The following is a 144179-nucleotide window of genomic DNA, read 5'->3' as shown; positions in this document are numbered from 1 at the left end:
TACAGTCAGGAAAGGTGCTGGATAGTCAACCCATACACTTTACTATTCCCACTCCACCAAGTATACAGTCAGGGAAGGTGCTTGACACAAAACCCATATAATTTACTATTCCCACTCCACCAAGTATAAACTCAGGGAAGGTGCTGGACAGTTAACCCTTATAATTTACTATTCCCACTCCACCAAGTATAAAGTCAGGGAAGGTGCTGGACACAAAACCCATATAATTACTATTCCCACTCCATCAAGTATAAAGTCAGGGAAGGTGCTGGACAGTCAAACCATATAATTTGCTATCCCCACTCCACCAATTATATATTCTAAAAAAGTAAATACAATAAACACATATAACAAACCTCCATAAACAATACATACCTCTCACATCAAAATTACTTTTAAGATATTAAGAATCATCCAAAATCTCAATTATAAATAAATATTAACAATATTTATAACATTTTCTATCATTATTAGTAGTTTTTTATATATTTTCTAAAATATTTTTAAAATTAAAATAAATATTTAAATTATTTTTCTCAAAACTTCCCCAAAAAATAAAAAAAATGATAACACAATTCTTACAAACATAAAACATTATTTACATTTAAATGATTTTGTATATTTTAAATTGTTTTAAATAAAAATATATTTAAAAAATGTTTTATTTTTATTTTTAATAATTAAATTTACATTTCTATTTAAAAAATAACACTATTCCACAAAAAAACACAAAACACCCAAAATAAATATCAAAATTAAATATTTTTAATTATTTTTAAAAAAGATTTACTAAAACATATTTCATTTATTAATAAAAATAACATTTTCAAAACTTTAATTTCTCAATTTTTTTTAATTAAAAATCCTATTTCAAATTTAAAAAAATACACACCCTAAACACCTACAAACATAAATAACGCACCAATAACCCAAAATTGTTTCACATTTTTTAAAACTAGACTAGACAGCTTGTAATCCAGGCTACTGTCATCTCTCGCTTGGATTACGCGAGTTCTCTTCTCGCCGGGGCCAATCAGGCCGAACTTACTCGATTACAACGAGTACAAAACGCCGCAGCCAGGGCAATCGTCGGCCTCCCTAAATTCTGTTCGGTCGCGAATGTTCTCCGTTCCCTACACTGGCTCCCAATACGGAAGCGGATTCTTTTTAAGATACTCTGCCTCGCCTTTAAGATCTTGAGAGGCATGGGTCCTGAAATCTTGTCTGGCTCTCTTCTCTTTTATGTTCCTACGCGCACTCTTCGCTCCCAGGGCCAGGCCCTGGCGGTAGTTCCCAGATATAGGCTCTGCCGTATGGGTGGCCGTTCCTTTGGAGTAAAGGCGGCATCAGCTTGGAACTCCCTCCCGGTGGAACTGCGCCTCTTAGAAGATCTTATGGCTTTTAGGAAAGCCTTGAAAACATTCCTGTTTTAGTCTTTTATTCTCAGTATGTGCTATGTATTTAAAGTGGTCCTTTGGCTCTTTTAGCTGTGTTATGTTTCTCATGCTATTCCTCGTCAATGCGCCAGGACGCTCCTTAGCTGGAGTAGCTGCGCGCATAATAAAAATCTATAACATAACATAACATAACTATAACATAAAAATTAACATTTTAATTTTAAATTAAAAAAATACATATTTTAACACACTAACCACCCATTTTCCTTTACAAAAATACATCCCACTCCTATAATTTATTATACATTTTATTTAAATATTTTAAAAAAAGAACATAAATTAAATAAAAAAATATACAGATTTAATTTTATTAACTAACAAACATTTTTTTTTTTTTACTAACACCTAACTTTTTCAACGTTATTAGCAATCTATATACCACTATTATACTATTACTGCCATCAAGGTCAAAGACTGCCTTTGACCTTGTACCTAGGGAGACCCTATGGAATGTATTGGCTGACATGGGGTTGCCCCATTACTTATTATCACTTCTTGTTAGGTTGCATGAGAACAGCTTTGCCCAGATTAGGTGGGGCCCAGGGGGGGAAAAAACAAGTAGTATTCCGGTCGAGAGAGGGGTCCGCCAGGGATGTGTTTTAGCTCCCACCCTTTTTTCTCTTTACATCAATGGAGTGGTTGAGCATCTACGGCAACATCCTTCAGATGAACCATCCCTGGCTGGCGAACGCATACCTACCCTCCTCTTCGCGGATGACACGCTCTTAATATCAAAAACCCCAAATGGCCTCCAGAGACTCCTAAATAACTTCCAATCCTTTCTGCTCTAAACGAGGCCTGGTAATCAACACAAGCAAGACAAAATACCTTGTGTTGAATCCCCCCAAAAAATCAGTCCGGCCACCTATCTTGAATGCTGAATCCTTGGAGAGGGTTGAAGTCTTTGATTATCTTGGTATTCGCTTATCTCACAAAATGGAATGGTCCCCACATTTGGACAAAATGCTTTTAACCCACAAGAGGATAACAGGAGCTCTTTTGAAAGAACAACGCTCCTGTGTAGCAAGACCAATAGATGTTGTCCTTGAAATCTATTCTGCTAAGGGGGTCAGCTCTGCCCTCTACGGGGCTGAACTCTGGGGTTCATCTGTTACAAATTTTGTAGATCGATTATATCACTATCCCAGGGCACTCCCACTGTTCCGCTAATGCTGGACCTAGGCTGCCGCCAAATTGATGATCTTGCAAGATTCCGTCCACTCTTGCTATGGGCTCGACTATGGCGAGTGGCTGAACTTGGTAAATATGCACAAGGTCTAGCAGAAATCATGTCATTACCAGGGTGGCATAACATCAAATGGTTGAGAGATATGAAAACATTACTAACAAATTTGGGCTTAAATGACTCCTGGGTAAATAGATCCTCACCTTCGAAGTCAACTCTCAAGAAACTTTATTGGGATTGGATTTTATTACAAAGAAACACTAGTACTACTTTAGGTAGACTCACGGAGGACTTCTTGAAGTCTAAGGATCAACTGAAACGGGAAGTGTATCTTGACACTATTGAAAAACCCTTTGATAGGGCTTTGTATTTTAAATTTAGAACAGGAACTCTTCCCCTGCACTCTTTTACCTTACGATGGAAATCCCTCGCACATACTCCAGAGCTTTGCCCAGTTTGTCGAGATAAACCAGAGACAGTAGCACATTTTATGTTTGAATGTGGAGAGTATGCCCTACCTAGGAGGGTTTGGCTTAAAAACTTATGTCGCCAGTTGGGCACTAGACGTCATATGGACGCAATTCGGATACTAATGTCTGATAGTCGTGCCACTTATGCTTGTGCCCTAGCTAAATTTTTATCATGGGCTTGGTCCATTAGAACCAAAAGGCTTAAATCAACTGTTTAATCCCTTCTTAAACTGACTGCTAAATGAACTCTTTTATAAAATCTGTAAGCTTTTTTATTAATTTCCATTACTGGATTTTTTATTGTAAATTCATGTTTGTTTATTTTGCACTTAATACTTGATGTATTTGTGATCTATGCGCAGCTTTTATGATAACTTTTTATCGAAATAAAGCCTTTTTGACTTGACTTGATTATAATTTTTTTTTAAATATTTTAAAAAAAGAACATAAATTAAATTTAAAAATATACAGATTTAATTTTATTAACTAACAAACCTTTTTTTTTTTTTACTAACACCTAACTTTTTCAACGTTATTAACAATCTATATACCAAACACCGATATTCCAACACTCTATATTTTAACTTTCGATATTTTTAACTAACAAAAAATAACGACATTTTAAACACTCGATATTAACTACTCGATATTTCTCACTTCGATATATATATATATTTTTTTAAATCGATAAAACATACCTCGATATTACTTACCTCGATATTACTGCCATCTCGATATTCCTCATTCGATATTCTGTCCAGTTGATAAAAAAAACTCGATATTTAGACTGCACACCCAAGGAAGCTACATCAGGGTTTATTGAAGCAAATACAGACTTCTGGCCAAAAAACACTAATGAGATTGTATAATTACATCTTATATGTCGAAGAAGTCCTGGACAAATAAAGGGGTTCCATCGTTCATCCGATCTGCCAGGGGGTGATACACCCAATCCTACCAATTATCACTTAATAGCCCTTTTAGACAATGTAGGACTGTAAGCCAGGACCTGAACAACTGGACCCTTGGGACTAGACAGCATTTTGTTAAGGAATGCAATCTATCTGAAATTGTATAGAGCTATCACTAATCCTATAAAACCTTCACTTCTTGTATATGTTTGTACACATGCTTTCTGGACTTCAAAGCCACATTTCATTGTGTACTAAGAAATAATCTATGGAAAAAATGGTCACTTGGTGAATACAGGCAAAGTCAGTGAATTTCAGGGTTTTTCTTTAACATGAAGTAATATTTTATTATCACACGTAAAACTAATACCACACCATGCATGGCTTCCCTGAGCCTCTACGCGCCCCTGAGACCTTATCCTCGGGCTGTGTTATTTTCTTTGAAGGGGGTGATATGCACCCCTCTAGAGACTCTACTGGCCTCGGGGATCCCATCCCCCAGTGTCTAATGTGGATAGCTTGGTGCTCACCCCTGGCACCCACAACAAACAACATGAGGGGCCCTGGGGGGAGCCTCAGTGCCCCGGCCACCTCGCTGGCACCCATACTTGCACCCATCTTCGGTGCAGTTCGAGCCAGCATTGTTCATACACAGTGGGAGCAGGTATTTTTCACGACTCCTACTGGGAGAAGCAATATGTGTTTCCCTGTTCTCCAGAGAGCAGGCAGGGAAACAAATGTTTGCTCTCACCTGGCAGGAGCAATTTTGCAGCTCCCACCGGGTAGGAACAGACAAGTTTCCTCTGCCGATGTTCTTGTGGTCAGGGAAAAGGGTTCCCAAAGGTGGGCCTCCCAGGACATCACAGTGAAGCCAGCCCTGATTGATGGGGTCCCCATGGGGTTAAGATGCTTCGGGTGGGGGAACCATGCCCCTTCCCTTTTAATATTTATGCTGGACCCTGGGGGCAGGTACCCAAGGGCTTTGATTGATTCAGGGAGGGGGATGCACCTCATCCTCCCCTTTCATAGAAATTTTGGGCACCTGAGATGGGGGCCCTGGGAGTGTAATCAGCTCATGGAGCCTCTGGGCCCCCTACAAGGACTGGGAGGGGCAAGGTATTAAAAAAAGGAGCATCATCCGGACAGAGAGCCATATTTATTATATTTTTTGTGTACTTTTAGCACCAACATTTTTTTAAAATAAAGGGTAACTGAGAATAAGATTAGATGCCACTATGTAACCACAATGAAGCAATGACGTACATTCACAAATGAAAGATTATGAAGCAATTTTGGTGTTTCCTTTTGCATGAGTTGGATTAAACTGTGTTGTATTGATATTTTGTGATCTCTATGATCATTTTATTCAATTTTCACAATTTCTTATTTTTTGTTAGACCAAAATGCAGTGTTGTTGAGAAATTGAAAATCTTTATTTTTTATCATCTGTCTGGTCCTGATGAAGCTGGAAGAACATTTCTGTGTGATCCACCAGAACATGTGTTGACGTTTTTAATTTGTCTGCTGTTGTTGACCACACAAAGAGGAAAGATTATACATTGTCTCTTTGATGGTTGGACTATGGATCTACAAAAGGGGCTTTGTTTTTAACTAAAGGACATTATTATTGGTTTGAGTAATTCTGTGTGGATGGGGGGGCTAGTTTGATTTTGCTTTTGCCCTCACTTTCTTACTTTTGAAATGATGCATATGTTTATACAATGTATGTTTAATGCCTGACAGATTTATTTCTGATCGTATCCAAGTAGTGAGGTATTAATCACTCAATTAAATCTGAATGGATAAGATTATGAATACATTAGAAGGGGCTTAGAAGAGGTGTGCTTTGGTTCTACATTTAAGTGGGTACTCCTGTCCCCCTACAATTTCCACACCCTGTTGTTGTTTTCTGAGCTAGATTGTATAGCTCTTTGCAACCAATGCTTGTTTTTTTGTATAGTGTGCCTCTTTTTGGGCATGGGGACATTGCAAATATATAGATTTACTGAAAAGGGCTGTAAGAAACTCATAAACTCATAAGTAGTCCAAATGGTTCTGATGGGATCACCACAACGTCCAATATTGATAAATTAAATAACCGGTTCTCAATGGATGGAGGAAAAAAATGGAAGAGATTAATGGTGAATTAAATACGATTGATTATTATTTACTTAGTTGGAAAACAGAGATATTAGGCACAGACATCAGGAGCTTTTCAAAAGAGAAGGCCTATCAGTAACCATTGCCAAACTTTTGGTCATCCAATTTTGGTGAAGTAGGGAGTGGACTAGATAGTAGTTCCAAACATAGAAAAGTAGTTATTTTCTCTGATGCCACCTCCTCTGATTAAGATACCGAAGGGTCTTATCGTGACTCATGACCTTTTCAAGATCAAGGAGGGTTCTGTGGAGATCAAAACCTTTTTTGCATTGGGTGTTGGTGGTCCTTTACCAGGACAAAACTCATACTCTTCTTATTTCTTAGTCTTTGGCTGCACAGGTCAGGGAGGGATTAGGAGGCAGAATTGGGGGGGGGGTTCACAGAACTTGAGCACTCTCAAGAGTACTTGCAGACAAGGGGACAAATGGATCAGTGAATTATGACACAATTCCAATATTTAATCTTTCTCTAATCTTTGAGAGGCTAAACAATCTGTTTTGGGGACAAGATTATCCCTTGATCCTTCCTGTCCAGCTCATAAATTTGAGGTGTAAAGAGATATTTTCCGCGAAATTAGATAACAAAATTATTTCACCACAATACTCTTAACCTGTGTGCTGAAGAAAATAGGTCAGGAGTTAAACCCTAGTCTCAAACCACCCCTATTCTGGAAATGGTGGGCTTGAAAGTTGAGATATTTGGGAAAATTGTTATAAAGTGTCAAATCAAAATCTTGAAATTTTTACTTAAAACAAAATTTAATTTGTCTTATGAAGAACATCGAGTGATGGATAATGAGGAAAATGATTATTAATCGTACAGTTATGTCCCATCATACACCCTCTTCCGTCATGTCCCCGAGCCCATCACGCCAAAACACGAGCACACGAGAACACGAGCACGAACTGACCACACGCTGATCATGCGCCTCATGTAGTCACACACGCGCTCTCCTTCCCCAAAAAGTCAAACGCTTATCCTTATGGTCAAAGCGATTCCGAGAACCAACTGCCTCACTCAAACCGTACATTACTGTGGTTAAGCCGATGCCGAGAACAAGACCCCCCCCCCCCCCATCTGTAACCATTTCCCTATAATCGGGCCAATTCTGAGAAATGGGCCCCACTCTGTTAAACCACGATAACCAATTCCAAGAAGAAGAGCCCCCGAATGCTGAAACACGACAAACAGACATCCTGTCGCGACCATCTCTCCCCTATCTAAGGAACCAGCCTAGTGTTATTTCTCCACACCTTCGCCTCTCTTGTGCGTCCTCATTCTAAATCATGACGCAGCCTTATCTCCTCTACCATGTCTTCACTCTTTCATGACACTGCCTCCTTTTATGGTCATGACTTCTGTTTTATTGCAACATATGATCCGGGCCTACATGACTTCTGTCTTATGTTAACGTATGATCCGGGCATTCATTGAAGGGAAGCTCCTTCCTCTTTTCCTGCTATAAATACTGTGTGTTCAGATAATAAAGTTAGAGATTCTTCCGATCCTCCTCAGGTGACGGAGCTCTCCCTTAACTCGAGTTACTGAATAAAGACCCTGAATTCGAACCACCACGGACTCTGCTCTTCATACTTTGAACTTTATGATATTGCCTAGAAATTCTGATCAAGGTAAATTACTAAAATATTTACCACAGCAAATTGGCGCCCGAATAGGGACTTCCCTTTCTCCCCACATGCCGGTGATGCGGACCTAGACCGGTCTCTTAAAGACATCGACGGACTTCTACGTGCACACTGCAGGGTGTTCCTGCATGAACTCCTTCGTGTCGAAGAGGGGCCGAGCCACGGCCTAGCCATCCATACGAGGCGGTGAGGACGACAGCGGAAGTTCCGACCCAGAGCCCGAAACCTGTGAAGATTGCCGAGTCCGAGGTCGTCTGAAACCCGACCAGTCCCTGTCCACGAGCGCTGCGTAATCAAGTGTCCAGATCTTCAAGGTCTTCAAGTTCTCTGCACCTCGGGAGTACTGCTGGGGGTGTATAAAGACGGGTTCTGAATTTTCAGAGCACGGTAAAGACGGGTTCCGAATTATTCGGAGCACGGTAAAGACGGGTTCTGAGTTATTCAGAGCACGGTAAAGACGGGTTCTAGGTTTCTAGAAAACGGTATGTTTGTATTCTGATACTCAGAATATATCGAGTTTTTTCAAGTGTAAAGTTTTATCTGTATCTGATACAATGCCTTTGTTCTCTAAGCTGTGTAAACTGGGTACCCGGAAGGGGTTACTGGAACAGTCTGTACCAGTCCCCCCGAAGGATACTCCTGGTTATTTTATGTACACAAAGTATGGGATTGGTGCCATCTTGTATTTGGATCTTTGGGAAGGTTATACTAAAGATTTAGACATCTCGATCAGATGGCCAAAGAGTGGTACATGGGATTTGAATTGTATCATGGCGGTTGAGAAAAGATGTTGGGAAAAGAAAGCGAGACCCTCGATGTTAGAGAGTGTTGATATATGGTGAAAAGAAGCACATCGAAGGGAACAGAAAGAGCAAGGGAAAGTTGAGAAAGCAAAAAGAATGTCGGAAGAAAGTAAGATGACAAAGTTACAGGATCAGGATGATGATATTTGTTCTGAACAAAAGAAAAGGGAGGTCTCAGCCTCAGTAACGGGTATATATCCTGTCCTCTCACCAAAAACAGGGTCCGAGATTAACTCAGATTCTAGTACCCCTTTGGCACCTCCACGCCCTAAGGTTCCTTCTGTACCCGACGATTTTATTACTACTTACTTGATGGAGCCTCCTCCTGCTTATACGAATCAGGTAACAGCCAGACGAGTAGTTACTCAGATGGAACCCATCCCTGACACTTCGGGTGGTGTTCTACCTCTGTTAGAATGTGATTATGATCCAACCCCAGGGGAAGGTTCACAAGCAGATATTTCCCTTCGCTTACGAGAAGCTCTAGAAGGTATACGAGAGGTACCGAATATCACAAATTGCCTAAACAAAATTTATGAAGCGCTTCGAACAGGAGAAAATTTAGAAACACTACAGGAGGCTATAAAAAATAGACCCACAGCACATAGAAAATGCCTCTCACGATTCATGATCACTTGTTTTATTAGAATGATAGCTAGTGCAGGAAAAAGAGTTCCTGATGATTTACTACAACTAGACCAAGCAGTAGTCGCAGGAAATTACAATAGAATAAAAGAAATAGATCTTTTTATTCCACTCTTCATAAGCAAGGTTTCCGATTCCCATCGAAAAGATGCCCCTACCCAGGGAACTGTGAATGAGAGTACGAGCGAGGATAGAGACGAAGGAACTGCTTTTCAGGGTGCAGTACGTTCCTGTATCCCTCGTTCTCAGAATAACGGACAATTCAAACTTAGAACTAAGAAATTGTCAGCCCCCACAGATAGGTTGTTCCAACGAACGCAAGAAGCTCTAGATGATTGGATGGACGACGAGCCTCCACTCACCACACAAGAAAAAGAACTCGCGAGATCAAGCACCCATTGGGTATCTCAATACTCCATATATGGCTCTGATATAGTTGCTCAAATGTTTTTATCGATCCCTCTAGCCTCTCAAAGGCTAGCTAGCATCTATATGGTTCAACACCTCATTACAATGTACGAAGATACTGGTTGCCCACCAAAAAAAGATTACATCCTCTCTTACGAGACTGTTTAGAAGGGAGGTGGGTGGCTAGGGGACAAAAATTCCTTAATATCTTCCTTGAACTACGACAGCGATATATCCAATGTTTTACAGACAGTTATGATACAAATCCCCATCCCTATGACCAAGGACAGTTCCCCCTCCGAGAAGTACACCCCGTTGCAGATTCCCATGGAAAGTTGCAACAAACATTTGTGTACACTCCTTTGACAAAACTAGAAATACTCGAGATGAAGAAAATGGTCCCTTCCCACGAAAAAGACCCTTCGGGTTTCCATAGGGAACTCAAGGACATTCTTCAAATGGGTTCCTTTACTTATAAAGACCTCAATATTCTCCTTAAAATCCTGTTACCTCAAGGAACGTACGACAAGCTAAAAGGAAAAGATTGGGAGATTGAAGGGAAAAAGGTAACATGGGCAGACTTAGAAAAAGAAGATGCCACTCGTAATCCCGGACAAGGTTTGGGACCTCTAGTTCAGGAACTCCCTCGCTGTCTCCCTAAAATACTGTCCCAGTTGCTGACCACTAAGAAAGAAGATTGGGATGCTATCTCTGCATGTAAACAGAAACCAGATGAGGATATAGGGGACTATTATTCCAGGTTAGAGAAATGCTTCCTCATCAACAGCGGCCTCTCCTCCGGTGGAGATGCCTATAGTCGATTATTTGTTTCCAAACTCGTAGAAAATGCCTTGCCCACGATCAAAAATAGAGTACTGAAGGTAGAAAGTACTTGGCAAGCAAGCTCCCCCTCACAAGCACTTCAGATGCTCCAATATCACCAAAATAGAATTAGGGACGAACAAGAACAAGAAAAGAAGAGAACAAAAGATACTAAAATGAAGGTATTAGTAGAACAAACTAATACGATCCAACAGACCCCTAAACAACCCCAAGTATCACAAGAAAAAGTTACTTGTAATTACTGTAAAAAGCCAGGACATTTCGTGCGTGACTGTCCAGTATTACAACATAATATTGCCACTGGGAAGACACAACCTCGTAATTATCCCCCTCGTCCTTCTGCTCCTCCAAGTGATGCTAAACTTACCACCCAACTCTATCAGTACCCAGTGTCATCCTATCCTGAATTCCCCACGATCTCATGAAACAGCTGGGAGGAACACGATAATCGTCCACTAATACCGGTCCCGGTTGACCAAGAGGGTCCCTATGTACATGCTAAACTCCTAGGTAAGGAAGCAAAATTTCTGATCGACACCGGGGCTAGTAGGACGACAGTGCAGCACAACGAAGTTCCCAAGGTACCCCTCTCTAGCTCAAATAGTATTTCCTTGGGTTTTTCTGGTACACCTGTCATCAACAAAGTTTCTGAACCAATTTCTCTTAAAGTTGGTCCTCTTACAACTTCCACCGATTTAGTACTTACAAAGTCCTGTCCCGAAAATCTCCTTGGCATCCAGACACTAAAAGAACTAGGTGCTATAATATGTTGTTCCCCAGAAGGAGTTCGACTATTCCTCCGAGATTTTAAAGGTCATTTCACCACACGAGAACTAGATGTCAGACTAAGAGACATTCCTGTTACACTATGGGCTACTGATCCAACAGATGTAGGATTCATGGATATTACACCACACTTAGTGACACTGAAAGAAGGCGTTGTCCTACCTCGTATCCGTCAATACAAATTACCTCCAGATGCAGAACAAGCCCTTATTCATATTATCGATGATTTGATAACAAAAGGAGTAGTCAGAGAAGTACCTTCCAACACATGTAACTCGCCAGTCCTGCCAGTCAGAAAGAAAACTGATGCTGGTGTGCCACCAGTCTACAGACTTGTGGTTGACTTACGTGAACTCAATAAATGCGTAGTACCACAATACCCTGTGGTCTCGGATATCAGTACTCTGTTAACAGCCATAGATCCTGAGGCTACACATTTCACTGTAATAGACCTGAAGAATGCTTTCTTCAGTGTACCCATCCACCAAGACAGTCAGTACCTATTCGGATTCTCCCTACGAGGTCGTAGCTTCTGTTTCACAAGAGCTCCCCAAGGATATACAGAAAGTCCCAGTATCTACAGTCAGGCACTTAAAAGACAGCTAGATGACATTGTTCTGCCCGCCAACACGACATTGTTACAATATGTCGATGACTTGCTGGTCACCGCACGCTCCGAACCAGAATGTGAACAAGCTTCACGAATTGTCCTAATGTTCCTTGCACAACATGGCCTCAAGGTGTCACCCTCGAAATTACAATTGTGTTTACAGCAGGTGGCCTACCTAGGACACCTGCTGTCAAAGGAGGGTAGGGCACTCACACCTGAAAGAATTCAACTTATTTTTAACATTCCTGTCCCCAAGACACAGAAAGAAGTCTGTGCCTTTATTGGCCTCACGTCTTACTGTAGACAATGGATTCCCCAGTTTGCATACTTGGCCAAACCCCTGATACAGCTAACAAGCACAACCTCTTCCCCATTGCCATGGACACCTGAGCACACTTTTGCTTTTCACACCCTCAAACAGGCATTATGCTCTGCACCTGTCCTAGCTACACCTGATTATGCCAAACCTTTTGTCCTCTTTGTCACAGAACGGGAAGGTACAGCCTTGTCAGTACTCACACAAACACAAGCTAACAAACACCGTCCCTGTGCTTATTTTTCTAGCACTCTTGACCCTGTTGCACAAGGTTTACCGGCCTGCCTAAAATCTGTTGCAGCTACAGCTCTAGCAATACGACAAAGTGATTCCATACTACTAGGACACTCCCTTGAAGTACAAGTTCCACATGCAGTAGAATTGCTTTTGAATAGGACACAGACACAACACCTAACCATAGCTCGCCTCACAGGTTACGAAGTCACTCTGTTCCAACCCCATATTATCATCAAAAGATGCAATATCCTCAACCCAGCTACGCTACTGCCTACTGTTCCAGTTGACAACCAGGTTCATGACTGCTTAGAGGTGGTCGAACTAGTCACAAAACCCCGGTCTGATCTTACAGATGTCCCTCTAAGTACACCAGAACACACACTGTTTGTAGACGGTTCCTGTATGCGTCTCCAATCAGGCGAACTCTCAGCAGCCTATGCTGTCACTACAGAGAACACCGTCCTTCTAGCAGCCAGAATACCCGTACATTCTGCACAAGCAGCAGAACTAATAGCTCTCACCCAAGCATGTGGATGGTCCAAAGGAAAGCGAGTCAACATCTACACCGACTCACAATATGCATTCGGGGTAGTTCATAATTTCGGCATCCTTTGGAAAGAGAGAGGTTTCCTGACCTCTCATGGAACCAAGATCCAACATGGAGACCTTGTCCTCCAGCTACTAGAGTCAATACACAAACCCACAGAAATAGCCATACTAAAATGTAAAGCACACACCAAAGTTGTAGACTCTATCACCAGAGGTAATGCTCTGGCTGACGCCACAGCTAAACATACTGCTCAGACAGAAACACTAAACACCGAAACCACCATTAGTACTATCTGTCCAGTTATCGATCCGACCAAGGATGTAGTAGACATCCAAAATCAAGCCACTGAAACCGAAAAGAGAAAATGGGAAGAGGAGGGAGGTTCACACACAGATCAAGGTTGGGTAACACAGAACAAATCCAAATGGTTTCTCCCTGACCTAATGGTTCCCATAATGATAGAAACTGCTCATGGTCCTGCACATCTAGGAGAGAAAGGAATGTTAGACAGTCTGAATCTGATATGGCACAACAAGCATCTGCGTGCAGCAGCCAAACAAAAAGTACGAACCTGTATGATTTGCTGTCAGTTCAATCCAGGGAAAAGTGTATCCGTTGAACAAGGAGGGTTCCATCCTCCAGATCACTCCTTCGAAGTCCTACAAATGGACTATATACAGATGGAGAGATGTCGGGGATATAAGTATGTCCTCGTAGTAGTCTGTACCTTAACTCGATGGACTGAAGCATACCCCGTCCCAGACTATGGTGCCCAGGTGACTGCCAAGCAATTGGTGAGGGAATTCTTCCCTCGCTACGGGTTGCCAAGAGTCATTTACTCTGACAACGGACAACCATTCTCCTCTAAATTGATGGAAGCTGTCTCCTTACTGCTAGGATACACCTGGAAGTTTCACTGTGTTAGGCATCCCCAAGCAGCAGGCCTAGTCGAACGACATAACCAGACATTAAAAACAAAATTAGCAAAAATATGCGCTGACAAACAAATAGATTGGGTTACAGCTCTTCCGGTTGCCCTCTTCTATATGAGAATGGTGGCACATTATCAGACGGGTCTGTCCCCCTATGAAATTACATTTGGGAGGCCTCCGAATATCTGGGGTGTCCCATCTCCTAAAAAGCTAATTGACATTGATGCAAATGTACTGACAGATTACTTGGCTTCTTTGATGTCTGCACTACGTTCTTGCCGTTCACAGGTGGCTGCAGCTTTTCCAGACAAGTCCACGCCCGACGAGCACTCCCTTCGGCCTGGTCAATGGGTGCTCGTCAGAAATTTTGATCGAACCAGCCCTCTGGAGAAAAGGTGGACGTCCCCCAAGCTGGTGCTGCTGACGACGAGGACCGCTATCAAAGTCGAGGGACGGAAAGGCTGGCTAAACGTCTCTCATTGCAAACCCTTCTACGGACCAACTCCGGACACTGTTGCTGATCCTGAGACCAGAGACACTGAAAAAACAGACTTTAAAGACACTGAAACGACAGACTTTATTTCACCCCTCCCAGAACTTTTACCCCAAGAAGAGTACAAATCGCGGCTGCGATCCTACCCCAAACAGACTTGAGACATTTGCATCTGAATCCGGCCTGCCAGTGGCTATTTAAGCCCAAGACGGACGCTTGGTGAAGCGGTTGCTGGGAAGAGTCCGGTTACTGGTGCATTTTTTTTTCCTCTCGAAGATTAAGCAGCCGAAATTATGTAGATAAATACTCATTGTGCGAAACTGTTACATGACAAAGTTCCCCTTTTCCTTTCTATCATGATTCTTATTTTCTGCATCATGGCTTGTCTAGGTTGGTTCCTTCATCTAGCTTTCCCACCGTCTTCCCCCGCGCCCTTGAACAATACTGCTATGCATTCACACGAAGATCTTCCTCCACATCTCATGAACAGAAGAAAAGAGTTCTTCAATAACACATTCATCTCCACACTCCGTCAACATCAATTGGTGATTAACAAAACAAATTGTTGGGTCTGTGGTTTAATGCCACATTCTGTGCACGGAGGAATGCCTTTTATTCCTCTCCCTTTTGGCTATGCTGGATCTACCTATGCACTCTCTATGATATTTTCCGCCTCTGTTAGGAACATTCCTGAGACCCCGATCAAAAACGCTAGTACCTGGAATGAGATAAAAACAAAAACAGTAAGAGCCGTCGCAAGGATGGTAACCTTCACAGCAGCATGGGGACGAGCAGACATTAGTGAAAACACCAGTTACTCCCTCTTTAATGACACCACCTCCTTTAGGGAGACATTTTCAGTACAGAAAAGACAGACAGACCAGGGAGGATGGGCCGTGCCCCACCAGGGCCTATTCTGCGTAAGAGGAAAGGGCAAGGGTCAGAAAATGGGAGATAGTGAATGTAACAAGACCTACACCCTACCTGATCCAAATTTCCCAACAATGGCCACTGCCCCCCAACACCTACTTTATCTGTGGATCTCACGCGCGCACTTGGTTACCTCAAGGCTGGTCTGGAAAATGCTACATTGCATTTATCCTTCCCCCTACCTACACCGCCCCAGCAGATTATCATCTCAGTGACCCCCCGACCGTAATTAATAGACGGCGAAGGGGGGCCATAGACGCTGAAGATACAGCGGGCCAAGAGGCTGGCGATTTCTTTAAAGGAGTCATCCCATTCTGGGGGCCTATGATCAACAGCCGCCACATAAGACAACTGACTCATGTAGTCCAGGGAGCCATAAACGAAACAGCCGGTGCATTAAGTAACATCACCGCTGAGATGGCTGCCGACAGACTCATGACGTTACAAAACCGTATGGTCCTAGACATCATATTGGCTGACCGTGGTGGTGTATGTGAACTGATCGGGTCTAGCTGCTGTATATTTATCCCAGATAATGCACCCTCGGTGTATGCCGCTATTTCCCGCCTTCATATACTTTCCAGAAAACTAGATGCAGACACTGGTGCCTGGTCCCTGACGGGTTGGCTCTGGAGCCTCCTGTCCTCATGGGGATGGAAGGTGCTTACAGTCCTAGGTCTTGCTCTAGCTATTCTCTTCACCTGCTGCCTCTGTATTCAGTGCGGTCCAGCACTCTGTAGTTTCTGTATCACTACCTGCATTCCCAAAACCCAGACCAGAAAGAAAGAAAGAGAAAGAATCATGTTACAGGAACAAGTAGACGACCTAATGAGTATAGAGGTGGACTAGAAAAAGCAAAGAATTTTAGAAGGGTATATTATGGGACAAGGAGGGAATGAGGAAAATGATTATTTATCGTACAGTTATGTCCCATCATACACCCTCTTCCGTCATGTCCCCGAGCCCATCACGCCAAAACACGAGCACACGAGAACACGAGCACTAACCGACCACGCGCTGATCATGCGCCTCATGTAGTCACACACGCGCTCTCCTTCCCCAAAAAGTCAAACGCTTATCCTTATGGTCAAAGCGATTCCGAGAACCAACTGCCTCACTCAAACCGTACATTACTGTGGTTAAGCCGATGCCGAGAACAAGACCCCACCCCATCTGTAACCATTTCCCTATAATCGGGCCAATTCCGAGAAATGGGCCCCACTCTGTTAAACCACGATAACCAATTCCAAGAAGAAGAGCCCCCGAATGCTGAAACACGAAAAACAGACATCCTGTCACGACCACCTCTCCCCTATCTAAGGAACCAGCCTAGTGGTATTTCTCCACACCTTCGCCTCTCTTGTGCTTCCTCATTCTAAATCATGACGCAGCCTTATCTCCTCTACCATGTCTTCACTCTTTCATGACGCTGCCTCCTTTTATGGTCATGACTTCTGTTTTATTGCAACATATGATCCGGGCCTACATGACTTCTGTCTTATTTTAACGTATGATCCGGGCATTCATTGAAGGGAAGCTCCTTCCTCTTTTCCTGCTATAAATACTGTGTGTTCAGATAATAAAGTTAGAGATTCTTCCGATCCTCCTCAGGTGACGGAGCTCTCCCTTAACTCGAGTTACTGAATAAAGACCCTGAATTTGAACCACCACGGACTCTGCTCTTCATACTTTGAACTTATTGATATTGCCTAGAAATTCTGATCAAGGTAAATTACTAAAATATTTACCACAATTCACTGGCTAAGGAAGAGAGAATAGCTATCAAGCCAAACAATAAATAATGTGATATTGTCATCCAGGGCACTGCCTATTATACGAAGAAGATGGACGACATGCCTAAAGCGAATGAGTATTACAGCAAGCTACCTTCAAATAATCAGAAAGGTTAAGAATTAAAGCAAAGTAGAGGAGGGCCATCTGTTAGCAAGAGCATAATCTTCTTTTAAAGCCTGAACCAAGAATGGCAGTGCCCTATGGTCCCCCTAAGATTCATAAGAACACAGTAGATCGCCCCTTTAGACCCATTGTTTCAATTGTTGATTAAATTATTGAAACACTTACGCAGTATGCAGATGCTTTCCTGAAGCCTGATGTCTTTTCTTTAAAGTCCTGCATATGTGATATGGCTGACATGATCAACAAAGTAGATAACCTCACGTTTGATCCTAATTGTGACATTTAGGGGTCGATTCCGATTCGGGAGAAAAAAACGTCCTACGATTCATATTCGTAGCCGTCTCCGTACGAATGAAAAAAGACCGTCCGAACTGCGTCGTACGATCCGTATCCCTAAAATACGTCTGAATATCAGCGAACCGTACGAACCATAATCGAAGACCCATACGAAATGGCGTCTGAACTCAAACCGTACGTTTTGTAAACATGCCGTACGACCAAACAAGTACGATCCAGACCGGGGACCGAGTACGCGATTTGTACGGGCATACGTAGTCGCGCTTGAAGCATGATTCGTACGGCAAACATCACGTATGAGCGAGCCGCACCACCAAATACGACCCGCACACCCCTCAATAAAGCGTACGCGAACCCCCACCCCAAAAACAGCCCGTATCAGTCAGCCGCACCACCAAATACGACCCGCACACCCCTCAATAAAGCGTACGCGAACCCTCACCCCGAAAACGGTACGCGAACCCCGAAACGAGCACAAGGAGGGTGCAAACGAGTCGCACAACCCCACAAAACATGTCTCCTGTATACACACCATTGGAAAACAATGTCCTGGCCACATCCAAACAGGCAAACAGAGGGCCCAAGTCACACCCACCTCTTATAACACACCCGGATGTATGTTGTTACAACGCATGCTTTTACCATGCATGCCTTTACCACGCAGGTTTTATAACGCAAGTCGTTACAACGACTTGCGTTGGGGGGTGCTGGATAGTGGAATAGTTTAATTTACTATTCCAACTCTAGTCCCCGTGGATAGTAGGGAAGGTTTTGGATAGTAAATTAAACTATTCCCTATCCTACAGCGCCCCCCAGCGCAAGTCGTTGTAACGACTTGCGTTGTAATACCTGCGTGGTAAAGGTACTGCGTTGTAAAAGTTGAGTGGTAAAGGATGTTCCCCACACACCCACCAAAAATTCAAAATAAGCCACACCTACAAATGGACCAATAAAAGGGCCCACACATACAACCCATCATCCTTTGCAACATACCTATTTGCGCAAAGACACTGACAGCACACCAACAACTGCACCCATACACCTTCACACACACACCCTATCTCATTCACACCCACACCACCCACTTCACAATCAGACCCACACACCCTCATCCATGCATACCATCACCCCCCCATTCACATACACCCCACACCATGACCACACCAAAGAATCCAAAGTTCACTAACACGGAGATGGAGATCATTACAGATGAAGTCATCAGAGTTGAGCCACAGCTGTTTGGTGCATTGGTCAGACAGACCAGCATAGCTCAAAAAACATGCCTGTAGGAGAGGATCGTTGATAAGGTAAATGCTGTTGCACCCATCAGGCGCACCAAGAGGGATTGCCAGGCCAGGTGGTATGATCTGCGGAGGATGGTCAAGAGGAAGATGGACGAAGACTATGCCAATGCACACCACACTGGAGGTGGTGGTCCCCGCAGATCTGCACAATACCATCACTGGGAGGAGAAAGTCATGGCCCTGCTACCACCGATGGGAGTTCGTGGAATCGAAGGAGCCATGGAGCCTGGTGAGTACACAAACAACTCATGTAACAAGGGGGGACTCCCAGCAGTGCCTAACAGTGTGGGGTCGGGTGGCTATGACTCCCATTAGTGTCTAACAGTATGGGGGTGGTATGTGGGTGGGTGGCCATGACTCCCAGCAGTGCCTAACAGTATGTGGGTGGGTGGCTATGACTCCCAGCAGTGCCTAACAGTATGGGGGTGGTATGTGGGTGGGTGGCCATGACTCCCAGCAGTGCCTAACTGTATGGGGGTGATATGTGGGTGGGTGGGTGGCCATGACTCCCAGCAGTGCCTAACAGTATGTGGGTGGGTGGCTATGACTCCAAACAGTGCCTAACAGTATGTGGGTGGGTGTCTATGACTCCCAACAGTGCCTAACAGTATGTGGGTGGGTGGCTATGACTCCCAACAGTGTCTAACAGTATTCGGGTCGGTGGCTATGACTCCCACAGTGCCTAACAGTATGTGGGTGGGTTGCTATGACTCCCAACAGTGCCTAACAATATGTGGGTGGGTGGCTATTACTCCCAGCTGTGGCTAACAGTATGGGGGTGGGTGCAAGGGGAGTGCCAGAAGGCTGCAAGGGGGAGGGTGAGAGACTGCAAGGTGTAGGGTAGGAGGCTGCACTCATCCCATATGGCCCAGGTACACACCCATGCACCATGCTCAATGCACAGGGAGTGTGAAGTACTGACAAGATAGCTGACACTGGGCCCTGGTGTAGGCAGCACAAGGCCCTCCTGTGACCAGTGCAAACACTAACACCAGGACAAGGTCAGATATCCTGAACAGGAACTCACATCCACTATCATGGCAGCATGCTACATGGGGGACAGACACACCACGAGGGATGCCCACTTGCAAATCACACTCAAACTACTAGCATGGCCTGTCACACACACCCCTTACAGAAACAGAGCCTCTGGGGACAGGCAATGGAGTGCACCACTGTCACAACTGTCATGTAACACAACCAAACAAATACTGATCTGATGACGCATCCAAGCAAAAAATGCACAGTGCTGAATCACAAGTACATTGAGCCTCTCACACAATGCTGCCTTTGTCGATCTGAGGTCAGTGTTCGATCTTGTTCCTCGAAATAAGATGTGGCAATCCTTCTTGGAATTAGGCATGCCTCTGGACATTTTGGTCATGCTGGTACGGCTTCACACTGCAAGCTATGCGCAGGTGTGATGGGGTGCTGATGGGAGCCTTACAGATAAATTTCCAATCAAAAAAGGCGTAAGGCAAGGGTGCGTCTTAGCCCCAACTTTGTTTTCATTATACATAAACAGGGTGGTGAGCTATTTTGAGGATTTCCCCACAGACGCTCCGTCCCTAGCAGGCATAGGGATCCTCCTCCTTATGTTTGCCAACGACACCCTCATCCTCTCCAAGACTCCGATGGGTCTACAAAGAGCCCTTACAAGATTTGAGTTGTTCTGTAGGGATCATGAACTAATAATGAATGTGGATAAAACTAAGTGCATGATCCTGCATAAGCAGAAGTGGATTGTTGGTAGTGTCGGTATGACAGATGGGCAATTGGAACAGGCAGATACATTCTCATATCTGGGAGTACATATTGACCGTAAACTGACCTGGAAACCGCAAGTAGATCTACTGACAGCCAAGCACGCCCAATTGTCAGTTGCCTTGATTAAAGAGCATAAAGCATCCTACACCATTTTCCATTCCATTTCAATTTTATTTCATTTGTATAGCGCATAAATCACCCGAAGGTCTCAGAGCGCTGGCAACTGACAAGAATCCTCAACTCGAAACAGATTCAGGGGATCGGGGCTCGGTGCGCTAAAGATTAGAAGAGCCAGGTTTTTAGTTGTTTTCGAAATTTGGAATGAACTGGCTCTGCTCTCAGTGAGATGGGGAGGGAGTTCCATGCTTCTGGAGCGGTTTTGCTGAAAGCTCTGTCTCCGTTTCTCACTTTACGGACTTTAGGAACGGAGAGAAAGGCTTTACTGGAGGAGCGTAGCGTCCTGCCTGGGGCATAAGTTTTGAGTTTCTGTTCAAGGTAAGCAGGACCAAGTCCATTTACTGCCTTATGGACTAGGCAGCAGAGCTTAAACTTTATGCGTTTTTGCACAGGAAGCCAATGGAGTGATCTAAGGCAGTCTGCTGAGGGGGTGCGAGGGGGTAAGCCTAATACCATCCTAGCCGCTGTGTTTTGGAGAACCTGTAGTTGGTTCAGTAGTGTTCGGTTAATGGCCAAGAATAGGGCATTCCCATAGTCCATCCTGTTAACAATGAGTGCTTGGACTAGGGGCATGCGTGCTGAGAGTGGGATCCATTTAAAGATCTTCCTCAGGATTCGCATCTGGCCGTAACTGCTTCCCACTGTTTTTTTTATATGTTCGGACATGGTAAGCTTGTTGTCCAGGATTACTCCCAAGTTCCTGACGTATGGCTTGGGGACGGGGCAGGGACCAAGAGAGTCTGGCCACCAATCTGATGACCAGATACGATCAGCTTTGCCAAAAAGCATGATTTCGGTCTTCCCGGCGTTCATCATGAGGTAGTTTCTAGTCATCCACTCTTGTATATCAATCAGACAGTTTTTTAACCTAATTTTTACGTCGTCAGAGTTATGGTTAATAGTGACGAGAATTTGAGTGTCGTCAGCGTACGATATGGTCCCAAAGCCATTTTCTCGGATGATCTTTGCCAAGGGGGACACATAAACGTTAAAAAGGGTTGGGCTCAAAATAGATCCCTGCGGGACGCCTTTATCATTGTTGTAGAAGATAGAGGTGTGGGGGCCTAGTTGAACCCTTGATCGCCTATTTCCAAGCTAGCTCGATATCCATTGGAGGGCGTTGCCCTCGACACCAATCTCAGCAAGACGCCCTAACAGGACGCGATGTGAGATGGTGTCGAAGGCCGCAGATAGGTCCAATAGAACCAGGATGGCTGATTCTTTTGCATCCAAGGACAGTCTTATGTTGTCCACGATCTCCAGCAAAGCCGTTTCAGTGCTATGGAATGCCCTGAAACCGGATTGGGATGGATCAAGGAGTTTATTGGACTCCAGATGGGCTATAAGCTGTTTGTTGATTAGGGTCTCCATGACTTTCCCAAAGAGTGGTAAAAGGGAGATGGGCCTATAATTTACAAGTTGGTCCGGGTCAGCCGTGGTTTTTTTTTAAAATGGGCCTAATTATTGCTTCCTTCCAGTGGTTGGGGACAACACAGTGCTGAATTGATTGATTGAAAATATTGGTCAAGGTGGGGATCAGAGCTGGGGAGATTTTGGATATAACTTGCGGCGAGGCGGGGTCTCCAGGTGCTCCAGATTTCATTTTCAGTAAAGTTTGGTTCACGTCTCTTTCGGTCAAGGGTAAGAACTGTTTTAGCGTGGTGCAGTCGGTGTCGGAGGGGTTTTGCCTTATCATGTGAGGGACGGTACTCTCTTCCTCAGTTGTATGTTGAGGGAACTGTTTGTGGATTTCATTTATTTTCTCATGGAAATAGGTGGCTACGGATTCCACCCAGCTCTTGGAATCAGGGGACGCCTGTTGTGTACCTGGGGGTGTTGTGAACTCCTTAACAATATTAAACAGTTCACGTTGTGAGTTTGCTGCTAGAGTGATCCTATTGCCTAAATAGACTTTTTTTGCCTCAGCAATATCTTTCATGTACTGTCTATGAGCATCTTTATATAGTTCCCTGTCTAGGGCGCTCTTTGTGTGTCGCCATTTTCGCTCTGCTATCCTAGTAGTAAGTTTTATTTGTTTAAGCTCTGATGTAAACCAGGGAGAATTATTTTTCGGAGGCTTAGAAGTGTGCATGGGTGCTATATCGTCTAGCGCAGTGGTGATGGCCGACTCAAGTTCCATGGCAGCTGAACTAGGATTAGTGCATTGAGAAATTAAGGGAGGAGAAAAAGATTTAACGAAGGCTGGCATGGTGATTTTATTCCACGGTCTGCTTTTTTTCATCTTGTCTGGGCGGGTCGTCTGGATCATAGATCCTTTGATAGTGAATTCTATAATAGAATGGTCCGTCCAGAAGACCAAGTCAGTCTGCGTGACCGCGATTTTTTGGGAGTTAGTGCATATTAGGTCCAGAGTGTGTCCAGCCACATGAGTTGGGCCTGTAGGGAGTAGACACAACTGCAGGGCTTCCAGGCTGGCAATTAGGTCTATGGTGCCAGGGTCGGTGGTGAGTTCAAGATGGTAATTTACATCTCCCAAAAGGAGAAAGTTCTCCGTGGTAAGAGCAGAGGGCGCTATTGCTTCTACTAACTTCTCAGAAAAATTTGTCTTTGATCCAGGGGGTCTGTACCTAATAGCCCCGGTACTCCAAATATATAACACCAAAATTGGTGCTTCCATTCTTTACGGGGCTGAATTGTGGGGCTTTGCTAATTTGGACAACTTGGTACTAGGTCAAAATAAGTTCTTGCGGTCTTTAATTGGGCTCCCTCAATCGACTCCCCTGTTACCCCTGTCCTTGGATTTGGGTTGCCACTCCATTAAGGATGTGGCAAAGTTTACGCCAATAGCATACTGGAGGAGGATATGGGTGACCCCCGAGTTACAACACTATGCGTTGGCTCTAAACGACGTCAAGAATCTGGACGTGTCCAATAAAATTCCATGGTTAACGTGTCTGAGGGACTTACTCATTGGGATGGGCATGAGTAGCTTATGGACAGATCCAGGAGGTACAGTATTTCCATCTAAGATAGAGCTAAGGGCAGCCTATTGGAAGATGGTCACAGCAAAGCATTATGCGTCTTCAATTGGGCCGTCATTGTCTTTATCATTTCTTGGACAAAAACATGAAGCTAAATTCGAGGACTATTGGGACATAATTACTGTTCCAAATGAAAGAAAACTATACCATCAATTCAGGGTGGGCTCCCTACCTATTAAAGCTTTCACTAAGAAATGGAAAGGCTTGAATGATGATACCTGTCCCTACTGTTTAGATCAGGTGGAGACGGTGGTTCACATTTTAATTGCCTGCCCAGCCTATTATAGACCAAGGCTAAGATAGTTGAAACCAGTCTGCCAGAATATGGGAACTAGGATGTGCAATGAGGCAGTGCAGATTCTGACTACTTCACTGGAAGAACCGATAGTAATTGCTGTCGCAAAAATTTTGGGACGGATGTGGGTTATTAGTTCGAAAGCACATTTAAGTATCTAACGCTGGGCAAGAATAATAAACACTTCATATAGGTTACCCTGTGAAACGATTAGTTAAATAATGTCTCCCGCACAATTCACTTTATAATTTGGCGTCCAATGCACATTTTGCACATAGCCCATTGGTAATTCCGTTTTGCTGCGCAGGTGAATGAAATGTTATAAACGCTTCATGTATTAGGAGTTCTAACTGTATTATCAAGATTTTTAAAGTACTTAATGTATATCCTTGTTAATGGAATACAAGTGAATTCATGCTAATATAATTGTTTTAAAGATTTTTATACTGTGTTTAATTCACCACTATTGTGTCATGTAACGACTTTTGTGATAATTTTATCGAAATAAAGTCTATGAACTGAACTGAACTGACAAGGTGATGCATATGCATCTTGGAGAAGTGCCAAGTTCTAAAGCCCTGTGCCAGAAGTAGGTGTACTGGTCCAGGGGGGTTGGCAGTGGGTGGCCGTCACGGCACAGCAACACCTCTCAAAAGTTGCTGACTGAAATCCGAAAAATTCCACTCAGTCTCTCTCATAAACATGCTGCATTTAAACCCTGTGCATGCTTGAACCAGGCATAAGGATTGGCGCTGCATTGTGCAGATTGGGCCACACAGAGCACAGCTGGATCTGTGTCGTGCTGGCGACACAAGCCACAGAAATGGCTGTGCCAGTCATCGTAAACAGTACTGAACATGTCAATGACCCCAGAGCACATGTCAATCTGATCCCACAACATACCCATACACAAGTGGACAATGACAACAATCCAAAGCAGGTGGAACAGTGATAACGACAATGGATATCAAAATTGGATGTTGCATGATAGTGCATTAACAGTGTCTGTCTCTCACACCCACAGGGCAACGTGTGGAAACTACCACCAACCAGGGGGGAGATGGGTCCCAGGCTCAGCAGGACCCTGACCCCACCGACAGCGACCCCTCTCAACACACCGTGGATGACCCCAACCATCCTGGCCCCTCTGGATCCCAAACCCGTGAAGCAGCTGGATCAGATACATCTGTGCCAACCACCACACCCATTCTCGACACATCCCAGCAGACAGCTCGGAGCCCTGCCCATAATCCACAACAGAGGCAGTCTGACAATGAGGGACAAAGTTCGCAAGGCACCCAGGAGGTGGCAGACGACACCACCACTGCCATCACTCATGGGTCCCGTGATCCGATGTGCCCACAAGCGCAGGCCAGGCTCGTGTGGGCAGGGGTGATGGGAGTGGCGCAAGGCGGAGGCGAGAACCTGACCAGCAAGTTGCAGGGCCCGGTATGTCTGAACTCAGAAACATCATGGAGGCATACCGGCGGGACACCAGGGAGTTCAGCCAGGTAGTGGAGGCCCTCAACAAAATGAATAATCATCAGGCCGAGCAGCATGCCAGTCAATGATGACACCAGGGACGGATGGAGGCAAGACTGGATGAGCTCTTGATGGTGCATAGGGAAATAAGCCAATCACTCCATCAGATTGCTGTCAACATGCAGCACCCTTCCTGTGTCACCAGGCCAGAAACATCAAGGCAAAGACCAACAACAGCCACAGGGAGGGAGGAGGAGAAGGAATTGTCTGACAGAGCGTCTTAGGCATCATCAAGGCCTGCACATGAGGGTCCCACACGGAAGGTGGGTCGTCCACGCAAAAGACAGTGAGAGGCAGTGGGCCATGCACAACTCCCAGGTCACCTGGTCTGCCATCTTGCCTTTGTGTGCAACAACATAACCTTATTGACTGTCTGACTCTCCCACATGTACTTGCTGGTTGCAGTGTGCCCAATGAAGCCAGCACTGTGGGCTGGACTCTGTTGACTCAAACCAGCTGTGAACTTTGGATTCCCCCTTTTTTAAATTCACCTACTCACGTTTCCCACACAACATCAGAAAATAAATCAAAATAACACAATACGCATTGCTGTAGAAGTTTTGTACCCAGAGTCAAAAACGTATGTGTGGGGATAAGTATAAAATGCCAGAGTGTTGAACAAACTGCAGCCATCCACACACTGGGATCTGAGTCCGGTTGAGGACACACATAGGTCACAATATTCCAACAACTACATACATGGATGGCAATACACACTTGTGATGGTTATACGTGGCAATTACAGACAGGTACAGAAGAGTCACTTGGAGGTGTACAGATGATGGGTAATATGTAGGTGTCCACGGAGGGAGTACCAGGATCTGTTTTCTGAGGTATGAGAACTATCACCCGCATGCAGTTGTACTGTTGATGTGATGAATGGTGCTCAGGCCAAGGGTGGCAGGACAGACTGAGGGCAACGGGGTGTTGGATGGTAGACGTACATATTAGTTTATTGGCCTGGGCCTGTGGAGTGCCTACTGAGTGTGGCTGACGAGTATGAAGGTGAACCTGCAGTTGACTGTAGGACAATTGTAGGTATATCAGGTTGATAGTCATGTGGCAGTAGCAGGGGATGTTGAGGATGAGTTGTGTGCATGCACCCAGGATTTGCACAAGTACTCCTGGAGTCTGGTTCTTGTACCTGTGTAGAGGTTGTTGTTGTAGTTGGGCTGGCTGGTGTTGTTGACAGCGACCAGGCTGAACACCACCTCATCAACAGACATCGCCATAGCCATCCCTGAAGGCTATAAGATCTCCGCAGACACCGGATCAACAGAGTGGGAGCAGGAATCGCCATCATCCACATGAACACTCCCAGAGTCACTACCAACACCAACGACACTCTCCCCACTGCCTAGCACATGCACTTACAGATCCACACTGACACCAACAACACCCTCAGTGGAACACTCATTGACAGACCACCTGGACCCCGACCACAATTCATCAACTCCATCGCTGACCTCATCGCCACGCACGCCCTCGGCTACACGAATTACATCCTCCTTGGGGACATTAACTTCCATTTTGAGAACAACAACGACACAAACTCCACTATCCTGATCGTCAACCTCGGATTTAAACTACTCGTGATGACACCCACCCACACCACTGGACACACACAGGACCCCATCTTCTCTGCAACTGCACACGTCTCCTTCAACCACACCACCGAACACCACTGGACAGACCACAGATCCCTCCACTTCTTCTTCAGTAAACCCAGCCCACACCCCCACACACAGCACATGCCACGCCGCTGCTGGTGCAAGGCCACCGTGGACTAACTGACCCCCACCCTCGCCCTGGCACCACCCCCGACCACAGCTACCCCGACACCGCTGCCATCAACCGCAAACAGTGGATCAACGACTGGGCCGACACCCTCGCCACACTCAAGACCTCCGCCATCTATCACAACACCAAGATAGCCGCATGGTTCACCGAAGAGCTCAGGACCTCCCAGTGCACCTGTCGGAAGCTGTGGAGGACCTGGCTCTGCAACCAAACACCAGACACCTACACCACACACAAGAGCGCCACCCGCAGACACCACCAACTCATCAGGACCGCCAACAGGACAGCCTAGACAGCAATGCACGCAACAGCAAACAGCACATCAACATTGTGATTGAACTCTCAGCTCCCACCTACAACACCAACGACATACCACCATCACAAGACCTGTGTGACTCACTGGCCACCTCTTACACCGTAAGATCATCGACATCCACAACAGCTTCCACTCTGCTACCCCCACACCCACAAACAAGTCCACCCCCCCTTAGACCAACACCCACACAAATAACCTGACCGGCTGGTACAACGCCAGCAACGAAGACCCCATCAGGACCATGGACTCCATCCACTCCGGATCCCCATTTGACACATGGCTTCTCCACATTTTCTACAAATCCAGCTAAGCCAGTGCACCCTTCTCCAAAAAACAATCAACATCTCATTCGAGACAGCTACCTTCCCTGGGAGCTGGGAGAATGCTGAGGTCAACGCCTTAGTGATTAGCGGACCCCAAATACCTCAAGAACGTCAGGGTCATCTCCCTGCTCCCCTTCCCAGAAAAATTAACGTAGAAGATCGTCAACAGACTGCTGACCCGCTACCTCGAACACAACAACATCATGGGACCATCCCAGTCTGGATTCCGCAGCAACCACAGCACGGAGACCGCCCTCATCACCGCCAACGACAACATCATCATCCTCATGGACAAAGGAGAAACAGCCGCCCCAGCCTTCTGGACCTATCACAAGCCTTCCACACGATCTGCCAAGACACCCTAATAGCACTGTTGGACCCGGCCTCATGGCGTGGTCCTACCCCTCCCGCATGGCGGGCCCAGGACGATATCCGCCCTCCACCAGACCTCGGGCGGCCCCTTCGGCCCGATCCTGCACGCCCCAACCCCACAGGGCCGGCTACCATCCCGGTCCACCAGCGCAGGCCTGACCCCAGCGTAGGCCCATCACGACCTCCGCACGAGGCCGTGCCCGACTCCATCTTGGACCCGCCACGTCACAACCACGTGGCCTCGGCCCCAGCCCAGGCCCCAGCGCAGCCCAGACATCGAGGCACCAAGATCCACCCAGGTGGTCGAGTAGCCACTCGACAGATCCCGGAGGAAGGGGAGTTTCGATGGGCCTCCAGCCGTCCCCGGACGCCTGGTATCGATCGCCCTCCGGCCTCCCTGAGCGCTGGCTCCACCCCCCTGCTGGGTGTCTGGACACCATCATCCCGGCCCCTCTGACCCCCAGGCGCGAGGGTCCGGACTTCAAAGACCTCCAGACCTATATCTGGGGCAGCCCTGGATTAAGACTTCAGTTGTATCCTGGACTGGAAGCCCTGCTGACGCTGTCACGGCCGACACCAGACGAACTCATCCGTAACCCGACGACCTTCTGAGAGCCTGCTGGCGCTGCCGCGGCCCACCTTGCTGAACTCTCCGAGAGCCTGCTGGCGCTGCCGCGGCCTATCTTGCTGAACCATCTGAGGGCCTGCTGGCGCTGCCGCGGCCTACCTTGCTGAAACTTCCGAGAGCGTGCTGGCGCTGCCGCGGCCTACCTTGCTGAACCTTTCGAGAGCCTGCTGGCGCTGCCGCGGCCTATCCTGTCGAACCATCTGAGAGCCTGCTGGCGCTGCCGCGGCCTACTTGGCTGAACCACCTTGCAAGCCTGCTGGCGCTGCCGCGGCCTACTTCGCTGAACCACCTTGCAAGCCTGCTGGCGCTGCCGCGGCTCAAACATCTCAGAACCCCCCAGCTCGAGGATTGAGAGCTGTGCGTAGGGTATCCCTTCCTCCGCCCAGAGTAAGACTGTCCCGCTACCTTACCCCCCTTTAAGAGACTTTCCAGATCCCTCGATCTGCTTGTACATACTGCCAAGAACCAGCAACCGTTTATTCCCTATAAAAGCTTGAGAACTTAACTTCTTGTGTGGTGTCCATCTGTAGTGTTGTGATTACTCTGCTGTACAATCCTAGGAGAGGACCCTCATTCAGGAGGCCTCTCAGCAACCGCTCGGCTACTCCTCGACGGAGAGGTGGACCTAGGGGTGGTCAGTCAGACATCTTCTGCCTCCCCCGGGGACGCCTTTCTAACATTGGTGGCAAGCGCTGGGATCCGAGCCCACGCAGATCGTACAGAGAGTAATTCGCTCACTACCAAGAAAAAACCACTGCAACCATGAGCAAAGAATTCCAGAAAGAGAAAATGGAAGACTACAGTGACAAGGAGCTAAAGCAATTCTGCAAGGACTTAGGCATCGCTACCACTGGCTTAAGTACTAAAGAAGACTTTAAATCGGCCCTGCAGGCCTGGGTTGACGCCGGCGAGGCGCCACCCCCGAGGGAAGATAACACCGGCCCGAACGGAGGCACGGAGGCTGCGACGAACCCAGCGGGAGGGAGACCCGCGAACCCAGACACAGGCCTCTCCCACGAAGATGCCAGAGAACGAGAGAAGAACCGGCTCCACGAATTGGAGCTCGTTCGACTCAGGCAAGAAGGAGAGATCCAACTGGCAGAAAGGAAGTTAGCCCTCGAGCAGCTACGGCTAGAAGGAGACCTAGAAGAAAGGCGAAGACAAGGAGACCTCGAGGAGAAGAAACTCCTGCTCGAGCACGAGCGCGTCCTCAAAGAAATGGAATTTAAAGCCAAGGCAAACGAGACTGATCGCTCCGGGGGGAAGACCTCACCTCCCCCGGGGGACACAAAGGTGCACATACCTAAGGATGTCGTCAAAGAGTACTATAAGAACGATGACATCCAACAGTGGTTCAAAGCCTACGAGGTCGCCATGACCGCCCATCGAGTACCCCTCAAGGACTGGGGCGCCGGCCTGTGGGGGAAGTTTATCAACGAAGGGAGAGACGCCCTGCTAGAGCTCCCCGACGCCGAGATGACCTCGTACGAGCACATGAAGACCGCCCTCCTCACTCGCTACGGACTCACCCCCGAGATGTACCGGCAGCGATTCCGAGACTGCAAAAAAATCCCCGGTACCACGTGGGTGGAGTACGTGAACTATTACAGCAGAGCCTTCGAGGGGTGGACTCGGGGCTGTCAGGTCACCACCTACCAGCAGTTGGTCGACCTCATTCTGTGGGAACATCTATCCAATAACTGCTTCATCGAACTCCGGCAACACCTCCTCGACAGCAAACTGACTGAGCCACGAAAACTCGCTGTCGAGGCGGATAGATGGGCGAGCACCCGAGTCGGCCGGGGTCCGACGGAAGACTCCGGCCGGGGATCTCCGGGAAACCACCGACCCCGAGGCGGCAGAGTAGGCCAGAGCCGGGGACGAGACGCCCCCCAGGGGTCATCCCCTGCCTCCACGTCGCCACCCTGGGGCCAGAGAGGGGGCCCCCCAGCCAGACCAGGGCCCCGCCCGAATGTTACGTGCCACAGATGCCAGCGACAGGGTCATTACGCGAATGACCCCCTCTGCCCGATGAATCAGCGACCCGGCACCACCGGGCCCCCAGCCCGCCAGATAATGGCCGCGGCCCTGGGTGAAGAAGGTAGTGAGGAAGAGGACAACGGCCCGAGCAGGCCGAGTGGGAGCCCGCCGCCATGACCTTAGCCTGCCTGGGGACTCACGACCTAATCCCCCGAGGCCCGATCCCCGGCAACACCCAGAAGTACCGCCAGTGGGTCACCATCAATGGTCGCCGAACCGAAGCCCTCCGTGACACTGGAGCCAGCGTAACAGCAGTCCGCTGCCATTTGGTGACCTCCGAACAGATCCTTCCTAACGTCCTGTGCCCAGTCCGGTCCGCAGATAACTCAGAGACTTTGTGCCAGATGGCCCGCATCCCCTTCGAGTGGGGGGGAGTGTCGGGCATGCTAAAAGTGACTGTCCGCGACGACGCCCCCGTGGACTGCCTCCTTGGGAGCGACCTGGAAAGTTCCCCCTGGGCAGGCGTCGAAAGAAGAGAGCACCTAGGGATGCTAGGCCTTCCCGAGTGGGTCTGCGCAACCACCCGTTCCATGTCCGCCCGAGCCTCCACCCCAGCGGGGGAAGCTTCGACTGAAGAGCCGGAGTGGCCCGCACCGCCGCCACCCGTCATCCCCGAGGACCCTGGCCTGGAACACGACTCCCAAGAGCCCGACCAAGAAAATCTCCCCGAACTCCAACACCTCCCCGAACTCGCGCAATGGCGCCAAGAAGGGGGTCCCACTCGCGAACAGTTCCGGCAGGAGCAGAAAACCTGCCCCTCCCTTGAGGGGGTCCGACAGCAAGCCGCTACTCAAGCCGCGGGAGACCCCGCGGGGTCCCACTGGGTCTATTGGGACAACGACCTTCTCTACAGTGAACAGAAGATTGCCGAACTAGGGGCCAGCCGGGTGCTGATCGTGCCCCTCCGATTCAGAGACTTCCTCCTAAACTTAGCACATGATGTGCCCCTCGCCGGGCACCTGGGGCAGGACAAAACTTACAGCCGCCTGGTGACCCATTTCTACTGGCCGAAAATGCGGAACGATGTGCATAACCACTGCAGGACCTGCCCGACCTGTCAAGCCAGCGGAAAGAGCGGGGGGAAGGTGAAGGCCCCGCTCCAACCTTTTCCCGTGGTCACCACCCCCTTCGAGCGAGTGGGGATCGACATCGTAGGGCCCCTGGATCCTCGCACCTCGCAGGGGCACCGCTTCATCCTCGTCCTGGTGGATCATGCTACCCGCTATCCCGAGGCCATCCCCCTCCGAACCATCACGGCCCCTGTGGTGGGCCTAGCCCTCATGAGCATCTTCTCCCGAGTCGGCTTCCCTCGGGAAGTCGTGAGTGATCGGGGCTCCAACTTTATCTCGAAGCATATGAGGTCCCTCTGGCAGCAGTGCGGGGTCGCCTATAAGTTCACCACTCCGTATCATCCCCAAGGAAATGGGCTAGTCGAACGATTCAACAGGACACTGAAGGGATGATCAAGGGCCTAGAGGAGCCCCTCCGGCGCAAATGGGATGTCCTACTGCCTTGCCTCCTGTTCGCCTACCGAGAGGTACCCCAGAAGTCCCTGGGGTTCAGCCCTTTCGAACTCTTGTACGGGCACCCGGTCCGAGGCCCTCTCAGCCTGGTCAAGGAAGGCTGGGAGACGGCAGTCCGAGATGCCCCACCTGATGTCTACCGGTACCTCCTGACCCTACGCAATCAGACTTGGAAGTTTCGGGAACTTGCCGAGGCCAACCTGGAGGCTAGTCAGGAGGAGATGAAACGCTGGTATGACCAGAACGCCTCGTCCATCGAATTCGAGCCGGGCCAGTAGGTCTGGGTCATGTCCCCGGTCGAACCTTGTGCCCTCCAGGACAAGTGAACGGGGCCCTTCAAGGTGGTGGAGCGCAAGAGCCCCGTCACCTACGTAGTGGACATGGAATCCCCCAGGAACCCCCTCCGGGTTCTCCACGCTAACCGACTCAAGCCGCACTTTGCACGCACTGAACTAAGTCTGCTGCTGGTGACCGAGGACGGAGCGGAAGTCGACTCCGACCCACTACCAGACCTCCTCAGCACCTCCGAGAAAGATGGCTCCTTCGAAGGGGTCCGGCTCTCCTCTACCCTGACCCCAGAGCAGCAACAAGACTGCCGGAAGCTGCTGGGGCAGTTTGCGGATCTGTTTTCCCTCACTCCGGGGGTCACCCGGTGGTGTGTCCACGATGTGGACACCGGAGACAGCCCGCCTGTGAAACACCGAGCTTTTCGAGTACCCGACCGGGTTCGGGCCTGCATCCAAACAGAAGTGGCCAAGATGTTAGCTCTGGGGGTAGTCGAACCCTCCAACAATCCCTGGGCCAGTCCCGTTGTCCTGGTCCCTAAAGCCGCCGCCCCCGGGACAGCTCCGGAGCTCCGGTTTTGTGTTGATTACCGGGGACTGAATGCAGTCACCAGAACCGACGCCCATCCTATCCCCAGGGCAGATGAACTAATCGTTTGCTTAGGAGCTGCCAAATTCCTCAGCACCTTCGATCTCACGACGGGGTATTGGCAGATCGGCCTCACCCCGGGTGCACAAGAATGATCAGCCTTCTCGACCCCCGATGGCCACTATCACTTCAAGGTGATGCCCTTCGGCATGAAGAACGCACCAGCAACCTTCCAGAGACTCGTGAACCAGGTGCTGGCCGGACTAGAGGAGTACAGCGCTGCCTATCTCGATGACATTGCTGTGTACAGCCTTCACTGGGGTGAGCACCTGACCCACCTCTGGACGGTCCTGACGGCCCTTAGGCGGGCCGGACTCACCATCAAAGCCAGTAAGTGCCAGATAGGCCAAGGGACTGTGACCTATCTGGGACACCAAGTGGGGAGCGGGCACGTGGCTCCCCTCCAACCAAAGATCGACGCCATCCGGGACTGGGAGCCCCCAGTCACCCAGACCGCCGTCCGCGCCTTCCTGGGGCTCACTGGATATTATCGGCGGTTTATAAAAGACTACGGGAGCATTGTGGTGCCCCTGACCGAACTGACCTCCAAGAAGCTACCAAAGAGGGTGCACTGGACCCCTGCGTGCCAAACGGCCTTTGAGACTCTAAAGACTGCCATGTGCACCGCCCCTGTGCTCCAGGCCCCCGACTACAGCAGAGAGTTTGTAGTCCAGACCGACGCCTCGGAGCACGGCATCGGGGCGGTCCTGTCCCAAGTCAACCCCGAAGGAATCGACCAACCTGTGGCCTTCATCAGCCGACGCCTGCTGGCGAGAGAGCAACGCTGGAGCACCATCGAGAGGGAAGCCTTCGCCGTGGTGTGGGCCCTCAAGAAGCTCCGGCCCTACCTCTTCGGCACCCACTTCCGGGTCCAGACCGACCACCAGCCCCTGCGTTGGTTGATGCAGATGCGGGGAGAAAACCCGAAGCTGCTGCGCTGGTCCATCTCGCTGCAGGGAATGGATTTCACCGTGGAGCATCGCCCCGGCAACGACCACGCCAATGCTGACGGCCTGTCCAGATTCTTCCGCCTTGGCGAGGAGAATCCCCAAGAAGATGGGTGACTCTCCCCTGCCTTCAGCTGGGGGGGACGCGTGTTGGACCCGGCCTCATGGCTTGGTCCTACCCCTCCCGCATGGCGGGCCCAGGACGATATCCGCCCTCCACCAGACCTCGGGCGGCCCCTTCGGCCCGATCCTGCATGCCCCAACCCCACAGGGCCGGCTACCATCCCGGTCCACCAGCGCAGGCCTGACCCCAGCGTAGGCCCATCACGACCTCAGCACGAGGCCGTGCCCGACTCCATCTTGGACCCGCCACGTCACAACCACGTGGCCTCGGCCCCAGCCCAGGCCCCAGCGCAGCCCAGACATCGAGGCACCAAGATCCACCCAGGTGGTCGAGTAGCCACTCGACAGATCCCGGAGGAAGGGGAGTTTCGATGGGCCTTCAGCCGTCCCCGGACGCCTGGTATCGATCGCCCTCCGGCCTCCCTGGGCGCTGGCTCCACCCCCCTGCTGGGTGTCTGGACACCATCATCCCGACCCCTCTGACCCCCAGGCGCGAGGGTCCGGACTTCAAAGACCTCCAGACCAATATCTGGGGCAGCCCTGAATTAAAACTTCAGTTGTATCCTGGACTGGAAGCCCTGCTGACGCTGTCACGGCCGACACCAGACGAACTCATCCGTAACCCGACGACCTTCTGAGAGCCTGCTGGCGCTGCCGCGGCCCACCTTGCTGAACCCTCCGAGAGCCTGCTGGCGCTGCCGCGGCGTATCTTGCTGAACCATCTGAGGGCCTGCTGGAGCTGCCGCGGCCTACCTTGCTGAAACTTCCGAGAGCCTGCTGGCGCTGCCGCGGCCTGCCTTGCTGAACCTTCCGAGAGCCTGCTGGCGCTGCCGCGGCCAATCCTGTCGAACCATCTGAGAGCCTGCTGGCGCTGCCGCGGCCTACTTCGCTGAACCACCTTGCAAGCCTGCTGGCGCTGCCGCGGCCTACTTCGCTGAACCACCTTGCAAGCCTGCTGGCGCTGCCGCGGCTCGAACATCTCGGAACCCCCCAGCTCGAGGATTGAGAGCTGTGCGTAGGGTATCCCTTCCTCCGCCCAGAGTAAGACTGTCCCGCTACCTTACCCCCCTTTAAGAGACTTTCCAGATCCCTCGATCTGCTTGTACATACTGCCAAGAACCAGCAACCGTTTATTCCCTATAAAAGCTTGAGAACTTAACTTCTTGTGTGGTGTCCATCTGTAGTGTTGTGATTACTCTGCTGTACGATCCTAGGAGAGGACCCTCATTCAGGAGGCCTCTCAGCAACCGCTCGGCTACTCCTCGACGGAGAGGTGGACCTAGGGGTGGTCAGTCAGACATCTTCTGCCTCCCCCGGGGACGCCTTTCTAACAAGCACGCATTCATTACGCCAGAATCCAAGAGATTGCCCTGGCCTGGGCCACTTCCTCCTTCTCCGGCATAGCCCAGAGCGTCTGCCTCCCACACTTTCGTTCCAAGACCACTGAGACCATCCGCAGCGTCCCACAGGGATCATTCCTCAGCCCGATGTTGATCAATATCCACATGGCACCACTCACCCATGTTGCACAACAACATACCCTCAACATCATCTCCTATGCAAGTTACACCCAGCTGATCATATCCCTCACCGAAGAACCACACACTGCCAAAGGCAACCTCCACGGAGGAATGAAGGCCGTAGCCAAGTGGATGAAGGACAGCAGGCTGAAGCACAATTCTGGCTAAACGGAGGTCCTCATCCCCGGACCCACCACCTCAGCCTGTGACGACTCCTGGTGGCCAACATCGCTAGGAACAGCCCCAGAACCCACCAACCACGCACGCAACCTGGGGGTCATCCTCAAATCCTCCCTCTCCATGACCAAGCAGGACAACGCCATCGCAGCTTCTTGCTTCAACACCCTCTGAATGCCCCGCAGGATCTTCAAATGGATCACCTCCAACACGTCATCTGTGCCCTCTCCACGAGCTCACTGGACTACGGGAACGCCCCCTATGCATCTACAACAACCAAAATCCTAAGACGGCTGCAACGCATCCAGAACGCCTCGCCACGTCTGATCGTCAATGTCCCCAACACGGCCACATCACACCACACCTGAGAGGCCTGCACTGGCTCCCTGTCAACAACAGGATCACCTTCAAACTCCTCATCCACGCACACAAAGCTCCTAACCACGCCGGACCAGCATACCACAATGACCGACTCAGCTTCTACACACCCACCCGCAGACTCCGCTCTACAAACCTTGCACTTGCCACAGTCCCTCACATCTGGAAAACCACCAGCAGTGACAGATCCTTCTTCTACCTCACCTCAAACACCTGGAACACCCTGCCTTCAAGGCTACGACAGACCCAGGACCTGCTGGCCTTCGGGAGACTTCTCAAGACCTGGATTTTCAGTCTGTAGCAGCCCCCCCCAGCGCATTGAGACCCTCATGGGTAGGTAGGGCGTTCAACAAATTAACTGATTAATTGATTGATAGATGGCTTAGCCAAATTTTGTGTGTAGGATTGGAGAGCTGTAGACTATAGTTACAATGAGGGTGGTCAGTCTGTTGGTGTGATACCGGATGTACAGATGTTTAACAATGCGGAGTGTGTCCTTGCTGTTGTATGTGACTCTGAGGGTGTACCTCGTTAAGTTAGACCAATCATAATCCTGGTTTTGGTGTGTGGTCCCTGTGGGTTTTGGACTATCCGTCTGTGATTGCTATGTAGAAGTGGTGTGCTGAGGTAGCATACTACCATGTTACAGTAATTAAGGCGATGTGTAGTGCTGTTGTGTTGATGAGGTAACACAGTACAATGTGGTGCTGATGGAAGTTGTGTGTGTGCTGTACGAGGCACATGACCTGGTTGTACGTAGACGCACTGTTATGTGGGGCTGCATCGTGTTGGCAGTATGAGTTGTACACACATGCTGAGAAGCTGTCATGGGTGTGTTTGTGGTAGCGTGATACAGGTGGATGATTGTCTGGTGTTCACTGTGTGGAGGGTGGCTGGAGCATGAGTCTGTTGTGTCACATGAGTCATGAAATGAGCTGAGTGTCTTGCAGTGTGCACGTTGCAGGTGCTGACGGACCTGCCTTTGTCATGGAGGTTGTGCAACAGTGGCACAGACAAGCTGTGGCATGTTTCAAGAATTGATGGATGGAGGAGTATCTTGTAGGCGTGTGTGGTGCAGGATCTGGCCACTCGGTGCTGTGTTGTGGCTGGGGATGCAGCAGCAGGAATGAGTGAACACATGACGGCAGAAGGGGTGAGACAACACCCTAAACAAGCACACAAAACCAAGGATTCTTGCAAGGCACAAAGTGACATGTGTATGCGAAGGCAGGAGTGTCTGGTTACCCATGGGTCACTGCGAGCAAAATGGGTGAACAATCACCGAAAGATCATAGGCACAGGATTATGCACCCTAAGGCAAGCGGGGCACAGGACACTCAGCGTCAGCAGGTGTAGCCTGCACGGTGTGGGTAGCAAGCTAAACAACACATACACAACCATGTACGTCAAGCACTATATGGTACATTTGCCATTACCAACAGCATGCATGTTGACACTGTACACTTAACCACATATGAACAATCATCGTAAACAATGCCATATTGAACGCATGCAGACTGCCAAGAGATCTGCGGTGACAGCAATGAGGCACAATGTACTGTGTGAAACACACTTCCTACACAATAGGATAAAGTTGGTTGTGAGGCCATGCTGCATTAGCCAATGTACATGGCCAGTGGCATTGCTCTGAAGACAATAACAGTCATGCAATGAGGTTACCTGTAATGCTGGTGAAAGAATGTCCACACGACTGCCAGGGACTGTCCGTACCTTTGATCATCAGAGTGGTGCGGTGCTGAAAGGGTTCCATCTCCAAATAGCCCCTTGGTCTGAGTACAAATGACAGACACAAAAGGGAGATCAGGCGAGGGAAGGAGAGGATGGGAACTGCAGGGAGGGAGATCTGAAACAAAGGGAAAAAAGCATAAGGATTCCATACTTTTGTCACAGATTCACAGAATAGCTCCGGACCTACACTGTACCAGTCACGCCTGCAAAGTGTAACCACTGCCACTGTACCCTATGTGTGATCAAAGATTTTGCAATGAGACAAGATCAGATGCTTGAACACGGACACATAAAAGGTAGCACAGTTTGTCACCTAAATGAAGCATGTGTAATGCTCACAAGGCTGCTACTATGCAATTAGATCCATGCGGCCATCAACTAAGTCACAGTGTATGATTGAGGGTCCTGATCTCAGAAAATGTCATGTATAGCAGTGCAACTGACACAAAGCCAACAATCCGTATTTAGCCCTGTAAATCCGTAAGGGCCATGAAGGGAAAGTAGACATCACCCGCAAGAGTCGTAAGCAGCTCCTCCAATGAGGAAGGGAATGACCTAAACACAAGAAAGCCCCGCAGGAGCCAGTCATTGGCTCTTGCAACTGTGCCTCACTATGCTAAACATGACAAGCAGGTGGAACCAAACTCAACAGCGAGTAATGAGGAACAAAGCCACAAAAAAAACCCTACGTGACCATGAGATGCTGCACGGCACAAGATAATCCTGTGAATAACCTCACTCGACTGGTGCCACGGAGATTTAACATTTGCTACAGCCCAACGTTGTGATGTCATCAACGCAACATACCTGGCATCATGGGAATGGAAAGTTAACATCAACTCACAGAGAAGGCTAGCGAACCAGTGTTCTCCACCGGCACTGAGGTAACGACATGACAGTGACATGACATACTGGCACATGGGGCAATGCATTCATGCAAACAGACTCACAGGACAGTTGACTGAACATGTGGGACATACACTGGCCCACACCTACACAACATGGTTTTTGGTAAATTAAACTGTACTGGCCAACAAGGTTGAGGGGATGATCCAGACACATCCTGCTGCACACAGTGAGGCTGCAATTCCCCACAGAGGCCATGGATGTGATGTCCCACACAATGTCAAACCATGGTATCTGCAATGTGTCAGGGTCAAGGTTTACACACATTGATGCATTCACCTAATTCAAAACTCAACTACAGAGGACTGTCAAGAAGGGTGACAGTCCTGTCATGGGAGTGGGGCAACATGAAATTTGATACATGGTAATGTGAAATGTATGTATGGTCCTACAACATGCGCATGAACATTTACCACACAAGTGAAACCATACCAACACAAAACAGCCTGTTTGGAATCCTTACCCAAATTGACATTTCAACATGTCCGTGCATGTACCGCTGATTCGTCTGACGTTGCTGTCATCATGAGGAATAGCAGGAGGACTAAGATGACACAAACGGACAACAGGACGGGCGACCTGGGAATGACAGGCACACAAGGGGTCACGTTCAGTATAATTTCATTCAGACATGGTCATGTATAATACACTAAGAATGTAGTACACTTGTACATTCGAAGTTCACACATTGCACGTATGTGTGTGGCATTATATCAGCACTTGTGTGACACTGCACAACAAACATCAAAGTGACATTGCATACAGTCAGCTGGACAGACAGTATGCTACACATGCCACTCTAAGGTTCAAGCTTGCACAATATTTTCCTAGGACTCACCATTATGAGAAGAAGTTGAGTATGAGCTGACTCCGGATATCATCCTTCTCCTCCTCATTGCTTGCATACTGGCAAAGGCCTTCATCCTCAATGGGTGGTTGTTCCAGCTCATCAGGATCCAGGATGAATGGGACTGCCTCCTCAACTGCCATGTTGTGCAGCATGCAGCACAGGGTGAAGATGTTACACACCTTGAGCGGGGCATATGGGAGGGATCCGCCAGTCTTGTCGAGGCACCTGAACCGGCTCTTCAGGAGTCCAAAAGTTCGCTCGATCACTCGCCTGGTCTGCCCGTGTGCATTATTGTACCGCTGGTCTGCAGCTGTTCTGGGGTTGCGGAGCGGAGTCTTGAGCCACGGCGTGTTGGGATATCCTGCGTCTCCTACAAATTTACATCATGGCAATGAGTGTGTAATGTGATGCCTTCAGAGAAATAAATGAAATTGAGACATACATGAGAAACAGAGTTTACCCACCAACAAGACATGCCCGATGGTTGGGCAGCTGCAGCATCATCTGTGGTACCCTGCTACGCCTCATGATGAATGCATCGTGGCACGATCTTGGAAAACGTGCAAAAAAATGGGAAATCAGCATGTTAACAAGACACACCACCAAGGCATTTATAGAGTGGTAATGTTTCCTGTTGCGGTAGGCCTGCTCCTGAGCTTGTGGTGGCACCAAAGAAACATGTGTTCCATCAATGGACCCAATTACATGTGGCATGTGTCCCAGGGCATAGAAATCACCCTTGACACCTGTCAACTCGGCTGGAGTAGGGAATTTGATGAATTCATCAATGTGCCTCAACATAGCAGCTAAGACATCACGTAGTACGTGGCTGAACATGGTCTGTGACACCCCCCCCCACATCAGCTATGGTAAATTGGAATGTACCTGTGGCAAAGAAATGTAGGGCTGCCATTACCTTTATCTTGGGTGTCAGCGCAGTTGGATACCTGTGTCATGGTCGGAGATGTGGTTCCAGCCTGTCCGTCAAGTCCTGAATCAACTGTTGAGTTAATCGGTAACGGCGGATGCAGTCCCGTTCCCTCATGGCATCCAAGTCTGGCAATGGCCTTGGCAAAGATATAAGGGCAATGGCCCTGCACAACATATTTTGGCAAAAAGGTGTGCAACTGTCAGCCAACGACAATTACAATGTACATAGCACAAGCAACACTGCTTCAACACATCAAATCACTATTGAGTCTGGCGTGGGCTATACGTCAAGGACAAATATGTCAGCTAGCTGGCACTCCTCCATAAGAACTGATACACCTGTTGTCTGTGAAATGGACATGACATGCACACAAATGTTCTTCTGGGCTGGTCTGAGTGAGAAGAACAATGCATCACGTCAGTGACACACGTCACGGGACCTGCATGAGAAGGTTGTCAACACATCCAGACAGCTGATTGCAAGACACACACCCGCGTCACATGTGCTATCTATTGCACATATCTGTAATATAGTGAATGAGGTGTGAATTTGACAAAAATACACCACAGCCATTCTCAGAATGCAGACCTGTATGTTTGGGGACAAATGATCTCTATGATGCCATCACACACATGAGTAGTTGAAATGCCCCTGTGGCATGGTGTGCGTACATGTGAAACCCTTGCAATCACGGTACAGACCCATCATAGATGCATCTACAGCAGATTAAGTTAACGGGATACAAACAGCATGCCTAATCTTGCACATAGCACACACATGACATTGTCACAGAGGGCCATACTGGGCGTCGATTTGACAAGTGAGACAGTGCTCCTGTCCCTGGCATCATGTGACAGATGCCGTACTGAATCGTGTGCCATCCCAGTGTTGATGTGCCTCACAACATGTTTTTGATGTTACTTATGTGACAAGTGTAAAGGTTATGTGAACCACATAGTGCCCCATCAAAAATGACATGTCTCAACAGCTCATCACACATCAACTGTGACACATGATCACATGCCCTGTGCTATATCACTGTCTGCCACACCTAGGGCATGCTGATGTAAGGATGCCATGGCAATATATACATCAACATCCTCATTATGACCTTACACCTGCATCCATGTTCCTGGTATCACTATTGTAATGGTGACATGCGTGAACTTGTAAAACGCACCGTACACATGTATTCACTAGAGCTTGTCAAACGCCTAATACCCCAATAGTATGTGAGTGTGTACGGGCCATTGCAACATTGTATTCGAGCCATACGCGATTGAATCGTACCCCAATAGTACGTGCCTGTATACGGGTTGTTTCAACATTGAATTCAAGACATACGCGAATGGATCGTACCCCAATAGTATGTGCCTGTGTACGGGTCATTTCAACATTGCATTCGAGCCATACGCGATTGAACCGGACCCCAATAGTACGTGCCTGTGTACAGGTCATTACAACATTGCATTCGAGCCATACGCGATTGGACTGGACCCCAATAGTATGTGCCTGTGTACGGGTCGTTTCAACATTGCATTCGAGACATACGCGATTGGATCATACCCCAATTGTACGTGCCTGTGTATGGGTTGTTTCAACATTGCATTCGAGACATACGCGATTGGATCGTACCCCAATAGTACGTGCCTGTGTACGGGTCATTTCAACATTGCATTCGAGACATACACGATTGGACCGTACCCCGCCATTGCGTGTGTGTGTGCGGGACGTTTCACTATTGAAAAAGTTGCATTCACGAAGAAAAACGCACTGTACTTGTGTGAGGATCCCAGAAAATACATAGGGAACATCTAGGGAACGATTAGAATGCCCAGAATGCAGTCTAGTTGTCAAGGAAACAGAGATTGGAGTGTGTTCTACAGGTGTTCTGAAAAATTCAGTTGGCCAAAACTATACAGTGTTGCAAAATTTGTTGTGGTGTTCAAGCTAAATTTTTAAACCATGCAAATGTGTGTCATGGCCTTATGTGTAATGGGATTGGATGAAACATAGGATGCAAAGTAATCTGGCCTATCAGACTGTACTCCTGGGACTGACAGCCCCTCAGCAGCACTGATTTAAGGCTGCATGTGGCTGTGAGAGGGCACTTGCCTGCACAACATTGGAGTGGACTACACTGCTGCTGTCTCTGCATTCTCTGGACCCTGATTTTGCTGACCATAGAGAGGGCACCTGCATTCAGTGAGGAGGAGAATCAGGCCCTGCTGGATGCCCTCCTACCAAACTTCAGCAAGCTGTATGGGAAACCAGAGGATCGGGTGAGTGATGAATGTGTGAGTGTCACTACAGCCATTGTGTATTTATGAAACAGAGATGCAATGTTGTTTGGAGTGAGTGCCAGGTGTGTACATTGTGGTATCTCCCATGCAGTGAATGATGTAGTTAAATAGTGTTTACTGCTTACCTGCATTGTGCTAACTCTGACATTCAATGCAATGTGAATCACACTTTCTGTGGTGCAACACCTTTCATGTTTCTCAGCCATGATTTACAGAGGTGTAACAGTGTTCCCCCCAGAGTGACAGATGAATGTACTCACTGTTGTTATTTGTTTTTCGTGACCTGTGTGGATGTTGGACAAATGCATGCTTTGAAGTCATGGACATTGAAGAGTGTGAATGTTCTTTGTCACCTGGCTTTTTGTGTATGTGATGTTTTGCAACACTGATGCATGGCGCATGCCACAGCTGTACCCATCAGATGTGCCAAGTATGCAGTGCCGTGTGCATGACTTGGACAGTTAGCATGACGCCTGTGTCACATCTTTGTCAAGTGTGACATGTGCAAAGTGAGGTTGTATACACTGTTGACAATGAGAAGCAAATGATCTGTGCCAGGGTGTGCATGTGTGGTCTGCTGAGAGTTCTTAGGTGTAGTGTGATATGTGACAGCATGCCACGTGCTGTCCACCACCATGAAGTTGCATATCTTGTTCAGTGTGTGCCATGATCAGTGTGGTTTGCACCCCTTATGGCATCTGTTGCCTTTCTAAGGCATGTAGTCCATTGGTGTTTGCTTACAGGCCACATTCACATGGACAATGAAGCAAGTCCTTAATTGCAAAGTCAAGCGCACACAACCTGCACCAGTGTTTAACCAGGCTGGTTTTTCCTGTGAAATCAATACTATCATTGAATGAATAAACACTTAACAAGTTAAAGATTTTGGAGTTGGATCTTATCCTTTTCATCATACGACTACAAAACTGAATTGTTAAACACTGATGCAGGTTGTGTGCGCTTGACTTTGCATTTATGTACACAGAAGGTTGAGGCCCTCTCCCCTTCTTTTTTCTGAGACAAGGTTTATCTCAGATCAAGCAGCACCTACCACCGAACTTCTTAAATTACCCATGGACCACTACATGTAGAGCGCCTAGATATTTCTGAACATTTTCATAACCCCTCGCCGAACTTTATATTCAATGAAGCAAGTCCTGTCAGCATCCTATGCCCTGTTGTCATCGTCAATGTGGTGCAAGTGTGTGTCTTTGGGACATGGAGCAGGTGTACTGATGTTGTTTCACTTTGTCTTCCTCACAGGTAACTGTCTATGAGAAGGGGGAGATCTGGCTGGACATAGCCAGGGCTGTCAGGTCTGTGGGGGGCCCTCACCAAAAGAGGTGGCAGGCCATCCGGTGCTGGACCTGCCATATCGCCCGGGTCCAGCTGAAGCTTGAAGCTCCATGCCGGCATGGCGGCACCCGTCACCTCACCCACCACATGCTCCGGGTCCTGAAAGTGTTTTTTCCTGACCTCTATAGGCAGTTGCAGGAGGGACAGCAGCAAGGAGGGGGTAGGTACATGTCTGTTTGTTGTCATGTGTGTCACATGCTACCTGCAGTGCTCAGAGGCCTGCTAACACTCCCACAGTTGGGGTGGTCTGGTCAGACAGGCAATTTATGCATTGTCATTTCAATGCCCCATATTCAGCTGATGCTCTTTTACATCCCTTCCCCTCCTCCACATGTTTTCCCCTGCTTTGGGTATTTCATTTTTGCGCATGTACTCCTAGGGTGCAATGTATTAGTATGCATATTGCTTAGCACATCATCATGTTGGAGGGAGGTCTGTGACACGTGTTGGTACCTTACCTGCTCCACCACCTTTCACTGTGTTTGCCCTTCATGATTTTTTGGCACTGATCATGAGTTTCAACATGGAGTTCAGCACGGGTCTGCCTCAGTGGGTTTTGACCCTGGTATACTTTGTATTTCTCATATGTTAGCTACATGTGCATACTGCCCATGTATACAATGTTTGGCTTGTGCATACTCACACTGGGCAGTGCGTGTGTGCATATTCACAACAATATGTTGCTGGTTGTTTGTGCCTAATATGGATGGGCAGCCACACAAGGTGACCTTGTGTTAATTTAATTCGCTGCACAGTTATTGATACCCTGAAACAGAGTTTTCACTACTTCAACTGTATCACTCACATTGACGGAGTGATGGGGGTGTTGTGCAGGGGAGGTGTGATGGGCCTGCCTGTTTAGCCTTGTCAGTGGTGAGCTGTGTATGTAATTTCTGATGTGAACTCATCACTATGCACTTACCCTGTGATGCAGGACAATGCTGTCATTGTTGGATTTAGAGGCTATGTTGTTGGCTCACAGAGATGATTATTAGACATAGATTTGTGCAACATGTATGTATTGGTGGTGACACGCAGTTTTGTCTTGGTGTGCACACTACTGTATTCACATTTCCCATGTGGTTGAGGGTGTGTCAACAATGCAGCGATGTTTGTAATATTCACAATTGCAGGCACATTAGCTTAGGCATTTTCAGGATTTTGGACATGTGGGCCACTTCACTTGACAGCCAGTGTGTGTTATGTGCTAGTAACTGTATGATCTGGTGATAGATGCCCCTGTGAGGAGTGTCACAATAGTGTGTGGTGATGGAGGGAGGCTCTCTACCAATCATATACTCACACCCAGTCAACAGGTCAGGGTTTTATCCATCACATTTCTGTTGCACACTCTGCCCCCCAAGTTCAAACATGGTCATGTGCAAATCTGTGTGTGCATGTGCCTCATGGGAACAGTCCAGCCAAAAATGTCAAGCCATGCCTTCCCTGGACTGGAAACAAAGTTCCTGGGACCAATTTCTGGCATTAAAGCCGCCTTCAGCCATGCTTGTTTGTATACACATCTGTGTTTCACGCAAGCCTGGCTGTAGACGGCTGTGATGCCAGTGAGAGGTGATAGAAAGCTTGTTTCAGGTCCCGGGATGGCATTACATGGCAGTTCGGGCAGGACTGTTCACATGTGGCATAGGGTCAGTGGCAGACTGCGGTGGCAGAGTGGGCAACAGAACGATGATGGATCAACACCTGACCTGTTGACATACAGTGGCTCATCATTGTGACTCTCATTCAAGTTGTGGCCTGGTCTGTTACTTGTATCTTTGTATACAAGGAGCATTGTGTCTCTTACAATTGCGCAGTACTAGACTTAAATATGTGCTGAGTTATGTGGCATGTGACTCATGATGCATGCCAAGATTAGGAATGTCCCCAAATGATTTGTTGCTCATATGTCTGATGTGTGCAGGTGACTGATATATATTTTTACTTTCACCTTGCCAACAGCATCATCACCCGAAAGTGGAGGAGACACAAGCACGGACCAGGCAGAAGGACCCAGCCACAGTGCCACCAGCTTTGAGGTGTCGAAGGGAGGCAGTGGCACAGGGGGTGAGGGGAGTCAGGCAGCCGGACCTCATGAGCAAGACACATCATATCATGTGGACGGCTTGGCTTCGGACTCCCAGGAGGAGGGGAAACATGCAGCAACAGCGTCTGCACCCACTATGTCTGTCCCCTCCTCCTCCAGACCCATCATCACCTTCCCAGTTGCTAGGGTCCCTTCGGTCCGTGCTGCCCCCGTGTCTCCTTTGTCTCCGGCACCGCAGCCCCTGCCCCTGTCTCCCCTGCTGCCCTCAGTGCTGAGTCTGTGGACCTTCTCCGGCAGAATCTAGTTGGTCAGACGTCAATGCTGACTGTCCTACATGGCCAAACACAAATCATGACACAGTTGTCATTCATGGAGGGCATGTCAGCTGACATGTCTGATCAACGTCGGAGTTTGTTGTCCATGGACTCTACACTGACGGCAGCACTTGCCATCCTGCAGCGTCAACCCCCCAACTCCTTCGGACCTATCCACATCCCCCTCTCCCATACCTGTCCACCATACACGCAGACGCACCAGATCACACACCCCAACAGAGACACTCAGCACACCCGCACATAAGTCTAAGCGCAGACCTCCATTCACCCAATCTCAGGGGGATGTACGCACACTCACAGGGACAGGGGACAGACATCACACACCCACCCACAGACACACTACACCCTACTCACAGCCCTCTACTTCCACTCCTATTGTGTCCCTGGGTTCAGGTGATAGCCTGTCAAAACTGGCAGCAGTGTGCAGCGCTGAATATGTTTCAACCTTTTGCGCTGCACCTGCCCCTGTGGAGGAATCCTCCCCACCTGCACCCGCTACACCTACCCTTCCCTCTCCTGTCCCTTCGGTGCCGGACACTGACTCCAATGATGCCCCCCATGGGTCCACCGACCTCTAACTCCACCATGTGCAGGCAAGTTTGGGGGTGACAGCCTCCACAAACTCACCACTGTTATGGACAGTATTTTGGACTGGCCATTGGCCTTCTATGAACCTGGACTCCTTTATTTATTCATTTACATTATGACGCCGAATAAAGCATTTTATTTTTCATTCTGAACTATTGCATTTCATGGAATTGCTTTAGGTGCTGTGTGCCTGCGAGTTGGTGTAATGTTAATGTTTTGGTATTGTGAAAGATGTCTATTTTTCAGATGGGAATGAGGTGGACCATGGTATCTCTGTGCTATCCCAATGTTGCAGCAATTTATCTAGATTGGTGTGTGTGCAGTTTGCATACAGACATTATCCAAAAGATTTTCCCTTCCTCAGTGACACATGAGATCTTCCCTACAGATAGTTGCACAATAGTTGTGGTGACTTTTGTATGGATTTACCATAGATTTGTACATTCCCTTCGGCAATGGCCATGCCTGCTCACAAATGAAATCAGATGATTAATCAGTGCCATCCATGCTACTCACTGTGCTTGGGTTTGTAGTGTGTAGTAATGCCTTCAGGGAGTCCAGCATAATTGTTCACACTATGCATGACAATGTTATCGACCTTGACCTCATGATTCAGATTGTAACATTTGACATTTGTGCACACAAAACACATTTGGGTGCTTTGTATCTATGGGTTTTCAACCCTGTTCCTTCCATGAGGGAGTACATGTTTCACCACCTGGACATTCACATCATGCCCGGGATGTACATGACACTATATTAGTCCATTTGTGCTTCATTTGTTTGGTGGTCTGTTACATGACTACACACTATTGAGTCATGATGGAGGGGGGTGTGTGTGCCAGCAAACTACATGGGTGGATATGCATGTTGGATCTGACAAAACAACCACATGTGGTGTGTCACCCAATGTGTGACAGGATACCGTTCTCCATGGAGTAGGTCACTGCTGTGAGTGATGTGTTGATATGCAACTATCATGAGTGTTACAGGTTAGGGATGTACACATACAGGCATGTAGTTGTTGTATGATGTTGGAAATGCACACCCCTATGACTGAGCAGTGCTGGGTGTCCTGTGAACCCACCCTCCTATGTCTGGGCACTGCTGGGATTCCTATGTACCCACCCCTCCTATGTCTGGGCACTGCTGGGAGTCATGTGCACCCACCCCTCCTATGTTTGGGCACTGCTGGGTGTCCTTTGCACCCACCCGCTTTACTGTTGGGCACTGCTGGGCACTGCTGAGAGTCCTGTGCACCCACCCCTCCTATGTCTGGGCACTGCTGGGAGTCATGTGCACCCACCCCTCCTATGTATGGGCACTGCTGGGTGTCCTGCGCACCCACCCCCTATACTGTTGGGCACTGCTGGGCACTGCTGGGTGTCCTGTGCACCCACCCCCTATACTGTTAGGCACTGCTGGGCACTGCTGGGAGTCCTGTGCACCAACCCCCTATACTGTTGGGCACTGCTGGGCACTGCTGGGAGTCCTGTGCACCCACCCCTCCTATGTCTGGGCACTGATGGAGTTTTGTGCACCCACCCCTCCTATGTCTGGGCACTGCTGGTAGTCCTGTGCACCCACCCTCATATGCCTGGGCACTGCTGGGTGTCCTCTGCACCCACCCCCAATACTGTTAGGCACTGCTGGGCACTGCTGGGAGTCCTATGCACCCACCCCTCCTATGTCTGGGCACTGCTGCGAGTCCTGTGCACCCACCCCTTCTATGTCTGGGCACTGCTGGGTGTCCTCTGCACCCACCCCTATACTGTTGGGCACTGCTGGGAGTCCTGTGCACCCACTCCTCCTATGTCTGGGCACTGCTGGGAGTCCTGAGCAACCACACCTCCTATGTCTGGGCACTGCTGGGAGTCCTGTGCAGCCACCCCCTATACTGTTGGGCACTGCTGGGCACTGCTGGGAGTCCTGTGCACTCACCCCCAATACTGTTAGGCACTGCTGGGCACTGCTGGGAGTCCTGTGCACCAACCCCTATACTGTTGGGCACTGCTGGCCACTGCTGGGTGTCCTGTGCACCCACCCCCTATACTGTTGGGCACTGCTGGGCACTGCTGGGTGTCCTCTGCACCCACCCCCTATATTATTGGGCACTGCTGGGCACTGCTGGGAGTCCTGTGCACCCACCCCCTATACTGTTGGGCACTGCTGGGCACTGTTGGGTTTCCTGTGCACCCACCCCCTATACTGTTGGGCACTGCTGGGCACTGCTGGGAGTCCTCTGCTCCCACCCCTCCTACGTCTGGGCACTGCTGGGAGTCCTGTGCACCCACCCCCTATACTGTTGGGCACTGCTGGGCACTGCTGGGAGTCCTTTGCACCCACCCCCAATACTGTTAGGCACTGCTGGGCACTGCTGGGAGTCCTGTGCACCCACCCCTATACTGTTGGGCACTGCTGGGTGTCCTCTGCACCCACCCCCTATACTGTTGGGCACTGCTGGGCACTGCTGGGAGTCCTGTGCACCCACCCCTCCTACGTCTGGGCACTGCTGGTAGTCCTGTGCACCCACACCTCCTATGCCTGGGCACTGCTGGGTGTCCTCTGCACCCACCCCCAATACTGTTAGGCACTGCTGGGCACTGCTGGGAGTCCTGTGCACCCACCCCTCCTATGTCTGGGCACTGCTGCGAGTCCTGTGCACCCACCCCTTCTATGTCTGGGCACTGCTGGGTGTCCTCTGCACCCACCCCTATACTGTTGGGCACTGCTGGGAGTCCTGTGCACCCACTCCTCCTATGTCTGGGCACTGCTGGGAGTCCTGTGCAACCACACCTCCTATGTCTGGGCACTGCTGGGAGTCCTGTGCAGCCACTCCCTATACTGTTGGGCACTGCTGGGCACTGCTGGGAGTCCTGTGCACTCACCCCCAATACTGTTAGGCACTGCTTGGCACTGCTGGGAGTCCTGTGCACCCACCCCTATACTGTTGGGCACTGCTGGCCACTGCTGGGTGTCCTGTGCACCCACCCCCTTTACTGTTGGGCACTGCTGGGTGTCCTCTGCACCCACCCCCTATATTGTTGGGCACTGCTGGGCACTGCTGGGAGTCCTGTGCACCCACCCCCTATACTGTTGGGCACTGCTGGGCACTGTTGGGTGTCCTGTGCACCCACCCCCTATACTGTTGGGCACTGCTGGGCGCTGCTGGGAGTCCTCTGCTCCCACCCCTCCTACGTCTGGGCACTGCTGGGAGTCCTGTGCACCCACCCCCTATACTGTTGGGCACTGCTGGGCACTGCTGGGAGTCCTTTTCACCCACCCCCAATACTGTTAGGCACTGCTGAGCACTGCTGGGAGTCCTGTGCACCCACCCCTATACTGTTGGGCACTGCTGGGTGTCCTCTGCACCCACCCCCTATACTGTTGGGCACTGCTGGGCACTGCTGGGTGTCCTGTGCACCCACCCCATCTATGTCTGGGCACTGCTGGGAGTCCTGTGCACCCACCCTCCTATGTCTGGGCACTGCTGTGAGTCCTATGCACCCACCCCTCCTATGTCTGGACACTGCTGGGAGTCCTGTGCACCCACCCCTCCTATGTCTGGGCACTGCTGGGAGTCATGTGCACCCACCCCTCCTATGTCTGGGCACTGCTGGGAGTCCTGGGCACCCACCCCCTATACTGTTGGGCACTGCTGGGCAATGCTGGGAGTCCTCTGCACCCACCCCCAATACTGTTAGGCACTGCTGGGCACTGCTGGGAGTCCTGTTCACCCACCCACTATACGGTTGGGCACTGCTAGGCACTGCTGAATGTCCTCTGCACCCACCCCCTATACTGTAAGGCACTGCTGGGAGTCCTCTGCACCCACCCCTGCTATGTCTGGGCACTGCTGGGAGTCCTTTGCACCCACCCCTCCTATGTCTGGGCACTGCTGGGAGTCCTGTGCAACCACCCCTCCTATTTATGGGCACTGCTGGGAGTCCTGTGCACCCACCCCTCCTATGTCTGGGCACTGCTGGGAGTCATGTTCACCCACCCCTCCTATGTCTGGGCACTGCTGGGAGTCCTGTGCACCCACCCCCCATACTGTTGGGCACAGCTGGGCACCGCTGGGAGTCCTCTGCACCCACCCCAATACTGTTAGGCACTGCTGGGCACTGCTGGGAGTCCTGTGCACCCACCCCCTATACTGTTGGGCACTGCTGGGCACTGCTGGTTGTCCTCTGCACCCACCCCCTATACTGTTGGGCACTGCTGGGCACTGCTGGGCACTGCTGGGAGTCCTCTGCACCCACCCCTCCTATGTATGGGCACTGCTGGGAGTCTTGTGCACCCACCCCCTATACTGTTGGGCACTGCTGGGCACTGCTGGGAGTCCTCAGCACCCACCCCATATACTGTTGGGCACTGCTGGGAGTCTTTTCCACCCACCACTCAGATCTGATGCACCGTACACATACATTACTGACGTTTGTGCGGCACGTATCACTATTGCAATGGTGATATGCGATAGCGTGTGGCGCACCTTACCCAGACATTACAGACGTGTGTGCGGCACGTATCACTATTGCAATGGTGATATGCGCCTGCATGTGGCGCACTTGACCCCGACATTAATGGCGTATATGCTGCACATATCACTATTGCAATGGTGATATGTGATAACGTGTGGCGCACCGTACCCCGACATTAATGGCGTATGTGCGTCACGTTTCACTGTTGCAATGGTGATGTGCGCGTGTGGCGCACCGTACAGGTACTTAAACACAACAATAAATATCAGAGGGTCTAAGAAAAAATTGTACACCGTGTAAATTGTCAAGAACAACTGGATGTTCCTGCCATGTATCTAACTATCCGCGGTCATACCTTGTGCAGACCCATCTAGTGGTCAAGTAAGGATGCCCATCAGTCACCACACGGAACCGCCCTTCATCATTTAGTATTCCTCCAAGACCAACAGTAGGAATGCCATTAGGCTTTCACGGAAAAGGGTCCAGATGGTTAAGGGGACCTAATCCGATCAGCCAGGTCTTTCTATGGTCTTGCTACTCGATTGTGAAGATATTAACACAAGAGAAAGGGGGACTGATGTTGCAGTGCAGAAAAACTAGTGCAAAAAAGTAATATACACATGTGTAGTAAAATTGGATCAGGGGGTACTAAAATGAATTTATTCTGGTGCTACCCACTTAACCAACATTAAAAAGTAGTCAGTAACAGTCAAATCGATGGGACTGCCTGGATGTACTAAGTGGTCAACATGTTTCAGCAATTATTGACATTTTCTGTCATTGCTTTCTTCAGGACCAAATAAGAATAATGGCTACTGCAACAAAGTGATAATGAAACAATAAAGGTGCTTCAAAACAACAATCAAATTGATACAGAGATCACCTGAGTCCACTAGGTGTCAGTATCGTTCCTCTCCTCTTCTGAATCGTGTAAGTATTCAGAATCGTAAGAGATACAGACCTCACCCCACCTGGCCATGGCTCAGGAAAATAGGGGAAGCACCGTTCTGTCCGTCGGTACCTCGAGGAACGGCGTCTGAGCCGTTTGGGGAGGACGCCGTTCCTAGAGGTACCGACGGACAGAGCGGTGCTTCCCCTTTTTTCCTGAGCCGTGGCCAGGTGGGGTGAGGTCTGTACCTCTTACGATTCTGAATACTTACACGATTCAGAAGAGGAGAGGAAAGATACTGACACCTAGTGGACTCAGGTGATCTCTGTATCAATTTGATTGTTGTTTTGAAGCACCTTTATTGTTTCATTATCACTTTGTTGCAGTAGCCATTATTCTTATTTGGTCCTGAAGAAAGCAATGACAGAAAATGTCAATAATTGCTGAAACATGTTGACCACTTAGTACATCCAGGCAGTCCCATCGATTTGACTGTTACTGTCTACTTTTTAATATTGGTTAAGTGGGTAGCACCAGAATAAATTCATTTTAGTACCCCCTGATCCAATTTTACTACACACGTTTATATTACTTTTTTGCACTAGTTTTTCTGCACTGCAACATCAGTCCCCCTTTCTCTTGTGTTAATATCTTCACAATCGAGTAGCAAGACCATAGAAAGACCTGGCTGACTGTATTAGGTCCCCTTAACCATCTGAACCCTTTTCCGTGAAAGCCTAATGGCATTCCTACTGTTGGTCTTGGAGGAATCCTAAATGATGAAGGGCGGTTCCGTGTGGTGACTGATGGGCATCCTTACTTGACCACTAGATGGGTCTGCACAAGGTATGACCGCGGATAGTTAGATACATGGCAGGAACATCCAGTTGTTCTTGACAGTTTACACTATGTACACTTTTTTCTTAGACCCTCTGATATTTATTGTTGTGTTTAAGTATATGTAGGGAACATATCATAGCCCGGTCTTAAAAATTCCCTTTGGTCCCACTCAATAGTTGTTATTTGCACCGTACAGGTATGCTTCCGTTGTTGCGGTAGGTTGTACTCACCGTCTGCGCCGTCGTTGGTTTTTATGTACAAGGTCGTAGGCGTACAGGACTGGGATGAAACGGACGATGGGATTCATATCGTGTATGTCGCGTACCGGGGTGGGGTTCGGGCCGGACTCTAGTTTTTCGGCTGTTTTCAGCTCCCATAGCAAAAGGGCCCTACGGAGTGTCGTCAACACGGATCGTATTTCCTGGTCCTGAAAGAGCGGCCTATTTACGTTCGGACGTAGCGTACCGCGTCATCCGGATACAATCCGTATGTACTTTCTAGTTGTAAGGTATTTGGTACGAGTCGTACGGAGTGGCACTTTGGGTTAGGATCGTACTTGCTAGTTAGTACGGGAACGTTGTAGGTGTGCGATTCGTAAGGGAAAAATGCTCCGTACAGTTAATCGGAGTGCTTTTTCCCGAATCGGAATCAACCCCTTAGTGCAGAGTCACTGAATATGAATATCGCACAGAAAGAACCTATGAAGAAAGACTCTGAAGAAGTTCTGACCGAGCATAACATTTCATTATCTATTGAATGAATGAATGATATCTTTATTGTTCATTAATGAAAACCTTTACAATTATGTATAAAAAATCATGTGCATGATAACGACATTTCAAAATACGTTACAGGAGGAGGGTCAGCACACAAGTAAAAAAAATATTGGAAAATAGATAGTAAACAACAGAATGTGGGCAGTAGTATTGAGATTGAACTCCTGACTAGGTGATGGAGTCTCATAACAAAAAGGAGAAAAAGAATGTCCATAACAGTGACTAAAGGGGAAGAGTATCATAATGGGGGAGACTCCGTTGACAATACAGATGTTTTAGAGTCAACTAAAGGCTGGTCTACCTACGTCACCATCAAGGTCCCTGGGCAAGAACAGTTATTATCACAATGCACTTTGCTGTGTACAAAACATGCTGCCTGGATCCTCGTTAAAGGATGGGATGTCTCAATTACCAACAAAATGCTTGTGCATAACCGTATGGTAAAACAGACAATTCATTGAGCATAAAAATGTTGTCAATATTTGCTTAACACCTTGGGCGCGGCCGCGATTCTGTGCCTGTGCGGCACTTTTAAACAGTGGGCGGGTTCATGACAGCCCCCAGCCATCATCAGCACACGCCCACCGTGATGCATGATGGCGGGGGCCGTCATCAGCATGGAAGGGGTTAATAAACATGAACCCCTGTTGAAGGGCACACAAAGCACTCTGGGAGACAACCATTCATAAAATGTGCGAAGTTGTCTCGTAGAATAAAAAACAAAAATCCACATACTGTGGGATCGCTTAGTGGCTCGCCTTGCAGGGGTGCCCTCGCTGTTGAGCCAGACTTCATCTGGATGATTCCCTAAGACTAGGAAAGGCTCTCCTGCAACTCTGCACTGAAAATGGCATAAAATCGGTATATACAATGTGTACTTTAAATATACGCAATGGTTCAGTTATAAAACAATAAAAAACTCCCAATTGTTACTTAAGTACAGTGCTATTGTTGCCTGGCTGAAAGACTGTGTGACGGTAACTTAAGATTTCTTTCCATGTGCCAAGTTACCTTGCTCAGTCCCCGCACTCTCCCCCCGCTTTGTTTGTAGCTGTTTATTGATTTGTTGAAAGAACTTTGTCGCCCCACAGGAGAGTTGAAGTGACTGATTGTTCAAAGGTGTCACCACTGTGGGTCTGCAAGATCTTATCTGGAGAGACTGGAGGGCTGGTAGTAATAGTTTCCATCTCAGTGGGCTGACAGCAGAGCAGATGGACAGAAAATGTCATACAGTCTCTTTGGAGCTACTGCATGACCGACAGTTGGGATTCTACGAGATTTGTTTCCAAAGTAGAACCTGGTCTTTTGATTTAAAAGCTCCCAACGGATAAGGAGGAGAGAATACTGTATTGATAGAGATATATGGCTTTTGAGATAGGGATACGGACTCTAGTATGTGTAGGATTGCAAAACCACCCATCCATGTATTTTTCGTGCGTTCTCGGCTTCATTGAGTGACCAGCCTTGTAGTTTGACTGCTTTATTGGCGATTTATAGGAATGCAGAAAAGCTGGTGTTTAGGACCCAGGCTTCATCAGGTTGAGGGAGGTTAGCACATGCTGGAGCACTGTTGGTCAGGCATTCTTTGTTGTGGGATGGTTCTTTATATCTGTTCAGCATAGTGCTGTCAGTGAGTCTGGTTGTCCCGCTCTCAATCTCCAGCACAGTTTAATGAGGGCAGCCATCCTAAAGGGTATTGGTGGAATAAAAAATCAAAACTAATAACAAGATATACGTATATAAAATGAATTCATACAATTTATTGCAAATACAAGCATTAAAAACATAAAACGAGTGGACCCGTGTGAGGCCACTTAACACAGTTGAGAATGTAAAGAAAAAGAATTTTTAAGCATTCAATATTGACCAGCAAAATTGAAATACAGGGACAGAAAGGCTGTAAGACTTAGAAATAGTACAATACTGGTTGTATATTGAGACACTATTTCTGACACCTGGGTTCTGTACACCAAAATACAGTATATCAACAAAGGTATCTGGGTCGTGAATTATACTAGGAGATGCGTCGACGCGTTTCGGTGGTTTTTCTCAATTTTGTCCACCTTTGTCAAGACTACGTTTGATATCTGTCGTGGTGCAGGGGTCAGTTATAATCACCCTAGAGAAATGGACATACAATAAGTTGTGGTGAGTAACTATTCATTTATGATTAACATAAACAACTTTTTTGTTTTAGTACTCTGTAATGCATTGCATGGTGATATCACTTGGAAATACATATCTGGAAAATTGCTCTGAGGTACAGCAGTTATTTGATTACATCTGATGGTGAAGGTGCTGGATAAGAAAAATCTTACCCATGCCGCATTTTCTAATCTAACAGAAAATTCATCTCAAATACATGAATATCTATAACTCACTATTTTCACTTAGTGTATCATCATTGCATATCCCTGTTCAAAAAACGAATCAAAGTAGTTATGTATTCCATTAATTTGGTGGAGGAGCTGTTATCTTAAAGTAACCAAATTTCATGTAAAGGAAACACATATAGATTGGACAGGTGATATGTGCCAGCTGTGCTGGGTTGATAAACGTATACCAGATTAAGAAGCTCTTACAATTTTTTGGCTTGATAATTTTTTTAGTTAACTGAAGAGAATTTGCTAGTTAATCATTTTTAGAATTTTTTTTATTATATATTATTATGTTATTTTCAACAAGTTACTTGTCCTAATGATTTTATTATTAGGCGAAGGAATTTTTACCTTAAAGGATATTTTCCAAATGGACCTTTTTTCTTTTTTCTGTTATTTTAAAAGCCAGAGGTGTCTAAGTTGCGTCCTTGCACTGTGAACTCTTGTTACACTTTCTTATCCAGCACCTTCACCATCAGATGTAATCAAATAACTGCTGTACCTCAGAGCAATTTTCCAGATATGTATTTCCAAGTGATATCACCATGCAATGCATTACAGAGTACTAAAACAAAAAAGTTGTTTATGTTAATCATAAATGAATAGTTACTCACCACAACTTATTGTATGTCCATTTCTCTAGGGTGATTATAACTGACCCCTGCACCACGACAGATATCAAACGTAGTCTTGACAAAGGTGGACAAAATTGAGAAAAACCACCGAAACGCGTCGACGCATCTCCTAGTATAATTCACGACCCAGATACCTTTGTTGATATACTGTATTTTGGTGTACATAACCCAGGTGTCAGAAATAGTGTCTGAATATACAACCAGTATTGTACTATTTCTAAGTCTTACAGCCTTTCTGTCCCTGTATTTCAATTTTGCTGGTCAATATTGAATGCTTAAAAATTCTTACATTCTCAACTGTGTTAAGTGGACTCACACGGGTCCACTCGTTTTATGTTTTTAATGCTTGTATTTGCAATAAATTGTATGAATTCATTTTATATACGTATATCTTGTTATTAGTTTTGATTTTTTATTGTATTTTATTGAGTTTTTCACAAGGGAATTTCCTCGTTTCATTGGTTGACTAACCCTAATTCCCTTGATTGCTGTTAAGGGGTACCTCTCATACTTACTCCTATTGGTGGAATAACCCAAATTCCAATTGGATCGCGGGAGGCAAAAAATGCATTTAAACAGGGTGGAGTGATAGCTTCCTTTATCTTTAAGAGTTCTGAACCATAGTTGAGTGTGGGAAGAAACTTGGCTGTGATTACTTCAAATAGATGGGAGTGGGATGGAAAGCCTAGCTTTGTTCGTAGTGTGTTGAGTGCAAAGTGCTATTTATTTGCCTGAGACTGTCTTTGAACTAGGTGGTTCTTAAATTTTAGTTTGGAGTACAGAACCACCCCTAGATATTTGTAAGATCCAGCCAGCTCTAGTTCGTTCCGTCCTGCCATCCCCTTGAATGTTGTATTATAGAGGTGCGCATTTGGAAAAAACAAATTGTTTGGTTTGTTTAATAGTTTTATAAAGTGCGAACAAGACCCATACGGGTATCAGAGCGCTGTACAGAATTGGCGAATGCAAGGGTACAAACACAATGGGACAGTAGATGTAGTTACTACAAAGGGAGAGATGGATCAGGTTAAGAGTGTGGGTATCAGTGTTGCCCTGGAGCACGAAGAGCATAACAGCGCGCAATAAAACTCACTAGTGAAGTGCAACAAGAACCAGAGTATTAACAAAACAAGAGCAAGATCACAAGTTGATGCTGTTAAAGTGCCCTAGAGCACTAGAGCAAAAATAACATAAACGCATACAATAAAACGCATCAGCGTAGGACAACAAGAATCAGAGTATTAACAAAATCAAGAGCATGATCACATGTTGATGCTGTTAAAGTTCGTTCAAGAGTAGCCTTTTGACAAGTTTCTTAAAGAATGCAGTAGAAGGATTGGATCTAATCTCGGATGGCAGGGAGTTCCAGATTCTCGGAGCAAGACCAGTGAAAGCATAATTGTAAGATCTTAACTTTTGGAATCTTGGAGGTTTCAAGAGTAGGGTGGACATACTTCTAAGGTTACAGCTAGAGCCCGAAAGTTGAAGCTTATTTTCCAGGTAGATCAGGGTGTTGTAGTGTATGGCTTTATGAGTCAGGCAAGCTATCTTGAGTCAGATTCTGGCTTTGATAGATAGCCAATTTAGTTTCAAAAGGTCAGGGGAGATGTGGTCATACTTTCTAGAGCCAGTGATGAGTCTAGCTGATGCGTTCAGGGTAGCTCTGAGAGGGGCCAAGCTAGCTTTGGGAAGTCCAGCAAGGGTCACCAGACCATATTCCAATCTAGAGATAACCATGGATTGAACCGCTGGCCTGAAGTCTTCGGTGGGGGCGAAGGAAAGGTTTGATTTTCCTAAGGGTGATAAGTTGGAAGTTGGCTCCCCTAATAGTAGGACTAATGTGCGCTTGCATGCTTAAGTATTTATCCAAGGTTATACCTAAAGATTGGGCCGAGTTTACAACACGAGGGGTGCAGTTCAGAGCAGTGAGTTGTTTAAGCCAGTCAAGGATAGGAGCCGAGTGATTGGGTGGGGAGATCAAAAGAAAATCTGTTTTGAGAGTATTTAACAGCAGATGGTTCTGAGCTAACCATTTTTTGGTTTGTGCAAGTGCAGCATTTAATGTTTTTATGTCCTCTTGAGAGATCTTCAGGTACAGCAGCACGTCATCTGCATACATGTGGTACTGAATGTTCGCAAGGTTTAGAATGACAGAAAGTGGTTCCATAAAAAGGTTGAAGAGAGTGGGTGAGAGCGCGGATCCTTGGGACATTCCTTTCTTGACAGGGGTACTGGATGCAAGGAATGTTTACCCTCTTTGATCCTTTGCGTGCGGTTATGCTGGAATTAAGCAAACCAATTTCGGCCAGAGAGACCCATCCTGTGTTGAAGAAGATCAATCAGGTTTTCAGTATTGATGGTATCAAAGGCTGAGGATAGCTCCAGAAGGATCAGGAGACAAGGGACATTTTGGTCAAGGGCTCTCAAGGCGTCATCAGCAATGAGCGTCAGTGCTGTTTCAGTACTGAGCCCTGATCTGAAACCTGACTGATAGGGGTCAAGGAGTTGATATTTCTCAATGTGGTTGCAGATCTGCGAGTCGATGCATTTTTAAGCAATTTAGCTAATGTCATAATGCTGGTTATTGGTCAGTAGTTGTTCGGATCTTGTAAGTCCGCATTGGGACTCTTAGGAATGGGAGTAACTTTCCCAACCTTTAGGCAGTTTGGAATCTTTCCCTGTAAGAGGGAATCTTGAATGGTCCTGGACCAGAGAGGGAGAATGGCTGAACTGAGTACTTTAAAAAGCTTAGTGGGTAAAGAATCACAGAAATGGTTGGAGGGTTTAAGGGACAGCATGTTATGTAGGAGCTCTTTGACATCTGGGAGGTGAAAAGAAATCCAAGAAACATTGTTTTTGAGAGATCAGCCCAAGGGCTAGGATATTGGCAAGGATTCTGTCTGCTCAGCTTATCCTGCGGAAAGTTTCTTATGCCTCAAAGTTGGGGTGACAGGTAAAAGCTCCAGCTCAATTTTCCTTGTTTTGTCTGAGAAGTGAGCTGTGAAATCATCACCACTAGGGAGCAGGGATACCAGAGTAGATGTCGGGTTGGAAGACTGGTTAGTTTTTTCCTTGATGATTTCAAAGAGGTTATTGGGTCTATTTTTGGCTCCAATGCAGCTAAGTTCTGAAATGGTCTATTTTAGCCAGGTGACGTGTTTGTTGTAGGTACTTCTCGTTTTTCTAAGTTGAGTGAGATTTGTGGTGGAAGGCTTGTTTCTCCAGAGTCTCTCAGAGAGTCTAAGATTGCGCCGTTCATCATTTAGGGAACCATTAAACCAAGGTTTGGATTGTGTGATGGGAATCCCTTTTGAGTTGCTTCAGTGCAATAGAATAAAGAATGTTAGACACCGTGTTAATGTAGTGATCAGAGCGATCATCAAGGTTGGTCTTGTTAGGGGGGCTGTAGTCTATTTTTGGTGATTGAAGTTAGCATATTGATGTTGAGGTCTCTCCTATTGCACCTCAGTTGTTTTGCTTTAAGGGGTGGTCCCTGTCTACCCAAGCCCTCATCCAAGATGAGGAAGGGAATTTGATAATGATCAGACCAGTCACAGGGTAAGATGAAGCCTATTTGTATGCTGTTGTCTTTGGCAATGATAAGGTGGAGAGTGGTGCCCTCATTGTGTATATAACCTTTACAGAGCTGTGAGAGATTAAGGTCAGAAAAAAATGTCTTAAAGGAACAGACAATAGGATCATTAGCGTAATTCCAATTAACACCTTCAATGCTATGGAGATTTTTCTCCTACGCTGAAGATCCTTATTTCCCATTATTCATGACAAGGCCAGCTCGTCATAAACACACATTCAGTGTACTGCATGACAAGCTGACCTTGTCATTAGCATCCAAGAGGTTAAGGTTAAAGTCTCTGAGGAAGATGTGGCAGAGTTGATCCGAGCTAATGACCTCCATGATTTGCTCTATGAAGACCGGATTATCACCCACAGGATGATAGATTGAGTGCAACACACAGACCTTCTTGCCTTTATTCCAGATTTCAGTGACCAGCTGTTCACAGGAGGATAACACAGCACATAGAGATTGTTTTACTGTGAGGTTGGAGCGATGAATGCAAGCAATGCCCCTCTCCCGGTTTTAACAAGTTGCTTGCTTCTGAGAACGGCGTAGTCAGGGGGGATTAAGATGCCAAGAACTGGGGAGGAGGTATCATTGAGCCAGATTTCAGTCATAATCAGTAGGTGCAGGTTTTGCTCAATGATGAGTTCTGAAATATCAGCTGCATGTTTCACAGCTGATCTACAGTTGAGTAGCATCAATTTGACGTGCAGATTAGAAGGGACACTTCTTGATGAGTGGTGGTTATGTGAAGAAGGTTTTCTTTGTTCACCGATCTGTGCTTAAGACTCGGTTCCCTGTCAGGGTCTGCGGTGATGCAGGGGATGTTGAGAGTAGGGTAGGAGGAGGAGACAGTACTTGAGTTAGTGGAAGAGAAAATTAGGGCGAGAATGTCCTCTTCAGATAGCTGAGGTAGGGGTCTGTGGGGCCTAGAGTGATGATTAGGTAAAGGCATAGTGCTCCAGTTGAAACTAAGAGGGGAGTGGAAAAAGGGGTGGTCGTTAGCTGAGTAAATCATATTCTGTGTGTTGTATTTCTCGTTCCTCTGAGCAGCGGGTGTAATCCAAAGCTACTCAGTCTTCAAGGAGAACTGTAGTATGCTTTTCACCATCTCTTTGACAACAGAGATATTATGCTTGAGGTCAGCAATCTTCTCCTCGAGACAGGGACTGTTGATGCCCTTATTAGCAGAACCAGAAAGGGATGCTAGGACTGATTCAGCAGTGAGAGGGGTAAAAGAGGGTTGAGAGGGACTATTAGTACAGTTATAGGGGGAGATAAAGTCATGTTCGAGACAGGAATCAGAGACCGGAGTCGGAATAGGGGTAGACAGAATGAAATTAGGAGAGGTAGAGGGTGAAGTATGTAAGGTGTGTGATGATGTGTGCAGGTTATTGGTCAACGGACCGGAGACAGCAACTAGGTTCCAGGCCTGGAATTGAAAGATCCAGAGCCTAAGGGAAGAATACCAGTGCAAACTTGACTGTTAGAGTTGGTGTGGTGCCCAGTACCCCTGTTGTTGGAGCGAGCAGTGGGTGATTCAGGGGACAGAGGATAAGACGGAGGGTGTGGTAAAGGAGAAGCAGTGCTGGGGTCAGCCACTAGGTGGGTTGTACTTAGGTCAGATAAACCATCGCCCACGAGAGGCAGAATGGGGTTTCCAGGTTGAGGGTGTGAGGAGTGAAGATATCCTCCGTGAAGTTGGATCGATCTGTGGGGTGCATGGTTACAGCTTGGAATTAAGGATATAAGGAGGAATGGATGTCTGTCACCTCGGGAGCAGAAATTATGGATAGATAGGTCTGATGGCAGGTGGAAGGGTTGGAGTTAATTATTGTATTCTTAATCCTCAAGAAGGCATAGTCAAATTGCTTGAGGTTCAGGTCCAAGGATTAAATAAGGACGTTTCCGGTATTATGAAGGGATACAGTCACCTCAGCCCTAAGGGCCATGGATGGTAGCATGGTTAAACGGAAGCTGTGTGGTGTTTTGGTCAGCTGATTGGAGTGAAGCATAGAAGTGAGGGACTTTCTCCACTGTGCTCTTTTGTTAGTGTAGACGATGAGGTCTGTCTCTATACTGCCCTTACTGGAGATATATGTGTCCAATATAAGTGTTTCAGGCCAACGTTTGAGGAGATTGTGTTTGAAGGTCTTCTTCGCATTTATAGACAAGTTGGGTGGTAGATAATCTTAAAAGAGTTCAAACCTGTTTTAGCTAATGGGTTAGAGGCATGATATGTATTTTGTGCTATGATGAGTAAAGCGTGCAGAAGGAAGAGTTTAAGGAGAACTACATGTTCAGTGTAGAAATATAAGACAGTGAGGGAGGAAAGGTAGACTAAGTATGGGCGAAATTTGCGAATTCGCGTTCCGCGAATTTACGCAAAATCGAATTCGCAATCTGCAAAATCCGCGAATTCATGCGAATTTGCGAATTTTTGTTTTTTTGCCTGTTCGCTGGGTTTTTTGCGTGTTCGCGGGCCGCTTGCATGGCGAAGTTACCCATGCGGTTGTGTATGGACACATCACCCTCTGGTTCACCACTGCCACCCTCTGGTTCATCACTGCCACCCTCTGGTTCACCACTGCTACCCTCTGGTTCAACCCTGCCACCCTCTGGTTCACCACTGCCACCCTCTGGTTCAGCACTGCCACTCTCTGGTTCACCCCTGCCACCCTCTGGTTCAGCACTGTCACCCTCTGGTTCACCACTGCCACCCTCTGGTTCACGACTGCCACCCTCTGGTTCATCACAGCATCTCTGGTTCACCACTGCCACCCTCTGGTTAACCACTGTCACCCTCTGGTTCACCACTGCCACCCTCTGGTTCACCACTGCCACCCTCTGGTTCATCACAGCACCCTCTGGTTCACCCCTGCCACCCTCTGGTACAGCACTGTCACCCTCTGGTTCAGGACTGCCACCCTCTGGTTCATGACTGCCACTCTCTGGTTCATCACAGCAACTCTGGTTCACCCCTGCCACCCTCTAGTACAGCACTGTCACCCTCTGGTTCGCCACTGCCATCCTCTGGTTCACGACTGCCACCCTCTGGTTCATCACAGCACCTCTGGTTCACCACTGCCACCCTCTGGTTAACCACTGTCACCCTCTGGTTCAGCACTGCCACCCTCCGGTTCACCACTGCCACCCTCTGGTTCACCCCTGCCACCCTCTGGTTCATCACTGTCACCCTCTGGTTCATCACTGCCACCCTCTGGTTCACCACTGCCACCCTCTACCGAGACCTTTTGTGACCTAGCGGCAGCACAAAAGATGCGCCATGGTGCTGGGTATTAACAACGTGACGCATCTGAGAGATGCGTCACGTTGTAAAGCCCTGCGCCATCAGGAGGCGTTCCGGCACAGGGGAGGGCATTCCTGCGCAGGAACGCCTCCTAAAAGTGGCTGAGTGAAATCTACAAGATTTCACTCAGTCACTTTTAGGCCAATGCTGCGTCAAAACCCTTGATGCAGCATTGGGGAGATAGGGCCCCCCAGAGCATTGCTGGAGCTGCGTCGCAAGCGCGACGCAGCTCCAGCAATGCGCTGCTTTTACGGCACAGATGCGTGACGCATCTGTGCCGTTTTTGCCACATGGTGCGTCGCATTGTAAATGCGGCGCACCATGGTTGGCGGAGCTGTGGTGCACAATAACTGGCGCATCCCTGGGGATGTGCCAGTTATTGTACATCTGCCCCAATACATTTAGCCAACAAGGGAGCACTTACTGATTAGACAGTAGAAAGTACTCCAGTTGAGTAGAGGTATTGCACAAAAAGGTGGCATCTTCGTGGACGGGCAGGATTCATTCTGCCCCCTGTTAGACTCGTTTTTTGTGCCCTTCTACCCTCTGTTAGACTCATTTGTCCATTGTTTTTCTGCCCTTCTGCCCTTTGTTAGACTTGTTTTTCCCTTGTTTTTCTGCCCTTTGTTAGACTGCTTTTTGTTCCTTTCTGCCCTCTGCATCACCACATCATCACTCAGCGCAACCCCAGCATCACTCAGCACCACCACATTATCACTCAGCACCAGCACATTATCACTCAGCACCACCACAGCACCACTCAGCGCCACCACAGCATCACTCAGCGCCACCACAGCATCACTCAGCGCCACCACATCATCACTCAGCACCACCACAGCACCACTCAGCACCACCACAGCATCACTCAGCACCACCACAGCACCAATCAGCACCACCAAAGCACCACTCAGCGCCACCACAGCATCACTCAGCACCACCACATTATCACTCAACACCACCACAGCACCAATCAGAACCACCACAGCACCACTCAGCACCACCACAGCATCACTCAGCACCACCACAGCATCACTCAGCACCATCACAGAACCCACCCCAGCATCACTCAGCACCATCCCAGTATCACTCAGCATCACCACAGCACCACTCAGCATCACCACAGCACCACTCAGCACCACCACAGCACCACTCAGCACCTCCCCAGCATCAATCTGCGCAACCATTCAACAACTGGTTCAAATATGTTCTCTCAATGTTTCAAACTTTATTACAAATGTCACAAAAAGATGTTAATATTTCACTTCTGTTCTTGGATTTTCGTCACAATAAAATACACTGAACATAATCTTCACAAACGTTATTTACAAAAGTTTAAGCTATTGCCATTATAAATTAAAATTACTTTTATTTAAGTATTAATTATTTAAAAAAATTAAAAGCCATTGTAATGTGTAATATCAATACAGCTAAGTCACGTAAATACAAAACATGTTGCAATACAAATGCTATATGTGTCACATTTGCGAAAGTTATAACTATTGGCATTGTAAATGACAAAGCTATTAATTTAGCTATTTTCAAAACCAACACATAAATAAAAAAAATTGTCATTTACAAGACCAACAGCTCAAACTTTCCTAATGCGAGACCTATTGCATTGCAAATGCTTGTTTTTATATCTGTCAGTGCTTCCTGTTGAGGTTTAATTTTCGTGACAGGCGCCTCATTGCCTACTTGTAACTTTTCTCTGACCCTGCTTCAAGGGTCAGAGAAGGGTCAGAGAATAGTTGCAAGTAGGCAAGGAGGCGCCAGGAAGCACTTACAGGCTTACAGCAGCAGGTGCCAAAAATTAGCTTCAACTTTTGCACCTGCTGCTGTAACCCTGTAAGTGCTTGACTGAAAATTCGTCCCTGCTGATTCGCGGATTTTACCGCGATTTCGCGAGATTCGCGGATCGCGAAATTGCGGAAAATCCGCGAAATGGCGCAAAATTCGCAAAATCCGCGAGCGGAACGGATTTTCAGCCCATGCTTAAGGTAGACCCCTTAGGAGCGGGCCCTAGGAAGAAGAAGGGGAGAGACAGTCAGCTCACAGGTACACATTTAAAAAGCTACAGCGGGGTGAAACAGTAAGGGGAGGAGAGGTAGACTTGGTAAGGGGAGCACATTAAGCGATCAGGGAAGTAAGACTAAGGAAGGTAGTCCCCAAAAGGGGCGTAGGGAGTATCGGAGGAAGACTAGTTATGTACCTAGTGTTTCAGTGAGGCATCCAAAGAGTACCCTAACAACCTAGGCAATAGTCTAGCAGAAATAAGGAGGAACTGGGCACAAAAACAAGAGGACCTCAGAGCTGACAGAGGGCTTCATGGTAATTATACGGTAATCGAAAAGGTGAGTATTGGGGCCTTGACAATACAGGAGCGGCGAGCCAAGAAACAGAACAAAAACTAAAACAACCTTGGTTTTGTTGTAGTTCAGTTTCAATCCAAGTACCTCTGTATATTCAAGTAATTTAGTGGCTGGGGGCAGCACATTCAAGTGAAATACAGAGTGGCTTTGAAGCACTGCTCTGTGTTTCACTGTCAGAAGGCAACACACCTCTACTTTTAAGAGGGGTGAGAAACCACCTTGCAGGTAGGTGCAGTGTGTGAGTGAACCAGCCTGCAAGGGGATGTCTAGGGGGTCCATACAATCCCCTTCAATCCCTCTGGAGGGCTGACATCAGGGGGCGCGCTGACACGGCACAATCTTTTAGGTGGTGCACTGTCAACAAGCTTCCTGACAGCTTCTTTGCCTCTGTACTCGCATCTATGATAAAGATCAGGCAAAGAGATTCCCTCATTTGCATGGGGCCATGTCCCCATGCAAATGAAGGAACACCCTCTGATGATAGCGCTGGTGCTATATGTGAGCCAGCGTTATCGGTAGTACACAAGGGGCTGCACAAGCATCTGCGGTCCCTTCTGAAATACAAAAGTGCCCGAGGGGCACTCAAAGCGGGTGCAAACACTCCGTGCTCCCCATGTGCACTTTATACGATATTGCTCCTGATCGCATTATTGTATAATACACAAAAAAATGTCACTTGTTAATGGTTGTAATGCAAAAAAACAAGAAAGGTAGGCAGGGTAGAAAGACCCTGACCCCCTAGGCCTGCTCGGGGTCCAAAAAAGAATAATAAAAAAAAAAAATCGGCCGATTTGCGCTGGGTGCATGAATCCGGGCGAGATTTTTTTTTTAAATGAAGCGCGGGCTCCCGTGCTTCATTGGATTGAAGCCCCCGGTTGGGTCAGGTCCCGGGGCAGTGAAAGGAATGTGTGGGTCCCCCCCACACTGCCCCAGGGACCGCCACCTCCCCAGGCTTGTTTAAAGAGTTGCGGGGGGCATACAGTCCCCCCGCAGCCCCGGGGACCGCCACCCCCAGGGCTTTATTTTTAATGGGTGGGGGGCCTCCAAAGCCCCCCCAGCCCTGGGGATCGCCACTCCCGGGGTTTTTATTAATTATTTTGTGGGGGCAAACGGCTCCCCCGCAGCCCCAGGGAACGTCACCCCGGGGCACTAAGTATTTAAATGCAGGTGTCCATAACGGACCCCGAGGCCCAGGGACCATCACTTCTCCAGGGCTGTGCAAATGTTGGGAGGGGGGCCACGTGCCACCCTCCTGGAGCCCTTGATCTTGATTGCCCTGGGGACCACTACCCTTCAGGGCCGGCTCCTGCAGTGTCCTGGGGTGACCACCCCCGGGACACTGCTGTTTGCAATGACAGGGCGGGAGCCGTGCGGCTCCCTCCCCGTCATTGCAAACTGTGGTTTGGGTTTCGAAAGCGAGAGCAGGGAAACCTGCTCTCGCCTTCAAAAATCAAACCACATTGCTTTTCCACAGTGGGAGCTGCATGTCAGCAGCTCCCCATGTGGAAAAGCAATGCCGGCACCCGCAGGATGCGGTGAGCCGGCAGGGACCGTGAGGGCATTGGGCATCCCCCCCACGGTCCCCAACGAAGAGGCCAGGCCCTGGGGGATGGGACCCCAGGGCCAGAAGAGGCCTAGGAGGGGGGCCACGAGGCCCCCCTCCTTAATTGTTTTTTACAAATAATAGAGGTACAGCCCCGGGGGATGGGATCCCCGGGGCTAATAATAGAGGCCTCAGGAGGGGGGCCACGCAGCCACCCTCCTAGATTTGAAAATATTAAAACAATTATGGCCATGCCCAGGGGGATGGGGACCCTGTGGCCATAATTGACCTCAGGAGGGGGGGCCACGTGGCCTACAGCCCCGGGGGATGGGATCCCCGGGGCTAATAATAGAGGCCTCAGGAGGGGGGCCACGCAGCCACCCTCCTAGATTTGAAAATATTAAAACAATTATGGCCATGCCCAGGGGGATGGGGACCCTGTGGCCGTAATTGACCTCAGGAGGGGGGGCCACGTGGCCCCCTTCTAGTTTACATTTTTTTAAATAAAAAGGTGCAAGGCCCTGGGGGATCGGGTCCCCAGGGCCCCAAAACGGAAAGAGGAGTAGGGCCGCAGAGTCCCCCTTCTTAAAAAAAAATATAAAAAATAGCCACATCTCGGCTAGGCCATGGCCCCTCACTGCAGCACTCAGAAAACGCATCCCCTAGTGCATTGTAAATTGGGGAATTAATTCCCCTCTAATACTGATGGTTGCTGGGGGCTAACTAGCCCACCAGGTACCGCCAGAATGCGCCTGGGAGCTTCGCTGCAGGGAGTTTTTCAGAGGCCTGCCCCTTTTTACACCTCTCTGCAATGCAGCTCTGTGGCGCTTACTGGAGGTACTTGGTGGACTAGTTGGACCCCAGGGACCCTCAGGATATGAGGAGACTTCATCCCCCAACTTAAAACGCGCCACTGGGTGCGTTTGCACAGTGGTGAAGGGAGGGGGCAGGGCCAGAGGTGACATGTGTGCAAACACGCCCTGTGGCATGTTTTAAGTTGGGGAATTAATTCCCCTTCAATCCTGAGGGCCCCTGGGGGCCAACTAGCCCACCAGGTACCTCCAGTAAGCGCCACAGGTCTGCGTTGCAGAGAGGTGGTCCAGGTTACACCCTTTTTACACCTCTCTGCAAATCAGCGGCGCTTACTGGAGGTACCTGGTGGGCTAGTTGGACCCCAGGGACCGTCAGGATTCAAGGGGACTTAATCCCCAACTTACAAAGCACCAGGATGCACATGTGCAGAGTGGTGGAGAAAGGGGCCATGGCCTTTGTCTACCTCTCACCAATTCCACTGCCTGGGGCTTACTGGGGGTAAAAGGTAGGCTAGTTGGCCCCTAAAGTACCCCCAGCAGTGAAGGGGACTTCATTCTCCATCCAAGAGTGTGCCAGGGAGCGCATTTGTACAGTGGTGGGCAAAGTGGGCATGGCCTGGTACGAGCAAATACCAATGCTGCTGTGAGGGACTGACTGGAGGTAATGGTTTGGGAAATTGGCCCCACGGATGTCCTTGGGGGTCAGCTACCCTTCTTGTTAACTTCAGTAAGTCCCACATAGTGGAATTGCTAAGACGTCTTCAAAGTCCATGGCCTCCTTTCTCTACCACTTCAGCAGCGGAATTCCTGAGGGTTGGTTGGATGCCCAGTACCCTTTCTCCACTACTCTGCAAACGCGACTACTAGTTAAAGTAGCATATTTCTGTACCTCTGACTTAGAGGTAATTTTAATTCCCCTGCCCTATTATGTATTAGTGCCTTACAGAGAAGGTCATGCTAATCACAGGGGTACCCCAACGCATAGTGTTTCCTAATGCATGTAGGTGTTTTTACTGTATTCTAAGTATCTTTTAGTATAGCACTGGCTCTAGGCTTGGTGAGTCAGAGTCAGCTACCACCAGTAGCTGTCTGAAAAAGTTGTGGACACAGAATGATTTTGCAACAAGGCCTCTTCTCCTCCTCTGTTAATTCTTTCTGCACATGTTTTACTTCTTCCTTCATCTTTCTACATCTTTGTGGACTTCTGTTGCTTCTTTCTGCATTTCTTTTGCTTCTTTCCGTGCGTTTTTTCTTCTTTCTTCACATGTTCTACTTCTGTAGGCATAGTTAGAAACTAGCATTTAAAAAAACAAACCTTAGAAATTCACTTACAAACCATAGGTTTCAGGCATGTTATAGTTAGAAATTAGCATTTAAAAAACCTTTGAAATTCAATTAAAAAACGTAGGTTTCAGGCAAGTTATAGTTAGAAATTAGCATTTAAAAAACCCTAGAAATTAACTGAAAAAACCATAGGTTTCAGGGGCATTATAGTTAGCGGGACATTTTATACATACAAAACCACAGAAATTCCCTTGTTGTAGTTAGTTCAGCTAACTATAACTCACGCCCACGCAATGCACTGCTGATGACTTCACATATTACATCACTCATGACATGGTCAGTGACATCACTGATGACATCACTGATGACTTCTCAAATGACATCACTGAGGACATCACTGATGACATCATCCATGTGATAATGTCATGCATCTTCTCACACCCTAATATAACTTTTGATACACCCTCTCTAAATTACAGACTGCCATTCTAAAAACCATAGACACTCCAACACCAATAGCTACATACCCACTCACTGATTCTTAGGTCTACAGTTACACGCACATCCACTCACTCACTCATACTTACGGTCACTCAGTACAGGACTATCATATACACTCATACACTTATATAGACACTAACAAACCGCCACCCATCCATAGAGGTACTCACACACCTAGTCAGTCACCTAGTCAGTCATGCAAATAATTAACCACACTCCCATTTACTCCCCTATACAGTTATACACACACCAGCTCACTTACTCATACAAATACTAGCACATTCTTAGGCTCTTATAGAATCACTGATACAAGCACACACTCATCCATACAACCACACTCATAAGCACACACTCTCACTTATAGCCATTTATATACTCTAATACTCATAGATACTGCCTTTCACATATGTAGTTACTCACACATGTGTGACTGAGATATATATTCACTCACTAACACACTCATATACACTCACCCACCCATACAGTCCATCACAGATGCACTCTTGCAACCATGCACTCAGTGAATCACCCACTCACACATCTATGCACAGAGTCACACACACCCCACCCACACAACCACTCAGGCACCCATACAGATACTCAGACAACCAATCAATAACTCATATAGACACTGAAATAGCTATTCACAAACCCATACATCCGCTTACACACCAACAGACAGTCAGATACAGACATTCACACAGTTTAGTAAAAACACAAGGAATCCTCCTTGAAATGACAGGGAAGTGTTCACCACAGTGGTATGGGAGCACTTAGTGTTTCTTAAAATACCCCTCACACACCAAAAGGCCCTTTGGTGTCATGCTTCATCATAGGGGTCTTCGCACCCCTCTAGCGGGATGCGACATGCTGCGACCTACGACTACGCGGGAGCACTATTAGTTTTTGACTATATGTGGTGCATGTGAGTGAGTATGTTTTTTATGTGAGTGGTGGGATTTTAGTGAAGTGATTAAAAAGTACCTGGCTATTGGGTGTAGTAGAAAAAACCTTTATTTATGGCCCGGGCTGGCACTATTAAAAAAAGTGAAGTGCAAGGTGTGTATTGTCGTGATTATGGACAACACCCTATGTGTGCGTCGACATGTTTCGGAGGCAAACCTCCTTCTTCAGGACAGGGGCACAACTTCCCCACCTTACTCACATTTCACTAATGGGTACTGATTTATTAATGTTATTAACAAAAGTGAAGAGAAAACTATAAATATGTGTAGGTAAAATACAGGCTAATATGTGCCTACAGCAGTTCGGCTCAAGTAAATGCAACTTGCATGACGGAAAATTATGGTCTCCCTTATCCAGGGTAGCTCAGACAGGTGCAGTCACCTGGAACAAACCATCCAGCTTATTCAGCCCTGTGGAAAAAAGACACTTACAAGACATACACCATAGATAATATAAAACACACTCTTAAAAAAATGCAAAGGTTTGAATCATACTTAAGTAATAGTGCTTGCTTGCTTCATGAGCATTCAGAACGTCTGGGGGTAATTGCTATTGTGCAATCTAGATGGAAAACATATAGGTTTCAGGGTGGTGCATTACTTACTTGGGCTGTCTCAGTGATCATGCTGTAACACACCATACTCACAAACACTGGAAAATTTCTCCTCGGTCTTGCCCCACACGCTGCTCCACTGGACTGAGGCTTGAGCCCAGGGCGTGTGGTATTTATACCACGAGTGAATTGGTAATTGCTCGTTAAGAAATGCGTCCGAGCGGATGTCAAGTTCTGCCCATGATTGGGTAATCCGGTGTTCATTAAGCGCCCCTGAGCTAATTGAATGATTACCGAGCCTGCTAAGGTCTATCCGGTCGGGGAAACGTGTCTGTCTGCCAGCGTTACAGTTTCGCGAATGCGCGGTTGTTGCTAACCGCACTGCGCGTGCGCGGAAAGGAGACTGGATTTTTCGCGCATGTGAGGGGAGAACAGTCAGTGTTGTGGACTCTGTGGGCTCCGTAATGCAAGCCTGTTAGCGCTGTTAAAGTGAAAAAATGAAAAAGTGGAGGGGTCGAAGACCGAGGGGCAAACGGAAAGGGTCCAATCAGGTTCATTGGGAGTCAAACGAATCAGTTGGCGACAACACCAGGAGCAAGACTGCCGAGCAGAGGGCGGGCCCGAGCAACCAGAGAGTCTGATTACTAACCTCTCTAAGGTTATCCTTACGGTTGATGAAACCAGGGTCTTAGAAAAGGGCCTTGGGTTTGTTCCTACCCCCACTCTTGATAAATTCAGACTACGGTGTGAATTGACTGAATTTTTTCGGAAGCTAAGATTAAAAAGTTTCTTCGAAAAACAAGTGACAGAAACCACACAGAGACCACAGGGTGACGCTAGTTTTAGACTGAAGTCTACCTTTTCCCCGCCTCCGCACTGTACTCCTCCTGAAATCCTAGCTTTTGAGAAGGCTGTTGTTAAGGATATTGAGTCCTTCGAGACTCGCACTCCTTTTAAAAATCTTACAGCAGGCGAATTTAGAGTGATCCAGACCTTGCAAAACAACTCGGAGATCGTTATAAAAAGCGTGGATAAAGGGGGTGGCATAGTCATCCAAGACAAGGGTGCCTATGAATGCTCAGGGAAGATCCTTCTCAAAGTCTAAAATCTGAAATTATTGATCTTGTTATGACAGCTGAACACGAAGGGAATATCACTAAACAAGAAGCAGATTACATGACAGTTTCAGAGGGCAAAATTCCTTATTTTTACACCCTCCCCAAAACGCATAAGGGAATTGTACCACCGCCAGGGAGACCCATTGTTTCGGGACTAGGTTCATTACTTGAACCCCTGTCAAAGTACTGTGACTTCTTTTTAAGGCCCCTAATAGAGGCGACAAGCACCTATATAAAAGACACCAAGAGCTTGCTTGCTATGTTGCAAACTATTGAGGTACCGGAGGAACCATGTCTACTGGCAACGTTGGACATTGAGAGTCTCTATACTTGCATACCGCAAGATGCAACAATTGATGTGATCTCTCAAACTTTGGAGGCTAATCCTTGGGTTTACAATACATCTAAATCCTTTGTTGTGGATTGTGCCACCTTAGCGTTGAAACTGAACTTTTTTCAGTACAAGAACCAACTTTTTCTGCAGGCAACTGGCACCTCTATGGGCAGCACCTTTGCCCCCAGTGTGGCAGGGTTATATGTGTTTAATTTGGATTCTACTCACATTTTACCATCTACTAACCCGTACTTTGCCAACATCATCTTGTGGCAAAGATACATAGATGACGTGCTACTCATTTGGAAAGGAGATGAGGAGTCACTATGTTCCTTCTTCGTTTGGTTGAACGAACGGGATCTACATCTCAATTTTACCTCTACATTCAACCGTTTGGAAGTAGTGTTTCTGGACGTGACTATTACACGTGTAGGCAACCAGTTGAAAACTAAGACCTACTCAAAACCGACTACGAAAAACAACCTTTTACACTACACAAGTTTTCACCCCCAACCACTTAGGGAAAACTTGCCGTTTGCGCAGTACCTCCGTATCAGGAGGAACTGCAGTGATGTCAAAGATTACAAGGAACAATCTAGTAACCTGACAAACTGCATAACAGGGGCTATCCCGGACACCTTTTGACTAAAAGTTATAAAAGGGCTCGCAACCAAAATCGCGACTCTCTTTTAGAAGAGCTTCCTGAGAGCAATACAGACGAGGTACCATTGACTTGCGTCACTACTTTTAACTCAGCATCCAACTTAGTGAGCCGGAGTATTAAGAAACATTGGAGGATTTTGATATCAAATAATTGCAATTGGGAGAAACCAATGTTCTCTTATAAAAGAGCTCGGAGTCTTAAAGACTCGTTGGTCCACACACGCCCACAGAAAGCACAAGAAACCCCCAGAAGTGTCCTGAATGCCTGGGGTTTACCACCTGTGGTGGGCCATTATCCGTGTGGTAATTGTAGTGTATGTCCATACACCTCAAGCTCGAAAACATTGGATTTGGAACCCGGGGAAGTCTGGGAACAAAGAAACCACACAAATTGCAATAGAAACAACGTGGTGTATTTGATAACCTGCCCTTGCGGGTTAAGATATGTGGGGATGACCAAGAGGATGGTCAAACTCCGTATTGGCGAGCATAGGAGCAGTATAAGATGTGGCAAGAATAACACGAAAATGACCACACACTTTCTGGAACATAGACATTCCCCAGATCAGATTCACTGGACAGTGATCGAGCACTTACAGCAGGGCACTGACAATAGACTCTTTGAAAAAGAGCAGAGGTGGGTGCACCGTTTAACGACCCATCTTTTGGGTCTCAACGATGACATTCCGTGGGGGAGTGTCCTACGATAGTGGTATTCCTTTGACAGTGACGATCTTTAATTCGGTATCTTTTTGTCCCATAGTACCAACCTAGAATAAGGTCTTAAAAATACCACACCGTACCTTTTTGATGTTGTTAGAATGCAACGAGTGCAAACCTCTATGCACTTGGTGTGGATTATTCCACGCCGTACCCAATCGTGGGATTTGGCCTCTCTCTACCAGGTTCTTTTCTTTTTTACAGCAGTTACATTCGAATAGCTGTTTACGCCTGGACTAATCGGGGTCAAGTTGTGACAATTTACGAATTACCACTATGAACATCACTAACTTTGATAACTGTCCCCAAAGTTTGGCGTTTATTCCTTGCGAGTTATTGGACTGCTAAGTAAGAAATGTGGTTGCCATTCTCCTATTACAAGAGTTTGTTAGCTGAGTGTGTCCTCTGTGAATTTCGATTAATAAAGTTTTGTGCTCCGAGTTCTAGCAAGGTTAGCGGTCTAGTTTTGCCCTTCCATTAACCGGAAGTGTGTATGTTTACCTAGACATCGGCGCATAACCGAGGGTTTGTTTCTAGCGGGGTACTATGTATTTTCATGATATACATAACTGACTTATTCGATAATTTATTAACAAAGTGAGCGATAAATGTTGGTTTTCCACACGAACTCCTGGCGGCCTGTGGAGTCCTTAACCACGTGATACCCGGCTGGGACACGTGATTTGGATTACGCCGATAAGATGCAATGGCGTTTCCTTACGGGCAAGATCCGGACTGCAGGAGCCTAATGTCTAGGTTGTCGGCGGCGAGCCGTTGCGCTTGTAGTAAGTGCTTTTTTTCCCAATGACATGGCAAGATATTTTGATAGAGCGTGTGGGAACAGGTATACCGAAATCAGCCTCTATCTTTGCTCTTTTCTTTAGACGGAGCACAACGTGAAGATACTGCCGCTCCGTAAGTCCATGTGGCTTGCTCAAACCACGAGCAATGTAAGTGTATGTTGATCTTAAGCCTTTGATTTTTCTATGACTCCGGATCTTTAGGCTCTTTGATTAGGGCTCTGGTTCCGTTTTTAACGGGGTTTTACATTAATTTTAATTTACTAACATGACTCCTTGTGAGTTATAGGAGTGATTTACTACCATTATTCAGGAGTTATGTTGTTAATTTACAAGACCTTTAATTTTAAACGCGAGCTAGAGAAACCGACAACAATATAGTCTGTTTCATTGAGCATCTGGGAATAACGGGAAACCGTACTGATGGTTACTCCCCTAAATTGAGAAGGTTCTAACCCTTTGGGTCAATAAGATTGTTTGTTAAACAAATAATGTTGATTTGTGTTTTTGTGTTAATTTACAGATAGTCTCCAGGCAAATTCCAGGAGTACATGTTGCGGGTAAAACCGTGAGTCACATAGGGAAAGAAACAATTATTTTTTCCTTGTTTTTTTTACATTTGTCCTCACGGAGGGGTAGCGTGCGTGGACCCCCGGGGGCCTTTATAATTTTTTTCACTGGTCCTGAAGAAAGCTGAGCTTAATAAGCATCGAACAGCAGAAACATTTTGACCACCCACATTAGGACTCTATGGTTCTAATCGTAAACCATTATGTGTCCTCACTGTTTTTAATGTGAGCAATTGGTCCACTAATAAAGTTGGTCTGGGTCCAGTTGTGATCTTTTAATATTCACTCACATCACTATTCACATTCCATTGAGACACTTCTTTCAAAACATCCCGCTCCGCTGCAATTGCAGGCGTCGCAGCACACAGGGGGGGGCATCCGGTCCCTCCTGTGGGAACCCCATGATGAAGCATGTCACCACTAGGGTGAGTGAGGGTTCTTTTCTTTATTTCATTTTCAGTCTGTTGACCTCATTTCTTAGCACATTATTTTCCATAGTTTGGTTTCTAGTAAGTAGGGACACTGTCACTTGTACATTTATAGCCTTTAATAGTAGGTACTCTTTTGTTGTTGTATCATAAATACCACACGCCCTGGGCTCAAGCCTCAGTCCAGCGGAGCAGCGTGTGGGGCAAGACCGAGGAGAACTTTTCCCGTGTTTGTGAGTATGGTGTGTTACGCACACATAGGGTGTTGTCCATTATCACGACAATACACACCTTGCACTTCACCTTTTTTAATAGTGCCAGCCCGGGGCCATGAATAAAAGTTTTTTCTACTACACCCATGAGCCAGGTACTTTTTAATCACTTCACTAAAATCCCACCACTCACATAAAAAACATACTCACTCACATGCACCACATATAGTCAAAAACTAATAGTGCTCCCGCGTAGTCGTAGGTCGCAGCACGCCGCATCCCGCTAGAAGGGTGCGAAGACCCCTATGATGAAGCATGACACCAAGGGGCCTTTTGGTGTGTGAGGGGTATTTAAGAAACACTAAGTGCTCCCATACCACTGTGGTGAACACTTCCCTGTCATTTCAAGGAGGATTCCTTGTGTTTATACATATCAGTTTGTGGAGTACGAATCCTTCTGAACTACTCTACCTCCCCTCTCCTGTTTGTTTGTATATTTACACAGTTTAGTCACTAACCCATGCATTCAGTAAGATACGTTTAATCACTGACTTGTAGAGCCAGTCACGCACCTACTAAATCATTAATTCAGACACGTATACACTCACTCATTCTTCAATATGCCTTTTATATATATTAAACATATTTAAACTTTACAGAAACACACAGTCACTGGATGATGTCATCATTGATGTAATCAGTGATGTCATTTGAGATGTCATGAGTGATGTCATGAATGATGTCACTGACCATGTCATGAGTGATGTAATATGTGACTTCATCAGCAGTGCATTGCGGGTACGCGAGTTATAGTTAGCTAATCTAACTATAATGGGCGAATTTCTATGGTTTCGAACGTGTGAAATGTCCAGCTAACTATAACGCCCCTGAAACCCATGGTTTTTTCAGTGAATATATATATATATATATATATATATATATATATATATATATATATATATATATATATATATACATATTTATTACCTACTGGCGGTCGCCAGTAGGTATATATAGTTAGGATTTTTTCCCTATGGGATTTTTGAAAATTCTATGTCTAATAACTTTGGCGTTTGTGGACGGAATTGGCTGAAATTTTCAGGAAAATGGAACATTTTGTTTCTGAGCAGCCCCTGAAAATTTGGGGGGGGTTCATCAAGGGGGGGCTGAGAAAAAAGGGGGGTCCCAAAACATGTTTTTCCAATGTTAATTTCCATAGGGCGGTTGGCCTCACTTTTAGCCCGAATGGCTGAATGGATTTGCACGAAACTTGGCAAAATTGTAGGGACTGTTAGCCCGATGTGCCTTTGCTAGGTCTCAATATATGTGCTCCAGTGGATTTTGAGAAATTAATGTTTAAAAAAAGATATATATCTGTAAGCGCGCTCTGGGCAGCGCTCCGGTTCGCGTACTTTACGCGTAACGGAACTTCGCGACGCGAAGCTGATTGGCTCTCCGGTGTCTGTCAACATTCTAAACAGTCCGGAGCGGCCGCCATCTTGTCTCTCGGTAGGATCGAGAGACAAGAGGAGGCCAAAAGAAAGGGGGAAATGACCATAAGGGGGCATAGTAGATGCTCCCTGACCCCCTAGGTTTGATGTGGAGGCTTTAAAAGGGCCCCGCAGGGCAAAAAAAAAAAACATTTTTTTTTTTTTTTTGCGTGGGGAGCGCCCGGTTCGCGAACCGGGAGGCGTACTGGGGAGCGTACTATAAGGAAAAAAGAATGATAGACTTTTCGAATACTGTATGTTAATTGATTGTTGGTTTTGTTGATTATTTTTTAATTTCTTTATTTTTTAAGCAATTATTTATTATTGTGATTGTGTTTCAAAATTTAATAACATTTCTAACATTTCACTGTCTGAAATGTCGTCATTTTCCATGAACATAGTTTGTAATCTCTGAGGGTGTAAAATGTCCTCATTTTGAAGGAGGTCATCTACTGCTTGCACACATTGCAGTAGTTCTTGGTCCCAAGTTTCATCCATAAATTCTATATCATTTGGATCAATTAATTCTTGGCTGCTCTCTTGCAGGAGAATTTGAAATGAAACTTTCTGTTCGCCTTCCATGTTGCCTGAAATTTGGAAAAAAAAAATATATAGTAGTAGAGATAGGGCACTGTTGGGATTAATTTTAGATAGGCAGTTTTTATCAGTGAATTTATCTTTGGGCAGTGTATAGTATCAGAGTGGAAGTAGGAATATAAAAAAGTGTGTGTGATTTAACGTAAGTAATTTCATAATTATACAAGAGAAACCTAACTCCATCCATAACTATAACAGAGAAGTCTATCTAAATCTATAACTACTACAGAGGGATAGTATATAACTATCAGAAAAAGTTTACCATATTAACTTTTGGTGCACAATATACTTCAGTTTTAAAAATAACAACTTACCTTTACAAAGAAGTTGAAGTGATTAGTGAAAATCCAATTGAAATGTACAACACGAAGTAGTAGTCAAAATGACTGTGTTTCCTTCTCTTCCTTTATATATATTCAGGTATATAACCAATCAAATGTCAGGTAATAAAAGTAGAAAATGAAAGTAACATTTTCATTGGTTGCCAATTCCAACACTTCAGATGTGTTTTGTGAAGTAATTTACCTCAGGGTATTTAGAGAGGTCTACAGGCTAAATGGCTAAATGGAATTCCAACCAAATTTGTGAAAATGGTAGGGATTGGTATGTAGTATGTGCTAATCTATATTTGGTGAGAGTGTCTCCAGTCGTTTTTCTGTAAATTACTTTCCCACCTTTTTTGATGGAGCGCTTCCCGGGGAGCGACCCGGTACGCGAACTGGCGAGCGCCCCGGTACGCGAACCTTAAGCGTTACGGGAGTCCACCATTTTGTGTTTCGGTCGACTTAAGATACAAGATGGAGGGCAAATAATGTTCAGAATGGGTAGAAGGGGGCACGGTAGACTTATCTTGACCCCCTAGGTTTTCTGAGGGTGGCTGAGGAGGCTTATATGTGCGAAAAAAAACATTTTTTTAAAAAATTTCGCGAGGTTAGCTTCCGGTTCGCGTACCGGGTAGCGCCCCGGGGAGCGTACTTTGTTGAAAATTAGTGAAAAAAGTTAGAGTAAAATAATAATTGTGAGTGATCAGATGTAGGGTAGCTCTGAGAAGAGCTTTTGGGTTTATGGTACATTTAGGTACTTATAAGTAGGTACCAATGCACAGTCTTAAATTCAGAATGAAAATTCTGTTGCCCTCATCTGAGAAGTGAACTCCATCTCCTCTGTAGATATCTTGCATGTAGTAACGCAAGTTATTGTTGTACACGGAGCCCATTCCATGGTCTCTCATGTAAGCTGAAACAGATTTGTTTACATGCTTCCTCGACTTCTCAATTTGTGGACAAAATTGGTTTGACCACCTCCATTTCTGTCTTTGGCATATATTTGAATATACCAAGGCAGTCTGAGGAAAAAGTGCCATTAATTGCTCAAAGGTGTCCTTTAAAAGCATTTCCAGACCTACCCCAGTCAAAGTGCCCAAATCATTACCTCCACAGTGCACAATTAACAGGTCAGGGTTTGGCAAATGCATAAAGGTTTTCACCAATGGTATCAATTGGTGACATTTTAATCCTCTGTGGCCAAACCACTTAATTTCCACATCTTGTAAATTGAGGTTAGGTAAATTTCTGTTCTCAGCATACCTCTGAGCCCAATAGATGTAACTATGTCCAACAATCCAGACAGAAAACATGGTGAGAGAAGGTTCTCCTGCAGTCAGATGAAGTGTGGCAATGAAATGGCAGTTGAAAAAATAAGAGTTTAAAATGAAAAAAACTGTGGAGTTTCTGTGTTAATGAAGCAGTAACAGTGATTGGTGGATTTTGATTGCTGAAAACAGAAAGTTAGGGTGCATGGATGAGTTCTTTGAAAGATGTATTTTGAGTGGTCAAGAAAAAATCATTAAATGAAAGAATGCACTGGATATGCAGGTGCACTGCGAGTTCAGAGTTCAATTGCAACATTGTTGTGTGAACTTGCAAACACCAGAGGTCTTCCAAGAGGTGGTTGCTATGCAAAAAAAGCAGAGAGGGCAGAGGGGGGAAGGGTTTTGATTTGAAAAAAGTGAGGGAAGAGTTTTGATTGGGTGACATGAGAGATATGTGTGAAGAATTACAGCATTTCTGTGCTTTTGATAGCTGCAGACTCTGGAGTGCATACCTTTTGCTCTGCTGAAGACAAATTGGTGTGTTTCTGAAACTGTTTTGAAACTCAAAGTATTTGCTAAGGTGAGGAAAGATTTCTTTAATTTAGATAGAGAATAGTGTCCTTTAAGGAGAAAATTATGAAGAAAGTTGTGTTTTTCAAATGTTGCTTTGTCTCAAGTGTTTTACAAATAGATTTTGTTTCTTTGAGAAATTGTAATTGGAGAAAATGTGAAGTATTAGTACTGACAGGGTTTTCATGTGCATAGGAGCTGTGGAGTGTTTTCAAATTATGACTTGAAAATCGTTTTTGAGGAAAAGGAATGGTTTTAAAATTTATGACAAGGACATAATGGTGTATGCTTCTTTATAAGGCAATTGAGTGTCTCTGATGTTATTTTTCCCATTTTAATGTAAGACCTTTCCCTGTGGAGCAAATTGCTTGTAAATATGCTCCCACCTGTGCATGGCAAATTTAGATTTTGAATGTTTGCGTTACATAGCCATGTTAAAAGTGACCCAAACATGCTGCAAAGGCAATCAAAAAACGCTTTCATGTGTCTTAAGGACATTTTAAGTCATTTCCCCATGTGGAGTGTTTTCAAATTATGATTTGAAAATCGTTTTTGGGGAAAAGGAATGGTTTTAAAATGTATGACAAGGACATAATGGTGTATGCTTCTTTATAAGGCAATTGAGTGTCTCTGATGTTATTTTTCCCATTTTAATGTAAGACCTTTCCCTGTGGAGCAAATTCCTTGTAAATATGCTCCCACCTGTGCATGGCAAATTTAGATTTTGAATGTTTGCGTTACATAGCCATGTTAAAAGTGACCCAAACATGCTGCAAAGGCAATCAAAAAACGCTTTCATGTGTCTTAAGGACATTTTAAGTCATTTCCCCATGTGCAGTGTTTTCAAATTATGATTTGAAAATCGTTTTTGGGGAAAAGGAATGGTTTTTAAATTTATGACAAGGACATAATGGTGTATGCTTCTTTATAAGGCATTTCAGTGTCTCTGATGTCATTTTTCCCATATTACATTAAAAGACCTTTCCCCGTGGAGCACATTCCTTGTAAATATGGTCCCACCTGTGCATGGTAAATTTAGATTTTGACTGTTTGAGTTACATAGCCATGTTAAAAGTGACCCAAAAAAGTTGCAAAGGCTTTAAAAAAACACTTTCATGTGTCTTAAGGACATTTTAAGTCATTTCCCCGTGGGCAGTGTTTTCAAATTATGACTTGAAAATCGTTTTTGAGGTAAAGGAATGTTGTTAAAATTTATGTGCGCCATATGCCCCCAAATTTGTTTTCAGGGGTGCAGCAGGGTGTTCTTGAGACACCCCTGCACCTTTGGAAAAATTCCTAATTTGCGATGAGCTAATTGCTAATCGCAAATTGCACCTTCATTCCTATGGGCCTCCTGGCCCATGGAAATGAATGGGTAATTTGCAATTAGCAATTTGCTCATCGCAAATTAGGAATGGTAAAGAATCGCTATTTATTCCTTAAAATTCGCTATTTAGGAAATGCAAAATAGTTTGATGATACATATGGCGGTTCATCTCTAACAAGATAAGAAGCTTAGGGATACATTTATGATGACTGGCGCAATGAAGTGGACATCACTTACTTCATTGGTAGACCTTTACATGTATTATCTCCTCTGTATTCTTCATCAAGCGTAACTTTCATCTGCAATCCTGAGTAGGCCTCACCCTAAACAAACCTCTGGATAGGCCACACCTTATCGTCATCCTGAATTAATCATTTAAAATGCTAGGGACAGATTTATGATAGGTGTATGCCTCTTTTGCGCCACTGTGCGTCACTTTTGTGATGCAGCGGCGGTGCAAAAGATTTGCTGTGAGGCGACAAAATTACAAATTGATGCATTTAGGCAGATGTGTCATGGTGTAAAAAACACCGTGCCACATGAAACCGATGCAGCAGTGATGCAAAAGATGCACCATGTTGCAAGACAGGCCTCACTTGGGGCCATATGTATCAAGCTAATTAGCATTTGCAAAGGCCGAAATTCTGCGAATTTCGGCTTTTGCGAATGCTAATTAGACAAATGGTATGTATCAAACAAGTTTGATGCAAAATAAGGAATAGCAAAATTTGCTATTCCTTATTTTGCGATTGCACTGAAGGATTTGCAAATTTTGTGATTTCTTAAATGCAATGTATCAAACAAAAAATATGCAAAAAATGCCATTAAGGATTTGCAAATTACCACCAACTTCTAGTTGGTGGTAATTTGCGAATTCTTTTCAAAAAGCTTTTTTTCCAAAAAACAAAAGGTGCCATATGACGCCCATACATGCCCTTAGGGCATGTATGTGCGCCATATGCCCCCAAATTTCTTTTTCAGGGGTGCAGCAGGGTGTTCTTGAGACACCCCTGCACCCTTGGAAAAATTCCTAATTTGCGATGAGCTAATTGCTAATCGCAAATTGCACCTTCATTCCTATGGGCCTCCTGGCCCATGGAAATGAATGAGTAATTTGCAATTAGCAATTTGCTCATCGCAAATTAGGAATGGTAAAGAATCGCTATTTATTCCTTAAAATTCGCTATTTAGGAAATGCAAAATAGTTTGATGATACATATGGCAGTTCATCTCTAACAAGATAAGAAGCATAGGGATAGATTTATGATGACTGGCACAATGAAGTGGACATAACTTACTTCATTGGTAGGCCTTTACATGTATTATCTCCTCTGTATTCTTCATCAAGCGTAACTTTGATCTGCAATCCTGAGTAGGCCTCACCTTAAACAAACCTCTGGATAGGCCACACCTTATCGTCATCCTGAATTAATCATTTAAAATGCTAGGGACAGATTTATGATAGGTGTATGCCTCTTTTGCGCCACTGTGCGTCACTTTTCTGATGCAGCGGCGGTGCAAAAGATTTGCTATGAGGCGACAAAATTACAAATTGATGCATTTAGGCAGATGTGTCATGGTGTAAAAAAACCGTGCCACATGAAACCGATGCAGCAGCGATGCAAAAGATGCACCATGTTGCAAGACAGGCCTCACTTGGGGCCATATGTATCAAGCTAATTAGCATTTGCAAAGGCCGAAATTCTGCGAATTTCGGCCTTTGCGAATGCTAATTAGACAAATGGTATGTATCAAACAAGTTTGATGCAAAATAAGGAATAGTAAAATTTGCTATTCCTTATTTTGCGATTGCACTGAAGGATTTGCAAATTTTGCGATTTCTTAAATGCAATGTATCAAACAAAAAATATGCAAAAAATGCCATTAAGGATTTGCAAATTACCACCAACTTCTAGTTGGTGGTAATTTGCGAATTCTTTTCAAAAAGTTTTTTTTCCAAAAAACAAAAGGTGCCATATGACGCCCATACATGCCCTTAGGGCATGTATGTGCGCCATATGCCCCCAAATTTCTTTTTCAGGGGTGCAGCAGGGTGTTCTTGAGACACCCCTGCACCCTTGGAAAAATTCCTAATTTGCGATGAGCTAATTGCTAATCGCAAATTACACCTTCATTCCTATGGGCCTCCTGGCCCATGGAAATGAATGGGTAATTTGCAATTAGCAATTTGCTCATCGCAAATTAGGAATGGTAAAGAATCGCTATTTATTCCTTAAAATTCGCTATTTAGGAAATGCAAAATAGTTTGATGATACATATGGCGGTTCATCTCTAACAAGATAAGAAGCTTAGGGATACATTTATGATGACTGGCGCAATGAAGTGGACATCACTTACTTCATTGGTAGGCCTTTACATGTATTATCTCCTCTGTATTCTTCATCAAGCGTAACTTTAATCTGCAATCCTGAGTAGGTCTCACCTTAAACAAACCTCTGGATAGGCCACACCTTATCGTCATCCTGAATTAATCATTTAAAATGCTAGGGACAGATTTATGATAGGTGTATGCCTCTTTTGCGCCACTGTGCGTCACTTTTCTGATGCAGCGGCGGTGTAAAAGATTTGCTATGAGGCGACAAAATTACAAATTGATGCATTTAGGCAGATGTGTCATGGTGTAAAAAAAACGTGCCACATGAAACCGATGCAGCAGTGATGCAAAAGATGCACCATGTTGCAAGACAGGCCTCACTTAGGGCCATATGTATCAAGCTAATTAGCATTCGCAAAGGCCAAAATTCTGCGAATTTCGGCCTTTGTGAATGCTAATTAGACAAATGGTATGTATCAAACAAGTTTGATGCAAAATAAGGAATAGCAAAATTTGCTATTCCTTATTTTGCGATTGCACTTAAGGATTTGCAAATTTTGCGATTCCTTAAATGCAATGTATCAAACAAAAAATATGCAAAAAATGCCATTAAGGATTTGCAAATTAAAATTTGCGAATTCTTTTCAAAAAGCTTTTTTTCCAAAAAACAAAAGATGCCATATGACGCCCATACATGCCCTTAGGGCATGTATGTGCGCCATATGCCCCCAAATTTCTTTTTCAGGGGTGCAGCAGGGTGTTCTTGAGACACCCCTGCACCCTTGGAAAAATTCCTAATTTGCGATGAGCTAATTGCTAATCGCAAATTGCACCTTCATTCCTATGGGCCTCCTGGCCCATGGAAATGAATGGGTAATTTGCAATTAGCAATTTGCTCATCGCAAATTAGGAATGGTAAAGAATCGCTATTTATTCCTTAAAATTCGCTTTTTAGGAAATGCAAAATAGTTTGATGATACATATGGCGGTTCATCTCTAACAAGATAAGAAGCTTAGGGATAGATTTATGATGACTGGCGCAATGAAGTGGACATCACTTACTTCATTTTAATCAGAATCGCTCCTGAGGCGGAAGCCGGGAGCTAGGCTCTAGCACTTCTTTAAAATCATTGTTAATTGCCAATTTTGCACATTGCTTTTTGCACCACGCTCCTATGCTCTACATATAGATTTTAAAAACGAACCTATTTTAAAACTGTTCATTTCCTTCCTAAATTTCGCTCTCTGTATTTTATTGTACCTGCTACTGCTGGGGGGTGCAAGACAGCGCGTGTTACGTTCACCGAGGGCCGAGCTAAGGCATCACTCAGACTGACACAGCCCACCTGGAGGGCGACGAGTGTGGCCGCCATCTTTGGGGTAGGGTACGGTTGGCGCTCTAGCGGTCGGGCGAATTAAGGCCCGATCGCTATAAATCTGGTGAGCCCTAAGAAACCGGGAATACTTACTTTTAATCAGAATCGCTCCTGAGGCGGAAGCCGGGAGCTAGGCTCTAGCACTTCTTTAAAATCATTGTTAATTGCCAATTTTGCACATTGCTTTTTGCACCACGCTCCTATGCTCTACATATAGATTTTAAAAACGAACCTATTTTAAAACTGTTCATTTCCTTCCTAAATTTCGCTCTCTGTATTTTATTGTACCTGCTACTGCTGGGGGGTGCAAGACAGCGCGTGTTACGTTCACCGAGGGCCGAGCTAAGGCATCACTCGGACTGACACAGCCCACCTGGAGGGCGACGAGTGTGGCCGCCATCTTTGGGGTAGGGTACGGTTGGCGCTCTAGCGGTCGGGCGAATTAAGGCCCGATCGCTATAAAATGAATCCCTTCTTCCGTCCGCGCAGCGGGCGGGCGCAGCGGGCGCGCCGATGGCGCGCCGGAGGCGCGCCAGAGGCAAGCCCGTCTGGGCCCGTCCGGGCTCGACCAGGGCCCGTTATTATGCCCGTGGATCTCCCTGTACCCTCGGCCTACTCTAGTGAGCAACTCTGTGCGCTGCAATACTCCCTGAATCAGTGCGCTCATCTTCCGGGGGGAATTGCGCCCCTACTTACTCGTTGTTACCTTTGCCCCGATTCTTCACCTAAAGCCACCATTGGCAAAAAGGCGGGTAAAATCTTGAAGATGGCACTGCTAAATTGCAGATCCTTGCCTAAACATGCGCTTGAGATCAATATGCTGATTGAAGAAAGTTGCCTGGACTTGCTCTTCCTTACAGAGACATGGCTATCCCCCCACTCAGAGTTTGACATCATCTCTGCCCTTCCCACAGGCTTCCTTGCCCGAAACCTGAACAGAAGCGAAGGAATAGGAGGAGGTCTCGCAATAATCTATAGGGATTCATTGACATGTAGATTAGAGAACGGAGGCGTCTCAGACGCAGAGAGCGCTTGCTTCAGTATTCAACTAACCCCCGCACAATCCCTCTCTGGAATCCTGATCTACCGCCCCCCGGGCAGTATCAAGCACTTTGTTGACTCTCTACTAGAAGTTACCCTGGCTGCGGCTGCCCGGGCCTCCAACTTTCTGGTACTCGGAGACCTAAATCTTCATTTCGATGACCCCAACGATAAAGTAGCCGCAGAGCTTAGGTCAAATCTCAAATCATTCGAACTTAATCTCCTTAATGAGGAAGCTACTCATAACAAAGGTCACTTGTTAGACCCTGTTTTTTCTAACAACACTCAGTTCCTAGTTACTTCACCTTTGCCCATACCTTGGTCTGATCACTTTGTAGTTCCCTTTTCCTGGGAACTCCGTTTGGAAGTGACCGGCGCCCCGCCCCCACGCATTCTCCAAAGAGCCTGGCCGAAACTCTCAGTGGAAAAATTAAAATCGGCACTGGAGAACTCTGCTCCTGAACCAGAATCTGATGTTCTGCTCGCTGATCAGAATTTTCAGAATTGGCTCAATAGCTCCCTGAACATGGTTCTGCCCCAAACTAAGGTGACAAAAAAGAGTAGTACTTTTAAATCCCCTTGGTATACCTCAGCACTGAGAGATCTTAAAAAAGCCTGTAAAAAGGCAGAACGTATCTGGAGGAGGGACTGGGCCCTTAGCAGTAAAACCTCCTACCAGGCTGCCCTGAGACTCTACAAAGATGCACTACAAACGACCAAGGCCTCCTTCTTTGAAGAGAAAATTAAACAGGCAGCCAACTCCTCAAGGGAAACCTTCAAAATACTCGCTCAACTGACCAAAATTCCAGCGCCGATCATTCCACAAAACGATTCCACATCTAGATGTGACCTGTTAGCAAACTTTTTTGATCAAAAAATACAGAAAATATTAGACAGTCTCCCCTCAACAGGCACTCCCCTGGCTTCTGACCCCCCCCTCCTTCCACCTCTGGCCCTTTACTTAAGACATTTTCGTGCATCTCCAGGGAAGACTTCTGCACAACACTTTCCAATATCAAAAGCGGCTCGCCCTCTGATCCAGCCCCCATGCACGTTCTTAAGCAAATCATGGATACCATCGCCCCCCTTGCTACTGATCTCCTGAATACCTCTTTCACTACCGGTATTGTCCCCCCAAGCTGGAAACAGGCAAAAATCAGAGCCCTCCTTAAAAAACCAGGACTTGATCCCGCCGACCTGGCAAATTTCCGCCCTATTTCATTGTTACCTGGATTGGGCAAAATCGCAGAAAAGTGGGTGAATCGGCAGCTCTCCGGATTCTTGGAGAGTAATGACTTGCTGGGTAATTCCCAAACGGGATTTCGCCCTGGGCAGGGCACAGACACTGCCCTCATAGTGGTTGCCGAAGAGGCTAGGTGCATCTTAGATTCAGGGGGATCAGCAGCTCTGATCCTCCTGGATCTGAGCGCCGCGTTCGATACCGTAGACTACCCCACCCTGGTCCACCGTCTCTCCAAACTAGGCATCGTAGGGTCCGCCCTCAAGTGGCTGAAATCATTTCTCGACAACCGGTCCTTCAGGATCTGGGAGAACGGTACCACGTCGAAGCCTTTTCCTCTTCAATGTGGGGTTCCTCAGGGATCTTCCCTGAGCCCCACATTGTTCAATGTTTATATGGCTCCGTTGGAGGACTTAGTAGCCCCTTTCGGGATTAAATCCATCAGCTATGCTGACGACACCCAACTTGTCGTCTCTCTGACTCAACAAGGGGGATGCTCGGACAATCTCTCGAGCTGCCTCTCGGCAATTTTCTCCTGGATGACTGACTCCAAGTTGAAACTTAATGGAGCCAAAACGGAGATTATGCTCCTAGGCCACCATTTCACATCTTTGCCTTCTGAGCTCTGGCCCCCCTGCATGGGTGATCTGCCACCAGCAAAGGAGAAAATCAAAAGCCTCGGGGTCTGGTTCGAACCCCAATTAACTTTCAAGACCCACGCCCAGAAAGTCGCAGGCATCGGTTTCGGCCTATTGCGGTCAGTGCGGAAAGTGCTCCCCCTTCTGCCTTTCCAATCTAGGAAGCTCCTAATTCAAGGTCTTATACTATCTAGACTGGATTATGGTAATGCTCTCCTTCTGGCTGCACCTAAAAAGACAATTAACTCCTTGCAGCGGGTCCAGAACGCTGCAGCAAGAACGCTCATGGGGGCACCCAGAAGGGCCTCGGCCAAACCGCTTTTGAGATCCCTGCACTGGCTCCCCATCCAGGAACGAATTGTATATAAGACCCTTTGCATTACTCACAGGACATTGCAAGGCAAAGGCCCTCCTGCCCTAAGAAAGCTTATTAGCCCCTATAAACCGCCAAGGACCCTCCGCTCCGAGGGGGAGAACCTGCTCTCCATCCCTAGAGTGAGAAAAGCCCGGACTGGAGGACGCCGGTTCTCCCTAAATGCAGCAAAACATTGGAACACTCTCCCTAGGGAAATCCGGATGGAATCCTCCTATCCCAAATTCAGAAAATCTCTCAAAACTTTTCTCTTTCCTATTGCAGAATAATCCTATTCCCCTCCCTCCCTCTTTAGGGCTTTTCTGTTTTTCAGTTAAGTTAGCGCTGGGACGCTCAAGGGCATCCATGCGCTTTATAAATCTAATTTCATTTCATTTCATTCATTCATTTCATTTCATTGGTAGGCCTTTACATGTATTATCTCCTCTGTATTCTTCATCAAGCGTAACTTTAATCTGCAATCCTGAGTAGGTCTCACCTTAAACAAACCTCTGGATAGGCCACACCTTATCGTCATCCTGAATTAATCATTTAAAATGCTAGGGACAGATTTATGATAGGTGTATGCCTCTTTTGCGCCACTGTGCGTCACTTTTCTGATGCAGCGGCGGTGCAAAAGATTTGCTATGAGGCGACAAAATTACAAATTGATGCATTTAGGCAGATGTGTCATGGTGTAAAAAAACCGTGCCACATGAAACCGATGCAGCAGTGATGCAAAAGATGCACCATGTTGCAAGACAGGCCTCACTTGGGGCCATATGTATCAAGCTAATTAGCATTCGCAAAGGCCAAAATTCTGCGAATTTCGGCCTTTGCGAATGCTAATTAGACAAATGGTATGTATCAAACAAGTTTGATGCAAAATAAGGAATAGCAAAATTTGCTATTCCTTATTTTGCGATTGCACTTAAGGATTTGCAAATTTTGCGATTCCTTAAATGCAATGTATCAAACAAAAAATATGCAAAAAATGCCATTAAGGATTTGCAAATTACCACCAACTTCTAGTTGGTGGTAATTTGCGAATATTTTTCAAAAAGCTTTTTTTCCAAAAAACAAAAGGTGCCATATGATGCCCATACATGCCCTTAGGGCATGTATGTGCGCCATATGCCCCCAAATTTCTTTTTCAGGGGTGCAGCAGGGTGTTCTTGAGACACCCCTGCACCCTTGGAAAAATTCCTAATTTGCGATGAGCTAATTGCTAATCGCAAATTGCACCTTCATTCCTATGGGCCTCCTGGCCCATGGAAATGAATGGGTAATTTGCAATTAGCAATTTGCTCATCGCAAATTAGGAATGGTAAAGAATCGCTATTTATTCCTTAAAATTCGCTATTTAGGAAATGCAAAATATTTTGATGATACATATGGCAGTTTATCTCTAACAAGATAAGAAGCTTAGGAATAGATTTATGATGACTGGCGCATCACCAGGGATGTGCCAGTCATCCTGCGCCGCTGTTCCGCCACCCATGGTGTGCTGCATTTACAATGCGGCGCAGCATGGGGCAAAAATGGCACAGATGCGTGACGCATCTGTGCCGTAAAGGTGGCGCATTGCTGGAGTTGTATCACAAGTGCGATGCAGCTCCAGCAAGGCTCAGGGGTGCCCCATCTCCACAATGTTGCGTCAAGACCTATGCCTGCTTCAAGCAGGCGCAGGGTTTTGACGCAGCTTTGTCCTATCTGATTGTAAATGCGGCACACCATGGGTGGCAGAGCAGCGGTGCACGTTAACTGGTGCATGCCTGGGGATGTGCCAGTTAACATAAATCTGCCCCTTTACATTTAAGTATGTGCAGGGGACACAGAGTCGGTGAGGCTTATCCAAGGTTAAGAAGAGATGAGTCCTGTTCACTGAAAAATTAGACATAGGCTTCACCTTCTCAGCATCGCTGGACATGGCTAAATAATAGCTGCAAAATGTTACTCTTGTTAAACAATTTTACTATTATAATCTCTGAGATTTGTCTCTTACTCTGCAACATCTCATTGTTGTTATCTTTCTTTAAAGATAAAGACAACATCAACATGAGTGACAATCAGCAATCAGTTGATTTCGACCTCATCATTGAACTCGTAATTGAAACATCAGTGGATGTTGATCCCTTGGATGAAGAAGAACGTGATGAGGATGCAGATTTGTCAGAATTATATGACATAGGATGGGAAGCTGACGTGCTTGAGCCTATGGAACTATAAACATTTATTTTAAAAATGTATAATAAATAAAAAGTAAAAATGTAAACCGTTTAATTTAAAAATAAAGACACCTTCAAAAACAGGTTATGTGTAGTGTCTTCAATAAAATATTAAAATATGCTCATAAAATTAGATCAGATTCACATATAAAATAGCACAGGTAAAATGAATATAAATTCCATTTCTTTTCTGCTATTTCTGTATTCTAAATTTGCCAAGCACTAAAAAATCTTCTATGTAAAAATGTCAAGTAGTGTTTTAAGTTTTTGATTACTGTTATTGATTTACTGTTGGGTAATAGTGGTTAATAACATTTTTTAATATAGTTTACCACAGATTCAACTGCAGATCATTTCAAGATTTCACCATGCCAACCAAAGAAAGACTGAGAAAGGCTGCAAAACGTCAAAGACAGCAGGTCAATGAAAAAAAGCAGCAGTCCTCTAACAAAAAGATTTGTCAAGTCACCAAGAAAGCACCGGGTAAGAGTACAAAAACATTCATAAGAAATATCTGTAGTAAAAAAAATATTACTTCAGAAAATGTTTCAGTCCAGAAAAGGAGAAGCAATTCAAACGGAAAGGAAAGGCCAATGAAAAATGTTACTGCTAGAGCAAGAGATAACTCTGTGCATGATAGTAGAAGGAAACAACAGTTTAGGGACATTCGTAAACGAATGTTCCGCAACAGGATAATTGGCAATTTGTTAAAAAATATTAAGAAAGGTCAACAGAAAGTGGTTTTTATAGGAGAAAAAAAAAGTTGAGAAAGTTATTGATCAGGCATTTGAAATTAAACGTAAGTTATTTATTTTGATAATCAATAGAATTAGGAAGCTAAACAAGGCAATTTATGATTTCAAAAGAAATAGCAGATGGAAGAGAATAGTTAATCGTAGTAATTTTTGTGAAGTTTTTTCTGGAGAATGGATGCATAGTTCAAGCTGTGAGGCATGTTTTAATGAGGAGAGTTATTTCCAGGATAATGATTTGGTGCATGCAGTTGACACCAGTGGTCGAGCTTATGAAGTGAAAGATGGTTGTCCAGTTGAAAAAGAAAAACTTGTGACAACAGAGGCAGAAGAGGTGTTAGGTAATGAGGTTTTAGGAAGACGTCCTAAGGGTCCTGTGTACACCTGGAAGTGTAGTAGTATTTGCAGTGTGCGACAGGATTCCAAAATTTGCTTTGTGATTTTGTACGGTCATTTAATAAGAAAAGTTTGAAGCAGAAAATGAAGTTGTTGCAAGAATTAGATCCTTGCAGAGTGAGAGAAGTGACAGGTTTGCATGGTCATTCACTGGCTTGTCTTTCCAGGAGAGTATGCCAGAGTGTTTTTCATCATTTCAGGATGCTAGCAGTGCATCATAATAAAGTGAGGAAATTAGTTAGAATGTTGTATTATGCTAAGAGTCCAGCAATTATGCTTAAACAATTATGCGCTGCTCTTTTGCATGGTTCTGAAATAGATGTGAAGAATATATGTGAAGAAATTGAGTTTTGTTACTTTGGAAGTAAAGAGGAGAATGTTGAAATTGACCAAGAAGAAGCGGGTAATGTGGAAGATAGTGTACAGGTTTCCAGTACAGATAATTTCCAGAGGGAAATTGCGACGTTTCAGGTCAAATCAAGTGAGAGGCCAAATTTCACTTGTGTGTGTTGTCGACGCACTTATTATAAGAATCAGACTAAGTTAGTGGATTTATATGCAAAAAGTGAAAGGGAAAATAATAGTGAATGGAAGGATTTCACAACATACTTGATGGTAGAAAATTGTTTTGATTTGGGATTGGATCAACGTGTGTGTACTTATTGTTGTAACAAATTAAATCAAAACCAGATGCCTGCTAGATCAGTTCATAATAATCTGGAATTGGTTGAGATTCCTTCTGAATTGAAGGATTTAAATACTTATGAATCTATTTTGATTCAAAGTATCCATCCCTTTCAGGCTATTGTAAGAATGGAGCCAAAGACAGGGAAATTGCCTCCATCAGATTTACAGAGAGGATTAAAGGGAAGAGTTGTTTATTTGCCTCTAGATTTGAAGAAAAACATTAACACAATTGGAGTAGAAAAAGTGGAAGAGGAACCTCTGGTTATCTTAGTTAATGGGGTTCCGACAAAGAATAAGAAAATATGGCAAGATTTAGTGGATGTTAGGAAAGTTAAAAAGGCAACATTGTATTTGAAAAAATATAATAAATACTATAAGAATGTATATGTTGCAGAAGAGGAAGTAAGTGAGGAAGAGGATAGCGATTTGTGTGCTGGTCAAATTGAGAAAGTAGAACCCTCTACTAGTGAAGAAATATATGAACATTATAGTGTTCATCCTTTGCATTCCAAGGAAGTCATGGGGAATGCTATTGAGTTGTTTCAAATTAAACAAGCCAAAGGGAGTCCCATTAGTGTTTGGGAGGAAAGTTTGGAAGCTCGGTGTTTCCCACAGCTTTTTCCAACAGGTCAGGGAGGAAGATATGATGAGCGACCTCATCAAATTCCTGCTTCTGAATACCGGACTTTGCGATTGTATGCAGGAGATGCTAGGTTTCGACAATGCATTCCCTATTTGTTTCATCTCCTGTTTGAAAGCGATCTGTCTGGACTGTCATATGCAGTGAACCACATCTTGAAAAGTGGTATACACATGCAAAACATCTCGGCAAGTGACTTTATGGATAAAGTCAATGTCCAAGACAGTATTTTGGATTCTCACCTGATTAATCTCATGGCGTGTCAGCGTGGTACTAATGAGTACTGGTACCGTCGTCATGGTGATTTAAAATGTATGCTGAGGAACTTAGGAACTCCCACATGGTTCCTCACTTTGAGCTGTGCCGAGTATGGCTGGGAAGACTTACTTAAATTTCTACGAGAGGCAAATGCTAACATAGAAAACATCGAATTGAAGACACCCGGAGAACTGTGCTCTTTGGATCCAGTCAATGTATGTAGGTACTTCAATCATAGATTTGAAGCTATGATGTCTTTCATCATGAATAAGAAGAATCCACCTCTTGGAGAGGTGTTGGATTTCTTCTGGAGAAAGGAGTACCAAGCAAGAGGTGCTCCTCATATACATATGTTGCTGTGGATCAAGGATGCACCTAAATTTGGAACGGATCCAGAAGACTCAGTGATGAGTTTCATACAACAGTATTCTACGTGTGCTGTTCCAAACGCAAAGGAGAAGAAAAGCCTAAGAGAAAAAGTTCTACGTTTCCAAAGCCATCGATGTGGAAAGTACTGTCGTCGTAAATTCCGAAACAAGGACAAGTTCTACACCAAATGTCGTTTCGGCTTTCCACGACCGGTGATTTCTAAAGGAAGAGTGAACAGTTTGATGTCTTCGCTGCGACATAATGTGATGAAGAAATCACCTAAAAACACATACAATTTGAAGAGGAACGAAGAGTTAAGTACATCAACGACTACAACCCGGTGATTTTGTCCATGTGGAATGCTAACATGGATATACAGTTTGTGGCTGATAACTGTATGGCTGTGGCTCGGTATGTGACATCTTATATCACCAAAAAAGAGAAGACAGAATTGAAGGATATGTGGGAAGACATTTCCCATGAAAAGAGCCTCAGCAAGAAGTTGTACAGTTTCAGTCTGAAGATGTTGTCGCATCGAGAAATCGGAGCTTACGAATGTTCTGACCGGTTGTCTTCAGCAAGTCTCTATGCCAAGTCCAGGAGTATCGTTTGGGCGAGTCTTGGTCTTGCTGCAACGCGTAATCGAGTTCTTAAACCTGTGCGGGAAATTGAGTATTTGGCGGAAAAGGAGCCAAACAGTACCGACATTTTGAAGACAAACATGTTGGATACATATTATCCAAATCGAAGCAGTCACCTCGAGAATGTTTGTCTGTATGAGGTTCTTCAAAATTACATATTCAAGAGGAACATCAAAGAAGATACTGAGAAAGGAGTGTATGCTGTAATAGGAAGTGAGGGATGTCTGGTCAAGCAAAGAAAATGCCACTTGGTAAACCATTGAAAATTGAGTGGCGAATCTCCTGAAAAAAAGGAGTTTTTCTATTTAGCACTTTTGCAACTTTTCAAGCCTTGGCGTGCAGAAGAGGAACTGCTTGGAGATTTCCTCTGTTACAAAGACTCTTTCAATGCTGCCAAGGAGACCATAGAATGTCCTGCTTTTCCCAAATATGTAGAAATGTTGAATGCGGAAATTGAGCAGGAAGCAACGATTGCAGCCGAGATTGCCAGAGACAGTTCTCAGGACAGTCAGAGTTCTGCTTCATTGATTCAGGATCCACTAGGAGGACCTGTTATCGAAAATGAAGCTGCCACTGCTATGAATGAAGTGGAAAGAGCCATGGCACATGCTCAGGAGGATGCGGTTAACTTAGAAGAGTTGGAAAGACAACTCAACGTTGAGCAGAGGAAAATATATGACGAAGTTACCATGCAAATTGATCATGGATTAAGTCATGACAAGAAAGAGTGCTCATGTACGTCGTTGAAGCCTGTCCGACTGTACGTGAGTGGAGAAGCGGGAACTGGAAAAAGTTTCCTTATTAAAGCAATTTCATGTTATTTGCAGGAAAGGACAGAGTCATCGCTGTCTTGTGTTGTCACCGCTCCAACTGGACTGGCAGCACATAACATTAAAGGGATTACTTTACATCGTTTACTGATGCTGCCAGTGGAGCATGACAACAAATTACAATATCACAAGCTATCTGGAGATGCTTGTTGTGAAGTTTCAAGAATCTTGAGGAAAATGAAACTTCTTATCATTGACGAAGTAAGCATGGTTTCCAATGTCATGCTTGCCTTTGTGCATTTGAGAATGCAAGAAGTTCTCAAAACAGAGTAGGATGTGTTATTTGGTGGCAAACACATCATTGTTTTCGGAGATCTTCTGCAGCTGACACCAGTGAAAGGGCAACCTGTGTTCAAAATGCTCACGCATGAAGATACCAGGAAGTGCCTAGGGAGCATTGGCAATGTCAATATATGGTTAAACTTCAATTATGCTGAACTGCATGAAAATATGCGTCAGGCGAAGGATGAAGTTTACAAGACTATTCTACAAGATGTTAGAATTGGAAAAGTGACCGAGCATGGGAAAGAAGCTTTACATGCACGATTACTGACAAATTTATATCCAGAACAAGATGTTGTGCCTGAGAATATTTTTCAGAAAATTACTGAGAAGAAATCTGGAATATGTTTGATGCCAACTCTTGCAGAATGTGCCAAATTCAACCACAAAATGTTGCATTTAGAAAAGCAAGAGATTGTGAAACTGGAAGCTATTGATAGAGTAGAGCATATGGGATCAACAATTATTTTGTCTGAGAATTTGAAAACAAAATTGGATTCATTAGAGAAGACTATATCTAAAACTGCAGGTTTTGAAAAGACTCTGAATGTGTGCTTGAACTGCCGTATAATTTTAAGAAGGAATTTACATGTTGAAAGAGGTCTGGTAAATGGATCAATGGGTAATGTTGTTGATTTTGTAAAATACAGAAATAGAGATGGAATTGAATTTTTAAAAATTAAATTTGATGGCATTGAGGAAGTACAGCTAATTGGTCGTTGTTCTGCTAGATTTTTGCTTGTAAAAGACTTATATGTTCGCCGTAAGCAGTTTCCTGTTTGCTTGGCATATGCGGTGACAATCCATAAATCGCAAGGTTTAAGTGTAGACAGTGCATTGGTGAATATTGGCAGTTCTGTGTTCAAGGAGGGTATGGCATATGTGGCATTGTCACGAGTTAGAACTTTATCGGGATTGTACTTGATTGAGTGTGATGTGACAAACATTTGTGCGGATCTAGATTGTGTTAAGGAATACAATAGGTTAAGAAGAGAGTATGCGCCACATTTGCCTCAATATCCTTTGTTTGAGAAACGTGTGGTAGGCCGGAAACGAAGAAATGTGACCAATACTGGGGAGGTTGTAGCAAAAAGACGAAAAGTCGATGAACCTGAAATTATAAGCAGAAACAAAAAGAATTCTGTTGAAGATGTTGTTGGTTTTCAATTTGAAAACAGTTCTGGTGTCAACTGCTATGCTAATGTAGTGGTTAATGTTTTGTTTTCTCTAGAAAATGTAAAAGAAGAGATTGTGGTCAATTCTGATCAAAGATTTTGCAGTTTGTTAAATTCTGTGTTAGAGAAATGTAGCACAGATAGAACAAAAATAGAAAGTGTGTCTGAAATTCGAAATCTGTTAGACAGATGTTCAGGCCAAACACAATTCTCTCAAAATATTCAGCAAGATTGTCAGGAGTTTTTAATGTATATGCTTGATGTATTGCATGCTGAAGGTGTAGATGTAGATCACCTGTTTGGGCTTTCTTATCAATGGCAGCATGACTGCGAGAACTGTAGGGTATCAAGTACTACTAGTGTAGACTCAGAAAGATTTATATATTTAACTTTGCCAGACAGTAAATCAGTCTCTTTTAATAAACTAGTAAAAGCAGCTGATCACAACATGGAGTGTAGCCAATGTAAATCTGAAATGATGTCCACATTATTTATACGAACATATGGCCAGTATGTTATTTTAATGTTCCAACGATGTAGGCCTGATGGAACAAAATTGACAACTTTAATTAAAAATTTTGTGGCTTCACAGTTGTCAATATCAGGAAGGACTTTTGTAACTGCAGCAATTATATATCATGACGGTCCTTCAATAACATCAGGACATTACACAGCTTATTTAAAGTCTAGAAATGGATGGTCATTCTGCAATGATTCTGTTTTAATTTTCAAAAAAAAATTGCCGTATGACCTTAAAAACTCTTACCTGGTGTTTTTAAAACCAAAATTTTAGGGAAAGAATCTCGGGATGTGCTCTGAGGAATTTCAAGAAGTTCTAATGGCTCCTACACGATTTGGCCTTGAGGATAAGTGTAGTACAGAGACATAACGTCTTACCATAACACTGGACGTCATGGAGAAATAAGTGCACTTTGAATGAGTTCAGAAAAACTGTTTCTTTTATAATCTAATTGAAGCAGCCAATCAAAACATGGAGTAGAGGGAATGTAAGTCTGCAATGCTGTCTACTGTTTTACATTGCTTTGTGATTAAAAGTGATGTAGAGAATTAAATAATTGTAGTAGTCATAGAGGTAGTGTAAGTCTGCTTCATAGTAAGCAGTATCAGTGTCATAGGAAATGTAGAACATGACTGAGCAAGAAGGGGAAGATATTACTAGTCCAGGATTGTGAAAATGATCTTCAACATTTTAATTGTGAAAGTTGCGGAAATACAACATGACGGGATTGGCTTACAAGAATTCTAAGAGTTATAAATGGCTCAGACATGATTTGGCCTTGTGGAAACGTGTGGTAGAGAGCAAGAAGTCATTTATTGTATGTAACATGTTTTTCAAAACGATGGAGGTTTTCTTTCAGAAAGTGGCGGTCTGAAAGTAATAACAGCACAACAGAGTGTAAGCTGTTCATAGGACATCCTTCGACGTCATGGAAAGTAAGTGAACTTTAAGGAGTTCTGAATTCTGATTTGTTCTGTTGTATGGGTTTTTTAAACACAATCATTTTGATTGTGTTTTTTTTTCCCCGCTGTTATATGATGAATACCTTCAAGTCACTGTTTTTAGTGAAATTTGATACATTCTGAGAACAGCAAAAATAAACCATTTAACATGTATAATTCATTCTGTACTGTTTGTATTTATGATGTACATTTAGAACTGTGTAGGAGGCATGGAGAAGGAGAGGCTTCTGTAAGTGTCAAAGTTGTTGCATACAGTGCTCATATTCTACGTAGTCTTTCATATGATAGACTACATTTCCACAATGAGATACCTAAGCAAAGGAAACACAAGTGATATGATTGTGGAATGAGCAAAAAAAATTGCACGTTTTTCAATTATATTACCTGTGTTTCCTAACATTACACATCACATTGTGTAGATGAGGTTTAGGCCTGTTCCTGGAGACAGAGGAGGTCTGACATTTGTTCAACAGTGCAGTGGACATGACTCACTTCGTTGGTAGGCCTCCACATGTATTATCTCCTCTGTATTCTTCAACAAACCTAAATTCCATCTGCAACCCTGAGTAGGACTTACCTGAAACAAATCTGTGGATAGGTTACACCTTATTGGCATCTTAAAACAATCATTTAAAATGTTAGGGTCAGATTTATGGTGGCCGTGCGCCTCTTTTGCTCCATTGTGGGTCACTTTTGTGTAAAAGATGCACCATGTTGCAAGATAGGTTTCAGTTCATCTCCAGCAAGATACCATCAGTTTAAAATGTATATAATTAGCACTGTGTAGGGGGCATGCAGAAGCTGAAGCTTTTGTAAGTGTCAAAGTTGTTCCATGCAGTGCTGCACTTCTGGGTACTGTTTAATATGCTGCACTACATGTGCACTATGAGATACCTAAGTAAAGGCAACACAGGTGATGTGATTGTGAAATGAGGAAAAGAAACTCCACATTTTTCAATTACATCACCTGTGTTTCCTAAGTTTACGAATGACATTGTGCAGATGAAGTTTAGGTCTGTCCATGGACACAGAAGAGGTCTAGCCTTTGTTCAAGAGGGAAGTGGACATGACTTACTTCATTGGTAGGTCTTCACATGTATTATCTCCTCTGTACTCTTCAACAAGCGTAAATTTCATCTAAAACCCTGAGTAGGCCTCAGCTTAAACAAACCTCTGGATAGGCCACACCTTATCGTCATCCTGAATCAATCATTTAAAATGTGAGGGACAGATTTATGATAGGTGTATGCCTCTTTTGCGCCACTGTGCGTCACTTTTGTGACGCAGCGGCGGTGGAAAAGATTTGCTATGAGGCGACAAAATTACAAATTGATGCATGTAGGCAGATGTGTCATGCTGTAAAAAACCCGTGCCACATGAAACTGATGCAGCAGTGATGCAAAAGATGCACCATGTTGCAAGACAGGCCTGACTTCATCTCCAACAAGATAAGAAGCTAAGTCTTCTGTAAATGTCAAAATTGTTGTATATTTTGCTCAACTTCTATGTACTCTTTGATATGCTAGACTCCATCTGCACTATGAGATACCTAACCAAAGGCAACACAGGTGATGTGATTGTGAAATGAGGAAAAGAAACTCTGTTTCTCCTTCAATCTTTTCCCTTGTCTTTTCTAATTTTTAAATACATGTTTTAATATTTTTCAAATGTTTGTTCTCTCTTTCACAGATTGAAAGTATAAAAACAAAAAGTGAGTAAGTTAACGACAATTATAAATGTAAATGTAGTAAATGTAAATGTAGTATACTTGTAAAGCGCACAGCTGCCCCAGCAACGGGGCGTCCCGGCGCTGTATAACTCTGGGGAACCCGTCCTGGCTTTCCCTGTGGGATGGTCCCTTGCTGGGAGTCCCCAAGGTGGAGCCAGGCATCCCCGGAATTGGTGGGGCCGTTGTGGAGATTAGGCAAGCTAATGCCCAGAGTTGCCGAGTGGAACCCCTGATTAGAGTAAGCACCGAAGCGAGAATTATCGAGTCCGCTGACCAAAGTCCACGACCCTGCCGCGTCGGGAATTGAACCCTGGTCCCGGGCTGACTTCTGCTCTCAGGCCTGCCGCCTCTAACCAGTGAGCCACACTACTTAAGGTAAATGTTTTGTACTCTTTTCGTTACATTTCTATCACATTCACCAACTAGTAGTTCGACAGCTTCATTTCTTTAACCCTCAGTTTCCTGCCTTTGCTACTTCCCTCATTCCTTTCTCTATTACCTACTTACTCTACTCCTTCCACTCCTTTTCTCAGTCTCTCTCTTCTCATAGTTCCTCACTCTTGTTCACTCACTCCGTCTCTATTACTCTTAGTGTCTCTGACTGATCACTGTTTCACTACTTGTTCATTATGCTTTCTCTGTGTAGTTGAAGCACACTAAGGGGCATATTATGAACACAGCCAATAAAATTATTGCTGTTTTTATTGGAAGAAAACTGTTGCAAAAGTGGTTTTAGCTGCAGTTTTCCGCCGCAAAAGCGGCTTTAGCGACACATTTCTGCCGATAAAAGCTGCAAAACTTTTATTGCCTATGTTGATGATATGGTTCTATGTTATTTACATTTCTTTGCTGTTTCAATTAATCTTTTCTGTTATTTTTTCTTTTCTGTTTTCTGTTTTTTCTCTCTGTTATTCCACATGTTTTAATCTTATTTTGAACATTCACTCACATTCTCCAAGAAACTCTTCTTTGTTATTGTTCTACTCTCTTTTTTTTCTTTCACTTCCTTATCTATTTTGTTTTTCACAATTATACCCTCTTCTATCTTTTCTTCGGTAAATAGATCTATTAAACAGTATCTCTGGATAACTCCCTATAGCTGTCTTTCTTTTAACATTACTCTCTGTTTACTTCCCTTATACTTACTCTTTTTTTTTTTTTTTTTTTTTTTGGTTCGCTCCCGGTTCGCGGACCGGGAAGCGAACGGGGAAGCGAACTAAAAGAAACAGAGCTTGCCAGAGTGCTAAACATTCTAGCAATTTTTTTTTGAAAGGGGAGGTAGTTCTGAAAAGAACTTTTTTTTTAATGTTTTTGTTGTTTTATATAAAAAAAAAATTTTCTGAACATTTTTTCTTTTTTTTTGTATTTTTTGAAAATTTTTATGTTTTTTTTTTGTTTTTGATGGAGGGGAAACAACAAAAAACAGGCATTGAAAAGGGCTCAACAGGAGCAAAAAAAAAAATTACTGTCTGGGGCGGTTAGGGCAATTGTGATTGTTAATAGCTAGGTTTATTAAATTAATGCTCATGTTACCACATGATAGCAATGCACCGCAATACATACAGGTATGTTTGATATGAGCAAAGTTCTCCTAGGGCTAAGCCACAATAGTCTATATCAGATTCTGAATCGACAGGATACCTGTGATGAGCTCATTTATTTTATTTCTTCTGCTTTCATCCTGCCATATGCGCCCGTAGAGGCTTTGCTTTCATGCGCATGCGCGGCTAAACAGCAACCTCTGGTTGCGCATGCGCTGTTACATACATCACCAGCGCATGCGCGATCTAAAATAAGTGTTCGACTTCCGATTCAGCGCAGCTTGCTGCACCGGTTCAATTAGGACTCGTCCAGGAGATGTAGGTGCACGCAATTAACCAATTATCAAAGCGTTTAAGTAGACGCGTGAGAAGGGAGCAGTCACCTCCACTCCCACTCGGACGCTGGCCCGAAGCACCGACGGACAGGTAGGCTCCTTGATAAATGTGCGTGATTTTATGCTGTGGTTTGCAGACATGACGAAGCTCTCGTTGGTCTGTCTTTTGATTTTAAATGGGTTTCTTTACATGCAAGCCTTTTCATCAGTTTGCCATTCTTCATTAGAGCTTACTGTAAACATTAATTGGCTTGCCTTATAAGATTGCCTTTACTTTCTCTTAACTGCTAAATGAGAGCCCTTTGGGTTCTTGATCTAAACACGGTCTCTCCATGCTTAGTCACAGCCATATGTGTTTGCTTGGGGTATAGTCTTTTTTAGAACAACTGGTATTTGTTAGCAGATCATTGGGAATGAGTGAGCAATGCATTTACATACCTCTGAAGAGTCTCTGAGGTTTTTTCTTTCTTCATTTTTCCATTTCCACTCTAACAGAGCGGGGCCTCCTTCTCCCCGAGCGGGTGCCGGGTGAGGTGAGGCAACTTCCCACAAAACGCTGGGTAAGTTATACATTACAACTAAAGTCTTATTCCTAAATGTATATTGGTATGACCAGGAGGACTTTCTGTCTTCTGAGTGGCGGAGAGATTTTCTCTTTCGCCCTGTTTGTGTTGTTGTGTTGTGTTCTTTTTACCGAGATACCATCATGCACTATTTCACTGTATGCTGTTGTGCACGATCTTTCTCTTTTTATAGGAAAGAACGAATGATTGGATATCCGCCAGCAAACATTGGGGATCCAAGTTCCTGGTAGGAGTAATCCAATATATCTGTGCATAATTAGTAGCATTATTGTTATCACAATTCTAACATTGCAGTCGCTATTACTATCCGGTCCTGAAGAAAGCTTGGACAGTTTGTCCGTTTGAGCTGAAACATGTTGACCCCACTGCACTGCGCCACTAGATAGTTATTATTTTAAACTATCAGGCGTTGTTTTAATTTTTTACCTTAGGACAATACCTATTAAACGTATTTTTTGTCCCAGGAGCCAATTTTATCTTCACTTTATTTTCACTTTATTTTCACCTTATTTTTCACTAGCACTGCACTCCATCAGCACCATCTGAAAAACACTGTGGTTTAGAAAAATACTTCCATAATCCATCTCAGCATCATCACCAGGTGCGTTGGGTGAGACCTGGATTTATGACTTGTATCCCACATGATGATATTCCGCCATAAGGGTGGGCTGATGGGAATTTTTTCAGCCCAGTGTTATTTCATATATGTGGTTTGATGGACTCTCGGTTTTAGTCCTGACACGACACACAAATAGTTCTTTGGACCAGGCATCTCTTCGTGTTTATTCCAATCTAGAGATAACCAAGGATTGAACCGCTGGCCTGAAGTCTTCGGCGGGGGCGAAGGAAAGGTTTGATTTTCATAAGGGTGATAAGTTGGAAGTTGGCTCCCCTAATAGTAGCACTAATGTGCGCTTGCATGTTTAAGTGTTTATCCAAGGTGATACCTAAAGATTTGGCTGAGTTTACAACACGAGGGGTGCAGTTCAGAGCAGTGAGTTGTTTAAGCCAGTCAAGAATAGGAGCCGAGTGATTGGGAGGGGAGTTCAAAAGAAAATTTGTTTTGAGAGTATTTAACAGCAGATGGTTCTGAGCTAACCATTTTTGGGTTTGTGCAAGTGCAGCATTTAATGTTTTTATGTCCTCTTGAGAGATCTTCAGGTACAGCAGCGCGTCATCTGCATACAAGTGGTACTGAATGTTCAGAAGGTTTAGAATGACAGAAAGTGGTTCCATAAAAAGGTTGAAGAGAGTGGGTGAGAGCACGGATCCTTGGGACACTCCTATCTTGACAGGGGTACTGGATTCAAGGAATGTTTAACTTCTTTGATCCTTTGCGTGCGGTTATGCAGGAATCAAGCAAACCAATTTAGGCCAGAGAGACCCATCCTGTGTTGAAGAAGATCAATCAGGTTTTCAGGTTTGATGGTATCAAAGGCTGAGGATAGCTCCAGAAGGATCAGGAGACAAGGGACATTTTGGTCAAGGGCTCTCAATGCGTCATCAGCAATGAGCGTCAGTGCTGTTTCAGTACTGAGCCCTGATCTGAAACCTGACTGATATGGGTCAAGGAGTTGATGTTTCTCAATGTGGTTGCAGATCTGCGAGTCGACGCATTTGTCAAGCAATTTAGCTAATGTCGTAATGCTGGTTATTGGTCAGTAGTTGTTCGGATCTTGTAGGTCCGCATTGGGACTAAGCGTGGGCGTAAAATCCGTTCCGTTCGCGGATTTTGCGGATTTTCGGCAAATTCGCAATCCGCGAACTCTCGCGAATTTGCCTAAAATTCGCAAATTCGAGCGAAGCGGACTTTTTTGCTTGGTCGCACTTGCCAAATAGAATACTATACAATTTTGCGGCGCGCAGCGTTCACTTACCGTCATTCAGCGTTTGAAGAGTTGTTTTTCTCCATGTTTGCGTGTGCTGAGCCATTTTGGATCTTGCTGCGGGATCCCGCGGGAGTTTGTCGACCGTGATTACGACATCGCGGCTTGCCACCTTGCACAGCGAGAGTTTGGCAACGCGAGTACTTCATAAAGGCCCGTGATCACGCATCGCGGGAGTAAACACTTGCAAACACGTAGATGCGGCGGGCAGCAACAATCCTGCAATTGCAAGATTGCAAAATTTGCAATTTCGCACAAGAAATCCACCAGCAGGCAGCATAAACCTTGAAAATTATGATTTTTATCAGAATAACTCCTCAGGTTGTCATTTGCCTGCACTTTTTTTTTTGCAAGGAGTCCATTTTGGGGAGGGGGGTGGAAGGAAGGAAAAGCCCCACAGGCTCCAACTTCCTGTTCCTGTCCAGCAGGCTCCTCCCAGTGCTTTCTTCATGTGCTGGTCACTTTGATTTGGATCTTGACCTGGAAGGATTACTTTTTGTGGATGCTGCTGGATATTTGGATTTGAGGCCTTTTTGACTTTCTTTGGATCACTTTTGGATTAGAAATTTCACAAGTAAGTTGATGTTGTTTGTTTGGGGCATTACAGTTGCTGCAACTACAATTTTGGAACTTTTTCAGAACATTAAATAAAATATATTGTGGGTAGCCACAGTATCCAGTAGGACCAGGGTTAGTTATGGGTGCACGATGCAACTGTTTTGTTGAATTTCAACATCATTTAGGGCATGGATGGCATTGGATTGTGTTGATTTTTGTGTGTTTTTCGATTTTTGGGGGTGTTGTTGGGGCCTTTTGCCCAGGGGTACTAACTCAGTGGTGCATGGGCCTAGTCTTTCTGTGTGGTCTCTTTAATGTAAACATCATGGAGGGCATGGATGGCATTGGATTGTGGTGATTTTTGTGTGTTTTTTTATTTTTGGGGGTGTTGATGGGGCATGGCCATGTGGTTGTGGGTGGGGGCCATTTTGAGGCCGGGTCCAGGGCCATGTGGTGGGGGGAAGGGGCCATTTTGAATCCAGGCAGTGTTCTTTGTGCCATAGGCCTGCATCCAATGTGCCTTGCTTTCATCCATTATGCCCAGGGGTACTCACTCACTCAGTGGTGAATGGGCCTAGTCTTTCTGTGGGGTGTCTTGAATGTAAACATCATGGAGGGCATGGATGGCATTGGATTGTGGTGATTTTTGTGTGTTCTTCGATTTTTGGGGGTGTTGATGGGGCATGGCCATGTGGGTGGGGGCCATTTTGAGGCCTGGTCCAGGGCCATGTGGTGGGGGTGAAGGGGCCATTTTGAATCCAGGCAGTGTGCTTTGTGCCATAGGCCTGCATCCAATGTGCCTTGCTTTCATCCATTATGCCCAGGGGTACTCACTCTGTGGTGCATGGGCCTAGTCTTTCTGTGTGGTTTCTTTAATGTAAGCATCATAGAGGGCATGGATGGCATTGTATTGTGGTGATTTTTGTGTGTTTTTCGATTTTTGGGGGTGTTGTTGGGGCCTTTTGCCCAGTGGTACTCACTCAGTGGTGCATGGGCCTAGTCTTTCTGTGGGGTGTCTTGAATTTAAACATCATGGAGGGCATGGATGGCATTGGATTGTGGTGATTTTTGTGTGTTTTTCGATTTTTGGGGGTGTTGATGGGGCATGGCCATGTGGGTGGGGGCCATTTTGAGGCCTGGTCCAGGGCCATGTGGTGGGGTTGAAGGGGCCATTTTGAATCCAGGCAGTGTGCTTTGTGCCATAGGCCTGCATCCAATGTGCCTTGCTTTCATCCATTATGCCCAGGGGTACTCACTCATTGGTGCATGGGCCTAGTCTTTCTGTGTGGTCTCTTTAGTGTAAACATCATGGAGGGCCTGGATGGCATTGGATTGTGGTGATTTTTGTGTGTTTTTCGTTTTGTTTGGCTGTTGGGGCCTTTTTCCCAGGGGTACTCACTCAGTGGTGCATGGGCCTGGTCTTTCTGTGGGGGGTCTTGAATGTAATAAAAGGAAGGGAGGACTCCTTAAGGATACAATAAGGGACCAGGAGAGAAAAGATTCAAGAATTCAACAGGTCCAATAAGACCAACTCTTGGGACCCTTCACAGTAATACCCTCGTAACTCAAAAATGCCAACTCTATCTACACAAATACATGATTACACAGTACAAGGAATGGTGAAGCCAATAAATATAAAGGAGCAACATATGGTCTATTAAAAAATAAACAGTTTATTACAAATTAATAAAATCACAGGTAGTACACATCAATAAAATGCCATATGTTAGAATTATTTCTGAATCTTTTTTGTTTAAGGAAAAAAGTTGATCCTTATCCACATCTAAAATCATACAGAGTCAGGTTATTCACAGTATATGCAGTATATCGAAAAACACAATTATCAAAGATGTCCAATTTATCAAAAGTTGTCGTTATTCACAATATCTGCAGTTAAAAAAATCACAGTTATCAAAGCTGTCCAATTAAAAAGTTGTCGATGCAGCGTTTCGGTGTATTATGATATCACCTTCATCAGGACAAGACAGTTCTGTGGGTGGGAGGAGCAAGCAGAGGTGCATGGAGCGGCACAAGTGCCCACAATAGTTGTTCTTCCCGAAGTAGGGGCCCATCAGGAAATAGACATTCAAGCCGAGGTATCACATGAGGAAGCCACTCCTCCTGATGATTCATTGTCTTCCAGATCCCCAGCAAGGAAAAGATCAAGGATGGTGTCTACTTCTTCTTCAAGCCCCCTTCCTTTTGATGATATGGATGAAACTTGGGAACCACCACGGCTGTCTGAGAGTGAGTCACACCATGATCTGACAAAGGTAGCTAAGCGAAAAGGAAGGTCCCCGAAAGTCTCAGAGTTATGGAGTGTGATGATGACGCTGAACAAGAAGGGGCGTATACTCCTGCTGATGAAGACTCTCACGACGACGACGCAGTCATCATAGGCGTCACTCCAGCCTCAGCGGGCATGCAGCACACAGACATTTTAACCCTAGCCCGAAATGCTGCTGAGCGTGATGATGATGATGGCGATGTGGGAATGGGACCACCACGAATGCAGTTATTTAGTGCACCAACACCACCACCTACAGCTTCCATATTTTCTCGCCAGAAGGGACCTCCATCCACCTCGACCTCCATTTCCTCAATTAGTGGTGCTGTAAGTGCACAACGTACTAAATTTCGGCAACACACATCCTCCAGTTCATCTGGCATTAGCAGCATTCCCAGTATCGCCTCCTCTGCCCCCCACAGACATTTGAAGTCCGCCGTTTGGGACTTCTTTAGTGTTAGCCGAACAAGGGAAAACATAGCCATTTGTACCATTTGGAAGGTTCGAGTTAGTCGTGGTAAGCTTGGTACCAACTATGGTACCGGAGGCCAGAGAGGTCATCTTGAGAGACAGCACACTGTCAAATGGCATGCGCACCTAAGGGAGATCAAGGATGCCCGAATTGCAAGTCAACAAATTGTATCCGTTGATGTTTCATCTGCTGATAATGAGGAGGAAGAAGAAGCGTCAAACATTTCTTCACTTACACCCAGTACCCCTGTCAGCAGCAGATATATGAGCCACACTAAGAGTGTGGGAGAGAGTGAGACACCAATGCGAAAAAGTTCATCACGGAGCATAACTGGGTCGCAGAAGTCATCATCATCCCGTAAAATGGTCCAGCCCACCATTAGAAGCATGTTGTTTTCAGAAGCGCCATATGAACGCAACCACCCAATGGCGCATCTGTATAACACTAAGCTGGCTAAAATGCTAGCGCTGGACATTCTCCCTTTTTCTTTTGTGGAAGGGGTGGGTTTTCTTGAAATGGTGGCAACGCTCTGCCCTAAAAGAAAGGTTCCTAGCCGGTTCTATTTTGCCAGAGTTGCGGTTCCAGCACTACATGAAGATGTGCTGGAGGTGATTGGGGCAGCTTTGCAGAAGAGTGCTGTTCACACTATACATCTGACAACAGACATGTGGAGCAGTTGCGCAGCCACTGATTACATGTGCATCACTGCACACTGGGTCTCTTTTTCAGGGGTTGAAGCAAAGATAAACGCAGGTGTTGACGAGGACAAAGTTTATAAAGCTGCTCGGAAACATGCAACAATAGCCATGTTTGCCATGGAGAAAAGTCATACAGGAAAAAACATTTTGCATGAGTTTAACACAAAGGTCTTTGAATGGCTGTCCCCAAGAAAACGCATGATTGGTTATGTTTCCACGGATAATGGCGCCAATGTAGTTAAGGCCATGGATATGGGTAACTATTTCAGAGTGCCGTGTCTGGTGCACTGTATAAACCTGGTTGTTAAAAAATTCTTGAGTGAAGAAAGTCCTGTCTCCGAGTTACTGACCACCTGCCGAAGAATGTGCACACATTTCAACCATTCTTTTAAGGCCCGGAAGCAGCTGAGGTGCCTGCAACATGAACGTAAATTGCCAGTGAAAGCACTCATCCAGGAGGTGGCAACACGTTGGAACTCAACCTTCTACATGCTTGAGCGTCTGTATGAGCAGTATGCGGTAGTCGGTCAGTATTTCTTTAAACAGGGTACACCTATGATGGACATGAGGATACAGGTGGAGCAATGGGACCTAGTTAAAAGCCTGACAGACATGCTTCGTCCTTTTGAGGTCTTCACGCGTGCAGTCAGCAGGGAGGACTGTAATTTGGGAAAAGATATCCCATTGTTGAGCATGCTAGAGCACCGACTGAAGGCGGTGTGTTCTAAGTTTGAAAAAGATGGAAAGGAAGAAGCATTTGAGTTGGCGGAGAAGTTATTACACCGCCTACTTGGCGATGATCGTCTTGAAATGATCAACACAGAACAGCATTACATTTGTGCTACTATTCTGGATCCACGGTACAAAAAGGCAGTGGCAGGCAGAGTATTCTTTCCTTTTGATGACGCAGATGTTACAAAGTACAAACATTGGCTAGCTGTGTCAGCCACTCGGTTTGAAAGAGAACGGCAGGAAATTGAAGGAAAAGGCAGTATATCAGCATTAGCAGGCCGTCCGCAGTCAAAAAAATCCACTTCTGCATTTGTGGCTGTGGCAGAAGTGAGTGATTTTCCCTCTCAGCTGTTAACGATACCAGCAACCGTATCATCTGCACCAGAAACAACAGTAATATTGTGTGATGAAGAGGATTGGCTAACTCGGCTTGGGTTTGCTTCTGAAATGGTCCCAGAAAAAAGTAATCAAAGTGGAGGAACCCTGGAGAACCTTAAGTCGATGGTGCAGGCCTATCTGAATGACTCAACAGAGGTCCATCTTTCTCATGACCCATTGGCGCATTGGCATGTGAAAACAGTTGTGTGGCCAGAGATCACCAACCTGGCTAGAAATTACTTGTCTTGCCCATTCGCAAGCGTGTCTTCTGAACGTGTTTTCAGTGCTGCTGGTGGCATTGTAACTTCCAAAAGGACCCGCCTCTCGCCCAAAAATGTGGAGAGGTTAATAATGATCAAGATGAATCAGCACCTCATACCACCAGATTACAAAATACGAGAATGCACGCAGGAAGAAGACGAGGAGGACACCAACTTAGATGAGGGAAGTTCTTTTCTGCTAAGTGACCTACTCCCGTCGGAATTCGCAGAGTTTGAGGACGAGCTCTTCTTCTCTGACACCGAGCCCTGAAAATGAGTCAATGAATCACTAACTTTCTTTTTCGTCCTTATTCACTTTTATTCCTGTGTTTCTGTCTTTCTTTGTTTTGCAAAATCTATATAAAAAAAAACTTTAATCACCTAATCACAAAAACAAGCCCATCAGCAGAACTGTCTTCACTTATTTGCTTATTGATTTGAAGGTGCCGCAGTCTGCATTCCTCATGTTCACCAGTTCACAAGAACATGCAGCTCTATCCTCCTCCTCCTCCAGACTCCTATTTCCCTCAAAGCAGATGGCTGGATTACGCCCAATGAAGAAAGACTCTGCACTTGTGGTGGTGTTCTACTTCTTTGCGGGTGAGTTGACGGGTCTGGGGCGTTGCTGTGAAGGTCTAATACCGGCTAAAAGTGGTTTGGAGAAAATCGGAGCAGAAAAAGTTTTTGCGCTTTTGATCACTTGCCTGTCTTTGGGGTGCTGTTTTAGCGGGCTTTTAGGTTGTTGTGGGTGGGTTTTGGGGTCTGGGAGCACTGCTGGCACAGTCTAATGTTGATTGCATTTGTTTTTCAGGAAATCCATGGTGGAAAAGGGGAGTTATGGCCTAGAAAGTGTTTTGGAGACAATCCCTGGGGAAAAAGGTTTTGCATTTTATGAGATTTCGCTCACTCTACCGTTTTTGGGGGGCTGTTTGTGGGGGTTCCTGGTGTTTGTGGGAGGGTTTGCAAGTCTTGGAGCAATGCTGGGTATGGATACTTTTGCTTGCTTGCAAGTGGTTTGAATACAATACACGGTGGGTAAGGGGGGATTTGGGCCTACTTTACTTTCAAAGTACGTTTTGTCACCATTTTCTACTAGGCCTCGTTTTTGGAGATCTGATTGGGGGTCTTCTACATTTTTGCGACTGGGTTTAGTAAGGGTCTGGGAGCCCTGCTGGGAAGGTCTAATTTTGTTCTAAAACACAGTTTACAGTACACCTAGCTTGAGGGGAAAGATCCGCTAAATTAATTCGCCCATACTTATTTATCCTTCAAAAGGAGACTCAGACAGAGTAGGCACTTTCAAAAATATTGTACTGTCTATTAGGAAACTCAAAGTGTGACTTTTTGCACTACACAGCGTACATACCTTACATTTATTTGTCAGTGATGTTCTAATATCACTTCCTGTTTTTCCATCAATAATTACAGGCCGGGTTTCAGCCTGTGCAATGGGAAAAAAAGGATGAAGTCAGGCTTCACATTAGCGAGCCGCAATTCAGCATCCGCCAGGCAGGCAGTGGACAGGGTGTCTTCTGGTCACCAACATTGATGGACGGAGCGTCAGATGTAATGGAGGAGTCCCGCTAATAAGAGGAATGGTTGGATGCATGCAACTTACCAAATTCAACAGGACAACTACAAAAACATACAGATACAGTATCCGTTCTTTTCTAATTATCTTTTAAGTAATGTTATTGCTGTGAACTTCTATGAGTGTGACTCTGCATTTCTTTGATCTCTGCTTCTAAATTCATCCCTACAGCCATTCTATAGGTTTTACTTGTGCTATTTTTTAAACCTAATTTAATGTAAGAAGTGTTTCTCTGAGTGCAGAGATAGGCAAGTGAAAACGCATATTTATTACTGCAGCCCTGTATTGTCGCATTCTTTCATTCACGGTTGTCGAAAGTACTACTTACTTTTCAGTAACCATGCATGCAGTAGTGCATTCACTTCCTTTATGTCACTTACAAGATTCATGGATAGCTTTGTACCCAAAAGATTTGTTTATCTTTAATTATTGTTTGTCCATGCTGTGCTTTTTTTTTCTTCTCTCAACAAAACTTTCCCAAAAACCCCCATTCCCATCCATTTTCCAAACCCTAATCCTCTTCCCCCGGCTGTGTGGTTTTGATTGATGTGTGACTAAATGACAGCAATAATTCCACACACTTGCTGGGAGGATAAGGTCATAGCAACAGGCTGGTGAAGGAATCCGAGGATATATTCTTACTCAGCTTGACACTGAGTCACTATTGGCAAATGAAAGCAGATTTTCATGTGCGCCATCAACTTGATTGGTCATCAAGAACATCTTCCTCCTAGACGTGGCAAATTATTACGCTGCTGTGTCCTTCACCTTCAGTACTATTTCTTGTAATAGTAGCCAATGTCAAAGAAATTCAACACAAGCACTTTCAATAATTTACCATTTGTTCGGCTACATTGTCGCACTGTTCTAGTGTACTGTCACCTGCTATATTCTCTATCATACCGTTCTAATGCTACTGTAAGGACAAACAAGGTTTTATTTGATTTTTTTCAGATGCTGCAACTGCCGCCACTGTGTAACACCACAAGTACCACCGCAATGATGACATTTCATCCGCCCAGGATTGCCAACCTTAATCGCCATTTCCCGTGCAGCCAGCCCTGTGCCTAGCTTTATTTCCAAACACAAATTTCAGGTAAGATAAGCGTTTGGGGGGAGGTAGTATAATGGAGTATTAGGAGAGACGAGAGACTGACGGTCCTAGGACTATTGAATTCACTTACTCTGTGACAGGCACTTAGTTTTGAAAACATTTGGGCAATTACTAGTACTTACACAACTTGAATCAAGATGCCACTGAAGTTTCAGGAAAACAAACTTACTGTTAAACACCCACCCACCAGCCTCAAAATCAGTAAAAAACACGTATGCTAAGATAAAGTTTAAAGTATATTTATATATCCCTAACATAAAATCTCCCGCAAGACCCAACCCACCCCCCCTCCCCAACACCAACGAATGTCCGTGAAAACTAAGTCCAAAAAAGTAGAAAACCCAACTCCCAAATCCCACCCCCCAGAAGTCTTTAAAAAAGGGGCAAGGGACAGTCTCCTCCTACTGCTGGCTGCTGTTGACTTTTCGGGCCAGGTCGGCATGCTCCTTGCGGAGGGTCTCGAGCAGGGTTTTGGTGTTGAGGAGCTCCTGCTCGAGGTAGGACAACCTCAGTGAAAGGCGTTGCGTGCGTGCCTTGCACCTGCTGTGGGGGGCAGCTGATTTCTTTGCTGCTCGGCGGTGGCGGGTGGCTGCGGTACCCCGGCTCCGTACCGCTGGAGACCTGCTGCGCTGACTGGCTGGCCCAGGGAGTGCGGTAGAGGATGCAGGTGTCGCCGTGGATGTTGTCGATGTACTCTGCGTGTCCTCCTCCTCCTGGGCCACCAGCTGCCGATATTCGGCGACAGTGGCCTCCAGCCTCCGTTGCCGGGCCCTTTTAGCCAGCTCCTTCCGTGTTGGTTTGGAAGGAGCATCTATATGAAGAAAGAAAGACATAGTCTGTAACCAATGCTCTTTAAAATGAACACAAAATGATTCAGCAGAAAGTTGTGTCACAGTAGAACTAGCAACTTGCAACCGCAGTACATAACTATTGTGGCCAGTATCTATCTAACCTCCCACTTCTTCATCCTTGCTCTAACATTAGTAGGAGTTTAAGGAATCAATTCTACGAGCACTATGGACTCACTCCATTAGAGTCGACTATGACAGTACACCAGTCTTATTCTTCTTCTTCTCTCTTGTTTAGCAAAATTGGTACGTTAACTTCTGCAAGCCGGCCTAATGCCAGCGCAGTCAACTTGCACCCGAGAAAAACAGACGCCCGCCATGATGAGTGAGACAGACTTGCGTTACTGTACCAGTCCAGTACATGCAGGTGGTGATGCTCTTACTTTTCTATTACGGGTGGCACTGAGAATACTATGTTACAAGGGCTACTGCTTAATTAATTTAACTTTCACCCTACAGTGCCAATGAATACTAGAAAAGGAAAATGAAGAAGATAAATAATCTGATTATCTATCACTGCACATGGTATGTATTTGCTTACATATGGGATGACTTTAGGTGCTTTGCTTTTTATTGAGTGAACCGTGATACATCCACACATGAATGACCGAGTTCTACTAAACTTATTAACAGAGGTAGTGAGTGGCCATCGTAATAGCCGGATATATGCTGTGCTTGCAACACAAACTACTGCTACTATTCATGGTAGTATTCGGACAAAATTACAACTTCTTTTCCTTGCCTTTCCTACACTGGGACGGATGTGCGGGTGCGGTGTTACATGCTCTTCAAAGTAACACTTAGTTCATCCAGTGACCGTCTACTCTCTCTAGATACACATATGCTATCTGAGAGTCAGATAGTACCATGATCCAGGCATCCATCCATTCAAACTATATGTCAATCATTCTTCTTCATGTCTCTCATCTGGACAAAACTTACGTTTTCTCACGGGAAAACAACCATTTCATTTTATTTGGGAAACCGCAAGCCATACATCCGTGCTTGACTTGCATTTGAATTTCAATCAAAGCATATATTGCGCACACATACTGTTTCTGTTTCACCCACCCAGGCTGTTCTCCTTCCACCCATCCTTGCTTCATCCTTCACCCAGCCATGCATCATATTCCTTCCCAGCCACCTTGGGCACCAATCAAACACGTATCATTCTTCTTTGTCAGTCATCATTACTTTTAACTTGCTGGTCCTCCCACACTTACTTACACCCTTCTTTCGCTTTTCGTTCATCCCATCCATCAAGTTAATCTCAGATCTGATTTAGATTCTCGAAAAAAAAATCACCGCTGAGTTGAAGTAAATTTAGAGGAGGCTACTACCTGGTTGATAAAAAACTTTGTTCTAAATTTGAAAGTCTGCTTAACAGTATAGTAACTTAACTGTAGAACATATATACTACACCCGTGCAGATAGCACACTATGCAGTCTGCAATCTCAATAAGTAAGGAATATAAGCGCTTACCACTGCGCGCCACTACCGTGGCAACCCGCACAGCAGTTTCGTCCGGCACTTGCACCGTCTCCTCACCAGAACTGTCCTCCACCTCCGCGCTGGGCCCAGCACCAGATGTTCCACCTACAAAGTACATTTAAGAATGTTACATGTCATAGACATACACCACTCACTAGTATTTTGTCTAGGAATGAAGAAATGTGAATACAGAAACCAATCTAATAATTTGTGACTGTCTACTCTAAAGTAAAATGTCCCTTTTTCCAGGGAAGGGTGTTGTCTTGCTGCACTTTTTGGCACAACTGATGAATGCTTGCTTTTTAACACGCACCATTTTTCCCATAACAGACAGAAGCTTCACTTCTAAGAACAAATCATCATCACTAGGACGGAGTGACCAACGATTCAGCAACAAGAAGAAAAATTAAAGTTCAAACCAGGTGAGGGCTCGGCTCGCCCACAATAAATGTGTGAAATCCCTAAGCACTTTCCCATTTTTAATCAACCGTTTGTTTTATGACAAGCTTGATTTTAATAAATATTTTTACTCTTAATAAAGCTTTAAAACTTAAATAGACTCTGTGGTTTTTGGTCAAGAGTGAATGAGCAAAAGGTTTTGCAGTTTCCAAGCATGAGTCCGTGCCTCTGACACTTCTGGACTCTGACTCCGTACTCTTGTCCTGCAATGGATAATCATCATTGGGGATCAATCATCGATGAATTCGGGAGCTAAATGACTCTGCCACACTATCTAGTCAGTAAGGAGATTGGGGGTTTTTCAAAGTCTGATATCACTGAGGTATGTGGAAAGTCTACCTGCGCCTATTATAATTGATAAATAATAGAGATGCATTACTTCGTTTGCGCTCCCTGCCACTTTCATATTGTACCCTGTGTAAGACGGACCCTCTACCTTTTACTTATTGTGCTTTATGTCACCCCCCTAATCAAACAGTGGGAAAACATACACTACGGCTCGGTCTCTTGAATTGCAGATCTCTCCCTAGGCATTCGCTTGAGGTGAATCTCCTCATTCTGGAACAGGAGTTAGACATCCTGTTCCTAACAGAAACATGGCTGACGCAGGGCTCTGATGCAGATATGGTTAACGCCCTTCCTCCTGGTTTTTTTATTCTTTCACAGGATCGACCGTTGGGTTGAGGAGGAGGCGTCGCCATTATGTATAAAAACTCACTTACCTGCAGAATTCAGAAAGGTGAGGTGGAAGATTGCGAGAGCTGCAAGTTCTCCTTCCAAATCTCACCTACTGTCGCCATGTCAGGGCTGTTAGTCTATCGCCCTCCAGGAAATAATGGTAATTTCGCCAGTTCACTTATAGAAACGGTAATGGTCTGTGCTGCCTCTGCCACAAACTTCATTGCCCTGGGAGACCTTAATCTCCATTTTGAAGACCAGGAAGAACGGCTGGCGACTGCCCTCGTACATGACCTTAAAACCTATGGGATGGACCTTATAAACCTGGAGCCCACTCATAACAAACGCCATTTGTTAGACCCCATCTTTGCCAATATTCCCATCCTGAAAGCTTCCCCCCCTATCCCCCTGCCATGGACGGATCACTTCCTGTTCCCTTTTACATGGGAAACTAAGTTTGAGAGCACCCCCCTCTCCAGGGTTGGCACTCCTGACAGACCTTGGGCCAGGCTATCAGTGGAAGACTTCACTTGTAGTCTGGAAGCCTCAAGACCACTACTGTCACAAGATCCTGTCGCTGCCGAAGCAAACTTCTGTAGGTGGATGTCGAACACCTTAGACACCGTCCTTCCTATTAGATCGACAGGAATAAAGGAGAAAAGACTACTTACCGCTCCCTGGTACACACCTGAGCTGAGGGTTATGCAGAGGGCGTGCAAAAAATTAGAGCGGGCCTGGAGAAAAAACTGGGAGGCAGCTACTAAGATGGAATACCGAACGGCAATGAGGAGTTACAAGATCTCCATCCGGCTGGCTAAAACTCAGTTTTTCGAGGAAAAAATTAGTAATGCCTCCAACTCCTCAAGAGAAACTTTCTTGGTGGTCAAAGAACTTCTGAAGGTTCCTACACCTTCTGCCCCCACTGAGAACGTGGAAGCTAAATGCAACAATCTGGCAGAATACTTCCACACAAAAATTAAAAAAATTCTCATTTCTCTACCCCAGCCCAAGATAGGACCTGAGCTATTGGAGGAGGAAGGCCGTCCTCAGACAACCTTGGATTCCTTTGGGCCAGTCACTAAGGACGAAGTCTTTAAAGTCCTATGTTCAATCAAGAGTGGATCTCCCCGTGATGTTGCCCCCATGAGGATCCTCAAACAGGTTGCCCCGTCCATCGTGGAGCCCATCACCGAAGTTATCAACGCCTCATTAGGGACGGGGACGGTCCCACCTAATTGGAAGAGCGCAATAGTGAAAGCCCTTTTAAAAAAACCTTCCCTAGACCCCCTAGATATGGCCAATTACAGGCCTATCTCGCTCCTCCCAGGACTTAGCAAAATCGCGGAAAAATTAGTCAACTCTCAGTTATCTAACTTTGTTGAGTCCAATGGCGTCTTAAGAAGCTCTCAAAACAGGTTTTCGCCCGGGTCAAGGCACTGACACCGCCTTGCTGGCAGTCATGGAGGAGGCACGCTGCATTTTGGATTCAGGTGGATCAGTGGCAGTGATCCTCCTGGACCTGAGTGCAGCGTTCGACACTGTTAACCACCGAGTGTTACTCCAGAGACTGTCAGATGTCGGAGTGAGGGGGACTGCCCTGAATTGGCTTAGGTCATTTCTCAGTGAAAGATCTTTCCAGGTCTGGGAAGGGGGCGCACGATCGGCATCCACCCACCTCCATTGTGGCGTGCCTCAGGACTCCTCCCTGAGCCCTACACTATTTAACGTGTATATGGCTCCCTTGGAGGAAGTGGTGGCTCCATTCGACATCAAGATCGTGAGCTATGCCGACGACACCCAACTGGTGTTCGCCCTCTCCCAATCCACAGAAAACTCCCAGATACTTCACGCTTGCCTCTCAAAGGTTTATGCCTGGATGGGGGACTCAGCACTTAAACTGAATGGGTCCAAAACGGAGATTATGCTTATGGGACCAAAAAACACCTCTCTCCCCTGCCTGGCCTGGCCCAGTTGCCTAGGTCCTCTTCCTGAACCAAAGGCTGAGATCAAAAGCCTGGGCATTTGGTTGGAGCAAGATCTCTCTCCCAGAACTCAGGCCTCCAAATTAGCGGGTGTTTGTTTTGGTCTCCTCCAATCGGTACGTAAGATACTACCCCTTATTCCGTTTCCATCCAGGAAACTCTTAATCCAGGGCCTGATTATGTCTAGATTAGACTTTAGTAATGCGATCTACCTCGGTGCCCCTGAGAGTACTCTGAACAGACTCCAACAAGTTCAGAATGCGGCAGCACGAATGCTTTACAACATCCCGATGTCTCGTTCGGCAAAACCAGCACTGAGGGCGTTACACTGGCTGCCAATACGGGAAAGAGTTAAATTTAAATCCCTCTGCCTTGCACATAAAATCTTGCAAGGCAAAGGCCCCCCGTCCTTCAAAAGATGGTGATCCCGTAAAAAGCCAGTAGAACCTTACGCTCAGACCAGCAACACCTGACTGCTGTCCCTAGGGTAAAAAAGGCCCGATCAGGAGGAAGGAAATTTTCCGTTAATGTCGCCACTCTCTGGAATGCCCTCCCTCTAGGTCTTCGCGCAGAACCCTGTCTTCTGCGCTTCCGAAAACAACTCAAAACTCTCCTCTTCTGCTAACCTGTTCTGTCTTTGCTACTTTTGACTTTTTCTGTTGGCAAAGCGCCGGGATGCTCCAGGGTAACTGTGCGCTGTACAAAACCGATTTATTAATAATAATAATAATAAACAATCCACTATTTAGTTTCCATAGTTCTGTTTCTGCAGATTTGTCCCTGCAACAGTAGTAGTATGGATTGTCCTCCTATCCAAACCAAAAGTAAAGTAGTATCTTATTCTTTCTTGGTGGTCATTCACCTTTTTATTGTTAGTAATTGTCAAAGCATAAACATTTAGGAGACTTGAAAAGACATTATGGACAATCCCAGAGGACTGCACTCAGTGCATAGAGCTATTGCTGACTAGAATGGGAGTTTCGTTTAACACCTTTTGCCAAATGAGCAATCTTAGTTAGCTACACAGACAGACTAATAAGAATAACCTAGTAATGCCACAGGGAGTCATAGTAGAGGCAGGATAAGAATTTAGATACAGTCTACAAGAAGATCAAAGACGATTTAGAAAAAATAGAATGAGGAACGCTAGGAAAAAATAGGTATTCTATATTAAAATTAAAACTTACCGGGGCCAGAAAAGGAGCCCTCGCCTGACCGACCCTGGCCTTGAACAGCAGCAGCAGCCGATAACCCCTCCTCCTCTGTCCTTTTGCCCCTGGGGGGAGCTGATGTACAACATGAAAGAAAGAAAGACCCGAAAACATGGATGATTGTTGTCAACAAAATCAAACATTTCAAAAGAACAATAACAAAATATTTTGGCGAAATAGCAAATAGACAACTATTCCACGGGATATATTGACCTATCTCATGTGGTCTACTACGATATTAGTATTGCTTGATTTGCGGACCGTCGACTTGGAAAGTTATGTAACTCACTAAACAAACTACTAAAACGTTTGCCTAGGACTGGCAGGCAGCAGTCCGCAGCAAGCGAAGTGACAGACAAACTCCATCGTGATTGCAGATCAGCGACAACACTAAGAAGTTTCCTACTACATTAACCAGTCATTAAAATACTCAAACTATCAATCCACCACCACTATTTATTCTTATTGCCAGGTGTACAAACAAAGGAAGAACTGGACTTGAGTCTGTAGGGGCAGATTTACAAGCCCCTTGCGGCTCTTTTGCTCCATTGTTGCGTGACTTTTGTGACGCAGCGGCAGAACAAAAGAGGCATCATGGTGCTGCGTATATTAACAACGTGATGCATATGGGAGATGCATCACGTTGTAAAGCCCTGCGCCATCAGGGGGCGTTCCGGCGCAAGGGAGGGCGTTCCTGCGCAGGAACGCATCCTAAAAGTGGCTGAGGGAAATCTACAAGATTTCAATCAGTCACTTTTAGGACAATGATGCGTGACTCAAACCCTGCGCCTGCTTGAAGCAGACGTACGGCTTTACGCAGCATTGGGGAGATAGGGCACCCCTGAGCATTGCTGGAGCTGCGCCATCGTTGCGACGCAACTCCAGCAATGCGCCACCTTTACGGCACAGATGCGTAACGCTTCGGTGACGTTTTGGGCCCATGGTGCGCCGCATTGTAAATACGGCGCACCATGGGTGGTGGTGGCGTGGCGCACAATTACTGCCGCATCCCTGCTACTTTGCAGGGATGCGCCGGTAATTGAAAGTCTGACCCTTAGTGTCTAGCATTACGCAGTTCTTTACACTACACTCATACATAATTTCTCAGGCCAATGAAATTAACACAAAATCGAAAACAAATAAGCTTAGTAGCAACGCTACTGAGAAGGAGAACAGTGCGCCTGAAATGCACAGAAGATTTTGAAATATAATTTACCTACAATGTAATCGGCAGCATTATTGCTCTTGGTAAAAAACAAAAATTTGCAATATAATAACACACAGAGCAGGAGAAAACAGAGTAGTGATTAAATACCTAGAAATAGCTACTACTTCTCACCAAGCCCGGGGATCTCGATGCCGAGCACGTCGAGCAAGTCGCGTTCCCGGCCCAGGAGATCCGTCCAACGGTGGGTGCCCTGGTTGTAGGTGCGCCGGACCCGAGAGTGTTGGAACATGGCCCGGCACACCTTCTCCGACCGCTTCCGGCGCTCCCGGATCCCGTAGCCGCTAGCGATCTTGCCACCTGCCATGATGGTCCTGGGGAGGCGGCGCTGGACATAAAACACTAGTGCGGCCACCTCCTCCGTGCTAAAAATCTCCCGGGCTATGACTTGCTCCCCCCTCAAACGCCCTGTGTAAATGTAAATGTAGTTGAGCTTATATAGCGCACAGCTACCCGCAGTGGGTTTCCCGGCGCTTGCTTAGGGAACCCTTCCTGGTATTCCCCTGTGAGATAGCAGGGTATCCACAAGGTGAAAGTCAGGCATCCCGCCGTGAGGGGCCGTTGTGGAGATTAAGCAAGCTATTGCCCAGAGTCGCAGAGTGTGAACCCGTGAGTCGAGGAGGCACCGGGGCGAGAATTATCGAGTCCGTGGAATTTTTAGCCCAAGACCCGCCGAGGCGGGGAATTGAACCCTGGTCCAGGACCGATCTCAGCTTCCGGGTCTGCTGCCTCTAACCCCTGAGCCACTCACAGGAGCCGGGCACGGGACCCTTCCCCTTCTCAGGCTGCTTCCCGGCTCCCTTTACCATGGTCTGGGCAGAAAGGAAGGTAAATAAGAAATAAGAAATAGAATAGGGAAGAAGAAAAGAAAAGAGTTAAAAAAAGTAGTTTAAAATTAACCAAAAGTAGCAGAAAACACAAACATATAGAGCTAGAAAAATAGAGGGATAGATAATAAGTAAAATAGATTAAAAAAAACTTCAAACAAGCAAAGGATGGCAGAGATTGACAGAGGATACAGAAAGCATGCCCAGAACCATAGCAATGAATGAAAAACAAGATGGCCGCGCCCGTCCACGACCGCGTGGGTAAGTTCGCGTGAGATTTCCCCCGCGATCACACGCGAACTTGTACTAGCGAGCCGCATACTTTGCGAGATTACACATAGCACCCGGAAACGGAAATACGTCACGCAAACAAGATTGCCGCGCCCATGTACGACCGCTAGGGTAACTTTGCAAACGTTGCGCTACAAGCGGCTTGCGAAAATGCAAAAAATCACACAAACTAACAAGCCGCAAACAAAAAAATCATATATTCGCAGGAATTTGCGGCTTCCGAATTCGATCTCGCGCGAATTTGCGCCCCGCGAATCGCGCGAAATTGCAGAAAAACGATTTTTGCAAAACTGAAAGCACTCAGCAGGTGCAAAAGTTCAATCTTATCATTAGTAACCATTCCCTGTAGTGCTTCCTGAGGGGCCCCTTCAGAGTTCAGTTGCCTACTTGCAACTATTATATGACCCTGCTCTGACCCTCACAGCAGGCTCAGAGAATAGCTACAAGTATGCCACAAAGGTCCTGTTAAAAAAAATTACACTGCAACAGAAAGCAATTACAGATAAGGAAGCAGGTGCCAGCCTGGAAGTTCAAATTCAGTGACACATTAATCAGCCCCTAATTCATTCATGTCAGTTAAGGCAAGCAGGTGTGCTAATGAATTTTACAAAACTGAAAGCACTTGGCAGGTGCAAAAGTTCAAGCTCATCATTAATGAGGAAGCACTTACAGCTAAGAAAGCAGGTGCCAGCTCAAATTCAGTGACACATTCATCAGCCCCAAATTAATTCATGTCAGTTGAGGCAGGGCAGATGTGCTTTTCCCACCATGATCTACAGTGATGAACCAGAGGGTGGCATGGGTGAGCCAGAGGGTGGCAGTGGTGAAACAGAGGGTGGCAGTAGTGAAACAGAGGGTGCTGTGATGAACCAGACGTAGAAACAACATGGTCGCGACCGTTGCTACCCGACAAGTAAGTTCGCGTTTGCGAACTGGTTAAAAAACCCTTGCGAAATGGCAGAAACACTTGCGAACACAAAAAAAAAAGAAATCCGCAAAATTCGCGAAAGTTCGCGGATTTTGCGGATTGCAAAAACGTATATACGCAATTTCGCGGATTGCCAATTCGCAAAATTCGCCCATGCTTAATTGGGACTCTTAGGAATGGGAGTAACTTTCCCAACCTTTAGGCAGTTTGGAATCTTTCCCTGTAAGAGGGAATCTTGAATGATCCTGGACCAAAGAGGGAGAATGGCTGAACTGAGTTCTTTAAAAAGCTTAGTGGGTAAAGAATCACAGAAATTGTTGGAGGGTTTAAGGGACGCCATGTTATGTAGGAGCTCTTTGACATCTGGGAGGTGAAAGGAAATCCAAGAGGCATTGTTTTTGAGAGAGCAGCCCAAGGGCTAGGATATTGGCAAGGATTCTGCCCGCTCAGCTGATCTTGCAGAAAGTTTCTTAGGCCTCAAAGTTGGGGTGACAGGTAATAGCTCCAGCTCAATTTTCCTTGTTTTGTCTGAGAAGTGAGCTGTGAAATCATCACCACTAGGGAGCAGGGATACCAGAGTAGATGTCGGGTTGGAAGACTGGTTAGTTTTTTCCTTGATGATTTCAAAGAGGTTATTGGGTCTATTTTTGGCTCCATCCAGCTAAGTTTTGAAATGGTCTATTTTAGCCAGGTGATGTGTTTGTTGTGGGTACTTCTCCTTTTTCTAAGTTGAGTGAGATTTGTGGTGGAAGGCTTGTTTCTCCAGAGTCTCTCAGAGAGTCTAAGATTGCGCCGTTCATCATTTAGGGAACCATTAAACCAAGGTTTGGATTGTGTGATGGGAATCCTTTTGAGTTGCTTCAGTGCAATAGAATAAAGAATGTTAGACATCGTGTTAATGTAGTGATCAGAGCGATCATCAAGGTTGGTCTTGTTAGGGGGGCTGTAGTCTATTTTTGGTGATTGAAGTTAGCATATTGATGTTGAGGTCTCTCCTATTGCACCTCAGTTGTTTCGCTTTAAGGGTTGGTCCCTGTCTACCCAAGCCCTCATCCAAGATGAGGAAGGGAATTTGATAATGATCAGACCAGTCACAGGGTAAGATGAAGCCTATTTGTATGCTGTTGTCTTTGGCAACGATAAGGTGGAGAGTGGCGCCCTCATTGTGTATAGAACCTTTACAGAGCTGTGAGAGATTAAGGTCAGAAAGAAATGTCTTAAAGGTACAAACAATAGGATCATTAGCGTAATTCCAATTAAGGTTAAAGTCTCTGAGGAAGATGTGGTAGAGTTGATCCGAGCTAATGACCTCCATGATTTGCTCTATGAAGACCGGATTGTCACCCACAGGATGATAGATTGAGTGCAACACACAGACCTTCTTGCCTTTATTCCAGATTTCAGTGAGGATAACACAGCACATAGAGATTGTTTTACTGTGAGGTTGGAGCGATGAATGCAAGCAATGCCCCCCCCCCCGTTTTAACAAGTCGATTGCTTCTGAGGATGGCATAGTCAGGGGGGATTAAGATGCCAAGAACTGGGGAGGAGGTATCATTGAGCCAGATTTCAGTCATAATCAGTAGGTGCAGGTTTTGCTCAATGATGAGTTCTGAAATATCAGCTGCATGTTTCACAGCTGATCTACAGTTGAGTAGCATCGATTTGACGTGCAGATTAGAAGGGACACTTCTTGATGAGTGGTGGTTATGTGAAGTAGGTTTTCTTTGTTCTGATCTGATCTGTGCTTAAGACTCGGTTCCCTGTCAGGGTCTGCGGTGATGGAGGGGATGTTGAGAGTAGGGTATGAGGAGGAGACAGTCCTTGAGTTAGTGGAAGAGAAAATTAGGGCGAGAATGTCCTCTTCAGATAGCTGAGGTAGGGGTCTGTGGGTCCTAGAGTGATGATTAGGTAAAGGTCTAGAGCTCCAGTTGAAACTAAGAGGGGAGTGGAAAAAGGGGTGGTCGTTACCTGAGTAAATCATATTCTGGGTGTTGTATTTATCGTTCCTCTGAGCAGCGGGTGTAATCCAAAGCTACTCCATCTTCAAGGAGAACTGTAGTATGCTTTTCACCATCTATTTGACATTTAGAGATATTATGCTTGAGGTCAGGAATCTTCTCCTCAAGACAGGGACTGTTCATGCCCTTATTTGCAGAACCAGAAAGGGATGCTAGGACTGATTCAGCAGGGAGAGAGGTAAAAGAGGGTTGAGAGGGACTATTAGTACAGTTATAGGGGGAGATAAAGTCATGTTCGAGACAGGAATCAGAGCCCGGAGTCGGAATAGGGGTAGACAGAATGAAATTAGGAGAGTTAGAGGGTGAAGTATGTAAGGTGTGTGAGGATGTGTGCAGGTTATTGATCAACGGACCGGAGACAGCAACTAGGTTCCAGGCCTGGAATTGAAAGATCCAGAGCCTAAGGGAAGAATACCAGTGCAAACTTGACTGTTAGAGTTGGTGTGGTGCCCAGTACCCCTGTTGTTGGAGCGAGCAGTGGGTGATGCAGGGGACAGAGGATAAGACGGAGGGTGTGGTAAAGGAGGAGCAGTGCTGGGGTCAGCCACTAGGTGGGTTGTACTTAGGTCAGATAAACCATCGCCCACGAGAGGCAGAATGGGGTTTCCGGGTTGAGGGTGTGAGGAGTGAACATATCCTCCGTGAAGTTAGATCGATCTGTGGGGAGCATAGTTACAGCTTGGAAGGAAAGGATATAGGGAGGAATGGTTGTCTGTCACCTCGGGAGCAGAAATAATGGATGGATAGGTCTGATGGCAGGTGGAAGGGTTGGAGTTAATTAATGTATTCTTAATCCTCAAGAAGGCATAGTCAAATTGCTTGAGCTTCAGGTCCAAGGCTTAAATAAGGACGTTTCCGGTATTATAAAGGGAAACAGTCACCTCAGCCCTAAGGGCCAGGGATGGTAGCGTGGTTAAACGGAAGCTGTGTGGTGTTTTGGTCAGCTGTTTGGAGCGAAGCATAGAAGTGAGGGACTTTCTCCACTGCGCTCTTTTGTTAGTGTAGACGATGAGGTCTGTCTCTATACTGCCCTTACTGGAGATATATGTGTCCAATATAAGTGTTTCAGGCCAACGTTCGAGGAGATTGTGTTTGAAGGTCTTCTTCCCATTTATAGACAAGTTGGGGGGTAGATAATCTTAAAAGAGTTCAGACCTGTTTTAGCTAATCGGTTAGAGGCATGATACGTATTTTGTGCTATGATGAGTGTAGCGTGCAGAAGGAAGAGTTTAAGGAAAACTACATGTTCAGTGTAGAAATATTAGACAGTGAGGGAGGAAAGGTAGACCCCTTAGGAGTGGGCCCTAGGAAGAAGAAGGGGAGAGACAGTCAGCTCACAGTTACACATTTAAAAAGCTACAGCGGGGTGAAACAGTAAGTGGAGGAGAGGTAGACTGGGTAAGGGGAGCACATTAAGCGATCAGGGAAGTAAGACTAAGGAAGGTAGTCCCCAAAAGGGGCGTAGGGAGTATCGGAGGAAGAATAGTTATGTACCTAGTGCTTCAGTGAGGCATCCAAAGAGTACCCTAACAACCTAGGCAATAGTCTAGCAGAAATAAGGAGGAACTGGGCACAAAAACAAGAGGACCTCAGAGCTGACCGGGGGCTTCATGGTAATTATTTGGTAATCAAAAAGGTGAGTATTGGTGCCTTGACAATACAGGAGTGGCGAGCCAAGAAACAGAGCCAAAACTGTGACCATACAGGAGCGGCGAGCCAAGAAACAGAACCAAAACTAAAACAACCTTGGTTTTTGTGTAGTTCAGTTTCAATCCAAGTACCTCTGTATATTCAAGTAATTTAGTGGCTGGGGGCAGCACATTCAAGTGAAATACAGAGTGGCTTTGAAGCACTGTTCCTCGTTTCACTGTCAGGCGGCAACACGCCTCTACTTTAAAGAGGGGTGAGAAACCACCTTGCAGGTAGGTGCAGTGTGTGACTGAACCAGCCTGCAAGGGGATGTGTAGGGGGTCCATACAATCCCCTTCAATCCTTCCGGAGGGCTGACATCAGGGGGCTCACTGACACGGCACAATCTTTTAGGTGGTGCACTGTCAACAAGCCTCCTGACAGCTTCATTGCCTCTGTACTCGCATCTATGATACAGATCAGGCAAAGAGATTCCCTCATTTGCATGGGGCCATGTCCCCATGCAAATGAGGGAACACCCTCTGATGATAGCGCTGGTGCTATATGTGAGCCAGCGTTATCGGTAGTACACAAGGGGCTGCACAAGCATCTGCGGTCCCTTCTGAAATACAAAAGTGCCCCAGGGGCACTCAAAGCGGGTGCAAACACTCCGTGCTCCCCATGTGCACTTTATACGATATGGCTCCTGATCGCATTATTGTATTATGTACAACAAATGTCACTGGTTAATGGTTGTAATGCAAAAAACAAGAAAGGTAGGCAGGGTAGAAACACCCTGACCCCCTAGGCCTGCTCAGGGCCCAAAAAAGCATTAAAAAAAAAGAAAGAAAATCGGCCGTTGTGCGCTGGGTACATGAATCCGGGCGAGAATTTTAAAATGAAGCGCGGGCTCCCGTGCTTCATTGGATTGTAACCCCCGGTTGGGTCAGGTCCCGGGGCAGTGAAAAGAATGTGTGGGTCCCCCCCACACTGCCCCAGGGACCGCCACCTCCCGAGGCTTGTTTAAAGCGTTGCGGGGCGCACACAGTCCCCCCCCAGCCCTGGGGATCGCCACTCCCGGGGCTTTTATTAATTATTTTGTGGGGGCACACAGCTCCCCCACAGCCCCGGGGACCGTCACCCAGGGGCACTAAGTATTTAAATGCAGGTGTCCATAACGGACCCGAGCCCCAGGGACCATCACTTCTCCGGGGCTGTGCAAATGTTGGGAGGGGGGCCACGCGGCACCCTCCTGGAGCCCTTGATGGCCCTGGGGACCACTACCCTTCAGGGCCGGCTCCTGCAGTGTCCCGGGGTGACCACCCCTGGGACACTGCTGTTTGCAATGACAGGGCGGGAGCCGTGCGGCTCCCTCCCCGTCATAGCAAACTGTGGTTTGAGTTTTGAAAGCAAGAGCAGGGAAACCTGCTCTCGCCTTCAAAAATCAAACCACATTGCTTTTTCCACTGGGAGCTGCATGTCAGCAGCTCCCCATTGGGGAAAAGCAATGCCGGCACCAGCAGGACGCGGTGAGCCGGCAGGGACCATGAGGGCATTGGGCATCCCCCCCACGGTCCCCAACGAAGAGGCCAGGCCCTGGGGGGTGGGGCCCCTGGGCCAGAAGTGGCCTAGGAGGGGGTCCACAAGGCCCCCCTCCTTAAAAAAATAAAAAATATTAATAATAGAGGTATATCCCCGGGGGATGGGATCCCTGGGGCTAATAATAGAGGCCTCAGGAGGGGGGCCACGCAGCCACCCTCCTAGATTTGAAAATATTAAAACAATTATGGCCATGCCCAAGGGGATGGGGTCCCTGTGGCCGAAATTGACCTCGGGAGGGGGGCCACATGGCCCCCTTCTCTTTTACATTTTATTTTTAAAAAAAGGTGCAAGGCCCTGGGGGATCGGGTCCCCAGGGCCCCAAAACGGAAAGAGGAGTAGGGCCGCAGAGTCCCCCTTCTTAAAAAAAATATAAAAAATAGCCACATCTCGGAGAGGCCATGCCCCCTCACTGCAGCACTCAGCAAACGCATCCCCTGGTGTGTTGTAAATTGGGGAATTAATTCCCCTTTAATACTGATGGTTGCTGGGGGCTAAAAAGCCCATCAGGTACCGCCAGAATGCGCCTGGGAGCTTCGCTGCAGAGAGTTTTTCAGAGCACATGCCCCTCTTCACACCTCTATGCAATGCAGCTCTGTGGCGCCTACTGGAGGTACCTGGTGGACTAGTTGGACCCCAGGGACCCTCAGGATACGAGGGGACTTCATCCCCCAACTTAAAACGCGCCACTGGGTGCGTTTGCACAGTGGTGAAGGAAGGGGGCAGGGCCAGAGGTGACATGTGTGCAAACACGCCTTGTGGCATGTTTAAGTTGGGGAATTAATTCCCCTTCAATCCTGAATCCCACCAGGTACCTCCAATAAGCACCACAGGTCTGCGTTGCAGAGAGGTGGTCCAGGTTACACCCTTTTTACACCTCTCTGCAACTCAGCTCTGTGGCGCTTACTGGAGGTACCTGGTGGGCTAGTTGGACCCCAGGGACCATCAGGATTCAAGGGGACTTAATCCTCAACTTACAAAGCACCAGGATGCGTGTGTGCAGAGTGGTGGAGAAAGGGGCCATGGCCTTCCACTGCCTGGGGCTTACTCGAGGTAATAGGTAGGCTAGTTGGCCCCTAAAGGACCCCCAGCAGTGAAGGGGACTTCATTCTCCATCCAAGAGTGTGCCAGGGAGCGCGTTTGTACAGTGGTGGGCAAAGTGGGCATGGCCTGGTACGAGCAAATACCAATGCTGCTGTGAGGGACTGACTGGAGGTAATGGTTTGGGAAATTGGCCCCAAGGATGTCCTTTGGGGTCAGCTACCCCTCTTGTTAACTTCAGTAAGTCCCACATAGTAGAATTGCTAAGACGTCTTCGAAGTCCATGGCCCCCTTTCTCTACCACTTCCGCAGTGGAATTCCTGAGCATTGGTTGGATGCCCAGCACCCTTTCTCCACCACGCTGCAAACGCGACTACTAGTTAAAGTAGCATATTTCTGTACCTCTGACTTAGAGGTAATTTTAATTCCCCTGCACTATTATGCATTAGTGCCTTACAGAAAAGGTCATGCTAATCACAGGGGTACCCCAACGCATAGTGTTTCCTAATGCCGGCAGGTGTTTTTACTGTATTCTAAGTATCTTTTAGTATAGCACTGGCTCTAGGCTTGGTTAGTCAGAGTCAGCTACCACCAGTAACTGTCTGAAAAACTTGTGGACACAGAATGATTCTGCAACAAGGCCTCTTCTGCTCCTCTGTTGGTTCTTTCTGCACATGTTTTACTTCTTCCTTCACTTTTCTTCATCTTTGTGGACTTCTGTTGCTTCTTTCTGCATTTCTTTTGCTTCTTTCTGCGCGTTTTTTCTTCTTTCTTCACATGTTCTACTTCTGTAGGCATAGTTAGAAACTAACATTTAAAAAACCTTAGAAATTCCCTTATAAACCATAGATTTCAGGCATGTTATAGTTAGAAATTAGCATTTAAAAAACCTTTGAAATTCAATTAAAAAAACATAGGTTTCAGGCATGTTATAGTTAGAAATTAGCATTTAAAAAACCCTAGAAATTCACTGAAAAAAACATAGGTTTCAGGGGCATTATAGTTAGCGGGACATTTTATACATACAAAACCACAGAAATTCCCTCGTTATAGTTAGTTCAGCTAACTATAACTCACGCCCACGCAATGCACTGCTGATTACTTCACATATTACATCACTCATGACATGGTCAGTGACATCACTGATGACATCACTGATGACTTCTCAAATGACATCACTGATGACATCACTGATGACATCATCCATGTGATAATGTCATGCATCTTCTCACACCCTAATATAACTTTTGAACACCCTCTCTAAATTACAGACTGCCATTCTAAAAACCATAGACACTCCAACACCAATAGCTACATACCCACTCACTGATTCTTAGGTCTACAGTTACACGCACATCCACTCACTCACTCATACTTACGGTCACTCAGTACAGGACTATCATATACACTCATACACCTATATTGACAGTAACAAACCGCCACTCATCCATAGAGGTACTCACACAGCTAGTCAGTCACCTAGTCAGTCATGCAAATAATTAACCACACTCCCATTTACTCACCCATACAGTTATACACACACCAGCTCACTTACTCATACAAATACTAGCACATTCTTATGCTCTTATAGAATAACTGATACAAGCACACACTCATCCATACAACCACACTCATAAGCACACACTCTCACTTATATCCATTTATATACTCTAACACTCATATATACTGCCTTTCAAATATGTAGTTACTCACACATGTATGACTGAGATATACATTCACTCACTAACACACTCATATACACACTCACCCACCCATACAGTCCATCACAGATGCACTCTTGAAACCATGCACTCAGTGAATCACCCACTCACACATCTATGCACAGAGTCACACACATCCCACCCACACAAACACGCAGGCACCCATACAGATACTCAGACAACCAATCAATAACTCATATAGACACTGATATAGCTATTCACAAACCCATGCAGCCGCTTACACACCAACAGACAGTCATATACAGACATTCACACAGTTTAGTCACTAACCCATGCATTCAGTAAGATACGTTTAATCACTCACTTGTAGAGCCAGTCACGCACCTACTAAATCATTAATTCAGACACGTATACACTCACCCATTCTTCAATATGCCTTTCCCTATATATATTAAACATATTTAAACTTTACAGAAACACACAGTCACTGGATGATGTCATCATTGATGTAATCAGTGATGTCATTTGAGATGTCATGAGGTATGTCATGAGTGATGTCACTGACCATGTCATGAGTGATGTAATATGTGACTTCATCAGCAGTGCATTGGGGGGCGCGAGTTATAGTTAGCTAATCTAACTATAATGGGCGAGTTTCTGTGGTTTCGTAGGTGTGAAATGTCCAGCTAACTATAACATGTGTGAAACCTATGGTTTTTTCAATGAATTTGCAAGGTTTTTTAAATGCTAATTCCTAACTATAACATGTGTGAAACCTATGGTTTTTTCAGTGAATTTGCAAGGTTTTTTAAATGCTAAGTCCTAACTATAACGTGTGTGAAACCTATGGTTTTTTCAGTGAATATATATATATATATATCAATCTGCCTTGAAGACTGAGTGGATGTATAAGTGCCTGAATGGAGGATTTAGTAGCAATGTGATTGACTGTTTAAGTGACTAATTTAAAGTGTCTCACTAAATATATGGGATAGTGATTAAACTGTGTGAATACCTGTATCACTCTATCTCTTGTTGTGTAAACTACTACATAAGTTGGTTACTAGCTATGTGAAAGTCTATATTAGTTATTAATTAGTTAAGTGAGTATTTGTATGGGATAGTGAATGTGTGTGTGGTTGAGTGGGAGGTGTGTGACTGTCCAAAGATGTGTAAATAGTTTATTTACTAGGTATATGAGGTTAAGACTGTATGTGGAAACAGTTGTTTGGGTGAGTGAATCTCTACATGGGTATGGTGGTGAGTAAATATATTTCTCAATGATACATGTCTAACAAACTAGAAATATAAAAGGCAGTGTATGTGACAGTTGTATATAAATAAGTATACATAAGACTCAGTGATTGTATGAGTGACTATCGAAAACTGTATACTTGTCATAGTAATTTTATAACACACTAAGTATGAGTTATTATCTATACGAATAAATAAAGTGGTGTTTGTATAAGTGTGTATAAGTGTGTAGCTTAGTAAATGTAAGTATGATCAATTGTTTGCATAAGTGAGTAGAATGACTGCATAAGTAAATAGGATGTATGCTGGTGTGTAATGTCGATGTAGGTGTATAAGTATATTTAATAGTGTTCTATTGATCATTGACAGCATGTATGAGTGAATCTATAGGTAAGTGTTTAGATGTGTGTGTAGATGTAGGAATCACTTAGTGGGTTTTTAGAAACTGGCATTGGTGTGTCAATGGTTTCAAATATGGTACTCTGTATTTTACAGTGAGTGATGACAGGTTATACTTGTGTATGATGAGGTGTATCAGATTGTCACGTGGATGATGTCATCAGTGATGTCATTTGAGATGTCATCAGTGATGTCACTGACCATGTCATGAATGATGCAATATGTGACATCAACAGCAGTGCATTGCAGGCGTACAATTTATAGTTAGCAGAACTAACTTTAACGGAGGAATTTTTATGGTTTTGAACGAGTGAAATGGCTAACTAACTATAACACGCGTGAAACCTATGTTTTTTTCTGTGACATTCTAAAGTTTTTTAAATGCTAATTTCTAACTATAACGTCTCTTAAACCTATGGTTTTTTTCAGTGAATTTCAAAGGTTTTTTAAATGCTAATTTTTAAGTGTGATAGTAGTTATACCTATTTTTTTGTAGTGATTTTCTACAGTTTTTTAGCTGTTTATTTATAAATATTTTATTCATTAAAAAACATTATATATTTTTCTGAATTGTTTTCATTTTTTATTTTAATATATTTATATTATTTTCTTTTTATTTTTAAAGTTCCCAATTTTTTTTCGGAGTCGTGCACTCAAAGCGTACACATCACGGTGGGTGCGTGGATTCTAGACGCCATTTTAGAAAAGTTGTGATGGATCCGCGTACGGTGTGCAAAAGCTGCGTGTTTTTCAGTTACATCATATACATTTAATATTACGTGATGTGCGCGATTGGTATGCAACCAGCCGCGACTCCTGCTCCCCCGCATCCGGGACACATGCGCATTACGGTACGAGACGCTTGCACGGTGGCGGGTTCCGCGTGATGTCATATACGTGCTGGGGCACGCTGGGTGCGCACCTCCAGCAAAAAAAAATTATGTTCCAAAATTATATGTATGTGTCTTTAATATACATATTAGGGCAAGAGATTATCTAAGATATTCATAAAAATAATATATTTGTACTTAAAATAAAATATTATTTTTAAATATATTTTAGAGAAGTCGGGGGCGTGCATCGTGAGCGCAGAGAACCAGGTCAGTAGAGCTGCTGTAGAGCCAGAGAAACCAGGTAAGCAGAGCCGCTGTAGAGCCAGAGAACCAGGTAAGCAGACCTGCTCTAGAGCCAGAGAACCAGGTCAGCAGAGCTGCTCTAGAGCCTAAGAACAAGGCCAGCAGACTGCCCTGGAGCCAGAGAACCAGGTCAGCAGAGCTGCTGTAGAGCCAGAGAAACCAGGTCAGTTGAGCTGCTTTAGAGGGAGAGAACCAGGTCAGCAGAACTGCTCTAGAGGGAGAGAATCAGGTCAGCTGAGCTGCTCTATAGCCAGAGAACCATGTCAGCAGAACTGCTTTAGAGCCATAGAACCGGGTCAGCAGAGCTGCTTTAGAGCCAGGGAACCAAATCAGCAGAGCTGCTCTGTAGCCTAAGAACTGGGTCTGCTGAGCTGCTCTAGAGCCAGAGAAGCAGGTCAGCAGACCTGCTGTAGAGCTAGAGAAATCAGGTCAGCAGAGCTGCTTTAGAGGGAGAGAACCAGGTCAGCAGAGCTGCTTTAGAGCCAGAGAACCAGGTCAGCAGAGCTGCTTTAGAGCCAGAGAACCAGGTCAGCAGAGCTGCTCTAGCTGACACTGACTGACTGACTGACACTGACTGATTGACACTGACTGACACTGATTGACTGACACTGACACCGACTGACACTAACTGACACTGATTGACTGACACTGACTGACTGACACTGACTGACACTGAATGACTGACACTGACTGACACTGACTGACTGACACTGATTGACTGACACTGACTAAATGACACTGACTGACACTGATTGACTGACACTTACTGACTGACTGACACTGACTGACATTGACTGACTACTCTCTACTACTCTACTACTCACTCTCTACTACTCTCTCTCTACTACTCACTCTCTACTACTCACTCTCTACTACTCTACTAATCTCTACTACTCACTCTCTACTACTCTCTCTCTCTATTACTGTCTACTATTCACTCTCTACTACTCACTCTCTACTACTCTCTAGTACTCTCTCTCTACTACTCACTCTCTACTACTCTACTAATCACTCTCTACTACTCTACTACTCTCTACTACTCACTCTCTACTACTCTCTACTACTATCTCACTAGTACTCACTCTCTACTACTCACTCTCTACTATTCACTCTCTATTACTCACTCTTTACTACTCTCTACTACTCACTCGCTACTTCTCTCTACTACTCACTCTCTACTACTCTCTACTACTCACTCTCTACTACTCTTTATTACTCACTACTACTCACTCTCTACTACTCTACTACTCACTCTTTACTACTCTCTCTCTACTACTCACTCTACTACTCTCTACTACTCACTCTCTACTACTCTCTCTACTACTCACTCTCTACTACCCACTCTCTACTACTCACTCTCTACTACTCGCTCTCTACTACTCTCAACTACTCACTCTCTACTGCTCACTCTCTTCTACTCTCTCCACGTCTCACTCTCTATTACTCACTCTACAACTCTCTCTCTACAAATCTCTACTACTCACTCTCTACTGCACACTCTTCTACTTGCTCTGTACTACTCTCTACTACTCGCTCTACTACTCACTCTCTACTACTCTCTACTACTCACTCTACTACTCACTCTCTACTACTCACTCTCTACTGCTCACTCTTTACTACTTTCTACTACTCACTCTCTACTACTCACTCTCTAATACTCACTCTCTACTACTCTCTCTATTACTCTCTACTATTCACTCTCTACTACTCACTCTCTACTACTCTCTAGTACTCCCTCTCTACTACTCACTCTCTACTACTCTACTCTTAAAACATTTAATTTGCAAAGGATCAAAATGAGGGGCTTAATTTTGCCAAAGAAATTATGATTAGTGCTGCAGAAAGACAAATTAGGGAACATTTTGACTACTCAAATCCTCTTATATTTCATAAAATAATTCTACCATGCAGACTGAAACTTGCACTTTGAATACAAGCAGCAGACTTCCCTGGTGAGCAGTAGTTTTACTACAGTGATCTAATGAGCAACTAGAGTGCTAACATTCAGAATTTATGGCAAATGTGTGATACATCTGAATGCCCTCTTGATGGAACCAAAGTAAACAAGCATTGAAAATGCAATAGGTCTCGCCCTCGTTTAAGTTAAAGCAAATCTGTTTGTAACTAGGTGGCTTTTTAGTTTTGCTTTTATTAGTGTTTTAGTGTTTTTCAAACTTTCATGTACATAACATGCATACATATGCATATATATCGCCACCAAACGCCCTTGAGCTTTGAGAGGTCACTCGACTCTGTCCCTGCCATCCGGCTTGGTCACCTCATTCTTCCTGCATTTCCAACTCCATTTAAAAATCAGTTCTGCCCGACGCGTTTCGAGGCTGAGGAGCGCCTCTTAATCATGACTGCTGCACGAAGGGAGAGAGAGACACAACACCTTCAAATTTATTCGCCGTTTCGAGAATGAATCCTCCCTCAGTGGGCGTAGCTCTCAGTTGGTGCTCATGGCACGATGGTATCTGTAGTCCACATGAAAGTGAGGTTGATTGTTCCTTAAGTAGGTTCAGTCCCTTCGTGTTAGTTTCAGCATATTTAAACATCCTTTAGTAGGAGAGGGGTCGGGCATGCAGGAACCAATTATAGTTTGAGACAGAGTGCTTCACAGAGAGGACACGTTCCCCTCCGAGGCCTTTCCTTTTACACACAACGTCAGGAAATGGTGCACCTCTCCACGGCCAGGGTAGCCGTGTATTTCTATCGCCACCAAACGCCCTTGAGCTTTGAGAGGTCACTCGACTCTGTCCCTGCCATCCGGCTTGGTCACCTCATTCTTCCTGCATTTCCAACTCCATTTAAAAATCATTTCTGCCCAACGCGTTTCGAGGCTGAGGAGCGCCTCTTAATCATGGGCTGCTGCACGAAGGGAGAGAGAGACACAACACCTTCAAATTTATTCGCCGTTTCGTGAATGAATCCTCCCTCAGTGGGCGTGGCTCTCAGTTGGTGCTCATGGCACGATGGTATCTGTAGTCCACATGAAAGTGAGGTCGATTGTTCCTTAAGTAGGTTCAGTCCCTTCGTGTTAGTTTCAGCATATTTAAACATCCTTTAGGAGGAGAGGGGTCGGACATGCAGGAACCAATTATAGTTTGAGACAGAGTGCTTCACAGAGAGGACACGTTCCCCTCCGAGGCCTTTCCTTTTACACACAACGTCAGGAAATGGTGCACCTCTCCACGGCCAGGGTAGCCGTGTATTTCTTTCGCCACCAAACGCCCTTGAGCTTTGAGAGGTCACTCGACTCTGTCCCTGCCATCCGGCTTGGTCACCTCATTCTTCCTGCATTTCCAACTCCATTTAAAAATCAGTTCTGCCCGACGCGTTTCGAGGCTGAGGAGCGCCTCTTAATCATGGGCTGCTGCACGAAGGGAGAGAGAGACACAACACCTTTAAATTTATTCGCCGTTTCGTGAATGAATCCTCCCTCAGTGGGCGTGGCTCTCAGTTGGTGCTCATGGCACGATGGTATCTGTAGTCCACATGAAAGTGAGGTCGATTGTTCCTTAAGTAGGTTCAGTCCCTTCGTGTTAGTTTCAGCATATTTAAACATCCTTTAGTAGGAGAGGGGTCGGGCATGCAGGAACCAATTATAGTTTGAGACAGAGTGCTTCACAGAGAGGACACGTTCCCCTCCGATGCCTTTCCTTTTACAGTGTAGCAGAGAGAGAGTAGTAGAGAATATTAGAGAGTGAGCAGTAGCATGAATAGTAGAGAGCATCAGAGAGAGAGTAGTAGAGAGTGAGTAGTACAGAGTAGTAGAGAGTGAGTAGTAGAGTGAGTAGTAGATAGTAGTAGAGAGAATAGTAAAGAGTGAGAAGAAGAGAGTAGTAGAGAGTGAGTAGTAAAGAGTGAGTAGTAGAGGGAGTAGTCGAGTAAGTAGTAGAGAGAGAAGTAGAGCGTGAGAAGTAGAGAGTAGTAGAAAGTGAGTAGTAAACAGTGAGTAGTAGAAAGATTAGTAGAACGTGAGTAGTAGAGAGAGTAGTAGGGAGTGAATAGTAGAGAGCAATTAGTAGAGAGTGAGTAGGAGAGAGAACTAGAGAGTGAGTTGTAGAGAGCAAGTGGTAGAGAGTGTGTAGTAGAGAGTGAGTAGTAGAGAGTGAGTAGTAGAGTGTAGTATAATGAGTAGTAGAGAGTGAGTAGTAAAGAGTGAGTAGTGGAGTAGTAGAGAGTGAGTAGTAGAGAATAGTAGAGAGTGAGTAGTAGTGTGAGTAGTAGAGAGTAGTAGAGAGGTAGTAGTAGAGGGAGTAGTAGGGAGTGAATAGTAGAGAGCAGGTAGTAGAGAGAAGTAGAGAGTGAGTAGTAGAGAGCAAGTAGTAGAGAGTGTGTAGTAGAGAGTGAGTAGTAGAGAGTGAGTAGTAGAGAGTAGTAGAGAGTAGTAGAGAGTGAGTAGTAGAGAGAGTAGTAGGGAGTGAATAGTAGAGAGCAAGTAGTAGAGAGTGAGTAGTAGAGAGAAGTAGAGAGTTAGTAGTAGAGAGCAAATAGTAGAGAGTGTGTAGTAGAGAGTGAGTAGTAGAGAGTGAGTAGTAGAGAGTAGTAGAGTGAGTAGTAGAGAGTGAGTAGTAGAGAGTAGTGGAGTAGTAGAGAGTAGTGGAGTAGTAGAGAGTGAGTAGTAGAGAACAGTAGAGAGTGAGTAGTAAAGAGAGTAGTAGAGAGCAGTAGAGAGTGAGTAGTAGAGTAGTAGAGGTAGTAGTAGGGAGTGAATAGTAGAGAGTGAGTAGTAGAGAGCAGTAGAGTGAGTAGTAGAGAGTGATTAGTACAGAGTATTACAGAGAGAGTAGTAGAGAGTGAGTAGTAGAGAGAGAGTAGTAGAGAGTGAGTAGTAGAGTAGTAGACAGTGAGTGGTAGACAGTAGTAGTAGAGAGTAGTAGAGTGAGTATTAGAGTGTAGTAGAGAGTGAGTAGTAGAGAGAGTAGTAGAGAATGTGGAGTAGAGCGTGTGTAGTAGAGAGTAGTAGAGAGTGAGTACTAGAGAGAGTAGTAGAGAGCGAGTAGTTGAGAGTGAGAAGTAGAGAGTGTCTAGTAGAGAGGAGTAGAGAGTGAGTAGTAGAGAGAGAATAGTAGAGAGTGAGTAGTAGAGAGTAGTAGAGTGAGTAGTATAGAGTGAGTAGTAGAGAGAGAGAGTAGTAGAGAGTGAGTAGTAGAGTATTAGAGAGTGAGTGGTAGAGAGTAGTAGTAGAGAGTAGTAGAGTGATTAGTAGAGAGTGAGTAGTAGAGAGAGTAGTAGAGAGTAGTAGAGAGTGAGTAGTAGAGAGTAGTAGAGTTGTAGAGAGTGAGTAGTAGAGAGTGAATAGTAGAAAGTGAGAAGTAGAGAGTGTTTCGTAGAGTGGAGTAGAGAGTGAGTAGTAGAGAAAGAGTAGTAGAGAGTGAGTAGTAGATGGTAGTAGAGTGAGTAGTAGAGAGTGAGTAGTAGAGAGAGTGTAGTAGAGAGTGAGTAGTAGAGTAGTAGAGAGTGAGTGGTAGAGAGTAGTAGTAGAGAGTAGTAGAGTGAGTAGTAGAGAGTAGTAGAGAGTGAGTAGTGGAGAGTGAGTAGTAGAAAGTAGTGGAGTTGTAGAGGGTGAGTAGTAGAGAGTGAGTAGTAGAGAGAGAGTAGTAGAGAGTGAGTAGTAGAGAGTTGTAGAGTTGTAGAGAGTGAGTAGTAGAGAGTGAGTAGTAGAGAGTGAATAGTAGAGAGTGAGTAGAAGAGAGAGTAGTAGAAAGTGAGTAGTAGAGAGTAGTAGAATGAGTAGTAGAGAGTGAGTAGTAGAGATAGAGTAGTTGTGAGTGAATCACAAAATGAGTAGTTGTGAGTAGTAGAGAGTGAGTAGTAGAAAGTAGTAGAGAGTGAGTAGTACAGAGTAGTAGCAAATGAGTAGTAGAGAGAAAGTAGTAGAGAGTGAGTAGTAGAGAGTGTATAATAGAGAGTAGTAGAGAATAGTCGAGTGAGTAGTAGAGAGTGAGTAGTAGAGAGTGAGTAGTAGATAGTAGTAGAGTTGTAGAGAGTGAGTAGTAGGGAGTGAGTAGTAAAGAATGAATAGTAGAGAGTGAGTAGTAGAGAGAGAGTAGTAGAGAGAGTAGTAGCGAGTAGTGGAGAGTGAGTAGTAGAAAGTACTAGAGAGTGAATAGTCAAGAGTGAGTAGTAGAGAGTAGTAGCAAGTGAGTAGTAGAGAGAAAGTAGTAGAGAGTGAGTAGTAGAGAGTGAATAGTAGAGAGTAGTGGAGAGTAGTAGAGTGAGTAGTAGTGTAGTGTAGTTCCTATTATCCCAATAGGCTCTGCGCATTGGAATAATACCTCCAATAGTATAGACCTAGACCAGACGTTAACTAGGTCTTCTACTGTCGATATTAGACTTAAAGTTTTGGGTTTGCCAGCTAGCTCAGAGTTCACTAGAAACTTTCTCGAATAGGCAAGGAGGAGTTGAACCTCCCTGGATAGACAAGAAGGGATTTAGTTTCTGACAACCATAGAACATGACAACTTTGCTCTCCCCTAATCAAGAGTATATCTCTAGAGTCGTGTGAAAACAACAGACAACTTATTTTACTCAGTCAGTACGTGCATTCTTAGTTTCACCAGATTGTAGAGAAAAGGAAGAGACGGGCGTGTTCAATAAAAGATGTTATTTATTGATCAGTCTCTTTTCTCGTACAAGAGAAATGGATCGATATTATCGCAATACTTATGGTTAAGTAAAGTGCATACAATAAAAGCAGAATTATAAAATAATACTGTAAAAACATTGATATGGTTTCTAAGCCATACGTTATTTAAAATGGATAGAATAGATACATACATGTAAACATTTGACTAATAGTACTCAACTGGTGCTTCTAACTACGCCTACCCCAGTGTACCTGACCTAAGCCTAATACGTGGGCGGGGATAGAAAGTAGCAGTTTAAGTTAAGTTTGCTTTGCCAAGTGACTGACTCAAGAATTCTCTGCAAGGGGTTTATTCAGCTCCGTACCTGAGATCTAGGATGGTTGAGGGATAGTATCTCTCGTCTGAGGTCTCGATATTCCAAGCTGCCTGCGAGGGCTGCTCGGAAGCGCTGGAGCTGGATTTCTCGGCAGGAGAAAGCAGCGTCTCTTTCTCAGCGCGTCAGGAAGGCGGGGCAGCGCCAGTGGGCTTCGCTCTCTGCTGGGCTTCGGCAAGTCTCGCTGCTCCGATCTCGTCACCACCGCGTGTGTTTGCTTAAGGCAATATCGGTAACATTTATACCTGTAAGGTGCCGAGATTGACGTAAGGATGGACATAGATACGTCAATAAGGATGTCATACGAGCTGGTCGTTAGCACATTCTTTTACTGAAGTTCTCGGGGAAATCAAAACAATGGCCGCAGGGTTTTTCCCAGGTTGTCATAGGTTTGATTTGTTTTGAGAACTCCGTATGCCTTATCAGGGGCTGGAGGAATATTGCTTTGCCTAATTAGATGGCAAGCGTTATTACCTAATCAGATAACGCGCTCCTGTGCCGTGGTTTCTGCATCATGGGATGGCTGCTAGTTAACTTGTTAACCAGAATAGGGTCAGGAATAGGGGGATCGATACAGAACCTATAGGAATACATCACACCCACTCCACGCTAACTATGGCCATATTTACGAATCTAGGCATAGTAAAACACACTGTAGAGTATCGTGTATACCTTACCACCCCAAAATACATATAATGCATTTCGAAATTATGTAATGTACGGGAAAATAAAATAGCCATATGTACTATATGCACTTAAGCAGTAGACTAAATGCTAAATTAATCGCGCATATGTATACATTATTAGTAATCGAATATGAGAATTACACATGAATTGGCTCTTAATACAGAAGAAAAGTTCGAGACCACTTCATCACAGTTCAAGAAAAAAAATATATTTATGAACATACCAGCGGGCAGCTAATGTCTATGGAGTTGCTAAAAACAGAAATTAGTTCTCTAAGAATAGTTCTTACTTTAAGCAGAAGATAAGTGTCCCGAAAAATTATAAAAATATTTTGGGGCTGCTAAAAAATTGCTGTCCGTGGACTGGAGGAAAAGCTGATCCTGCTACTTTATTATTAAAGTTGAAGGCCAAATTCAAGGTGTCGGGAACGCCGTGTGCTAGCTTGTTCAAGAGTCATTATTTCTGCTCTGGTGAGAACATCATATCATTGAGACTGCTGAAAAAGCTGTCAACAGCTTCCTGTGAGAGTTCCACTAACTCGGAAAGGGATGTAACCATGCATTCATGTGCATGATTGTCTCCATTGACGTTTTGAGTAGTATTGCTGACAGAGGGTTGTACCTGATCGATGCTGCTTTCATCTTGATCTTCACTACCCCTTAATCGTAGTGGTGAAGTTTCCACGAATGCCGTCATCAGGATTGGCAGCCGTTGAGGGCAGCACAATGCATGAGCCTTTACCGGACCCAACAATGTTTCTGCATCCATTGGCGCATCCGATTGTAGCGTCAGACAGGTGTCCAACACGCATTCTTCTCCGCACAGCATGCACCTTAATACAGGTAAAACACATCTTTGCCATATCGGCCGAAATGAAAGAAACCAAGTCATGTTCAGGTCTCTAAGCCGGGTTAGTCCCAGGATTTTTGATATCCGGTCCTGGTATCCAATGGCTCGGATTGTTTCTTCCCTTGTCGCGGGTGTTTTGTCTGTGACATGGTTTGCCATAACGAAATATAAGGACTAAGAATAGGATTCCTGCAATTAGTCCCAAAATGAGGGGAACTCCTCCAAAAATCGAATGGACGAAGTCTGGAAAAATACCCAGTATGGCTTTGAATGGTGTTAATGCCCCTGAAAACAATGTCTTAAATACATTTGAGACTCCACTGGTATCAGAAATATTTAAGATTTCATTCAGGATTTCTGCGAAATGTATGGGGGAATTAGTTGATAACAATGAGTGAATCTCTGCAGTCGTCCTTGCGACTAGGAGATCATACGTTTCTTTTTGATGACGTGAGCCTGGTCGGCGTCTGAAGAAGCACTGTTTTCATTCTGCTTAAAGTATCAACTCGAATAGAAGTAATTTTCAAGTTAGGCCATGCCCTTGCCTCCCTGTCTGGAAAGGAGCTGGGGAACAATAAGCGTCCACAGCACATGACCTTCGCAGTCGTACTAACGAGATAAGGAACCCCGGGCAGTAGACTACAACATCTGCGATCCACAATTAGAATGTAACTCCGGTTATAGAGTCTTTTAAAGAATGGTTCTATCTCTGTTGCAGGTGCGCCTAGCTGGTGACATGAAAGGTTATTTGAGTTCCCTTCACAGGCTCCATGCAAATTAATTCCATTACACAGAAGTGTACCGCTTAGTGACATTGCACAATTATTGCCACTAAGAAACACTTTCTGTCCTTTATTACTGACACATGCATGTGAATAGGGCAAGTTCCATGTTGTCTTAATGTACCCTTTTCCCAATTT

Source organism: Lissotriton helveticus, chromosome 6 (assembly GCF_964261635.1).
Source record: "Lissotriton helveticus chromosome 6, aLisHel1.1, whole genome shotgun sequence".
Taxonomy (NCBI): domain Eukaryota; kingdom Metazoa; phylum Chordata; class Amphibia; order Caudata; family Salamandridae; genus Lissotriton; species Lissotriton helveticus.
The sequence above is the reverse complement of the archived record's forward strand: the minus strand, read 5'-3'. Positions refer to the sequence as shown.